The sequence below is a fragment of the Copidosoma floridanum genome, unplaced genomic scaffold, assembly GCF_036245765.1.
Source record: "Copidosoma floridanum isolate Cflo_tuat_1 unplaced genomic scaffold, Cflo_Japanese_pri ptg000013l, whole genome shotgun sequence".
NCBI classification, from domain to species: domain Eukaryota; kingdom Metazoa; phylum Arthropoda; class Insecta; order Hymenoptera; family Encyrtidae; genus Copidosoma; species Copidosoma floridanum.
In genome coordinates, this window is record NW_028321890.1 from 12,045,892 (window position 1) to 12,190,070 (window position 144,179).

Sequence of the window (144,179 nt, forward strand, 5' to 3'; positions counted from 1 at the left end):
CGATTTCGTTTTATGATTTCGATTGTATGCGTTACTTTTTTTTGACGAATCCTGAAATTTAAAGTTACTAATGGAACTAAAACAATAATAGTATTAAAATTCTTTAAGTAATTTACACCGAAACGTGTTTTTAAATTGCTGAATTTTACTCCTTTATGTTACTATGTTTAGGTCAACACATCTACTTTTGAATTAGCAAAAAAATTCCATATTATCGATACTTTTTATAAAACAAATATCCCTTATGTTAGTAACTTCACGTGATTTCATTTTCTATTAAAAACATTTTTACATAGCTGTGCATTTAACTTTTTAGTACTGTAAAACCGTAAGTAACATGGATACTTTAACATTTGTAGTTGGTTGTGTGACTGTTTTGCCCATTCTTTCGAGACCCTCCTTTACCCTTACAGCTACTACTGACCACTCTATTGTTGGAATTTTTTTATTGGCACATCACAATTGGCGCTCAAGCAAAGCGTGCAGGGGAGCGTAAATACTATTAAGCTCGTAAGAAAAATGCTTTTGTTAGTATCGAAGTTATTTATTTTTAAAAATTTTGAATACACAAAAAAATTTTTCATTAAAGAAACTCTTAGCTAAATATTTTATTACACATTTATTGAATAATAAGATGCTTTTTATAGGTATTGTTCTTCGTGTTATTTTATTTCTAATGTTACAATTTTTATTTTTTCAGATAAAGAATGTATTGATTTTTTATGGATATTGAAAATTACATAAGTGCAAGATCCCAACCAATTTTTCAATGTAAAAGTTGTTCTTTACATTAAAAGAGTAAAAGTAAATGACATTTTTTAAAAGAATTAATCTTTAAAATTACCATTTGTGTTGAAAAAAAACAGAGCTTAAAAACATACTTGAAAAAAAAAGATAATTTAGAATAAACTGATGTGTAGTGCAAAGTTTCTAATTACTGTGACTTTACGGAATACATATCAATGTCAATTTCTCTGAGCTTTAAATTCGAAACATTAAAATCTCATACATTGCATATAAATAATACAGTTATTTTCGGATGAGTCTAAATCCCGAGTCATTAGAAAGTAAAGTAGATCGGTTCCTGACTATTAACACGTAATTAGGAGATTAAAAGCAATACATACAACTTATTTATGATAACAAAAAATTCTTTCTTTTGGATCTCTTTGGCGTTTTCTTAATCACTACGCATATTACCGTATATTTCTTATAGCTTTAAGGGCGTCAACAAACAAAAATACATTTTGGATCTATTTATACAACATCTTGTTGAAATGTTAGTGAAAGGATTTGTAATTAATTCTGATACGATTGAGTGTCACTATAAATTCAGCTCACCTTGGTAGTGAAAACCACGATGTACTTGCATTATATAAGTTTAAAAATAAACTAAAAACGAATTTTTAAAAATCAGCTGACAGATTGGCATGAGGAATCAGCTAATTTTTTTCAGTAGTATCCTGTTTGTTGCTTATTGAATTTATTAAAATTAATTTTTGCATGTACTCGTAGTACTTTAACAGTTGTGACATTATCTTTGAGCGGATGGAGCTGGTCACACAGCCCACTGTATTGAATGTACAACGAGATCATACTTTGAAACAAAATTATTTGTAATCTTGTTTGGCGTTAAGGTTGTATAGGACACTTCTTTTACGATGGAGTGCACGTTTTAAAAACAATTTTTTATCAAGTTTTCCTAATGTTTAACGATAACATTGTTCATCAATTATAAACATACAGTGTAGCTGTATCTAGAAAAAGTTTTGTTCGAACTAATTGCACAATTATTTATAAAAATATAGCCATTTAAGAAAATCTACTTAACGCTTGTTAACTTATATAATTGTTTTCTGATTTTGATTCACAACCTCTTAGTCTCTTGAGAAATCAATTATCTACAGTCGTCAATTTTTTTGATTGTGAAGTATTATTTATTGATTACTTTACTTCTATATTTTAAAAGTAATGTGATCGGATTAAAAAATCACACAAATCGAATAAGAGCATACCTTGCATTTTCTTTATTATTTTTGTAAAGACAAGATGATACGATTAGCTGGTACGTTTATTATAAGTCCTAACTAAAGTTTTTTTGACTTGTTAGTTGTTACATGCAGTTTAAACGATAGATAGCTCATACGATTGCTGAATTGAGGATTGATTTTTTTTACTGAGGGAATTATTCTGCACCACCTTTCCCTAGCGAATATAAATGTTTATAAATAATGTTATGAGAAATCGTCATTATATACATTTTTGACTGGTTTTAACCGCAATCAATACTTTTTCATCAACAGTTGTTTCACATGGATTGATAAGCGATCATGGTTAGATTCAAATTTTTTTAACAACAGTCGAAGATCAATATTTTTGTAGATAATAAATCAGCTGTTCCAAGTCACACGAGTATTCTTACGTTTGCTCTTTCTGCTGTGGTATATTATTGCATGACTTTTTTTTCTTGTAAACGAGATAAGAAAAATACAACTATAAGAGTGTACATTATAATTTCTAGCTTAGTTGATTTTAACTGCTAACTCTTAGCTAAATATTTTATTACACATTTATTGAATTATAAGACGCTTTTTATAGGTATTGTTCTTCGTGTTATTTTATTTCTAATGTTACAATTTTTATTTTTTCAGATAAAGAATGTATTGATTTTTTATGGATATGGAAAATTACATAAGTGCAAGATCCCAACCAATTTTACAATCGTATCAGAATTAATTACAAATCCTTTCACTAACATTTCAACAAGATGTTGTATAAATAGATCCAAAATGTATTTTTGTTTGTTGACGCCCTTAAAGCTATAAGAAATATACGGTAATATGCGTAGTGATTAAGAAAACGCCAAAGAGATCCAAAAGAAAGAATTTTTTGTTATCATAAATAAGTTGTATGTATTGCTTTTAATCTCCTAATTACGTGTTAATAGTCAGGAACCGATCTACTTTACTTTCTAATGACTCGGGATTTAGACTCATCCGAAAATAACTGTATTATTTATATGCAATGTATGAGATTTTAATGTTTCGAATTTAAAGCTCAGAGAAATTGACATTGATATGTATTCCGTAAAGTCACAGTAATTAGAAACTTTGCACTACACATCAGTTTATTCTAAATTATCTTTTTTTTTCAAGTATGTTTTTAAGCTCTGTTTTTTTTCAACACAAATGGTAATTTTAAAGATTAATTCTTTTAAAAAATGTCATTTACTTTTACTCTTTTAATGTAAAGAACAACTTTTACATTGAAAAATTGGTTGGGATCTTGCACTTATGTAATTTTCAATATCCATAAAAAATCAATACATTCTTTATCTGAAAAAATAAAAATTGTAACATTAGAAATAAAATAACACGAAGAACAATACCTATAAAAAGCATCTTATTATTCAATAAATGTGTAATAAAATATTTAGCTAAGAGTTTCTTTAATGAAAAATTTTTTTGTGTATTCAAAATTTTTAAAAATAAATAACTTCGATACTAACAAAAGCATTTTTCTTACGAGCTTAATAGTATTTACGCTCCCCTGCACGCTTTGCTTGAGCGCCAATTGTGATGTGCCAATAAAAAAATTCCAACAATAGAGTGGTCAGTAGTAGCTGTAAGGGTAAAGGAGGGTCTCGAAAGAATGGGCAAAACAGTCACACAACCAACTACAAATGTTAAAGTATCCATGTTACTTACGGTTTTACAGTACTAAAAAGTTAAATGCACAGCTATGTAAAAATGTTTTTAATAGAAAATGAAATCACGTGAAGTTACTAACATAAGGGATATTTGTTTTATAAAAAGTATCGATAATATGGAATTTTTTTGCTAATTCAAAAGTAGATGTGTTGACCTAAACATAGTAACATAAAGGAGTAAAATTCAGCAATTTAAAAACACGTTTCGGTGTAAATTACTTAAAGAATTTTAATACTATTATTGTTTTAGTTCCATTAGTAACTTTAAATTTCAGGATTCGTCAAAAAAAAGTAACGCATACAATCGAAATCATAAAACGAAATCGATGCAGTCCAACAATAATGTATTTGTACCATTACTCATACAGTAATCAGCATGTGTACCAAGAAAAACTCCTAGCCTCAGCATGGGTTAGTCATTAACATTTGGGATGGCCTATTTATTAAGTTTAAGTTTCTAATAGCTTTTTAACTGATTGATAAGAAACAAGGGCGTGAGGCCCCTCAGTCAGTAAGTACCGCAAAAGGGATATAAAGCCTTAACCTTGGTGCAGAAGTCCAGTGTGTGTCTCAGATTCAACTGAACTTTTTCATAATATCCTTTCATCCTGTGTGCAAATATATTGCAAAAGTTCTCGTCGAAGCCTTTGCTGAAGCGACATTAGAGTAATTTACGAAAAGCAGAAAATACAATTATTTCTGCAGAAAAAATGGAATTGCAGTATAAAGAAGTGATCAATGCCGCTCAAGAGAGAAGGCCTCAACACCAGATGGAGAAAAGTAAGTATTTTATTCACTCAATAATTATGTTTAAAAATATTCAAATGCATCCAATGTAATACGTGTCTTCACATTATCCAGATCCACTGAGTCAGAAACAAAAGAGGACGTCGTATAGCTCAGCGCAAATTGTGGAGCTCGAAAGAGTATTCAACATGGATAATTACTTGTCTCGGGCTGGTCGACTACAATTGGCGAAAGAGATGGGCCTCACGGAAAACCAAGTTACTGTATGGTTCCAGAATCGCCGAGTGAAATTAAAGAAGGAAAGTAGAGACTGCCCTGATAGCGGTAACATCGTGAAAAAAGCACGGAGAGCCCATAATATGCTGGATCTAGTAAAATCTACCAGCAGCTACGAATCCCTGCATGTCCAGCCACCATTGTTTCGTCAGCAACCACTGTACCCTGAAATCCAGCAGCGACCATTTTTGCGTTCATGTGACTTAGCTGCACAACAACTTGTAGTTGCAAAGCAGATGTCTTACCTGGCAAGCTCAAAAGCCATCTCAAAAGTAGTGCCTTCAACTTCGACCGACACAGTGTACCATAATTTTTCTGTTGCTGCTCAGTACTCTAGGTAAAACAAAACTTTGTTGTTTATTTAGTTCATAAATTTCTTTAAGAAAAAATCACTGAAGTGACAAATTTTAAATTAACATAATTTTTTGCGCTTTGAACCTCATGACATTATTTTATTTATGAATGATTTAGTCTAAGATTAGAATTGTTTTCTTCTTTCATCGCAGCTTCGGAGGAAATCGGGTCAACGGCTCCAACTATATATAGTTGCCAAGTGAAGGTGCTTGAACAAGACCAACAACTTCAAGTGCAACAGCAAACGCAACAGTCCCAGCAGCAACTTCTCTCGCAACTAAGACAACAGCAGCACCAGCAACCCCAATCAACGCTACGTCCACCACAGAAGAAACGATCGCTGCTGGACGCATTTTTTGACAGTTTGACATGTATGGGGTATGACGACCCACTGGTGAATTTTATTATTGAATCACCCAGTAGTGAAATTTTTAACCAGGATGAGTTTTAGAACGAAATGCGTAATTTTTTAAAAACTGTGGACTCTCCAAGGATTTAAACAGGACAATCAAGAAAGTCGGCAAATACGGTCATTTACATGAAGAAAAATCAGATTGTTATTTGATAAAAAAATATTATAATTAGTAATAATTTTTTCTTTTCTAAGTGACATGTCAACAAGTGTATAATAGAATGAATAAAAAGATATGTTGTTAAATTTTTTTTTTTATTTGGAAAAAACAAATTCCAAAAGGCTATTATTTCATAACTTGTGTACAGAATGTAGAAAATATTTTTAAATTGAACTGACTGGAATCTGTCTGTCATATCAGAGTAGCGAATATGTTCTAATTTGACAGAACCTCAAGTCTGGATGAACGAAGCATTGCCGAACTAGTAGTTTCAAACATGCGGAGGGTACTTGTAAAAAAAAATGATCAAATTAAAACCTGAATACGATAACTTTAACAATCGACTGCTTCAATATAAGTTACAAGTGCACTTTTGGCATTAGTGAAATTTGATTGTAATGGATAAAGAATAAGTGTCAATTTTAAACGAATACGCCTTCTCCTTCTGCTTTTCTTTTTCTTTTTCAAGCAACATTTGTGTAATAAAATTCTTATAAATATACCTATCAAGTAGAAAAATTTTTGTAGAACAATATTGAATATGGTTTATATCAAGCTTGCATATCAGACTAGAATAGATTAACGGTGTGCCTTCTGTATTTTTGTAGGGGTGGCGGAACAAGTAAGACTTACGTTTTTGTAAGAAATTTCATGATTTAAAAATTGGGGCTATATGGTCAACAGTATATATATTTGTACATATTTATTATTAAATTTGTAACAGTTTATCTCTAACAACAATTTAAATTGATTGACAATTAATTTAAATTATCTCTATTAACAATTTGTAACTGTTCTCGTAAAGATCAGGTAAACGGTCAAATATAGTATTGTTAGAAAGAAAACAAATTTCCGTATTTAATTTGTGCGCAAATGGCAAAAATTAGAACTTTGATACTCGAATCTTTTAGTAAATACATGCAATTATCGACGCCATATCCTTAACTTTAGTGCTAATGCCAGTGAATACATGTATTTGAAACTGGATGTGGGTATCGAAGTTTCAAGTTTTGCAGTTTGTGCAGGGAACGAACGTTATAAATCTTGTTAGTACAAAGAGAACATATCTACAGTTTTTCTAATCTTAAGCCATTACTGATTCTTTTTGCTATACATAGCCTATGGGCAAACAAAAACTTTTAAATTTTTCACGATACATAAACTATACAAAGTCCAAAGTAGAAATTTTGCTCACCAATTCCACGTGGGGAGTTTGTCATGCAATAAAATCTTACGTGTGAAGTGTAGTTTGCTAGAACTAGTGTACTAAAAAAGTAGTAGTTTTCGTCGGATAAGTGCCATCGTCTCTGGGGCCATTTTCGGGCCTGAGGAACGTAAGGTAGCCGCGGAAAGATGGCACTTATGTGGCGAATCCTATTTTTCCTATCTAGGGCACACCAAACCCTCAAAAACGCCTGAGGTCGGAAAAGTTACAAAATTTTTTAGGTTTATTTATTTTTTTTTAATTCTACGAGACAATGAATTTGTACACATTTCTTCCCTTCACTTAGTTCGATCGGTGATATACGTCTCTGAGAAAATCAGTGAATTTTGCAATCAAGGCACCAAAAATTTTTTCTTCATGCATTTAAAGTTAGCAGAGATATCTTTTGCTCAAAAAAAAGACATGGGAACAATTAAAACAAAAGTTCACTCTTAATGCAAAAAAAAAACTTGTGAAAAATTATGTCAAGATTCTGTAACTCTTTTGTCTTTCAATGGACGAAGATTCGTAATAATTGGCTTATAAATTTCGTTCTTTTTGTTTATTGAAGCCACACGCACTACACCATCGTCGGAGATTAGTTCTCTGCCATCGTCTCTAGGGTGAATCTCAACAACTACGCCCAGCCTCCAATCATCGCAGGAAACCTCTTTTTCTTCCAGAAATACAACTGAATTTAATTTGATCTCTTCTTTTCCTCCCTACCACTTCTGTATTTTCTGAAGCTTATTTAAGTACTCGACATACCATCGCTTTCAAAAATCTTCTCTTGCTCTTGAAACAAAGTTTCAAGAGGACAAACGATTTTCCGTAATGCCAGCCAAGTCATAAGTGGGCAACAGAGTAATAGGCCTATACCTATTAATAAATGTGATGGAGTAAGAACTTGTGGATCGTTTGAATCGGATGACAGAGAACAAATAGGCCGTGAATTTAAAATGCCTTCGGCTCAGTAGCCAATGTACTGTATTTCTCAAAAGTAAACAGTTTTTTACCGACGACTCCGTTCAAATGATGCTTAAAAAGCTAAACTGTAGCCTCTTATAGACCACCAAAATGCGTGTTTAAATCTTTGTCTTCTAGGAATTTATTCATTAAATTTTTTTTTAAGTCACTTTTTTTACAGTAATATTTTTCTCATCGATTGGTTTCGTTTAAGGACAGAATCTAAATTACTTTTAAAAACGGCTTAGACACATTAGATTTTAGCAAGAAGGAGAAAGAAGTGCTTGTAATCAAGAAGCTCATGTCTTTCCTGAAGATCAAAAAAATTTTGCAAAGCGTTTTATTTAGTATTGATGGTTTGCACGGTTATTGTTTAATTGTATCACCAGTTATAATTAAAATATGATCTTTTTTTTTTAATCTCAATCTCGTGCAAGCTCTTATTTTCAAACTATTCAGTCTTTTAATCGCCTTTTTTCATTACAGCGGTCAGCCGCTTTGGTGATACGAAGTTGGGAGATTGATTCGTGGCACTTGCCTGTTGGAGACTGTTCCATTTTCTTGAGTTTAGTTTTTTTTTATAGCTTCACTGTGAGGTTTGCTTAGCGCAGACCTCAGAGCAGATCGGAGATTTCTGGTTGAAAGCTTAGAATCAAGAAAGCAATGCAGGATCATCGGTGGCTGGAGTTTCCGGCTTCACGACGAACAACTTGGCCCATGACATCTACCAGTTTATTACGTCCAAACTTCTATAAGTGAAAAGCGGAACTCGTAGACTTGTTCTACAAACAGATAAATTTAATTTTTGTTCGTCAGAAACCAGCCGGCGGCCCAAAGGCCTTATTTACTTTTACTTGTAGTATACTTTTCTTTTGAACCGTTGACTCAGCGTTGTGGCGTTAGGTTTTGCTAAGTGATATGTATGAAGTGGAGTTAGTGTGTCGTACGTGAACTGGCGTTGGCCTACTGCTTGAATTTACATTTTATGTAATGCAGTAGTTGCATATCTTTTTTGTCTTTTTATCTCATGTCCGTGTAAAGGTCTTTGTCATACGTTGTCTCTTTAATTTTTTCTCGATATTCAATTTATTCATTAAGGTAAGAATTATGTTTTTATCAATTAGAATTTGGAATCTTGGAATATTTCATATAATTTAGTAATTAGGATTTTTTTTAATTAAAAAAGTAAATTTAGTCAACAACCTAGTTAAGTCTTATCTGACGATTCAATTAACTTAGAAAAGCCGAAAATAGTTGATTTTACAAATAGTATAAATTATATAGTTTCAGATTCGCATTAAAAATGTTTGTATAATTTATAGTTTGTCTTAACTTTCTATGATCGTTGGTTAACCGCTGCTTGCGCGCACGCAGTCACAAGATCTTACAAGGTTGACCGCAACGATGTTCGCAATCCTACACGAAAGCACTCGTGGTGATGACAATAATGAGGCTTCTGCTTTTAACGTCGGAACCCAAGTTAACTGTCCTTTCTTTCTTGTTTCTAATTAATTTACTTTATGGGCGAGTTGATTACTGTACGAGTTTATAGTGCATGTCTAAAGACTATACTTTCAATAATAACCTTGTGTTTTGAAAAATCTATAAACGTAACAAGAAAAAAACAATAAACGTATACGATAAGCTGCGTAAATAATAAGCACTTATGAATGGAAACAACATTATTACATTATTTATAGATTAAAAAAACATAACCATAGAAAACATAAAGTGTTTTAAGATACTGCCATTGCTATGGGTTTATTTAAGAATAATACTTAAATCGATGAAACTGTCATTGAAGCTAGCACTATTATGCTTCCTATTTATTTACGAGAAATTTTTTCGTGGTTCTCAATTTATGAAAACATTTATGGCGATAATTTATAGAAAAAATATAGAACTTGTTTTATAGAGATTGATGTGTAACGGTAGAATTTCCCGAGAACAAGAGCAAATTTTTATGAAGCAAATCCCGTTGAAATTAGTTTTTTAGGGCAAACAGCTTTTAAGGTAGTAGTTCAGTGCAACGACTAGACGATAAATTTTTCTAAAATTTCACGTGTGGCTTAAGTTTGCTATAGTTCATCACGAGTCCAAATTTGGAGATGCCTAGCCGTGTAGTTTCGGAGATGTAAAGTTTTACTGTTGATCTTTTAACACGTGAGTGATAGGAAAGCGCCTGGTTTGGGGTAGGATTCGAAACGAGTCATTGATAACTTCTAAACGAAACGATTAATCCTTTTAAAAAAACGATATGTTATAACTGATGTTATAAATAAACTAAATACCAAGTTTTAAGAAGCCTAGCCGTACAGTTTCTGTATTTCTGCTGTATGTAAGTATGACATGCACTATAAAAAGACAAAATATCATATTCTATCACAAGAGGCTGGTGTGTATTTGCTCGTCTTTCAAAGTAATTATAACCAGTGAATTAATAACATTCATAAAATTAAAGTAAGTTTTGTTTACAATATAAAAACTTGTGCTATTTAACATACACATCAAATTTTATAAATCTGAAATGATCAAAAAATTAAGCTGAAATGATAACACTTATAAAATTTGCGTATTGTAAACACAAGATTAATTCAATGTATCTTCAATTAATGATGATGAGGGTGGTCAGAAAGAAATTCCTTTTGTTATTTTTAATTTACTGCATTTTTACCGAAGTAATCAGGACGGCTCTAATGATGTAAATGGACATCAACTTCTGTACCTTGCGCTGTATTACCGCAGCCTAACTGCACCCGCTGTCTATGTGCAAGCAAGTAAACATTTGATTTTGGAATTTGACATTTCTTTTCCTTGATCACTTAAGGGTCAAGGCCTAAGCACACAATCAGTAAGAGCTAGTTTGGGAGTATGAATGAAAACTCCAAATAAACAGGTGTTAGTTTTCAACGTTAGCAACGTTTCTTTTGTCTTAACGCTAACCTCATCAGACTCACTTCATTAACAAAGCATTCTTTTGATATATAAAAGATACGTCGATGACACTCTCCTATGCGTACACAAAGATCAGGCATAACTATTTTAACAGATTTTTAATGAACAGAACAATCACTTAAAATTTACTTGTGAAGAGAGAAAAACAATTCTATAAATTTCTTAGACATTACAATTACGCATAAAAATTTGAAAATAACCACGAACTGGTATGATAAGCCAATTTCATCCAATAGAATAGTTAATTTTAATTCTAACTATCCCCGATCGTTGAAAGTCAATGATGTATACGGTTTGGTTGATCAAGCCATTCTTTTATCTGATAAATCCTTCTACAGAATAACTTATTACTAACTTTTTACTAAATGACAATCTAAGTGCTAAAATAAAAATTTCTATCCCGTACAACCCGTTATTTTTTAAATTTTGTTCAAAAACTTTGAAAAAATTAAATGTACAATTTTACCCTACTATCATTCTTGGAAAGGATAAAATTGATAAGCTCGATCAAACCAATGTCGTGTATCATTTTTTTTTTGGTTTTTGCTCTGCATCATAAGTAGGTAAGACAAAGAGAGCATTGAAAAAACGCCTGAACGAACACAAAAGTACAATGAATAATGAACTTGTTGCTGCTTCATACATGAAAGAATTCAACCATAATTTTAATTTTTCTCAAACCAAAATTCTAGATCATGAACCAAATAGACAAAAAAGATTAATATCAGAAATGCTACACTATACACCTTACTACACAAATAATAAATAAAAAAGAAGATCCCTTATTTCTTACTAACATATATCAAGTTTTTATAAGTAATCTCTTTTAAATACGTACACACGTTATCTATATTTGCAAGAAACGGACATTTATTGTTTATATTTATATACATATAGAAATACATACATGTTCGACACTTACGTTATTCGTTTAAGGTGACCAACAGTCTATAACGATCGTCTTAACCATATAGACTTGAGTATTTATAAACTGTAGCCCTACAACAAAGTTTACAAAAATTGTTGTACTTCATTTTTCATTACATGTTTTTCAAGTACTTTCCAAATTATAAGTTTTATAATGGCTGTTCTATGCAAGTGTTTTGTTGACTACAAACACCTTACGAGTCTATTATAACTACGAAATTTTCCAAAAAAAATATATACAATACTTTGTAGTTGTGAAAATTAGTAAATTTTTTAAAAGAGAAAAAATAACAAATTTCAGGTGAATGTGTAGCGGAGTGTTAAAAGTAGTTTAGCTGGATGAAAGATACTCGTGTGACGAAAGCGGGCTGATGGAAAATCGGCCTCTGCACTGATGCAGCTGCAACTGGCCCAAGGCTGGCTGTTTCAGTTGGGCATCGTTGAAAAAGCCGAAAAAAGCCTCACTCGTAGTGAGTTTGTTATTGCTTTCCATTTTTAGAATAAAACCAACCTACTTCAGGTTTTTATGAAATCGATAGCACAATTTTTCCACGTAATGTCAATAATTTAAATCAAGATTAAATTACTGCTAAATCTTAAATCACATAAAATCATCATAAAAACCTATAATTCATTACTATAATACTGTAAATCGTTATTATGTCGACTATGTACGATATAAATAATATTTTTAACCACTCTGCATGATTAAACAACGATTAATTTAAACTTAAAATCATTTCAAATAAAATAGAGAGCATATGTGACTGAAACGCGTGAATAAATTTTTGATTCTCATACGATTTTTACAACAATTCTATCAAAAATTATTTGGAATGGCATACAAACTCGCGCATGTCAAAATCATTGATACCGTAAATAATTATAACACGCTTAACAATTTTTCATTAAGACAATTTTTCCTACCAGCGTAAGTAAAAAAAAAAATTATTTTAATTATAAGAATCGACCTCACTTTTTTATTACGATATCTCAATAACGATTTATTATTTATGTTGAGTACGTTGTAAATAAGAATAAAAAAAAATGTTTTTTTTACACAGTAAGCATAGAATCAAGACGGCTAAAAATAAATACTACTTAGTTGGTTCCGTAAAAGACTAGAACTTCTCATTCAGTAATGTATAACACTATCTCCATTCGGAAATCACCGTCAAACACGTGTGTATATAATAAGTATGTATTGCATGGAAGCACAGAGGACGCCTTGACAGTCATTTTTCTCAATTGCTCAATCAGAAGAATAATTATTACAAGAGCAAGTATCAGCGCCAAGTAGCTTTATTAATATTTCTTTTAATAGTGAAAAAGTATTCATTGCACCAAGTGTTTATTATTTTACATAAAATAGTTTATGACTCTTAATTGAGTAAACATTAGTGCAAAGCAATTTAACTATCCATGTTTTATTTGGGCATACCAAAAATAATCGTTAGGCGAGCTAGCATCAGTGCTAAGCAACCCAAAGGCTTATTTTATTAAGCTTAATCTATGTAATTATTAGGCAAGCAAGCATCGGCGCTAAAGAGCTCAAACTTCCATTTTATGGGGCATACAAAAATTAATTATCAGGCAAGCAAGAATCAGTGCTACGCAATCCAAGGGCCTATTTATTTAAACATAATCAAGCTAATTATTAGGCAAGCAATTTTTAGCCCTAAGCAACTCGACTGGTTACCTTGTTAAGCATAATAAGAAAATAAGTTTTAAGCGTTTTGTTAGATGTAATAACGGTAGTTGTTAGTAAAGTAGGCATCGATACTAATACAAAGTAACTTAAAAGTTTTTTATTATTAAATAATTAGTTTAATAGTTCTAAAATGAGCAAACATTTGCATGGAGTAAAACAAATGAGACAAATCAACATCTTCGGAGAGTAACGAATTTATCTACTTTGTTTTTTTAATAAGAACAATAATTGTTGGGCAAGCACAATTGCACTGTAAAAAATAACCTGAAACTTCAGGCACATGAGGTTGCCGTGGCCTGTTGTCAATATAAGTGAATCCCGTTGTGTTGCAAAATACCGGGACAATAAGAACGGTTATACTACCAGAAAAGTCATAGAAGATACTACTATTTTTGCAAAAAATTCGGTAACATTATTGCGTTCAATTATAGTTAGTTCTATCGTTACTTCAAAGGATATTAAATAAGCTTTTGTACCCCCCCCCTTTTTAAACTGTTTCAGCCTGCTAGTTATGTTTGTCATTTAATTATTAGAATTGATACATAACAAGCACAAATGTTCTTAATTTACATGATTAGAACAAAGAAGAAGCATTATCTGTAATTTATTACTTTCATAATTTCACAGACAAACAGTAGAACTTTGGAACTAGCTATAGAGTATAACTTTCACTAGATCCCTCGTAAATACTTAGAATAATTAATCTTAAACGATGTTTGATCCTTCTGCTTTCAGTCCTACCTTTTTTTTCTATATTGTTCATACAGCTGCATTTGTTTGCTTTATAAAGAAAAATTGTTCTACTTATGATTTATACACAACTTATTAAAGTTTTACAGTTTCTAAAGGTAGAACCGTACAATTGTTACATAAAAGACCCATGGAAATGGATTATATTCTATATATTTTTGCATACTGTTGCTTTGAACGGAATAAAAAAAAACACTTCGTTTATCAAAATCTATTTAATAGTTCATCAAAAATTATACATACACACAAACTCAACCATTTAATAACTCTTTTCAACAGTCGATATCCTTATAATGATAAAAAATCTTTGTTATACATAATCTAACCAAATTTTTGAAAAATGGTCTAAATTTACATGACATAACATAAAATAAATACCTATACACGTCACAAGTATAACTTAATAAAATCAAATCACTAGAAATGACTTTCCGATCTTCAAATGAAAACAGTATGATTCGAATCTAATCTGAATAAAATATCCAATACAAAGTAGCCTCGAAAAAACACCGTATCACTTTTTGCAGTTGCAATGTTCTTGTCACTTATGAAAAAAATTATGAAAGAAATACAGATGAAGAAAACGGATTATAGCCTAGTCTGAGCATTGAGCACCCATGAGTGGAAATGAATAGAATGTTCTTTAAAGGAATTAAAAAGAGAAAGAGAGAAATTAAAAAATAGATTGTCTGAGTGGGTTTCGATAAAAATGGTAATAATGTTTTTACAATCACTTCACAACTTTAAAATGTATTTTTATCTTGGCGTAATCAACTGAGCTCCTGCAATCTCTTGGCTTCCAGTACGAAGAAAATGCCTTGAGTTTAAGTTGGTAAAAATGTAAGGGCTACGGGTGCTTGGACAAAGTAGTCTCTCGAAGATACGTGGCAAACCACTATCAGTCTTGTTGCCAACTGGCTCCAGCAAATTGTTCCACAGAAGATTGGCACCTGTCAAGAGATACAAGTTCATTAGTCTCGCTTCAGCGTTTTTTACCTAATGATCAAATGAAGGATTTTAATTTGGCAATGGTCTTCTTGTTTTTATTTCAACACATCAAATTATTTTATTCATCGTATGCCATTAATGAAAAAACATATTTGAAATTTTTTTAATGTTAGAGAAAAATCGTTGCCCATACTTCAAGATCCTCATAAGAGGTATCAAATTTCAAATTTTGAGGAATTCGTATTAAAAAATATCAATGTTAATACTGTTGTAAAATTTAATTTTGCAATGGCGATTTTCGCACTTTTTTGCTTTACAACTTCGAAAAAAATAGGTTTTGGATACTCAAAACTATTTTTTCATGTGTTCTGACCACACAACAAAGCGATTTCAACAATTTTCGTCGTAATTGCAGAAAATTTCTTATTATATACTGTATCTTCCCAACTGTAAATGATACATTCCTCTTGAATAAACATCAAAGAAAGAACCAATTTGACAAGTCGCTGTTGTCTTAACATCAGTAAAGAATAACGCAGTCACTTTTACTGTAAATTTTTGAAAGTTTATATTGCTTTAACTTTGCCATGAGTAAAGTATGAGCATTTATTTATAATTTCTCATATTTCTGACAATGCACGTAAAATGAAAAAGGGATGGGCTAATGGTCCAGTGACTGTATTCAATCCCTGCCTTTTCATATTTAAAGAAGTCAATGACAGTAATGTGTCTAGGGTTTCCAAATGAAATTGATAAAACAGTTATGTTAAAACAAAAAAGCTCTTGCAGAAATGATGAATGATAGAAAAAAAAGTTTTGTGGCAATGGACTTTATCACAAGTAGTTTTTTTATGTTTATAGGACTAAAGTTGTGATGAGCTTGTCTTCTCGACTAATAAGTTCAGCTATAAAAATACTAAGTGATATGTATATAGTTAGTCTCTGCACCTATTTAAACAAAGTTATAGTCAGAAATAGAAAATGTAATATTATTTCTCTCTCACGTTCTGCGTACATCTTTCTAATACACATTAATTAGAACTGCTGATTTAAATAAAGTAAACTACCTCACCTAGTGCATGCCCTTTTTGGCTAAAGTGGAAACAATCGTGTGTGACTAGAGTTGAGTCGATTGGCGATGCTTTTCTTGGATTAGTATTTGGAGCATTGAAAAGCTTAATGAATGGTTGGAGAATCACAGTAAAATCATCGTTGTTATCGTATCTACAAAAAAAAATTATTATTCTTCAAATAAATAGAAACGATTTTACCAGTTCTTTCACTTTTCTAAACAATTCTTTACCTTCCAGAGGCAACTAGAGCTTCAGCAGCTTGTTGATACATGTGGGACATCTTAGATGCCGTAATATCTGGTTGACTCCCTCGGTGCATGCAAGCGCAATATAGAGGATGCAAAATGCTGCACATTATACTGCGATTTGGTACTCGAACTGACACAGTTACATCTAAAATAAACCTTTTTTGTGAGATACGTTTTATCACAATCTATTACACTTTAATCATCAAGGGTAAGAGTGTTATTAGTACTTTTTTTTTTAATTTTTACAGTTCAAAAAATGCATTGCGTCATAGAATCTCACGTTATCTAAGAACCAAAAAAACGAAATTGAATCCTAAATCATTCATCACTGCACTTTTTTCAGTAAGCTAAAATGAACACTGATTTATTACGTTTAAAAATATTACTATAATGATTTTTCATTAAGATATTTAAATGATGTATAATTTGCTAAAAGTGTTTCTAACTTCAACTTTTGTGACATCCTCCATTGTTAACTTGTTAAATAATTAAAATTTTTTTTTGTCGCAATTACATTTTTTAATGCGAATAATAGAGGTTGTAGTGGTGCTTTAGCAATTAGACATAAGTAATCATAAGTCCACGTTAAAGTGAGGAAGACATATTAAGGAAGATCTGGAAGTATTCCCGAGTGCAAAGGTGTGTTGATTCAGTAGAAATACAGAGGAACGGAAAGATGGTGAATTAAAGAAAGTTAGCTTAAGCTAGAAAAATAACAGCCGATAACAAACAAGAAAAGTCTAAACAACCAACTTTAGAAAAGTAGCCAACACTCAAAGTACACTTTTTCGGAGCCAGTTAACAGGTGGAAGCAAAAATCAAAAGCATTCTAGCGTTAGGGGGAGGGTTAGAGGTAAAAATAAAGTTATTATTAAATAAAACGGTAATCACGAAAAATTAAAGAAGGCAAAAATAATCGATGCAAAACTGGATAGTGATTACACAAAAAGAGGAAAAGAAGGTATGAAATAGATTAGAGATTTAATGGAAGAAAAAGGCAAGAAAGGAGAGGAAGTGGATACAAGTTAATTATAAGTAAAATTTCTGGATGTTTGGTATGAACAGATCAAAGAAAAAAGAAAGCTTGAACAAAAAAAAAATTACTTACATGTCATGCGTATTATTAAAAATAAACATATCAAAAAATTAAATATGGTTTCCTGGAAAATAATGGATATGTACACAATCAGAACAGTAAAAAAGTGCTTTTACATTTGGCATTAAGTACAAAAGAGTACAAAATGGTATAGACCTAGAGTGTTGGAAAGGATTGAGAAAAATTGTGAAAAAAAGAAATTATAGGAAGGGACGACGGAGTTGTAAGTACAGAACAGATAAGCGACAATATAAAACTGTGTGTAGTAGCGCAAATTTTGATGCATGATAGATTTTATACTTATAGCTTTTTTTTTTTTTTTTTTTTTATATTATAGTGCTCTACGTCCGGCTCCTTTTTAATAAGGGCACTACTATGGGCACTTAGCACTTGGGAAAGGGACAAGGAAAGGGATGGGAGGCCTCCCATCACTGGGAGGGGGGTAGGGGGAATTAGGCAAATTGGCTGCGAGAAGGTCGCCTAAACCCTCCTCGAGGAGCATTGTGTGGTGAAAAAGCACATGTGAAAGACACAGAGGTACTTTGCCCGTAAAGTCGCACTGGCCGGGAATTGAACCACGGTCTCCCGCGTGCCAATCCACGACCTAGCCGACCGAGCCACCGCTCGCTCGTATACTTATAGCTATTTACACACCTGGAGCGCATAGTGGAAGGGATAACTATCAAGGTATGTACTTTTTGACCAAAATCATCAGCCAATCACAGCACTGGAATTAGCTGCCCTCTACATTGAATTTTTACCAATCATCATCAAGCACTCGAGAAATACGATTAAAAACTATGTATTCAAGAAACGATAAACGATATTTTCACTTGCTTGATAATAAAAGATAAACAGCACGTAATCTATATTAATAAGCAAATCGATACTGTAGACTTATTTTCGAATTCCATAGAAAGTTTGAGAAGTTCAAACTTTTTAATTTTTTTTATTTCAAAACTTCTCTTGATAACGATTGGTATAAAATTTAATATGGAAGGGTGCTTTTTCCAACACTGTCATTGGCTAATCATTTTGATCGAAAAGAATACACCTTGTAGATATCCCTTCCATCATGTTAAGGCGGTTAAGTAAAAAATGTTTCCGGATCTCGTGTGTACTGTCATTAGAAGAAAAACCGAGGGTCAAAAATATGAGATCCAACCATTCTTAACTTCCTACCGTGGTGCTCTTTATTCAAGAAAAATGAATTCAGAAAGTAAAATATTAAAAATTTGATTATGTATTTCTTACTGTGTGGCCAAACCATCCAATTTAACATTAGTAAAAAATTTTTGTTGTTTCAAAACTGAAGAAGTAGTTTTAGTTATTCATTATTCTTATAAACAATTTAATTATTTAAAAAAGTGCAAGTTGATAATAACATGAGATTAAAATATTTTTTAGAGTAGTAGAGATATACAAAAAAAAATTGGAAGAAAAAAGATTTTATCTTATCTTACTAATATATAATCAAAGTCACTAAAACCGTTGTAATCGCTAACCACAAAAACTACTCAACTGATCTTGCTGAAATTTTGCATATTGATTCTTGACACTGATTTCAGTATAGTTTTTATCTTGCATAAGTTAATAACAATAGTAATAAATGAGCTTAAAGTTGTGCAAAAATATGCCAGCTTTTCACTTCAGTTCAGTAGGATCCGCCAAGTGGGCGTCGACATAAAATCGAGGCTACCTGCAATAGAATTAAATAAGTATGGTTATAAAATGCCAGAGCGTCACGGAAACTTTCACTGTCAACCACTGGCAGTACATCAAGCTGCATCAAGACGGTTGATGTTAGTTGTACAGGTGGATACCCCGGTTACCGACAACACGCTTCTCTAATGGGCAAGTGGAATAGGTCTACGTCCATCCTGAACCTACAGGATTGGTGAGTGCCACCAATAAAAAAACATTCTAATCGATACCGTCCCCGGTGAAATATCAGGAGACGTAAGGTAAAAGTACTAGTTACTGGCCACATAGTAGCTATTATCAAAATAACATCATATATTTTAAACAGCTTTTAAAACTTTAACTTCTGTTAGGTATCATTTGAAAGCTATGAATGTATTTTAAACTATACGATAAACAGAAGTCGTATATGCGACCGTAGGCAATAATAATTTATAATACTCTGAGTATGTCAGATGCTTTAGTACATGGCCACTGAAAAAAAAGGTTGCTTAAGTGGCCCAAATTTAAGAGCCAGTAACTGGCCACCCCATGCTAAATGTACATAAATCGAGGTGGTTGGCTACTAGTGCTTGCAGAAATGAGGTTATGTACACATTTTATGTACAAGTGCTCTAGTACTAGGCCACCACTTTTTCAAAATTATTTTTTAAAGTGGCCAGGTACTGGTCACGGCCAGTAACTAGTGCCTTTACCTTATCTAGCCAGAATACAACCTGCTCCAATACTTCAGAATTATGTGGCCATTCTACTATCCAGCCTGGTGCCGTCAGAGAATTTTATACTACAAATGCAAGCCAGGGAAGACAGACCTGAGGAGCACGGGCGGCCACAACGGCTTCCTTCTCAGTAGTCGCCCCAATGGCATACCCACAGAGAAGGTATTCTCTAGGCCCACTTTTCCGACTAACGATGAGCGATTGGTTATCCAGGGAACGACCTGAAGACGAAATATTCTTTGGTCAGCGGTTTTCCTCCCTCCATTACGGTCTCCGTACACAGAGACTTCGAGGGTAGGAGTCAAGCTACCTGCACCCAGCTCTTCATCAGCAAGATTAACAATAAGGAATAGCTAGAAGTTTCACCACTGGCCCTTTTCAGGGCCATTACAAGTACCTACGTTCCCTACTTAACCATCAATCTCATTGATTTTTTTAAGGGCCACTTAAGTGTAAATTACCTTGCCAACAAATACATTTTTATTACCATTTCCGGAAGCGATTGGTCGACTAAAAGACTATGTTAACTATGATCTTCCGATTAGTCTAGCGCTTCAACAGCAGACCAGAGAAAATCACCCTGAGGTATCCAGGTGGTCACGTTTGCTGGAAACTTTAGTCAAAAAAGAGTTTACTTAAGAAACTCACTGGTCCTTTTTAGGGCCACTGGACGTCGAACTACCTTGCCAACAAATATATTAGAACTTAACAAAGTTAACAGAAAACAGCCTTTAGAGCTCACAAAAGTCTTAACCATACCAAAAGTCGCAAGAGGGCGAATTAAAAGAAAAACTTCAAATGTATCTGATAAATACAATTTCAGGCGTCAAGAAACTGACGCAGAACTTTTATCGAGATTAAAACAGCAGCGTCAAAATTGACTAATACAGAATCCATTGCGTGAGGGATGAACTTTTTCATCAGTACCCTCATAGTAATTTCTTAAATCTTCCAGATTTTTAAATAGGTAGAATATGTATTTGTATTTTTGTGGTGATCAAAAATGTAGAGACGAAGCTCCAGGACTTTGTTGCTCTGGTAATAAAGTTGTGAGATAAGAGAAAAAAATTTTTTTTTTTTTTATTTTCTTTTTGGGAGTTTTAAATCTTTAACAGCTTTACAAAATAACCCTTTTCGTAGATTATACGGGAAAAACTGCAAATCAACAGCCCTTTAGGGCCAACGATTATTTTATGGCATAAGGAATGCACAGTACTTTTCAGCATGATTATATTTTTTTTTTATTTTTACAGCTTATTATTTGACCAAATAAACTGTATGGATTCCGAACAAACATGTTCTTAATAAGAAGATTTTTGTTCTGAGAAGTGTCAGGAATAGATGTAAAATTGTTAACTGACAACGTTTCACATTACATGTTAACACACGACGGTTTTCCATTTAGCAAGTCTCGGGCGAAGCCGAGACGGGGTCCGCTAGTGTATAATACATGTTGAGCTGAAAAATTTGAAGAACTTCACTTCACTGTTTAATAAAATGCCTTCATCAATATAGAAAAATATTTATAATACTACTTTCTCATTCTCAGTTATAATAATTTAGTGAAATCAGGTAAAATGTAAGAGGAAATTAAAAATACAATAAAAAAAGTGAAACTTACCTAAAAGTTAATACATTTGTTTAAATACCATCAACAATTCAATTACCATATTCTATGCACTAAACCATATTTTGATATTTACATATAAGTAGTGGAAAAATAATTTTCGATAACTGTCTTTAGATACGGGAATTTAGACTTGATTTAACTGATTACTCCAGTACATCTTTGAAGTAAGTATTTTTGTTCTATCAAAAATACTACTTTTCGCAAAGCTGCAAGCACAAGATTTATCGTATTTGAAAGATGTGAAATGTTCTGATAGAAAGTCTTTCATTCTAGAGCTTATCTACATGTTACATTCAATTATAAAGCAAAAAACTGCGAAATCTCATTGGTGAGTTTCTAATGGATACTTGCACCTAATGTAACGATTAGTTCTAACTTGCAGTATGAAGGTACAACGTTTTTAATGAAGAAAAGCCTTTCCTTAGCCGATTCTTCGATCTAGGTGGTTGCTTGTACAAAGACTTACGTAGACTGGATTGTACTAACCTAAACTGACAACTTCTTTAGCATACTTTAAAATCCCATTGAATGCAGGGAAAAGAAACAAAAAACAAATGGACACGAGAATCTCGAAAGCTTCAAATGACCTTTACCTATTTTGGTGTACCAAATGTGGTGTAATTATCCTTAAAATTGAGATTCTCAGTGATTGGGTGGGGTTCCAATAAATATATTAACATTTAATGTAATCAGTAGGAGACTGCCCGCATTTTCATCGAAACTTCCGATTATTTCAAAATAACTTCCTATCCCCTCGTACCTGTTACAAATACTTACATACTTAATCTTATTCGCGTATTTAACAACGATAAAACATAATAAAAAATTAAATAATTTATCCATAAAACTTTATATAAACAAACCAATGATGAAATAAAGATGAAAACGTTTTGGGCAAAAAATAATGAAAATAAATAAACAGTTGTTTTGGGTATATACAGCAGGCTGTAAAAATTCACTTCTGTCACAAATTTTCGGAGAGTGGAAATTTTGAAAGCGCTGATTTACTCTCGTACACAACGCGCCTATAAAAGTATAACTTCAACAATAAAGAGTGGGACGAAAGTTTTTTTAATGTAAGAGAAGAATAAGCCATAAATGTAAAATGAGTTCATATGCAAAAAATTTTTAATGTTGGAGAGAAGCAATTGGGTATGACAAAAAAAGGTGAGGAGAGACAATTATAGTATTATATATAGAATAGGATGGGGAAGTAAAAGAACAACAAAGAAAAGTATGGGCAGGGTTAAAAAAGAGAATAAAATCAAAGCATTCAAAAACCAAGAAAAACTCAAAACAACTAACGGTTAAAAAATTTTTTTAGCATATGAAGCACGACCAATCTACTAGGTGCCAGAGCAAAAAGTGTTATTTAAATAAAAGGATTCCAAATTAAGTTTATTCTGTTATTATATCCAGCTGAGTTTTAATATAAATATTGTACCTTCAAATCTAAAATAACAAACTTACATGGAACAAAACGCTTTTTCAGCTATCTGAAATGAGTTCTGAATGAGTTCTACAACAACTTTTGTATTGAAGACTTTGTCGTAGGATTTGACATTATTTCTGTAATAGACAAAAGACGTTTTTTTATTTTCGCAGTTTTCGTATTTATTTTTTAGTAAATAGCGTCTGCATTGCAAACTGGAACAAAACATATGAAACAAAAAAGTTGTATTTTTATGAAACTTACAATTCTATCTTTGATCGCGGACGTGTAAAATGTATGTGAAACAATTGTCGCTGAAAAATTGATTTTTCTTGTCTTAAAGCGCTGCACTGAAAATGCTGTTGAAATTTTTACTTTCAATGGAACTTGTCTTTATTTGAGCCATCAACTTAGATATCTAACTAAAAGCGACCTACGAAATTTCAGTTTATTTGGATCATAATTACTTTTATTGAGTCGGCCGATAAACTTCATAACGTACATGCATTCATCCATATACATACACTATAGTCAAAGAAGTAAAGCACAAAATTACGCCAAACAAGCTCAAATTGGCGTTAATAGTAATAGTAAGATAAATTACGATGGAATTTTTGGCAGTCGATTCGTAGTGCCGTGCCAAACCTTGTGAAAAGTGTCATTAATGAATTTCTAATAAATAAATGTTTGCAATAAAAACTTTGATTAAGAAAAGCAACTCTGAGAGGAAATAAATAACAAGTTTACAACTTAGTCAATTATAACAAAAATGAGTCTAATTTTGGAAACCGGGGGTTTGAAGGGTCGCTGAATACGATTATGCAGTCAGCGATGGCCTGTCAGGCGCCTGAGGCCCTGGATGGCCGTCAAACACGTCGTTCCCTGGACTTTCGCTTTCCATTTATAAAATACCAAACAAAAATATTTACTCGGGGATCGTGATAGTCGCTGAACAGGAGGAGTAACTATGCAGTCGGCGATGTTCGTCGTTCTGTTTGAACAAGGCAGTCAATTAATCTTAGCCGTGTATAATGCTCCTCTCAGTTTAAGGAAACCAAATACATCCAATGAACTAAAGGCAAGCAGGAATCAGTTGATTAATACATATAGACACGGAAAGTATTTAATAGCTGGGTCCAAAAATCGAAAAGTTATGCTTGGTAAGATAATCTTTACTCTGGAAGATTATCTGCAGGTAGCAAGTTAGCTATATAGAGAGAATGAAAATCTAAATCCTGCAGACTGGGGATGGAAACGTACGAATAAATCTTTAGTTTTTACCAGAATGACGCAACCCCCTGGACCATCCAGTATGTCACAACTAATTTTTTGTGCTTGTGACGGAGTCACTTTTTCTTCTCCGATCGCAAAATGTGTCAACATTTTTTTTTTTTTTTTTTTTTTTTTTTCGCCAATGCCATTGTGTGTCTGATTTGATTTTAGGTGAGACGAGAGGAAAGGAGACAGTGACGAGGAATCATACGGCGCCGGTTACCAGGGCATCGAAAAGAACATCGTGGGAATATAAAATTCATAATAAGGAACGCGAAATGTACGAATTAGCTTGTAACGACCGACGTCGAATTAAATATAGAGTTGTATTGTTTTAAAGGTGAAAGAATGTACGAGAGTGGCTAGTGTGGAGTATAGCGTCGGGGAAATACAGGGGAATGCGCGAGGTGTGGACGAATGGTATACCAATAGACCAAGATGTATGGCGAATCAGCGGCGGGCTAGGCAGTATTAATGAGAGCGAGAGAGACCGGTAATTAGGTAAATTTGCGCGAGCCAGTGGGCCCGCAGGGGGGGGGGCACTTACGAACTATCTTCCAAGCAGTAAAGAGTAAATACGCGCGCGCTTCTAGACTACGCTAGATACAGCAGCTCAACCGCCATCCTGTCAACAACTTCACCAGCCTCAGATCATTAACAGCCCTTAGACATCCTCCCCGAGGCCTGAGACCAAGACGCCGGAACTGCCCGAGGTGGAGAGAGTGGAACCGAGAGTTTGGGTGACGCGAGAGGACAAGCGAGTGTGTGCGTGAGTGCATGTAAGGATTTCCGGGGTAGACGAAGTGATAGAGAGAGAGAGAGCCGCGCCGTCCGCGAAGACTTCCCCGGAGAGGAAACCATCAGGGTGGGAATTTTCGCCGGAGTGCATGAGGGTTTGGGATAGGTGATGCGTTGCGCCGGATGGCACCAGTGACCCAGTGAAGTGTAAGCTTGGTGCCGATAGAAATAAACGTGCGTCTTTGTATTATACCTGTTGTTTCTTTTTTTTAAGCGGCTAGTGCCCGACTAGCCACCCACGACGGGATCCCGCTTTTTTTTTCTTGCATGAATTTCAGGTTAGGACAGCTGGATAGAGCCGTGCGGAGTGGCCCAGGAGCTGTTGAGGAAGTGACGGCATACGTACGAGAATTTTCTTCGTGCGAGGTGATCGGGACAGCCCGGTCTAGATATTTACATCTAGGGGCCTGGTAAACGCTTCGTCACATGCTTGCAAAAAAGATTGCAGTCATCATGTGCCTCGGAGGCCATCGCCGTGTTCAGTGACCCTCAAAGCCCCAAATAACAAAATTGGACTTATATAGTTGACCAAATTGTAAAATTGTTATTCATTGCCTTTTATGAAATCAATGTTTTTATTGCAAAAATATATTCATTTAAAATTACATCGATAACTATCTTTACAAAGTTTCTTGACATCATCACGAATTGAATGCAGAAAATCCAATCACCGTAATTCATTAATTGCCTTAATTTGAGCTTGCTCAGTGCTTCAAATTTTTAGCTACCATGTGACCAACTCAGATTAGTTTTGTATTAAATATAGACAATTCATAAGTGTGTATATTATTTGCTCTAACAAAATTATATCCCTCCCATACATTGGTCGTGCTTAAAAAGATAAATGTTAGTCACGCACAGAGAATAGGAAAATAAGAATCAGCATAATATAACAAAAAATATGTATTTAAAGATATTAATTAAATAAAAAATATTTATATATTGTGTGATGTGTATTATCTATAAATTGAAATGAATTTGAGTTAATTTAGTTTAATATTACATGATAATTTTGTTACTGCGGTTCAACCAAAAATGTCAAGACATGGTTCGTTTTGTGAGAGAGTTCAAATGTTAAAATATTGTAAATATATATAGATAAAAAATGTAGTATGAAGAATAAGTTTGTTTTTTTTTAAATAAAAATAGTTTTTTCATGCGATGAAAAAGTTTACCTATTGCAGGAACCAAATTAACAATGGTACGGGGTGACGCTGCCCTCAAGTAGTCCAAAGCTCTCCGCAAGTGTATAGCATATCTTACGGGGGAAAATTCTGTTGGATTGTAACACTGCGCTGAACAAACATCGTTTGCACCGAAAAATATCGTTATCATCTGAAATTACATAGCCAACCTGAAATTTCTTTTGGAAAAATAAAATCTTGCGTCGACTGATTTAAGGAGGCTCATATCTTATTCTTTATCTAATTGAGCGTCGAATGAGTGAAACCATGTTTAACTTCCTGTTTAACTTAAATTTGTTAGTAAAATACTATTAAAAATTTTAAAGTTAATACTTTTGCTTTTTTAGTGAGCCATCAATTGTTGATAATTTTCAAATCTGATTGCAAAATTTTGTATAGAGACATTAAGTAGGGAACTTTTTACTATCCATCTCATAAAAATGCATAACGCCATAGGTACAGGCTAAGCATGCTTCAACAGCAGAAGATATTTTATTTCTTAGAAGTATTTATATCATAAGCTATTGAATTTTTTTCTGACGTGCACTAGGGTTCTTAGGGCATTAGTTTTTATTATTTCGGTACTCCATTATAAGTGTTTTAATTTTTTTTTCTTTTTCAGTAAGTACGAAAAAAACATTTAGCTATAGATGCTTATGCTGCAATTGATAACTTTATTTCTTTGCTGATAAAAAAACTGCTCGATAAAAAATGTTTACATAAATAATTGTATATGTCTGACAATATGTTTAATCATACATATGAATTTCATCTCATAGGAGCTCAACTTACCAAAGGTATGAGCATCCTTAAATGGTTTGCTTAATTGTAACTCACTGCATAAGTATGGACATTTTTTTAAGGTTATTCTTACGCAATAGGAATGCTTTCTCATACAAAAACGTTGCATGTTGCAGCAACAGTGACGAAAATTAAAGTTGTTTCGTTATTTCTTTTTTTTTTTTTTTTTTTTTATATTATCTTTAGCGAATCCTTCTACTTCTTTTATGTTACATGTATAAATATGTTAAAATCCATATGAAAAAAACTAAATAAACAAATAAAAAAATTTTGGGTACCAAAAATTATAAAGGTTTTTTCAGTAGGTCACAGCACCTAGAAGCGACGAAATAGGTCCAAACAGGGCTCATTCTCTTTGTCCCTACGAGATACAATCAAAATGGCCAAGGGATACCTAAAGTTCTCGCCCTGGTAAGTGCTACAGTAAGGATAACGCAGTAGCGCAGGAATTAAATTTTCATAATACTTGATCACACTTCTACACTTTATCTATCGCTTGGTTCTAGACTAAGTGATCGTATTGCTGATTTGTTTTGTCTGAAAGTCATTATGTTTGTTGTTAGGCTAAAGATCTATACAAAGAAACTTTTTTGTCCCAGTGTGGATTTTCATGAAATAAAGTAATTTTCATCCAGCTTGCTCGCACTAATAGATGTTTAAACATGCCAGCGTTCAAACGACTGTCAGCCCGAAACCTGGGTAAAGTATGACGAGAAAAATATAGCATATTTACCTTCGAATGAGAATTTAATAGCTGGGAATAAATTTGACAATGCACCTCGGGGTCTTCGAAACCAATTTGACCGCGTGTTTATCAGTGATATCTTTATACGGGAATTAATTTGCCAGCCGTGTTGAATAGTTATGACTCAACCAGAGCTTAAATAAGTTGTGCTGCTGCGTTCTACTTACAGTAGCTCTTCTGAAGGTGAGAATTTCAGACATGGTAAGGACCAATTTGGATATATCAGATTAAGACGGTGAGTATGAGCACTGTTGGAACGTTTTTCGTTGCTCCAGGACGGTATATTTCGACATATATATTCAATAACACTACGAAACTTTTTTAATTAGACCCTTAAAGACGTAAGGTAAGTCTTAAACATTTATTAAAAGTATGACCAATTACATAATTATTTTATCTTTGCAACAACTTAAAGCGAAATAGTATCATTCAGAAACAGGTGATATCAAAAATTAAAAATCTATAAAATCTTGATATACAATTCTTAGAAAGTCTAACTACGTAAGTTTCAAAAGAATGGGCAGTATGATTATGATTGTATAAAAAAACAAACCTTCCAATGTTGGTGAATATCGATGCTAGGATCGCTTCTCATCCTCTGCATGAGGATTTTTACTTGATGAAGTGCATCCTCGGTTGCAGCCACTGGATAGGCAATGTTCAGGCGTGCCTTGCGAGAAATAAATTCCCCAGTGCCAGTTGAATAGCCTGTCAGTCTTGGATTGAATTCCTTATGTACAAAAAAAAATTAATTAATAAATCAAATAATACTGATGGGCTGTAACCATTACATGTTTCGCTTATAATTAAATATTTTATAATTCTTCTTACTCGTATTTTATTGTGAAAACAACGATTTTTTGATTTGGTAAGGCATAGGCACAACATATTATGATAGTTACATTATACTATTTCAATTAGATACTATATGAATTTTAGTACCGAGATTAGAAGCAAAAAATTAAGAGAGACTGCTCACATTCAAAAGCATAAAAACATTATAAAAGTTCATGTGAGTTTATTCGTTGAGGTTTCAGCCTTTCTTTTACATATTTCATATCATACGTATCAGACAAAACCATTATCAATGTGATTAAACAGTGTGTCAAACATCATTTTTTATTTATGTTTTTAAAAAACTTCTTTAACCATTAGTATATATTTATGAACTACTATTTATATTACAGAAAATCAATCATTTTTTACTTGACCTACATCTTGATAAAAGTTTCGCTGATTTTTATATTACAATGTGAATAATACATGGATCTAGTATTTTGAACTGATGTACCTTATTTAAGAGGTCAATCATTTCACACAGACATGTAATTAATTCAGGACCTCCATATAACGCGCCAAACTAGTTTTAGCCATGTATTAGCTTAAAACTATATTATCGAGTTTACAAAAACTTTGTTGACAGTAAGCTCATTTTTCTGTAACGAAATATTCTGAAGAGAGATTAATCTTACCCTAAAAACGGATAAACCTATATCATATAAAGGAGTGGTGGAAAAAAAAGTTTGAACATTGATGATCAAGCTTGCACAAGTTTTTTTTTTTTTATAAGATTTTTTTTTTAATTTTAGCTGTGCAAATTCCAAAAACTCTTAGTCACATAACGAAAAACGAAATCGTATCTTGAATACAACACAGAAAGTCATACTTCCGTATACACATTCATGTAACAAAAAAAAAATAAAACATTTGATGCGTGTACTACATGATATTTTCATGAATAAATTATAAGAAATGATAACTCTGTAATATATATATATGTATACACGAAGTATCGATTACAATAATTATATTTATGACTACATCCACAGAAAAAGTCGTAGAGAATTTATTCAAATTCTAATTTAAGATGTAAATTAATTTATTCAAAACAAAATTATAAATTGTGTGGAATCTTTTTATTCGAATTCTTTTAAAGATGCTTCATTACAAAGCTCTCAAGGTTTTAAAAGTCATAAAGAACTTAATTAAGAAATAATTAAGAAAACAAATGAAAACTAGTTTTAAAGGATACAAACTTGAGAGTAAGATAAAAAAAAACTGGGAAAACCGAACTAAAGCTTCATTTTAACTAAATAGAATTACTTCTTTTACAAAACTAACGTAATATGTCAACAGTCTCAAACATTTAATTTTCAATTAAAAACACCAACAATTTATTATAAGTTCTTCTAAAGACCCAAATAATTTTATTTAAAGTTCAAATTAATTGAAGTGCATGAAACAAGACGTTAATTGGCTTAAATACCTTTAATAAAATAAGATATTATTCATATAAAAATATAGTAATTCATAATTGTTACAAAGAATTGATAAAAATGACTATAGTTTGTATTGTGTAAGATTTTTACATTCAAACGCCATTTACAATAACAAAAGAAAGACTTTGAAGAAATTCGTATGGACAAAGTATTGTACCTTTAGAATATTCGGAACCGTAAGATATTTTCTCCAAGTGTCTTGACCACCGATGCACCAGCTGACCCCTCGAGCCTCAATAAATGTACCAATGGCAAACTCTTCTAAGGCCCCGCTTCCTGCCACCAGAGAATCACCTATTGCGCCGATTACGTCAATGTCACCAGGTCTGACTTGATTAACATTTGTAGGTGGCAACGCTGATCTATGGATAGTGCAGAGTCATTAAAACTTTTAAGTACATTAGATACTTGAAAGGTGAATGACAATTCATGCATTGTAGAAAACCTTTTTTTTTTATTTTTACTCGTCTCAGCTTTTTTCCAGAATATTTGGATGATAAAAACCTTAGTATATTTCATTACTTTTTTCATCCCAGTTCACTAATGACTATAGTTTTTAAAAATTATTCAGATAATTTATAAAAACTTGTAAAAAAAGAAAACAAAGCAAGTTAAAGAGCTTGTAAAAAAGTAATGTTGATGCATTACATACCCATCATTTTTGTACAAATATAGTAAAATATTTCACTGACAAGTAGTTACTTTTTTAGTTCATACATAATCATCATAAGAAATACAAAAAAATTTTGTGGTTGAATTAAATTGTATTTAAAAATCTCTTTGATTTTGCAGTAAATTAAAAAAGTTACGGCACTAATAATAATGACTTCTTGGTAAGACTGTGAAAAACTACTAGTATGAACACTAACAAGTGTTTCGGTAAAATAATCGCACCTAATGCATATTTAAAAAATTTAGGCTAATGAGCTGCGTTTGATCAAAATTGATGCTGTAGTTTTTTAAGTTAACAATTGATGTAAATTTACTTATGGTTATCGACACAGCTTATATATAATTATACAAGACGCTACAGCATGAGCTGTGTCAATAGCGGTAGGTAAATTTACAATTATTGTTAATTGAAATATACTACATTATTTATGTTGATTAAACGTAGCTTATTAGCTTCCTTGTCTAATTTTGCATAATGTACGATAAACTTTTGGCACATTAGACAGCTAATTGAAAAGTTATACGTTTTTTCAATTCATTTCTCCTTTTTTTATACGTGAAGCAAAAAAGTTTTATTTACGTTATTTGGTTCTATTAAAAAAGCGAGTTTTTATCTACAAGCTTATGCAATAACATTACTACTATCGATTAGTTTTCTACCGTTTGACCTCGGTTCTACCAGTAACAAATCGCAAATTTAGATATAGTTATTTATTTTACAATAACGACAACATCAAATTCGATCGAACAAGGGTCCATTATCTTTGTTATCCGATTCCCTGAATTAGTATTCCAATTATTTAACATTATGGGTCCTCATTTGGAAGTTAAATGATTTCGGAACTTATTTTCCTTTTTTTTGGAATTAGGACCAAATCAGCGAATTTTTTTACATTTAATCCAACAATAAAGTCGGCATTGGCATTTGGAAATCATTGCAACTTTCAATTAATTTACCTATACTAATTAGGGACTTATAGCCAAGGCCTGGTTACAGCTTCGCTTCAACTAAAAAAGTTGCAACATGTTGGAACACAAAGTACTAATTGTGCATCGAGAATCTCAAAATATGTATTGCATCGGGAGTTTTGATGTCTTCCAAAACAATTTCGAAACTGATATCGTATGAGGATGAGAAATTTATATCTTATTTCCATTGAATTGATGTTATTTCGACAACTGATATCATTTTGGACATCTGATAACTAGAAGACATCCTAGCGATGGACGTACGTTTTCGATTTCCATACGATAACAATTCAAAAAATGTTTTACGAACATAGCGCTACTTTACTTTTTGATTCTGTATAAGTAAATATTTAAGATATACGCAGTGACATATAGCCCTCTTATCTGTACCTAGTGTCAACTGCGCATCTGAATCCGTATATCCAAAATATATTTTGGATGTCATAGATTCTACAGAGTAAAGAAGTACAGTAACTCTATAAGTAAACTATATACATACATATCAGGACTATCGACGATTACAGTATGTATTTCGAAATTCTCAATTAGTACAGTTAGGGCTAGTACTTCGTATTTCACGATGTTTCCACTTATCGGCAATGCCGAGGCCATCTCGTCTGCTCGGCTTGAAAGCATTATTAATCATATTGTACTGTATTCTTGTATGTATACTAAAATCATACAATTTCTTGCAGCATTAATTTTACCAAACAAACTAAATCACCAAAAAAATTATCATTACAAACTCACAAATTGCATTAAGGCTATGTTATTTTACTAATTTATTTTACAATAATTAAGTATGACAATCAAATGAAACTTATATTATATGATAAGACAACATACGTATTAATAGCGAGCAGCAGACTACACTATCTACATGACCTTAGGTATCCAGAACTGATCAGCAACTGTCCCGAAGACTGATCCACGCAGGATCCATACAACTGATCAGCCCCTAATCCAATTATAACGAATAGCTTAAGATTTTTTAAATTCAGAAGTATACACCTGTGTATAAGTCATTCTGTCGTAACTTACTCAGATCGACTTGAAAAATTGTTTAAAAAGAAGTTGGTTCAAAAAAAGTTTTTCATTATATTTCTACTGTGCACAACATTAGTAACAAACATCTAAAGCACTGCAACTACAAAATTTTCTGATCAAAAGTCATACGAAATTTTATATTGAGGGCATAAAATTTAAAGATTTTTATTTTAATCATTAGGACTATGTTTTTGCTTTCGTTTAAGCCCAGATAAAGCCACCTAATATAGTGCACCACTTGGCTACTAACGTTGGAAGCAGCACCACCGTTTTTTCATTTATATAGCGAAAAAAAGTTAATTAGACGAAACCCCCAGACATATGTCTCGTCTTTTAGCCCAACAGTGATTAAAAAAAAGTTTGGCTGGGATTAGTTGCTCCAAGACGAAAAAAAACGGCTCTTTGAGATGAGGTAGGGTTAGAATGGAAAAGTTCGGAATGAAATTTTCAAAGTTTGTAGTGCTCGTACGACTCAGACGGATTACAATGACTTTTTCACCCATACTTGATTTACTAGCCTCAAACGCAATAAAAAACTGTAGTTTGCGTACCTGCACACATACACACCGAGTGGTTGTTCCATGGGGGTTGGAACGGAATAAAATGTTTGTACGCGCGAAATACGCAAAAATACGAGCTTGGCTATTCGAGAGATAAATACTTCTGGCGCTACTATCGTAAGGATTTTTTCATTTTAGTCCTATACTTTGGAAAGTGACCATTGGTTAGCATTTCTAATCCAAAAAGTTACTAGTTTAAACTGATTTTTGTTAAAACCTCGAGTATGGTGAAATTGAGTTGCGGACATGGGTTGGAATGGAGAATATGACTCTAAATGATCAATTATCTCAATGAAGGGATCAATATATAGGTATAAGACAATATGTAAGTAAAGTCGACAACACTTAACACAATTTAACGTTTTTAAGGTTTTGGATTCCATTACGGTACGAGAGTACAAGTACTGGGCACGATCTGAGCAAGTTACGGCAGAATCACTCATATATATGAGGAAATCCAATCCAAATTTGCCTTTACGCGTCCCACAAGGCAAAAATCGTGAACCACGAACTTTAGGCTTTGTGACACGGTTTTTCATGGCACAGAAGATTATAATATTCATTTTTTGGAAAATTCTGTGTGAGCAAGGACTTGTACTGCTTTATTAAACCAGTTTTTCGTTTTAATTCTGTACACCATCAAGTGTCTTTTTTTTAAGAAATCTGTCTTGATAAATGAACTAGACTTTATTCCACAACAGAACCCAATTATTAAGAAAGTGACGCTAATAATATAGTTTTCAACTGAAAAATATGCAAATAACTTCCATTGTATTCGAGTTAAAAAAAAACATTATTATGAAATTTTATGTTGATGGTTTATCATCTTACATTTAATATTATACAAAACATTAAAAATGTCATAGTAAATAACTACAGATAATAAATAATTCATTAATCAGACATCACAGTCATTTCCTTGTAGTCCGGTAGTTAAAGCACGAAAAAATGGTGAATAAGAAAATTTCTGCCAACTGGAAGGAAATAGTTTTAATCGCTTACAAATATAGTCTAATTATTGGAAAAAATATTTTTGTCCAACAAAAGCGTCCGCTTCAATTGTTTTACCTTTCAGGTAGTCTGCTGTTATTATTTACAAATTGTTTGTACACACACGGATGAATATATATTTCAATAATCATTAAGTACTTAAACTTTAACGTCTGTGAGTTGTACGTAAGTAATGAATGACATGCATTAATGCACCATCGGTCATGCCTGCAAAGAGTAAAAAAAAAAAAAAATCGATTTCATGATATATTTCATGAAAAACCGTGTCACAAAGCCTTAAGTTCATATTCACAATTTTTGCCTTGTTATTAAGGGTACATAGAACAAGAAAAAATTTATTTTAAAGATGTGCCTTGAAAAAAAATGTAATTTTTTTTGGGACGCGTAAAGGCAAATTTGGATTGGATTTCCTCATAATAATATCTATTCAATACCACAGGAGTTCCAACTTGACAAACAATCAGATCTCAGCAATTACGGTACTGTTAACTTCAGATTGGTGTACTCGAATTTTAAAATAGCGAAAAATAAATATTTTTTTACGTATGCATAAGTATTTTGGTTTTATTTAGACTATTCTACAACTTTACCAACAAATATGCAGGCCAAAAAGTCGTGAGAACAATTAAAATAACACGAGTATCACAAAGTACTGAATTTAAGATTTGTTCAGATGCGGTCTTATCGTTGAGTTAGCTGCGAGCCAATTTTTTTCAATGTAGTGTAGCTAAATGTGTTCTTAAAATAAAGCAGTGCTACCATTAAATTAAAACATGTACATTAATCAAGCATCTAAAATACAATCCGTATACTCTCATGAGTATTTAAGTACCTACTCCGTGTATCTTAAACGTAAAGACTTTAGGTCGGTATCAAAGTTCAGTATCGGGTTAGTTATCAATACATGAAATAATTGTTTATTAAAAGTCGAAGTCACTTGTATGATTTCTATTCGTTATGCGCCTGTCATTCAGCGCTACTAGTCACTTTAACACATAAAAGAATTTTGTCGACAGCGGCCGCTTCAACTACTTTTCTCTACAAGATTTAACATAGGAAATTAATGACAATGAGGGTAGCACCGTAGATACGCATAGTGAATAGTCTTTGTAGGTGATAACACGAATTAATTGTGGAAAATTTTCGATTTTTTTATAAATAACAATTATAAATAATTAATTATGAGCTATCTAAAGATATTGATTAAAGTTTTCTACATTAGCAAATAATACCTTTTTAACTATTTAGCTAGTGAAGTCAATTTATTAAATAAATACTTATTTTATTGGGTAAAGACGTATTCACTCTTACTTTTACCATTTCAAATAATTAATCAAGCCTACATTTAGTAAAATTTATTGCTCAAAGAAAAAAATGAAAATTAAGATGACAGATGACTCAAACATGAACTTATTTTCTTTCGTGTTGCTTTTATATTTTTTGTAACAAAAAAATAATCAATTGCTGAAACTACTTAATTATTTTTGACTATGAGTAAAATTATTTGGACTTTGTTAATTTATAAAAAGACGTTATGATAAAATCAAATAAAAGAAATATTAACGTGTCGAATGTCGTAAAGTTACAAAATATTTTAACTAAAAACTATACAAAACAGAGGGTGATTCAATTTGTAAGACCAACTTGAAAAAAAACAGTTCTGAGAACCATTCGATAAAATAGTTGATTGAAAAATAAATACACACACATCGTAGAGTAGAAGTCCTAAGATGGTTGTATGTTTCAAAAAAGTGTATTTACTTTAACATAATTTTGAACTATTTGTACAAAATTGTTTTATAATAAACTGACTGGCACTATTCAACTTAATTAGTGATTTGAATATCACTAACTGTATGGGAATAAAGGGTGATGGTTATTCACAAGAATGTAACTTTATATGGGCCATGACCTTTATTAATTTTTCGCTACACTGACGTATCTCCAACAAATAAAATAGTATTTCTCGTTGTTAAGTATTACTTCTAAACCAAAAAAAAACTTTTTTTTGCGACTTTTAGCAAAATAAAAATTTTCTTAAAAGACATTTATTTTGTGAGTTAGTATAACAATTTTTTCTTGTTGATGATGGCACTAATTCATATTATTGCACAGAGCGAAATAAAGCATATAAAAATTACAGCAACCTAGTATTAAGTTTGTCTACATCCAGTAATTCTTAATAACATGAACAGTATTTGATTTATTGATTTACTTTACTCACTTCCAATAAATATACAACTATGATATTTCCCTAAAAAGTAATGATGTACTTATAAAATTTACCGTTTAACAAATATTTAAGCTCAGATAAGTTTAATGTGTTTAAATAATCTTTTTTTAAGAATTTCTTAAGCCTTTTTACAGTAACAATAAATTCTATTAACGTAAATAAACCTTCATCTTTGCAAAGTACTCAAATCAAAATCTAATGTCAAGTTTTTTTTTGTATAGCATACTTTTTGCATTATACTTGTCTTGTCAAGTACTCGTACATTAACAAAATCAAGCTAAGAAATGTTTATAATTAAACGGATTAAAATAGCGTTTTAACATACACTTGTGATGTTACAAGGTATCATGGTAGGTTTGCATTTTGTAACAGTCAAAAGTTAATATTACTTAGTTTGATTTTATTAATTGATGATTCAATCTTGTTGCCAAATCAATATACTTTCTTTTTTATTTTATCAATGTTATGCAAAAAAATCAGCAAGCCCTTAGTCATTTTGTAACAAACGCACAGACTGTCAACTTACCTGCTGTTCTGGAGATCGCAGGGAAAGGGAATATGCTGCTCGACGGTACGCTGTTTCCTCATAGAAAACTCGACTTTTGGATAGTATAGACCTTCCGCCTCCAAGTCGTCCTGCGCAAAAAAAAATGATAAATTGTCTAATATACACACATTTAGGAAATTTTACACGCTAAGAGTAGTACGAGAGTTTTGATGCACTATTAGCTCATAGCTCTGTGTAGCAATAAAATCTCTCCATTTACTTGATCCAAGTATTTATATGATGTTTGTTTTTATTATATATTTAATTGGCTTAAAAGCATTCTTACGTCAGTAACATTGTGTATGATACTATTAGTAATACTAGTCGTATTGAAATTAGGGTAGATGGAATAAATAAAATTATATTTTTTTAGTAAAGGAGATTGAAAGACCTGTAAAACCCTTCTGTGAGGGTTCTAAGAGTATATATCTCTACATTTAAATGTCTATATCGATGATCAAGAAGGTAGTCAAGAACTATTGAGCTCTTACTCTAAAGATGTATTTAATGAATGTGTAGAGAGGTCTATAAATTTAGCTGCTTTTTAGATGTCAATTTTTTTTTAGCAAATCGTATAAAATTGTCTTTTATATCCTCCCACATACCTGATTTTTTGACTTTACTACAAAAATATTTGAAATTTATAAAAAATTGTGACGTAGAATGTACATTAATATTTTTTTTCTAAAACCAACAAAATTAAAATAAAAAAAAAAATTCGTTTAAATCATCATTTTATTTTTAAGCAGTGATACTTATTCAAAAAGAAAAAAATGATCCTAATTTCATTAAAATCTATCAATGTAATCCTGAAATATCGATTTAAAAAAAAAAATTTTTTTAAATTAATAAAACCGAAAATAATAGTAGTTTTTGTCAGCTAAGTGCCATCGTCTCCAAGGCTATTTCATGGCCCGAAGGATTTGCAATTTTTTAGCTACAATGACGGTGACACCATTTTTCTGCAATTTATTCATGAAAAAATACATCCATACATACTATAATTATATTAAGTGGTGCGGGTGCGCCACGCAGACAAGTTTTGAAAGTCCACTGTGGCGCCCGCGTACACTGTTTTCTTCTGAATTAAAATTTCAAATTTTGAATACATAAAAATAAATATACATTATTTTATACAATTTTTTCGATATAATGATAGTTTACGTGCTTAGCAATAGATTTGTTCGGCTTTCGAATCCCGAGCGCTCCGGTTTTTTAAGCCGAATACCTGTTCTTCCTCCAAGCTAACCCGAGTAACCCCGAGCCACTCCTACACACTCGGTATATCTATATTTATGTCCAAACGTAAATATTTATAGCCAAGTTTGTAAATATAGATAAACCGACTATATAGAAGCTGTTTGGGGTCACCCGGGTTAGCTTGGAGCAAGAACAAGTGTTCGGGCTAAAAATTCGGAGCACTCTGGGTCGGAAAGCCGAACAAATCTAATGATTATTAGCAGAAAAATTGGCGACGAAATACTTAGAATATAATTAACAAGATGTTCGGTTCACGAAAGTGCTCATAGAGGGGGCTCCGGCTAGCACTGGTACCAACCAAAAATAATTAGGGTCAGTTGGTATCGTCTCTATAAGAGGCTATCCATAAATCACGTAGCCTCATTTGGGGGGGGGGAGGGATCTGATCTCAGACCACGTTGAGCTACATGCAGGGGGGAGGGGGTCTCAGTAAAGGCTCTGTTCGGAAATGATGGGTTGGTTAAGTATTAAGTTGGTACCTACCCCCACTTGAAATCGCTCAAAGTGCGCCAAAACGTGATCAGCTGATTAACTATTGTTTACATGTGCGAACACACGGTCGATTAGTTAAGTCGGGGTGGGGGTAGGTACCAACTTAATACTTAACCAACCCATCATTTCTGAACAGAGCCAAAGTTACGTAGCTTTTTTCTATGCATTCAAAAAAATTTTGAAAAAGCACGTGCGTCGAATTGTTCAAAATTTTAAATTTATAAAAATCATGTGAGGTGGCGCGACACCGCTATCCTCTCGCCGCCGCGTGCCAGCGCGTGCATGTGTATTGTTTGGATGTGGCTGACAAATGACAGGTTGCCGCAAGTTCTCCTCTTTCTCGTTTGTATCGTATGTATCGTAAGATGTTCTGAACGTAGCGTGCTTTTGGTTCCCTAATTAGTGTTTTCATAGTGTTCTTTAGAATTATAACTTTTTTATGTAATGATGTTGTATCAAAGGTTTCACTATGCTTATCGTGAGTGTTACTGTGGTACTTTTTCCAACCAAAGCATACAGAGCAAAGTCAATGATTTGTGGAAGTTTACGAAAACAGAAGAGATATATCCTGCTAACGTTGAAAGAAAAATTTGAGAGCTTCTGCAAAAGAAAACTCAAAAGAAGACGGCTTATCTAAACTTTTTCACAAGTCAGGTACGATTGTTTTATTGTATGTATTTTAAAATGGCTGAAACTTGGGATTAAAAACATTAGATTTGTACAAGAGTTACCACCAACAGTGTTTTTCGTGAACCTATCTGAAATACGATTCTACTTTCAGCTATACTATAATTTACAGAATTTTGTTGTCGTTTTCTAGAATTCGCAAAAAGCAAGCGGTAAGATATCAAACGAACCGCCTGCGTCAAAACAATCTGAAGCTTCCTACATTCTTAAATCTGTACAGGCTGATAATTCAGTGATAGGTATAAACTATGATGTACATTATTATATCATGATATGAAAGTTTATTAATTTATTATTTAATTTATCAATAATTTTACAAACAAAAATAATTTTTAGAAGTGAATGCCAGTGAGACTGATGAAAGTGAAAGCGAAGAGAAGATTCCTATTTCAAATCGTGTTTATACAACACCTGCACAAGACGTGTTAAAAGCGAAAATAAGTCATTTGAGAAACAATTAGTTGCGGCGATTGAGGGTCGCGATTCTGGCCTTGGAGGATCTGACAGCCAGAAAAATATTGACAGGTTAAAGAAACAACTACATAAAAATAAAAAATCGTTAACTTCAAAGGAAAAGAAGGCAAAGCGCGCAAGAAAGTATTGTAGTAAAACGAAAGAAACACTAAAAAAAATTAAGCTTGAACAACCAGATTTGATAAAGAATTTACATGTAATTTAGCCTTTTCTACTTATTGACCAAGTAATAAGAAATTGTACTTTAAATTACTGCATGCAATTTTTAGATACAAGAAGCTGCAGGTCGATCTCCACTTGAAACTGATCAGCCCGAGCTTTTGAAAGCCATAGCTGACATTGCAATACACGGTGGGGCTGCTGACGATCACCGACGCTCCGAATTGATTCGAACTAGGAAAACTCTACGTAGCTTGCATACTGAACTACAAGCTCAAGGATTTCAATTATCTGAATCGGCTACATATCTTCGGCTTCTACCTAAGAATTCACACACGTCTGAAGGTAAACGACATGTGAGAACTGTGCCTGTAAAACTGTGTTGTGCACAAGCTGATCCAAGAAAAGAGCATATCGATGGAAAATTCTGCACTGCATCGATCCGGTAATTACCTAACGTTTTCTTAATATATTTCACTTTTTGTTAATTTACATACATAATAATATTTTATAGATCGCTAGAGCAAGTGATTGCTACTTTTGGATCGAATCAAGTTGCAGTTATTTCATAAGATGACAAAAGTCAAGTACCCGTTGGTATTACTGCCGCAAATAAACAGGCTCCGCTACTTATGCATCTTGAGTATAAAGTTAGGTTGCCTGATCATGACTGGGTTGTGGCACCAGGACATAAGCTGATTCCAAGCGTTTACGCTGGTATACAAATTAATGATGCAAAAATTGGTGATCCCACAACAATCTCATACTCCGGTCCGACGTACGTAGCAATACGCAGTGCCAAGCACTCGTGAAGCACAGCAGCTTCCCACGCATTTGGTTTCCAGAACCTTTTAGAATTAGAATGCTTTCGAGACATACTTCACGGTATAAAATCAAATATTTGAAATGTATAAAATTATTCAAATAATTTTTTTTATTTTTCTTCAAGAATTTTTACTTCATTTTCCCAGTGAAAAACGAAGACCAAGTAAAACCTATTGTTGTCATAATGTCAGATGGTGGACCCGACGAGAACCCTCGTTATCGTAGAGTCATTGATCACGCAGTTAATCACTTAAAAAAATACAACTTAGACGCTTTCTTTGTAATCACAAATGCTCCTGGACGAAGTGCTTACAATCGTGAGGAGCGGCGTATAGCTCCTTTGACTCGCGAAATGATTTGCTTAAGGAGGTTCGGTAGTGTTAGCCGGGGGGAATCTCAGAGAGGCAAGGGGAGGGAGAGCATCTGGCAACGTTGTGAATTTTTTCGGCTGCTGGCACGTCGTCTACTGTTGTTTTCGTCTACTGCTGTTGTCGTCGTCTATTGATGACAGTGTATACTTATTTATTCGGTTGAATTTTTTATAATTAAATTTTCAATTACAAAAGGAGTTTTTACTATTCATTACATTTCAAAGCGCGCTCCAAATGCAGCGTTGCTAAGTCGTCTGCTGCGAGCACATTTTTTGCTGTTTTTTAATAGAAATTTGTGGTAGGGCTCTCTCAAACTTTGACAAAATGTTACATTGACAATATTCTTTCATTTAAAAAAAAAAAAAAAAGCAAGTTCATTTAGCCGTTTTTTTTTTGTGAAATTTAAGTGATTTCTCCATAAGCCTACATGTTAAAATATTGTTTTTTCAGGTCAATATATCTTGAAAACGGTGTGATTAAGCCCTTCAAAAATTTAGCTGTAATTTGATACTGTTATCCCAAACAACATATCGAAATTTCAAAAATTTTCATCATAAAACATTAGCACTACCGAACCCCCTTAATACTACCTCATGACCATTACGGTTCCCACCTGAATCAATCTGCTGTGACGATAGACGAAGAGCTCGAATTAAAGAATTTGTCATTTGCTGCTGAAACGCTCGGCGAAGCCCAGTAGTCATTGATGGATATCAAGATTATGCCGGGTACGTCAAACCAGAAGCCGTTGCCGAAGAACCGAAATCGGAATCACAAGAATGGTATGATTTGCATGTGAAGAAAAGTCAATATTTTTTGCAGGTATAACATTACATCTTTTTTTTGTCTTGATATTCATTTACTTCCTTTTGCTATTTTTTATGAGTAAATAAATTTAATGTTGTGAGTTTTTAACATTTTGATACATAATTGATGAATTTTTTAATAGCAGATTGTTAATCGCAATGATCAAAATTGTTGGGAAGACTGGAGGAGTAACATAAAAGATGTACTTCCATTAAGTGATGGGTTTTTACCACCTCCTTTCCCATTGCGCCGTACAGACGACACTTGCTTACCATTCCAGCTCCACAGGATACACATGGTACTGACAGTTTCTGTAATTTGTTTTTGAGGGGATTTGTTGGTCTTACACCTACAACAGATTATGGGATGCCTGTCCCATATGATTTTTATTGTTCATCAATAAACAAAAAAATTATTAGTGAGTGCATTATTTTATTGCTTTATAATTCTTTTACTGTATAAATATAATTAAAAAAATACTATATAAATATAAGGGACTTGATTATTGATTCTTTCACTATACTGAAAGCAAACAAGGAACTTTCAACAAGTGTTATTTTAATCTAATACTTTCTGTCACATCCTACTTTCTCAAATTATGAAATCAGCCTGTATGGTTAAAAATTTATCTGATTTTTGCCAATATCTTTAACAAAACGTAACAATTACATGTCTTGGGTGCAACGGACGGAACCAAAATAAAAAATCTATTTATATTGTAACTTTTTTTATATAGACAATTCTCAAAGCCACATGCGTTTGAAAATAATAGATAACGATATTAGAAATTGGCAAGACCAAGATGAGACCAAGATAAGATTGTTATTGTGATACTAGATATCGATTTAAAAAAATTTTAAAAATATCTGTAACCATCAGTAATACTGTAGTAGTATTTAATTAATAAGCATGTAAAAATACTGGTAAAGGTATTATTAAAATAATCAACTCCGATAAACGCAATACCGACACGTAAAGAAGACTTGAATGATAAAAAGTATTAGCTCGTAAATGATATATTTCACCGCGGTAGCGTATCGAAAAATTATTGTAAAAATATATTGCCTCAGCATAACCAGTGGTTTTATGTTAATAAAAAAGACATCAATAAAGAACAGTCGCTAAAAGGTGCTAAAGATCTAAAAGTCTAAAGTCGAAGGGTTAAATAAAAAAGAGGAAGTTTGAGGATAAAATATCATGAAATAAGCCAGTTTTTTTTAAATAAAACAATAATTTATGAGTTTTATAACCATTTGTGTTCAAGTTTTATTGATTATAGTAGATTAATTGTAGAAGTCCAAAAAGGTAGTAAAATCTCCATAAAAAAAAAAAAAAAAATTTATTACAACGTGTAAGGTTGGGCGAGTTTGATGTGTTTGGTATCCATCAAAAAAAAATTAAGACTACAAAAATAATAATCGTGCTCTGTGGTATGCGATACAGTATAGTCATCGAATGGTCAAGTTTGTTGCTACATAAAAGAGTTTTTACTCATCAAAAATTATTAAGCATTGAAAGAAATATCCTTATCAAGACATCTGATTAAATGACAAATTTTACAAAAGGAATCATAATTTTTATAAAATAATGATATTACTAAAAAATATTCAAGTTTTTAATATTATTTTAAATATATATTACAATTATTGCAATACTTAAATAAGGTAAATATTTTATTATGAAGAAAAACATATCAACGTTTGGAAAATTATTTAATCTGTACAACTTGGCTAGCCGGATTTCTATTGTTTTTGGACGAACATTTAAATGTAAATTTAGAAGACAAATTTGTATTATATTTTTTTATGTTAAATGAATCAGAAAACCTTTTGGGTGCTATTTTTTTTTTTTTTTTAATTTACTTAGCTCTATAAGCACAAATAAATTCTGCAGCCGTCAAATATTTTTTTCTACAAGTCTGCAAGTGCAAATTTTTTTTATTTTTTATTTTCTAACGAAGCAAGATCATAAATCCATACAATTATCGTTACATAAATTATAAACCAGTTATTTCAATCTTCAACGCTAATAATTAAGCTACAATATTGAAATTGTGACATATATTGTAGCTTACGTAAATATTTTTTTTTCTACCAAATGAATAATTTAAATACTCTAGCCTATACAATTAAATAATTTATAAACATTTTCAGAAAGTCAACGGGATTTCTCACAGTTTGTGTTATTCATCAAAAACAGTAGAAAGCAGGTCCAGCAAGGTAGATAGAATTAATGATTTTGCAAATTATTGATATGGTTTTCTTTCTAATGAAATATTTATTTTATTTGAGTATTGCAATGTTTGTAATATAGATTTAGGATAATGTTTAAAAACTTGACTATTTTTTGTTGATCTCATTACTTTAAAAATGTTTAATTTCGTTTGGTAATTCTTACATTCATTCATTCATTTTATTTACTCAGATAACTTGATGAAGATATTTCTTTTGATATTAAATTATTTTTGATGAGTGAGAGTTCTTTTGTGTAGCAACAAACTTGACTATTTTTTGTTGACTTCATAAATTTTAAAATCTTTTATTTCGTTGAATACTTTTGAATAAGTAACATTAGAAATATTATACATATTCTAAAAAGACACTCGATATTATCATGGTTTCCGTTATTATAATGACGACTGTAACATATACCACTGTATTCGATTATTCTTTTTGTAGTCTTAGTTTTTTTTCGACGCATACAAATATATAGTTATCAAATTGAAAATTGAAAAATGGACGGCATTTCGACTGGAACTCGTGTTTCCTATTTTTCTTTTTTAGTACGTAACATAGCGAGATCTATGAGCTCTATTTTGAGAGTGTGTGTAAAAAAATTTTTATTAAAAAATGATGGAGGATAACGTAATATTTTTGTGGATTTACTTATATTTGTTTTACAATTGAAGCAATTTCAATAAAAATTGAGGTATTTCTTCTTGTTTAGCTATACCTACTTTTTTTGCTGCAACACTACATAAGTGGTGGGTTGTGGTTCGTAGTGATCTTTTATACGTACTGATTTAATTGTGTATTGATTAAAATTGTTGAAAGCTGATAACGTTTTTCTTTCATTTATATTTTTTTTCTTACTCAATAAAATTATCAATAACAGTCCGTAAATAATAAAAATTGATTGACTATCAAATGATAAAATCTATTCTGTTCTAAAAGAATAAACGATAAAAAGCATTCGTGCCATTAAATTTTACCAGGTTAAAAATTTTTTTTTTAATTATAGGTACCGCAGTGCTAGCTGACCGGATATAAATTTTAACCCATAAAAATTTCTAATTACTCGCTATAGGTTTCGCTACTCCAGTATAGATACCACTAGTAAACCACTATTGTACGTTGTATCGAAATGAGGCTAAACGCGATTGGAATTAAACTTAATCGTCAGAAACTGTGGTGATCGAAACTTGACTAATTATAAATACCAAAATTTTTTGTATCACAATTTCATTTAATCTTAAGAGATTATTTATTGCCAGACGTATAACAGACGAGTTCTTTTGCAAATTGACTAATTTGAACCGTGAATTTCGTACCCAATGCTTTAAACCACAATATTCTATATTATGACACATTTTATTCGACTTTTTGGGCACATACTTCTTTGGAATCTCATTTTTTTACTTAACATACGACATATTAATCTCAATACTACGCCTTACCCATGTTGAGCATCTAACAATGAATCGGTATTTCGAAGCTCTAAATAAATTGTGTTTTACACTCTTCAAATTCTTTGGTAGACCATTTTTTCCACATTCATCATTTATCATTTTTTAATAGAATTTTTAAAAAATGGAAAAACAAAAAACCAAGTGAATAAAACTTATAAATAATGATAAATGTTATATGAGGTATGTAAACGTAAACGCAGCAAACCGAAAAAACCATTAAAGCAAAAACTGAATATCATACGCATGCAAAAGTTTCCTAAAATTCTAAATACCCTTCGTACTTAACTGAGCCAGCATGATTAATAAGATCATAATTTTTCATCAGTAAGTCGTTTATTTTATCTTGATCGTAGAAATTAGAAGCCGTTGAAAAATAGCGTATTTAAGGCTTAGAAAAGCATAAGAGCTCTCTAATAGAGAGTGCCAAAAAAAGATGCCAACAGCACGCGGGGCTCCCAAGCGGTCACCCATCCAAGTACTAACCGCGCCCAATGCTGCTTATCTGCGGTGATCGGACGAGAACCGGTGTTTTTTTTTTTTTTTTTCATGAGCAGTTTTTATTTGTCAAAGTACATATTTTTCTTAAGGATCTGAAAAACAGTCGAAAAGATCCATTTACGTATTATTGGTTACAGAATGGTTCAGAGACGCTCGCTGTAATATTGTAACATTGAAAATTTTTTTTTTTAATAGTCTCAGTTAATACAATATTATTGGCGTATTACATTTTGAAATAGTGCTTTGTTGGAAAAATATAGAGAAAAACCAACGTTGCTTACGTAAAACCAACGTTGCTTACGTAAAACCAACGTTGCTTACGTGGACGAGAACCGGTGTTTTCAGCATGGTATGGACGTTGACGACAATCAGAGTTAGAGATAAGCACTTTACTGGAACGATTGTATCAAACATATTCATCTTGAATTCGCACTTGATTTTACCCAACGAAGCTGCTGTAGAAAACAAAATACCATCCAAAGATCTTACCACCGGTTAATAAGATAGGTCGTCCATGGGTATTTTCCGCAATCGTCACCAGCCATGCAAGTAATTTCAGGTGGCACTCAACGTTACCGTCAAGTCAACTACCTTGAATTGAACTGGCGTTATATTCTGTAATCTCACCAGTAAAAACAGCAGAAGACGTGAAAGTCGAGAAAAAAATATTTCATTGCCGTTGACTATCGTCTGCTGTTTTTACTGGCCAGATTATGGAATAGAGCGCCAGTTTAATTCAAGGTAATAAGTATAGTTGACTTACTGACCAGACGGTAACGTTGAGCGGAACCTAAAATCACTTGCTCGTGACGATTGCGAAAAACACTCATTGTAAGATTAATAGTAAACTTTTCTGCTAAATGGTTGTCTCTATATGTTGTGGATCTAGTTTGATTTATAAAGCCGTATCGTTACGAAGGGTGGATTTGACTCTTACACAAAGTTTAATTACTACTCTCGTTAAAACTGGGCCTATTTTGAATGTAATCGAACAGGTTTAGAGTAATAGAAATGCTGAAAATCATGTTGTGCAAACTATTGTGTACACATAACAGTTAAAAAAAAAAAAATATTTTATAACAAAATCGTTAACTTGAAATAAAGTGATTTACAAAATCTCGAAATTTTCGATAAAATTAATAACTAGTACCTACAGATCCAAGCAATTCTATAAAGGGTTGAACAAACGTATTCTGATTACGTTAAATATTTCGTATGAAATTTACATTGTTTAAAACAACGTAACAAATCTTGCTTTAAAAAATAAGATAAAACATTTTTTTTTCATTTATCTTTTCTTTAATGAATATTTTGATGTTTTGCGCTGAATAAAGTAATAAATAATTAGAATCCTGAAACAACAAAAATTAAAGGTAAACGATATCAAAAATATTCATTAATATACCACACCACGTTTATTTCCGATAAAATTTAGTTGCTTAGTCTTTTGTTGAAGAAAAAGTAATGTTACGATAAATTTTACTTTGCTGTATTAAATCTTACATTGGCGTACCTTTAACGCATGAGTTCAACTCTCGTTTTTTTCTCATTATTTTTTAAAATTTTCTTATTTGTGGAAAAAATTTATTTGATTAACTCATTAACTTTATTTTCATACTCAATTTTAAAGTCATGATGAGAAACTACTTATTGATCAACAGATGTTAAATTTAATAATTGATTATGAGGCGAGATTTTCAAATAAGTTTGAACTGTTTAGAGCACAAATTACTAAGAAAAGCAACCCTAAGAGAATATACGATGTATACGAGTAAATCTTTACAACAAATGTCCCGAATGGTATACTTGTAAAACTGGGCAAATTTTGTTCGCAATATTATTTATGTACTACACGGAGAAATCATTGCATGGATGTCAGTGCTTTTGCGTGACGTAGGTCCAAAAATCATATTTATACATTCACGTTATGTATGAGTTAAATAATTTGATTGAAAACTAACAAAAAGTGTGTCATCTTTAATGAACCCGTATCATTAAATCTTTTAAATCTTGTTTTCTACCTTAAAACGTATTAATCTCAATATTACACCTTACACGTGTTGAAAATCCTGCAATTAAGGTGGCTCATCACTTTTTTGAAAGTCGAGCTATTGCACCCAAAATGAAACCTATGATAAAGTATCACTCAATGGATGTACAGTTCAAGTTTCAGAGCATGTTGCCGATCAAAGTTGAAAAAAATACATTCAAAATTTTAGCATTGGTCTTACGAGGCATTTTGGATATTTCACCAAAATTTTTAGCTTTTTTGGGCTAAAAGTCGAGCCACATACTACAAAAATTAGGAGCAGCTTATTTAAATAATCTTCTTTCTAATCAAATTGCGAAAGTCCAAAGTTATTAAACGAAAAAAAATATGTGACGTGTTGAAAGTCTGAAACTGAAGGCTAATCTTAGCACGTAAACAAGCGGATTCGTATCTATAGGTATACACATTGAGCTTGCTACTAAATGTTTTCAACTGTGATTAAGGCTTCGTAAGATCTCGAGAGTAATCTTGATATTGCCTTAATATTGTCAAATTTCAAGACAAGGTTAAGACAAGATATAGCTTAAAATTTCAAGACAATACCAAGAGTAATATCCTCAAGAATCTTGGTTTTTGAATAATTCTTGAGATAACTTAAATACTCTTTATTTTATATTAATGTGATCGAGGTTTAACATGAAATGTTAAATAAAATACAAAATTTATTAAAGTTTGACTACGTTTTAATAAAAAATGAGTACAAGATGTAAATATTGTTTGAATATATTTCGAAATATTTTTATCATCAGTATAATATAAGTTTTATTTATAAGTTTTTTCACAAATATCGAATTAATGTACTTGCCTTCCTGTTGCTTTAAAGCAAATATCTATGGCTTCAAAGATTCAAAAATTGAATGACAAGATCTCAAGTTAGGACCAATACGATACAAGACTTCGTGTGTAAAGACCAAGACAATAATGAATGTTTTTAAGATTTCTCAAGAACAATACAACAATTGTCCAAATATTGTTTTGTCTCAACTATCGTGAAACCCTAGTGTGATAGTCTAATGTCACACCATAATGCGGTATTTTAAACCATTGAGTATATTATGGTTTACGCTCAAAAATTTTTTCGGTGGACAAATCAATCATTTTCCAATAGAATTTAAAAAAAAAAAAAAACCACACAATACTAAGTGAACAAGACTTATAAGCAATGATAAATGTTATATAAGGTATGTAAACGTAAACACAGCAAAACTAAAAACCATTAAAGCAAAAACTGAATATCATACGAATGCAAAAGTTTCCTAAAATTCTAAATACCCTTCGTACTTAACTGAGCCAGCATGATTAATAAGATCATAATTTTTCATCAGTTAGTCGTTTATTTTATCTTGATCGTACAAATTAGAAGCCGTTGAAAAATAAGGTAAAAGCACCAGTACGTGAACACTTCCTAAAATTGCACCAGTGGATTGAACAGCTTGAATAAACTATTTTCAATTTAAGTGGATAAAAAAAAAATGTTTCTGATGTCCTTTGATCGTTCTGTAGATAAAACAAAATTTAAATTTCAGTAAGTCTTCATACTCAACGAGAAAAAAATTATTTATTCGTGCAACTTGTATGAGGTGGCTTGTGAGACTGTTCAGGTACTGGTACCATTAGGTTTTACCTATACCCAGTACTCGAACACATAAAAATGATTGAAATCACTGTTAATCAATAATAATAGTATGTCAAGCCAGTCGTTATAGTTTTCATAATATGTTACTAATGAAATTAGAAAGAAATTTTTCGATTTGATTATTTGCAATACATAATAAAAATAGAAATCAGTAGAAGGCAGCTAACATAACCTCTCTCCCATTTAATTAACATGGGATGTTCAAGTACTCGGTCAAAAATACGTATCGGTACCAATACCTGAACACGCTGTTCATCTACTGGGTCATTGGTGAAAAAACTTTAAAATTAATTTATTAATTGTACACATGACCTAGAAAAACTTTTTTGTTTTTTTTTTTAAAGGAAAAAAAATCAACTTACTGGCGCAATGACTGTTTTGTTGTTATGCAAATCAGAAATTCAATAAAAATGAGAAAACAAAGACTTTATGGAAAAAGTGTTCACGTACTGGTGCTTTTACCTTAGCGTATTTAAGGTTTAGAAAAGCATAAGAGCTCTCTAATAGAGAGTGCCAAAAAAAGATGCCAACAGCACGTGGGGTTACCAAGCGGTCACCCATCCAAGTACTAACCGCGCCCAATGCTGCTTAACTTCGGTGATCAGACGAGAACCGGTGCTTTTTTTTTTTTTTTTTTCATGAGCAGATTTTATTTGTCAAAGTACATATTTTTCTTAAGGATCTGAAAAACAGTCGAAAAGATCCATTTACATATTATTGGTTACAGAATGGTTCAGAGACGCTCGCTATAATATTTTAACATTGAAAATTTTTTTTTTTTTTTCAATAGTCTCAGTTAATACAATATTATTGGCGTATTACATTTTGAATTAGTGCTTTGTTGGAAAAATATAGAGAAAAACCAACGTTGCTTACGTATCAGAAAAAAAGGAAAAAAGTGCTTAAGAACTAGGAACATTACAGTAACAATGTTCGGAGTAGCGAGCGTGTTCTATAAATAGATCTGGTTGAGATATGTACATATTTACAGTGATGTGACTATCAATAAGTAGCACCCTCTGTCGCGCATAGTGGGAGACCGAGACCGTCGGGCCACCGCATCAGGGCCGTAACCGCAGTGCCATGACGCCGTCGCCGCTTCTGCTACAGTGAGCCGACCGCCTCCTCCCCGCAGCAGACAGCATCAAAGTATACTTATTTATACAGTTATAGTTACTTTATGGCGAAGTATTTACTTAAGTTTAGTACACAATTCATAGTTCTTTGTAATATTTAAAGTTTTTCAATATTCTCTAATCGCAATCATTAATTTTCCAGGAGTATTTAAGTACATCATATCTTACATTATTCGGATCAAATTTAATACATTTAATTCTATTATCTCCAGGTACGTGGTAGAAGATTGGAATTTGGTTTTTATCAACTATGAAGTTGTTTTGATTTAGATATAGAAATGAATGTGGGGGTACGAAGCCCGTTTTGAGGTTTTTGCTGTGGTATAGTTTGGCATATATAAACATTTTATAACATTGTTGGTGTTGTTCAAGGCACTTTTCACATGTTCTCTCATCAAGTTAATTATAAATACATCAATTCTGACAATATTTGCAATTTTATCCACTTTTTGGTTACTTATGAAGTAGGAAAAGTCTGAAGAGGCTGACCTATAACTATTCAGGCAGATTCTGAGGCATTTTCTCTCAAAACAAACGATGCGTTCCATTTGGTATGCATTGATGTTTAACCAGCTCATACATGAATCTGTTATTATGGGTCCAATTAAACACAGGTATGAAATTTTAGTTTTTTTGTCTAGATAGGGTGATCTTAATATACTGTGCAATCCCCTGAATGCTGTTGCAGCTTTGTTAAGTTGGTTTTGAATATGTTCTGTGAACTTTATTCTATTATCAATTAAGATTCCTAGATATCGTACTGTGCTAATATGTGGGATGTCCTGTCTTTCTATTTTGTCCGTTATTTAGAAATTTTGTAATTTCATCCTTGTTTTTTTAGAGTATTTTGATATTACGTCTCTGTATAACAGTGACTCACATTTTTTTGCATTAGTATCAAGTTGCCAGTTATTATAATATCTTTTAATATCGTTGTATACAAGTTTAGTTTCAATTTTTTCAGCTTTTTTATTAGCATAATATATGATAAGATCGTCTGCAAAACATAATCCATACAAACCTGGTTCCTTATTGAGACCAAAGAGTTTGAGTACATCAGCATTAAAAGTATTGAAGAGAACAGGAGAGTTTACGGTACCCTGTTGAAGACCTTTCGACATTTTAAATGTATTTTTTGAGGTATGATTATTTATGTATATTTTGAATTTCCTATTATATAATATAGATGCAATTATTTTGATAACAGGTATTAAGATGTTATTCTTTAAAAGTTAAAAAATCAGGCCATCCAACCAAACAAAGTCAAATGCTTTTTTCAGATCAATTAAGCATGCTCCAACCAGCTCTCCTCTAGCCAGGTACCAGTTAACATCAGCTACTAGCTTGTTTATAGCATGAGCTGTTGTAGAATATTATCTTTAAATCCGAATTGAGTTTCTGGTATTAACTGAAAATGGTGTGCCATTTTTGTAAGAGATTTATTTAAAATCCTTTCATATATTTTACTGATAGCTGGAAGTAGGCTTATAAGTCTGACGTTATCAATCGTTACAGGTATGGTGGTTTTTTTTTAATGTTATTAATTTGGCTGTTTTCCAAGCATCTGGATAATATAAAATCTTACCATTGGTTAACAAAATAGGTCATCATTGTCTAGTTTACGATTAATTTTTTGCTACACCATCAGTAGATTTTATGTCGTCGATTGAGTTTCTTTTATACATCTGTCCATTCACAATATGAAATAATGAAACCGTATTCACTATTTCAACCAGTGAATATAAACTGTATGATATAGTTAATACTCACCAATTTGAAAGTGAATTGATTCACTTTCAAACTAGTAAATAGTTTCGCTATTTCAAATAGTAAGATCAATAGTATGATATAAGTATTTGGAAATTTCATTGTTTAAATGGAAAAGCGGTAACTAGACCCATCTATAGACTTATTTTTTAATTACTGCGGGCTTCTGACACCAGACGACCTAACCCCAAAAACAGTCATAAACACGTATCAAGCTAAAGTTTTGCAAAAGTAACTGAAGAGTATTAAAGAATGGTGAAAGTGAAAAATACATATCAAGAAGTCCAACAAGTCTCAGTCTCGCTTTAAACTTTCTTCTATGGTATTTGGAGACGAGTGGAAAATAATATCCGAGCAAAAAGAACGAGGAAAACGTGAAAAAGCAGAACAACTTGCTTTGAGAAAACAAATTAAACTAGAAAAATCAATTGAGTTGAAAGCAAAAAAATAAGTTAATCAATTTGAAAAACAGGATGAAATAGTAATAAAAGAGAAAATGAAACTATAAAAAGAACAATGGAAGTTACTGAAGCAACAAAAAAGACTAAATTAGATCGAGGAAAAAAAAAATTAAAAGCTAAACAGATTGTTGCAAAAAAAAGGAAGATTTGTTAAAAAAAATTAACGAACTCAAGCAAAAGCAAGAAAATATAGAGAAAGAAATTTAATTCATGCATGTCATTAGTCACTATTTTCTATTTAATAAATATTTATTAAGATAAGTGAAACCCTATCAAAAACTTCAATGCTGAATCAATGCTGAATCAACATTTATTTAAGCGTTGAATCAACGCTGAACCAACGTTAAATCAACGTTGATTCCATGAATGACGGAACACTGAAATCAGTCGTAATTTACATTGTTGATTCAACGTTGAATTAGCGTTAATTCAGCGTTGATCAAAACGTTAAAATTAAATTTTAAAAAATTACAAAGTAGTATAGTAACATTTGGGGCAGATATATTGACGTTTATGGAGGTACTGTCCGTATGGTAACACCAAAACAGGGGGGTTTAGTTATTTGATGTTAAACTGTACTGAATACTTATTAAATTTTTTTATTATTAAATTAACGTTTAAATCAACACTGATTCAACGCTGATTCAATGTTGAATTATTTGATTACCTACACATCAATTTTTTTTCTTTTTATTTGTTTGTTTAATTCGAAATATTTTTACATCACTAAGGTACATTCCCGTTTTACAGTCATACTATTCTTTTGTTTTGTCTAAGTATTTTAGCTGCAGTATTTGGATCACGGAGACGCGGTAACTAGATTAAGCCCCGCGGTAACTGATGCATCTGACTTTATTATTCTGAATTTGTTTTATAAAATTACTGTTGCATTTGTAACGATAACAAATTATTTTTTGAGTACCAGAAGGTACGTAGTATCAATTACAAAGAATAATCATTTATTTTTTACAGATAAAAAAAATTTTAATTCACGTTTTAGACCAAGTAGATTTACATTGTAGCCCATGGTAACTAAGTACTTTACCGTAACCCTCGGAGCGGATGAAATAAAAAGTCGTTCTTTAACGTGTGGAGTCAACAAAACATTGTATTATCCATGAACAGCTAGAGTTAAAAAAAAAGAAAGACGATTCTCTTCAACTTATGGACGCTGTTGTATATGAGGGCTATTTGGTCACCAGAGGCGCTCGCCATCTCATGAGGTACAATACACTGCTTTTCGTGCAGCAGTAAAATAAATGTAGGGTTTTTGCATGCGCGTGCACAAAAAAGTTGCTGGTATATGAAAAGCCATGTTAATGTACCCTATGTAATGGCTAGCACCTCTGATGGCAGAATAGGCCTTATTAACATTATTTTTATTTTTATTTCCTTATACTTATATGATATTATTAATTTTACTATTTGTTAAAGTGAATCAATTCACTTTCAGATTAGTGAATATTAACTATATCATACAGTTTATATTCACTGGTTGAAATAGTGAATACGGTCTCACTATTTCAAAGTTGTATACATATAACTTTTTGAAATAGTTAATATTCACTTTGAAATAGTGGTTATTTACTATTTCAAATTTAGAAAGTGGTCTGCTTCAACTCCTAGATATTAAATAAGTATAGAGTAAAGTGCGCTCTATTACAACAAAAAAAATTGTACATTATGTTTTTCCAAATTATCATTCTACATGTAAACTCATTTTTTGTAAACTCTCTAAATCTAAATAAGCTGTAAGCCGTTCACTTGCGAAAAATAAGTGCATATGCAAGAAAAACAATACATTAGCGAGAACTGATTTTCAGTATTATTCGCACCTTTGAATTATTTTAATGATATGAGTTAAGCATGATTGAATAAAGGGCAGTAATAAAACACATGCATATAAGTTAAATTCACCTTTTTTATATGGACAGATGTATAAAAGAAACTCAATCGACGACATAAAATCTACTGATGGTGTAGCAAAAAATTAATCGGTAATTAGACAATAATGACCTATTTTGTTAACCGATGGTAAGATCTTTGGATGGTATTTTGTTTTCTACAGCAGCTTCGTTGGGTAAAATCAAGTGCGAATTCAAGATAAATATGTTTGATACAATCGTTCCAGTAAAGTGTTTATCTTTAACTCTGATCGTCGTCAACGTCCATACCATGCTGAAAACACCGGTTCTCGTCTAACAACACCAACAATGTTATAAAACATTTATATATGCCAAACGATTTATATCACAGCAAAAACCTCAAAACGGGCCTCGTACCCCCACATTCATTTCTATATCTAAATCAAAACAACTTCATAGTTGATAAAAATCAAATTCCAATCTTCTACCACGTACCTGGAGATAATAGAATTAAATGTATTAAATTTGATCCGAATAATGTAAGATATGATGTACTTAAATACTCCTAGAAAATTAATGATTGCGATTAGAGAATATTGAAAAACTTTAAATATTACAAAGAACTATGAATTGTGTACTAAACTTAAGTAAATACTTCGCCATAAAGTAACTATAACTGTATAAATAAGTATACTTTGATGCTGTCTGCTGCGGGGAGGAGGCGGTCGGCTCACTGTAGCAGAAGCGGCGACGGCGTCATGGCACTGCGGTTACGGCCCTGATGCGGTGGCCCGACGGTCTCGGTCTCCCACTATGCGCGACAGAGGGTGCTACTTATTGATAGTCACATCACTGTAAATATGTACATATCTCAACCAGATCTATTTATAGAACACGCTCGCTACTCCGAACATTGTTACTGTAATGTTCCTAGTTCTTAAACACTTTTTTCCTTTTTTTCTGATACGTAAGCAACGTTGGTTTTTCTCTATATTTTTCCAACAAAGCACTAATTCAAAATGTAATACGCCAATAATATTGTATTAACTGAGACTATTGAAAAAAAAAAAAAAATTTTCAATGTTAAAATATTATAGCGAGCGTCTCTGAACCATTCTGTAACCAATAATATGTAAATGGATCTTTTCGACTGTTTTTCAGATCCTTAAGAAAAATATGTACTTTGACAAATAAAATCTGCTCATGAAAAAAAAAAAAAAACACCGGTTCTCGTCTGATCACCGCAGTTAAGCAGCATTGGGCGCGGTTAGTACTTGGATGGGTGACCGCTTGGTAACCCCACGTGCTGTTGGCATCTTTTTTTGGCACTCTCTATTAGAGAGCTCTTATGCTTTTCTAAACCTTAAATACGCTAAGGTAAAAGCACCAGTACGTGAACACTTTTTCCATAAAGTCTTTGTTTTCTCATTTTTATTGAATTTCTGATTTGCATAACAACAAAACAGTCATTGCGCCAGTAAGTTGATTTTTTTTCCTTTAAAAAAAAAAACAAAAAAGTTTTTCTAGGTCGTGTGTACAATTAATAAATTAATTTTAAAGTTTTTTCACCAATGACCCAGTAGATGAACAGCGTGTTCAGGTATTGGTACCGATACGTATTTTTGACCGAGTACTTGAACATCCCATGTTAATTAAATGGGAGAGAGGTTATGTTAGCTGCCTTCTACTGATTTCTATTTTTATTATGTATTGCAAATAATCAAATCGAAAAATTTCTTTCTAATTTCATTAGTAACATATTATGAAAACTATAACGACTGGCTTGACATACTATTATTATTGATTAACAGTGATTTCAATCATTTTTATGTGTTCGAGTACTGGGTATAGGTAAAACCTAATGGTACCAGTACCTGAACAGTCTCACAAGCCACCTCATACAAGTTGCACGAATAAATAATTTTTTTCTCGTTGAGTATGAAGACTTACTGAAATTTAAATTTTGTTTTATCTACAGAACGATCAAAGGACATCAGAAACATTTTTTTTTTATCCACTTAAATTGAAAATAGTTTATTCAAGCTGTTCAATCCACTGGTGCAATTTTAGGAAGTGTTCACGTACTGGTGCTTTTACCTTATTTTTCAACGGCTTCTAATTTGTACGATCAAGATAAAATAAACGACTAACTGATGAAAAATTATGATCTTATTAATCATGCTGGCTCAGTTAAGTACGAAGGGTATTTAGAATTTTAGGAAACTTTTGCATTCGTATGATATTCAGTTTTTGCTTTAATGGTTTTTAGTTTTGCTGTGTTTACGTTTACATACCTTATATAACATTTATCATTGCTTATAAGTCTTGTTCACTTAGTATTGTGTGGTTTTTTTTTTTTTTTAAATTCTATTGGAAAATGATTGATTTGTCCACCGAAAAAATTTTTGAGCGTAAACCATAATATACTCAATGGTTTAAAATACCGCATTATGGTGTGACATTAGACTATCACACTAGGGTTTCACGATAGTTGAGACAAAACAATATTTGGACAATTGTTGTATTGTTCTTGAGAAATCTTAAAAACATTCATTATTGTCTTGGTCTTTACACACGAAGTCTTGTATCGTATTGGTCCTAACTTGAGATCTTGTCATTCAATTTTTGAATCTTTGAAGCCATAGATATTTGCTTTAAAGCAACAGGAAGGCAAGTACATTAATTCGATATTTGTGAAAAAACTTATAAATAAAACTTATATTATACTGATGATAAAAATATTTCGAAATATATTCAAACAATATTTACATCTTGTACTCATTTTTTATTAAAACGTAGTCAAACTTTAATAAATTTTGTATTTTATTTAACATTTCATGTTAAACCTCGATCACATTAATATAAAATAAAGAGTATTTAAGTTATCTCAAGAATTATTCAAAAACCAAGATTCTTGAGGATATTACTCTTGGTATTGTCTTGAAATTTTAAGCTATATCTTGTCTTAACCTTGTCTTGAAATTTGACAATATTAAGGCAATATCAAGATTACTCTCGAGATCTTACGAAGCCTTAATCACAGTTGAAAACATTTAGTAGCAAGCTCAATGTGTATACCTATAGATACGAATCCGCTTGTTTACGTGCTAAGATTAGCCTTCAGTTTCAGACTTTCAACACGTCACATATTTTTTTTCGTTTAATAACTTTGGACTTTCGCAATTTGATTAGAAAGAAGATTATTTAAATAAGCTGCTCCTAATTTTTGTAGTATGTGGCTCGACTTTTAGCCCAAAAAAGCTAAAAATTTTGGTGAAATATCCAAAATGCCTCGTAAGACCAATGCTAAAATTTTGAATGTATTTTTTTCAACTTTGATCGGCAACATGCTCTGAAACTTGAACTGTACATCCATTGAGTGATACTTTATCATAGGTTTCATTTTGGGTGCAATAGCTCGACTTTCAAAAAAGTGATGAGCCACCTTAATTGCAGGATTTTCAACACGTGTAAGGTGTAATATTGAGATTAATACGTTTTAAGGTAGAAAACAAGATTTAAAAGATTTAATGATACGGGTTCATTAAAGATGACACACTTTTTGTTAGTTTTCAATCAAATTATTTAACTCATACATAACGTGAATGTATAAATATGATTTTTGGACCTACGTCACGCAAAAGCACTGACATCCATGCAATGATTTCTCCGTGTAGTACATAAATAATATTGCGAACAAAATTTGCCCAGTTTTACAAGTATACCATTCGGGACATTTGTTGTAAAGATTTACTCGTATACATCGTATATTCTCTTAGGGTTGCTTTTCTTAGTAATTTGTGCTCTAAACAGTTCAAACTTATTTGAAAATCTCGCCTCATAATCAATTATTAAATTTAACATCTGTTGATCAATAAGTAGTTTCTCATCATGACTTTAAAATTGAGTATGAAAATAAAGTTAATGAGTTAATCAAATAAATTTTTTCCACAAATAAGAAAATTTTAAAAAATAATGAGAAAAAAACGAGAGTTGAACTCATGCGTTAAAGGTACGCCAATGTAAGATTTAATACAGCAAAGTAAAATTTATCGTAACATTACTTTTTCTTCAACAAAAGACTAAGCAACTAAATTTTATCGGAAATAAACGTGGTGTGGTATATTAATGAATATTTTTGATATCGTTTACCTTTAATTTTTGTTGTTTCAGGATTCTAATTATTTATTACTTTATTCAGCGCAAAACATCAAAATATTCATTAAAGAAAAGATAAATGAAAAAAAAATGTTTTATCTTATTTTTTAAAGCAAGATTTGTTACGTTGTTTTAAACAATGTAAATTTCATACGAAATATTTAACGTAATCAGAATACGTTTGTTCAACCCTTTATAGAATTGCTTGGATCTGTAGGTACTAGTTATTAATTTTATCGAAAATTTCGAGATTTTGTAAATCACTTTATTTCAAGTTAACGATTTTGTTATAAAATATTTTTTTTTTTTTAACTGTTATGTGTACACAATAGTTTGCACAACATGATTTTCAGCATTTCTATTACTCTAAACCTGTTCGATTACATTCAAAATAGGCCCAGTTTTAACGAGAGTAGTAATTAAACTTTGTGTAAGAGTCAAATCCACCCTTCGTAACGATACGGCTTTATAAATCAAACTAGATCCACAACATATAGAGACAACCATTTAGCAGAAAAGTTTACTATTAATCTTACAATGAGTGTTTTTCGCAATCGTCACGAGCAAGTGATTTTAGGTTCCGCTCAACGTTACCGTCTGGTCAGTAAGTCAACTATACTTATTACCTTGAATTAAACTGGCGCTCTATTCCATAATCTGGCCAGTAAAAACAGCAGACGATAGTCAACGGCAATGAAATATTTTTTTCTCGACTTTCACGTCTTCTGCTGTTTTTACTGGTGAGATTACAGAATATAACGCCAGTTCAATTCAAGGTAGTTGACTTGACGGTAACGTTGAGTGCCACCTGAAATTACTTGCATGGCTGGTGACGATTGCGGAAAATACCCATGGACGACCTATCTTATTAACCGGTGGTAAGATCTTTGGATGGTATTTTGTTTTCTACAGCAGCTTCGTTGGGTAAAATCAAGTGCGAATTCAAGATGAATATGTTTGATACAATCGTTCCAGTAAAGTGCTTATCTCTAACTCTGATTGTCGTCAACGTCCATACCATGCTGAAAACACCGGTTCTCGTCCACGTAAGCAACGTTGGTTTTACGTAAGCAACGTTGGTTTTACGTAAGCAACGTTGGTTTTTCTCTATATTTTTCCAACAAAGCACTATTTCAAAATGTAATACGCCAATAATATTGTATTAACTGAGACTATTAAAAAAAAAAATTTTCAATGTTACAATATTACAGCGAGCGTCTCTGAACCATTCTGTAACCAATAATACGTAAATGGATCTTTTCGACTGTTTTTCAGATCCTTAAGAAAAATATGTACTTTGACAAATAAAAACTGCTCATGAAAAAAAAAAAAAAAAACACCGGTTCTCGTCCGATCACCGCAGATAAGCAGCATTGGGCGCGGTTAGTACTTGGATGGGTGACCGCTTGGGAGCCCCGCGTGCTGTTGGCATCTTTTTTTGGCACTCTCTATTAGAGAGCTCTTATGCTTTTCTAAGCCTTAAATACGCTATTTTTCAACGGCTTCTAATTTCTACGATCAAGATAAAATAAACGACTTACTGATGAAAAATTATGATCTTATTAATCATGCTGGCTCAGTTAAGTACGAAGGGTATTTAGAATTTTAGGAAACTTTTGCATGCGTATGATATTCAGTTTTTGCTTTAATGGTTTTTTCGGTTTGCTGCGTTTACGTTTACATACCTCATATAACATTTATCATTATTTATAAGTTTTATTCACTTGGTTTTTTGTTTTTCCATTTTTTAAAAATTCTATTAAAAAATGATAAATGATGAATGTGGAAAAAATGGTCTACCAAAGAATTTGAAGAGTGTAAAACACAATTTATTTAGAGCTTCGAAATACCGATTCATTGTTAGATGCTCAACATGGGTAAGGCGTAGTATTGAGATTAATATGTCGTATGTTAAGTAAAAAAATGAGATTCCAAAGAAGTATGTGCCCAAAAAGTCGAATAAAATGTGTCATAATATAGAATATTGTGGTTTAAAGCATTGGGTACGAAATTCACGGTTCAAATTAGTCAATTTGCAAAAGAACTCGTCTGTTATACGTCTGGCAATAAATAATCTCTTAAGATTAAATGAAATTGTGATACAAAAAATTTTGGTATTTATAATTAGTCAAGTTTCGATCACCACAGTTTCTGACGATTAAGTTTAATTCCAATCGCGTTTAGCCTCATTTCGATACAACGTACAATAGTGGTTTACTAGTGGTATCTATACTGGAGTAGCGAAACCTATAGCGAGTAATTAGAAATTTTTATGGGTTAAAATTTATATCCGGTCAGCTAGCACTGCGGTACCTATAATTAAAAAAAAAATTTTTAACCTGGTAAAATTTAATGGCACGAATGCTTTTTATCGTTTATTCTTTTAGAACAGAATAGATTTTATCATTTGATAGTCAATCAATTTTTATTATTTACGGACTGTTATTGATAATTTTATTGAGTAAGAAAAAAAATATAAATGAAAGAAAAACGTTATCAGCTTTCAACAATTTTAATCAATACACAATTAAATCAGTACGTATAAAAGATCACTACGAACCACAACCCACCACTTATGTAGTGTTGCAGCAAAAAAAGTAGGTATAGCTAAACAAGAAGAAATACCTCAATTTTTATTGAAATTGCTTCAATTGTAAAACAAATATAAGTAAATCCACAAAAATATTACGTTATCCTCCATCATTTTTTAATAAAAATTTTTTTACACACACTCTCAAAATAGAGCTCATAGATCTCGCTATGTTACGTACTAAAAAAGAAAAATAGGAAACACGAGTTCCAGTCGAAATGCCGTCCATTTTTCAATTTTCAATTTGATAACTATATATTTGTATGCGTCGAAAAAAAACTAAGACTACAAAAAGAATAATCGAATACAGTGGTATATGTTACAGTCGTCATTATAATAACGGAAACCATGATAATATCGAGTGTCTTTTTAGAATATGTATAATATTTCTAATGTTACTTATTCAAAAGTATTCAACGAAATAAAAGATTTTAAAATTTATGAAGTCAACAAAAAATAGTCAAGTTTGTTGCTACACAAAAGAACTCTCACTCATCAAAAATAATTTAATATCAAAAGAAATATCTTCATCAAGTTATCTGAGTAAATAAAATGAATGAATGAATGTAAGAATTACCAAACGAAATTAAACATTTTTAAAGTAATGAGATCAACAAAAAATAGTCAAGTTTTTAAACATTATCCTAAATCTATATTACAAACATTGCAATACTCAAATAAAATAAATATTTCATTAGAAAGAAAACCATATCAATAATTTGCAAAATCATTAATTCTATCTACCTTGCTGGACCTGCTTTCTACTGTTTTTGATGAATAACACAAACTGTGAGAAATCCCGTTGACTTTCTGAAAATGTTTATAAATTATTTAATTGTATAGGCTAGAGTATTTAAATTATTCATTTGGTAGAAAAAAAAATATTTACGTAAGCTACAATATATGTCACAATTTCAATATTGTAGCTTAATTATTAGCGTTGAAGATTGAAATAACTGGTTTATAATTTATGTAACGATAATTGTATGGATTTATGATCTTGCTTCGTTAGAAAATAAAAAATAAAAAAAATTTGCACTTGCAGACTTGTAGAAAAAAATATTTGACGGCTGCAGAATTTATTTGTGCTTATAGAGCTAAGTAAATTAAAAAAAAAAAAAAAATAGCACCCAAAAGGTTTTCTGATTCATTTAACATAAAAAAATATAATACAAATTTGTCTTCTAAATTTACATTTAAATGTTCGTCCAAAAACAATAGAAATCCGGCTAGCCAAGTTGTACAGATTAAATAATTTTCCAAACGTTGATATGTTTTTCTTCATAATAAAATATTTACCTTATTTAAGTATTGCAATAATTGTAATATATATTTAAAATAATATTAAAAACTTGAATATTTTTTAGTAATATCATTATTTTATAAAAATTATGATTCCTTTTGTAAAATTTGTCATTTAATCAGATGTCTTGATAAGGATATTTCTTTCAATGCTTAATAATTTTTGATGAGTAAAAACTCTTTTATGTAGCAACAAACTTGACCATTCGATGACTATACTGTATCGCATACCACAGAGCACGATTATTATTTTTGTAGTCTTAATTTTTTTTTGATGGATACCAAACACATCAAACTCGCCCAACCTTACACGTTGTAATAAATTTTTTTTTTTTTTTTTATGGAGATTTTACTACCTTTTTGGACTTCTACAATTAATCTACTATAATCAATAAAACTTGAACACAAATGGTTATAAAACTCATAAATTATTGTTTTATTTAAAAAAAACTGGCTTATTTCATGATATTTTATCCTCAAACTTCCTCTTTTTTATTTAACCCTTCGACTTTAGACTTTTAGATCTTTAGCACCTTTTAGCGACTGTTCTTTATTGATGTCTTTTTTATTAACATAAAACCACTGGTTATGCTGAGGCAATATATTTTTACAATAATTTTTCGATACGCTACCGCGGTGAAATATATCATTTACGAGCTAATACTTTTTATCATTCAAGTCTTCTTTACGTGTCGGTATTGCGTTTATCGGAGTTGATTATTTTAATAATACCTTTACCAGTATTTTTACATGCTTATTAATTAAATACTACTACAGTATTACTGATGGTTACAGATATTTTTAAAATTTTTTTAAATCGATATCTAGTATCACAATAACAATCTTATCTTGGTCTCATCTTGGTCTTGCCAATTTCTAATATCGTTATCTATTATTTTCAAACGCATGTGGCTTTGAGAATTGTCTATATAAAAAAAGTTACAATATAAATAGATTTTTTATTTTGGTTCCGTCCGTTGCACCCAAGACATGTAATTGTTACGTTTTGTTAAAGATATTGGCAAAAATCAGATAAATTTTTAACCATACAGGCTGATTTCATAATTTGAGAAAGTAGGATGTGACAGAAAGTATTAGATTAAAATAACACTTGTTGAAAGTTCCTTGTTTGCTTTCAGTATCGTGGAATAATCAAGTCGCGCGGGAGCAGCAGACGAAGCCTCAGCGACCGCGCTACTATTTACTTTAGATTTACATATTTAAATTTTCAAGTACTGAAAAATAAGTATTTTTGCCGGTATGCCTAATGTATTTTGGTTGAATTAAATCTCTTTAATCTTAGTCCACAACTTTACCAAAAAATATAGGTCAAAAAGTCTTTAGAACAACGAAAACGAAACACGTGTATCTCGAAATGGTCAAAACAAGATTTTTTCAGGCTCAGTGTCCGAGAAATGGTCTTATTGTTAAGTTGGCTGCAAGCCAAATTTTTCTTGTGTATAGTTGGAATAGGCGTGTTCTTAAAATCAAGCAGATCTGCCATCAGTGTGATATTAGCTACAGGTACTTCCTAATTTCACAAATTTACAGTAGATGATGCAGTGTTGGGAGTTCTCAGCGACTAAGATGGTAGAGTGCTTGCTTCCCTTCTGGGTTCGAGAGTCTGCTCCGTCACTTCCTCCCGGGTAACTCTCTGGTGCTTCTTATACGACCTTATTACTAGGATATCATATAAGTAGGAAATCGGTACCTATGTAGCATTTTACCCTGGCATGCAGATTTGCAGATAATAGTAAAAAATAACGATGCCTCAGAAGAGGGGGGACGGGCGAATGACTCTCTCATAGTAAAATCATTCCCTAAATGATCAATAATACAAATAATGAGATATATGTGGCAAATCGAGATCAAATGTATATGTGCGCACTTGTAAGCATGTACAATGTACCCAGCCATTCAAACAACGACTGATAAGATGAAGTGTTGTTAAGATAGGACATCTACCGTGGAAAAATTTTGAAAACGAAAAAAAATGTAAAACCAAGAACACTTCAATATCCTATTTATCCTAATCCCCTAATTTTATTATTTTTTAGCATACTTTTTTTGGCAATTTAAAATGAATCGTGTAACACAGCTGGAACAGTATCAACATGATCTGATCGATTAGATTGGAAACTCTAATAATTTCCTAGATTGCCCTAAATAATAAGCTGTAAGCTTAAGCCTTATTTGATTTAGCGATTTGGATAGTAAATAATCATACATTAATAATCAATTTTTTGAGTACTAGTAAAATAGGAAATGATTCAACAAAAACAATTCTTATAGTAACTTTGATACCACTTTTACGATTTTCGTACGTATTTTCGTGATAAATAATTTTTTACAGGGAGAAAACCTCAGGTGTTAAATAACTGTAATTTAGAATATTTGGATTTTATCATTAAATAACAAAAAAATAATGATTAAAGGTAGTTGAATAAATGACAAATTTAGGATGTTTTATGTTTATAATTACTAAGTATTTTATCTAAAAAATTTGTTGGAAGAAGTAATTGAATTTATGTAGTAAGCTTAAAGAAAAATTGCTAAGAATGATATGATAAAGTAGGTTAATAAAAAAAAGAAAAAGAAAAGAGCATCTTAGATAAAAATCCTGAAACTCTCTTTATTAAGACAATTTATTTTATTTGGTGAATTAAGAAACTGTTTCTAAAAATTAACTGCATTCGAACATACTTGAAACATCTTTAAATGAGCAAATTTTAGTAGAAATTTAGTGGGACTGTTGTTTATCACCGTAGCTATGTTTTACAGACTTCGTTTCTATCCAGTACTTTCTAATATGAGCAACATTTAATGTTATTAAGTTTTTTCAATTAAACATTTAAAAATGGTATTTTCCTGACAAGTTATGATATCCCCTTAAAAATAGTTTCTTACAAACCTTTAATGTTAGGTAAGTTTGATGTATTGAGTTCATACTTCGTAAGGAATTTCTGAACCTTTATAGGCACTGGCAATGAATAGTATTCTTCCTAATGAATCTGTAGTATTTGTAGTGTAATTGTAGCCTTAACAAGTTCTGGAATAAAGATATAAAAATGGTCAAGTTTTTTTTTGCGCAGAATACATTTTGTATGACATTCGTAGTATAATACTGTTTAGTACTCATACTTTAACAAAATCAAACTAAGTAATATTGACTATTGACTAGTATTTCATGCAAACCTCACATCATATACATTCTTGCCTTGATATGTAGAAAGTCTATAAAAATGTTAGGGCAAAAGGCAATATTACTTAGTTTGATTTTGTTAAAGTACGAGTACGAAACAGTATTGTACTACGAATGTCATACAAAATGTACTTATGCTGCGCAAAAAAAAACTTGACCGTTTTTATATCTTGATTTCAGAACTTGTTAAGGCTACAGATTTATTAGGAAGAATACTATTCATTGCCAGTGTGTTTAAAGGTTCAGAAATTCCTTACAAAATATGAACTCAATACACCAAACTTACCTAACATTTAAGGTTTGTAAAAAGCTATTTTTAAGGGGATACTATAATACTGTACAGGGGATAATTTTAAATACTGTTTTTTTTTTTTTAAATTATTTTTCACCTTTTCATTGTTATTTCAAAACGTTAGTACCATAATACCTGAAAGATCACAAAATTTCCTACTCTGACAAACATCTTGCGAGAAAAACAAATATAAGACCTTAAAAATTCGGGTTTTGCTGTTTGTTTACAAATAATTTTTTTTCTATAATTTTGAAATTATGGTTTGATTATTCGTTTAAAATTTAGTTTTTTTGTTTATGATTTCTCACACAGTAAGCTTTGAAATGGATGAAAAATGTGTTGTTGAAGTAACTCAATACAAATGTGTTTCATGAAGTTTCAAATAGAAATAGAATACTCTCGCTACGACATCCATGCGTGTATGTATGTAATCAATCATACCTTACAATTCTCTGACCAATTTGTATCAATATCAACCTACTTTATTTGTTACAAGTTATTTATCACCCCGAAATTTAAATTCCATTAATTTCAAAACACAAATTTTTTTTGGAAAATTTCGTTTTTTATTTTTTCCGTTGGTTTAAAACATTTTACGTGAAACAATTAAAACGATCCATTTACTCAATTGCCTGATGCCTACCACAATAGAACAAAAAATCAATTTAATCAATTTTTTTAATTTCGATTTATCAATTTTGAAAATTTAAAGTCTTTATGCTTATTGCTGTTTCATAACTTTGTATAAGAAATTTTATCGAAATATGAACGTAAAACAATACATGCGGGTGTGTATGGTTGTATTAATGGATACGTAAATAATTAATTAAACTTAAGGATATCCTTAATCGAATTTAATCGACGGATCTAATGAAGTTTTTCGTAGAAACACCTAATTGAAGTTACCTGGCATGATATTTTTTTGTAAATTTCTTTCAGTTTTTTAGAACCAAAAAAAATCGTAAAATTATGATATTTTGAGGAATTTCTTTTTTTTCTATTCGTGGTAAAAATTTCTGGAAGAAAAAACTATTTTTATCTAATCTAGAAGCACGTTAAAAATTGATGACAAAATTTTTCGTGGACATTGACAGTAGATTGACAGAAAGATGGTGCTGTTTAAATAAAAGAAGAAAAAGATATCATCAGAATGCTAAATTTTTACACAACATCCTAATAGGATAACTAACCACGGTACATCGCAAAAAATACAGCAATACTGAAATAAATTAAAACAGAAGCTGTCAAATTTTCCTTTTCCTTTCACATCCATGGATACTCAAATCTCCCCTTTACAATACTCTCAACAAAAATGTATACTGATTTTAAATTCATACAAACCTTCAGTCTGTGAACAATAGCCGAATACATCTAATGTATTATTAAGACACTTTTCACGGAAAAGAAAAGCAACCGACGTAAAGTATTAACTATATGTTACGCATACACAGTACGCGAATATATACCACTACTGAAAATAGCAGCAGTAACGATACTGCATATAAGGTCACGATTAGTTAGTGCCTCGAGGAGGCAGGCTGCCTCCTCCGTAACGATTCCTATAAGGTTCGGATGTATAAATCGGCAGAAGCGCCTTGCATATAACCAGAACAAGCAACAGTGATACATTACACACACACACACACACACACACACACACACACACACAAAATCGATCGAACATTTCCCGCAGGTACATGCAGCTACTATGCCGATGCCCGCCAGCCAACCATTATTTTCGTGATGAATCAAAGAGAGAGGGAGGAAAAGATAAGGAACAGAAGAGAAGCTCGACCTGTTACAACGCCAGAGGTCACGTGTAGTGTGCAAGAAGACAGAGAGCCCAAGGAAGCGATGCTTTCACTTACGTGCAGTCGCAGTAGTCACCTCCTGAATACTGTGGGACACATGTTTGTGTACATATATATAAATACATGACGCCTTCACGCTGACTCTTCCGAGCAGATTTGCATCCTCGTAATTCATTCACGCTCTATATAGAGAGTCCTCATACAACACGTACGTGGTGAGAGGGGAGTAAGCTGTAGGTACCTCTTGCCAAAAGTAGGAATTTCGTGTGCGATGCTGAATCGACACAGCATTCATTACCGATCTCTTATCGATGTCACGAGTACTAGTGTATATATATATATATATATATATTTTTTTTTTACGAGAAGAGATGGAAGAGTAAGTACGAGAGAAAGAGGAAGCAGCGCTTATTTACCATCGACTTGTACACGCGCATGCATAGATATTGATTACATAAAGCAATTAGGTCCACCGGCGATTCACGGGAGACGGGGATTCTTTTACGCAACCGGCTTCATCTTCCTCGCGATCGTCAAAAGGACGATGACGGCGAGTCTTGTGAGAGGAGTCGCGCGATAAGATCACATAAGATGCGCACACGTATAATCCATAGACACGTACTAAATAATAAACTTACCAATGGTTTGTCTCATGCGTGTATTTGCGTGCAATGTAGGTGATTTTATATGTACATATGTTTAATTTTATCAGAGTGTATACAATGAAAGCTTGGGGGACATAGTAACTTCCGTAAGGAAGTTTTTATGAATATGATTGACGGATGTTGATGGAAATCAACCTCCATCTGCTGTAGTTTATTTTAACTGAAATATTTTTGTAGAAAATTCTATAATCAATAAGATTTTTAAACATTAATATCTAAAACAATAGCAAACGAAGAGAACAAGTAAATGAAGCTATTTTTCAAACTATTGATTTTTTTTTTTTAATTTTATTGGTGTAACTTTTTTTCTACTCTCACTTTATTTGTAGAAAAACTTCTACGCTCTCTGCACACGACCCATTGAAAGTATGGTTATTAGGGTACAAAATTATTATTGGTTTTAAACCGTCTGTTATTACGTATGTACAGTCTTAATTACTTGAAAGTATAATGTTTACAAGGTTTGTTGTTCAAGGTGGCGCCCTACCCCTATTTGTTCCGAGCCGATGCAGAGGCTGTGCCCTCTGCAGCAGACATTTAACAAAAGTTCTTGCATGTAAGCAAACGGCTTAGAGCATACATACATGTATATAGCTGCTTGTGATTGGTAGGCTCACTGGAAGAGACTGCAGGAGGGGGTCGTCGTTATCTCTCGAGCCTGCCAATCACAAGCAGCCGTGTGCTAAGAGGCCTTTGTTAACATGCAGGAACTTTTGTCAAATATCTGCTACAGAGGGCGCAGCCTCTATACATCGGCTCGAGTGAATATAATACAAAATTATCAATTACTAGTTATGTTAAACGCGTTTCAGTCAATCTGACATATGGTCACTACTTTTATACTCACTTTTATATAATTCAATAAGCATACCACACTACTGAAGAAGCACATAATTTTGTTCATTTTTCTATGTTACCACTAATTAAATCTTCTTTAAAGATAATTTTCAACTTTAATGCTATATTGTCTTGTGAATGATTAAATGTTAATTTTTCTAAAAAAATCTATGTGACCTAGTAAAAAGTATTAGAAAATTACGTGTAATTTTATTTTGTTTCAACTTAAATCAAATAAAAATTTTATACAAATAATTTTTCAGAATACATAAAAATCAAATAACATTACTTTTAATTATATTTGTATTGTCATTTAATTACATTTTTATTTTTTCCGAAACTTAACATAATTTATCTTTGAAAAATCTCCCTTAACACTTCACTCAACCTGTTTCAACCAATCACACAACGAATAGAAAGGCTTCAGTCACCTGAAAATCAATATTTTAAGATATAGTAGTTAAAATAGCTGTTAGTGGTAATACAATAATAAATGGATAGTGTAGTACGAGAAAGAAGTACTTTACAAGATAAAAAAAATTATTCTATTAAATTTACTATTTTGCATTTGTGTATAATTTTAAATTTTACACTTAAACTTAAAAAGGACAGAGATCTTTTTTTATTTTTTATCCAATTTAAATTTTTAAAAGCTTGTTACATTCTTTGGCCAACTTAATTGCTTACTGCGAAGATTCTTAAAACCGGGAAAAGCCGATGTTTTGACATAAAATATTGTATCTAACTTATTATAAATCGAATATTTTTAAGAATTTTCTATGGTGACTTAAAGTTAAACTGTCCAAAGCATACAACAAGCTTTTGAAAATAAAAATTTGATAAAAACCAAAAAGACTCCTACCTTTTGTGAATGTGATACTATAATAACTAACGATTATACTCAAATGCAATCTAGTTAAAGTTTCACAATGATTCTTTTCCACTTCATCAAGTACTCGTTTTCGATATTATACTAGCTTTTTATGGTTACATTAAGTCAGGCAGCTTAATAAGTTTACACAAATTGTAAACTATGTAGTGTAGTGGGGAGCCAACTGAATAAACTGAGCCTTATAAGGTTAGTGTAATGTCCAATAAAACGTTGCTCAACTACATTTTATATCAACGTTGTTATGTTATTTTTTACCCTACTAATTATACTCTCAACGGACTGTGTGCAGATAGCACAAAAGTTTTTTCTACCAAAAAAAAAAAAAAAAAATTATTAACACTTAGAATAAAAAATTTGTTTAAATTATTAGTTCCTATGTAAAAAAAAATTTTAACAATTTATAACCTTAATTTTACGATATAACTATGTATGTAGTGGTTGCACAGCAGAATTTGGGGCGGTTAGTACTTGGATGGGTGACCGTTCAAGTCTCGCCGTTTCGGCTGTGCTGTTGATTCTCGTATATCGATTAATGGTTTCTTTGACGCTTCGTCTACGTTATCATAGGTGTGACTGTGTTGGCCCTCATGTTTATATACGTATAAACATCTGGTCATAACTCAGGTGCACCGATGGCTAATAAACACTATTCTTGTGTAAAAAATGCCATGTCTGAGCCTACGGGCGATGATGAATACTAAAAAACTATATATATACACTTGTTTACCCCAACTTATCTGAATCTATACTTTAAACTTAATTATTTTTTGTTTTTTAAACTTTACAATCATTCAGATTACAAACGTGAAATAAGGAGGACAGGGCACGTTGAGCAGGGTTGCAAAGCGTGGCACCTTAATAAGATTAATAATCGTACATTTTAAAAATAAAATTTTTGTAGAAATTTAATAAAAAAAAGCTCTTACTATTATCCTCTGAGTTTTTAATGTCATGAAATAATGTTTTCTATTTATTTTTTAATTTTTAAATGTAGTGTACTGAAAAAATGTTTCCTTCATTTTTCAATAGCTTGAAGCAGGTCAGAAGTGTTATAGTTTGTAAACGAAAATAGGTAAATTTGATAGCCCAGGTCCTTAACTTCTTCGTCCAACGATTTTTTTTTATTCTAAAGTTTATATAAGTACCATAATAAACAATATAAAATTGTATTGGAATGGGGCAAGCGTGGCGCCTCGGGTAGGGCAGGCGTAGCACAGTAAACAGCCATAAGGCTCGTAAGTCGGCTGCGTGGATCGTCTGCTGATTTTATACCTAACCTTGTCCGTATGTAAATAATACAAGATGCTTTTAATGCCGACTTGCAATGTTTAGTGATTTACGTAGTTGATTACACTTGGTAAATTGTATCAAGTGTGTCTATAAAAATTATAATATGTCGATACAAGACAGTTTTATAGTGTGTGTGTGTGTGTGTGTGTGTGAGTCAGTGTATGAGTGTATGTGTGCCCATTAAATACATTACGTAATTATATTTGTTTATACGTGAAAATTAAAAAAAAGTATGCGAACTTTATTCTGTATGATTGTCCACTATCAGAAAAAAAAAAAAGTTACCTCATCGAAATATTTACAATTATTTCATTTTGTTACAAATAACATTAGTTTCATCATGAAAATACTTACAACTAAACTATACACTTAGCACTTCATAACCACCGTGCTACGCGTACCCTACCCTACGCCTCCTCGTGCCCTCCGATGGGGTAAGGGGAGCAGTTTTAAGACTTACATTGAGCAATTTTTTGCCGTTAATAATAAATAAAAAAACAATTTTTTTTATGTCTACTAATTTTAAACAGTTGCTTATATTCATTTCTATTTTTTAATAGTTGCATATTTACAGTCTCTTAATGCAATTTGCAACTAAAATTAGGGTACCACACCTGCCCTACCCCCCCTTCTCTATAATAAAAGTAATCAAAGAAAAAAAGGTTAATGGTACATTACATCACTAGGGCACAAAGTACAGACATGAGCACCCGAAGGGCGCGATTGTTGTATATTGATACCCGAGTCGCGAATATTTTTTTCTTACTCAGGGTGAAGAGTACAGTTTTCTATCCATCGGCGCAAAGTGATTAATATACGTGACTCGGGCATCAATATACGACAACCACCCCCTTTGTGTGCTCATGTTCGTATTTTGTGCCCTAGTGACGTAATGCACCATTAACCTTTTTTTCTTTGATTACTTTCATTTGCTGCCATTTTCAGTGTCAAAAAAGACGGTGACATTTTTTAGTTAAGCACACCTCTGGAAATACGTTTTTTTTTGTCCTAGGCATTTCTCAGAATAAAAAAAATACTTTGACCATCAATCCAGGTCTCGGTACGTACTTTTTATTCACATTTTTCATTTTTCGATTCTAAATTTTGAATAAAATTACACGTTTTTTTGACTTTTTCAATCATAACTCTGTCCCAGAAAGTCAGAGAGAATTTCTTGAATTAAGAAAATAAAGCGCTTGAAAAAAGCTTTAATTTTCACTCATGAAAAGTTTTAAACAGTGCCCAACATCAATAGTTACTGACACTCAGAGTTTGATAGGGAAAAACAATTTTACGAATTTTACTGAATTTTTCAATATTTAAGCTTATTATAGTTGTAACTTTTGACGCTCATCATATTGCTCAATGATTAAAAAATGAAATTAAAGCTTATCTCAAAGCTTCATTTTCTGTTTTGAAAGACTCTGTATGACCTTCTAGAGCATAGTTGTATTTAAAAACAAGAAAATTCTTTTAACACAATATTTTTTGAATTTTTTACTATTTTACTCATAACTGTGCCCAAAAAGGTGGTACAAAGTTTAAAAAAAAAGAAAATAAAGCTTTTGGCATAAGCTTGGATATTCTTTTTGAGTTGTCCCAAATTTGGTGACCTATACTAAAGCTGTGAGTAATTACAGTGAAAAATCAAAAAATTCCTTGAAAATTTGCGTATTTTCGATATTTTTTTCTATACTTCATTTTTGATCATATAACTATGCTCTAGAAGATCGTACAGAGTCTTCGAAAAAGTAAAATAAAGCTTTTGAGATAAGCTTTAATATTTTATTTGAATCATTAAGAAACATGCTCAGCGTCAAAATTTACAAGCTCAATAAGTGCAAATTTATAATATTTATAAATAAATTATGCAAATTTTTCTGTCGGGTGATGGAGTTAGCATCTAAATGTCACGAAAAATTCCTGAAGATGGAAAAAAAAAATATTTTTTTACTTTGAGAGTTTTTTCTTTTAAACGCTTACTACACTTATACTCTGAATGGGAAAAATAGAGTCTGCAACTTGTGTACATCCAACGAGGGCAAGCTTCAGATACATAAGCTACTATCTGATTTCTTTCCGAAACCTTTGTGTTCTAAAGTCGATACAATCTGTATAGAAAATAAACCAACTGATAACATCTAAATTTTATTTTTTAGCTGTAATGAATATCTTTATACAAAAATAACATTTAAATCCATGAAGGAAACCCTTAAATATGATCAGTTATATGAGAAAATCTCGGTTTTTTTTTACTTTTCGGGATATTGAAAACTACAAAATTTTATTTTCAAGAATAATTTTTTCGTTATCCTAGGTACCATGAATAAGAAAAATACCTAGAACACAGGATTCAGGTGTTGGCATATACTGTTTTATCGTTCTTTTGGATTCTTAATACCGAATTTAAAAATTAATTTTTTGACTGTCTTTATACTATTTGTTATAACTTTGCTTATCTTTGCTTTGTCCCTTAAAAATTGAGAATAAAGGGCTTAAAAAAAAATTTAATTTCGTTTTTGTAATGTCCTAAAAGATTGTCAGCATCAAAAGTTATGAACATTCAAAACTTGAACAAAGACATAAGAGAAAATTTTTTAATTTTTTTAATTTTTGAGCTTTTTGCTTTGAAAAGCTTTTAATATTTTCTGTTGAAATAATATAATTTCTTCAGATTGTTCAGCCACAACTTAAAGTCTTCTAAAATTATTGTTTTGGTATGGTATAACCATACCTTAAGAGATTGATTGTCGTGTAACTAAGGTCTTTTTTTCTTTCTGTGATTAGTTAAGATTAGTCATATGGCTTGTTTGGTGGGGTCGTCCAGGCATCGTAAAAACTGTAAATTTCCGAGTGAAACACGAGCCCATAAAGTGAATTTAAACCTTTTTTTTTACCCAAAACTAAAGAAATACTTTTTGATGGTCTGAATTTTATTAAATCTTCAGCAGTGAACATCCCTTGATTATATAAGAAAGTTTTTAGATAAAAAATCTCCTGACACGACATTGTGATCGACTGAGATATGAAATGTACCGTTTTTGGTAGAATGATCGATGTAGAATGTATAACAATAAGTCCGTGGTGCACATGAAATTACGAAATTCGCAAAGTCGATTGTGCGAAAATTACAAAATTACATCCACAGAGTCGTCATGGTATTCTAAAATCGAAAGTTTTAAAGTGACAAGACTGTAATATAATATGTAATCATATCCTGATTAGGTGCAGTATTTCCGGCTCATCTGTTAACACACTTAAACCGTTGGCTTACTCTCCTCAAACCTGAGCCACGCACTAAAATTTAGTGGAAAAAAACAACGCATCTACCGACCAACCTCATACCCGATTTCACAACTGTACCTCAAAATGGTCCATCAATTGTGAAACATCATTGTTCCTCGTGAAACTAGTTGTTAGGGAAAAAGTGCCCCGCTCACCTTGCCCGACTTGAGAAGCCAGCGCACCATATCAGCAAACGAGGCAGTCCGCGCACAATTAGCCATCAGCACCAGCAGCAGGACGACGCTCAACCGGACCGGAGGCACTCCCCGGGCCCTGGACATGTCCACTGCCGGTGGCGTCTTCTCTCCGCTTCCTCCACCAAAGACTAAGTCGAGGTTCTCAACAGCGAGCGGCAGCCATCGTTTCTACGTCCGGCATTTCTTCCCCGCGTGACGCCGGCTGATGCCCGCAACGACTGTCACCGTCCGCATACGGAGGGAAGCCTCCGCGCCTGGAATCATAATCACAGGCGCGTTATTTGGTTACACCGTTTGCGATGCGAGAGTATGTACGCGCGGCGAAAAAGGCCTTAGGCGCGTGCCGATGCGTCTTTGCACGCGCGAAGAAAGTCCCGGGTTATGACACTCCTTCAACGCGGGGCGTGCAAACCAATAAGTCGAACCGTGTTTGTGTAAATATATACGCTTTTAGAAGTTCATCTAGTATTTCGCGTTACCGGTGTACGTCGTCCTTGGACTGGGTGCCGTTCCTTTTTTGCCTTCCGCAGCGATAAGAAGATGCGCCCTCCGATGGTAGAATACTTTTACATGGGTGTATTCGAGCTTAGTATATTCAACTGTTTTATGCTACTTCGGCCATTACCATGGGACGTATAATTTTTCATCCAGATAATTGTTGCCAGTAGTGCTGTCGATACCGCACTAATCAACTGAGTACTTTATCTCAATGATAATACGTCTGTACTGTATATATATGGGTCTTTGAAAAAAACTTGGGCTTTTCATGTCCTTGCTCTTTACAAGCAGTTAAATTGTTAAAATAATATTTACAAACGAAAGTTTTATAAAAAGTAATTGTGTTTTTTTGTATTCATACAAAAAATCTTGAATCAGGTATGATTTGTAAACTTCAACAAAGAATATAACGTTAAAATGTCATTACCGTAACCTGTCTCCGATAAGAATTTCCCATTGCCTACCTTCATTGAAAAAAAAAATTTCGATTCTTTTAATTTTTTATATCGAAATATCTTCAAGTTAAGTCAAATACCTACTTAACTGTACGTAAAAAAATTTTTTTTTAATTTTCCGTCTCTCGAATTATGTCTCTCTATTTTGTCAATTTCAAACTTCTCGCACAAATTTTTGCAGTACAATCGCTTTTTCGACTTCAGTGGGGTCGCCACTGACCTTATATACCTTTATTTGAATGGACTATGTTTAAGAACCTGCAAGGTGGTTGAAGAATGAAAAACCTCTGTTTTGCGACAGTCTTTTTTTTTCGTGCACTTGAAAAAATAATGAAATCGATTATTACCGTAACCAGCTGTAACTTAGGTAACGTCAGGGTACACGTACACATTTTAAGTGGTAATAAATTGAATAAGATAGTAAGTACAAGTTATGAATGCGAGGAAAACATTTTAAAATGATTATTTAGTGTAGAAATTTATTTTTTAAAACGATTTGTTATTACCATAACCCCAAAAAATGAGTTTTACTGTTAATTATTCAAACAGATATATTTTATCGTGTAGGTTATAGATTTAGGGATTTAGAAAGGCCCCGGTTTTGAGAAAAAATATACAAAGTTCCCTAAAATTGAAAAATTTTGAAGTTAATGAAGAATAAAAGCAAAAGTAAAATAAGTGAAAAATTCAATTGATTGAAAAAATAAAAAACGAGTTTCTACGAAAAAAAAATATAAAATTGGCCAAAAATAGAGACGAAGTAAAAAAGTAGCTAACAATCTTGAGGAAAATTCTAAAAAACATCAAAATTATCGTAATTCTAAAAAAGTGTGTTATTACCGTAACCACCAAAAATTTGAAATTTATACGTATTCAGATATGCTTACGTATGTAGGAGGTGCCACTACTTTTTTCTCTTAGTTTTCACCTTACAAATCGAGATAGAGCGAAAAAAAGTGATGATAAGACTAATTTGGTTTGTGGTCAAAATGAGTTTTTGATCACCCAAGTTTTTTTACAATGACCCATAGGCATTATATGTACATATATAATATCTGTGCTTAACCTGTTACATTTATTTATTCAATCGCTAATGAAAGATCTCACAGGCACCTAATAAATATTTTGGGATGATCAAAATGTACGTCAGTACTACCTTTCGTAGGCAAATGCATTGCTTGTGAGTTTAATCTTTTGACAATTTTGAGAAAATGATCCAGGTGACTAGCTGAGTAGAAAAAAAAAAAAAAAAAACGAGAAGCCCAATTGTGCAATGTTCTCGTTCTTTCGAAAATTGCGAACTATTTCGGCTGTCATAGTGATGAACTTGTGACGTGTGTTGCACAATTTCTGCACGTATGTACTTTAAGTGAAGGTTACATGGAATGTTGGTTACGTTGTGACGATGCTGCACGAGTGAGAATTTTTTTTTTTTTTTTATAAATTATCGTGCAAAAATAGCCAGAACTTTATCTCATAGTGATTGGAATGTCAGGAGAGATGGATAATTACTTTTACTAGTCTGGCAGTGGAAAGCTATTTTTAAAGATATAAAATTATAGGTAAATTTAAAAAAAATCTCTATAAATGCATGCAAATTTCTCGTATTTTCACGGTAAACTTTCTGAAATAACTGTTTTCGTCTTTCAGCACTTAAGATTTGTTTCATTTTTTTCTTAATACTTTGTGGACGTCGCAAATTATTTTTCCGTGCGTGATAATGTAAATAACTTTGTGACTGCTCACTAAATTGAATGACATACCACAGGCTTAAGAAAAAGTAAAATAGATATACATATATTTCTATACTGTGTAATAACAAATGTCCGAGCATCGGTATGGTGATAAATGCATCAAAAGATTATTTAAAGCTCATGCAAAAATTCCTTTCTTATAGTACTAAAACCAGCTTCTCAGCATTCATTGAAGCATTCATAAAGTGCGCCATCTGATTTGGTAAGCAAAGCGAGTAAAAAAAGAAAGTACCGCCGTTGTCTTCGTAAAAATGGACAACTCATCACTGGCGGAAGCGTCTTGACATATTATTTTGACATAACAGATGAGTTAGTATTCAGTCGACAGTACAGTACAATTAACGATTAGAGAGTAGTATAAATCAGTTCGAAGGTTACATGAAGTTTTTGAGGACAAAAGTTATCACTGGCACTTGGTTACAAAGTAATGAAAAATTTTTATATCAAATTTCAGATTTATAAGACTGGTAAAAATTTTCGATGCTGTAATTTTATGGTAAGAAACATTGAATGACGCAACAAATTCCGAACTCCTGTGGTTGAATCAATGAAATTTCTTTAATTTGGAGCAACTATTTACTTATTGAAAAAGCCAAAATTAGATCTACTAGTCACTAGTTAGGTAAAAACAAACATGGGTAAAAATCTAAGCTTACCATATAAATTTAAAAATAAATAAACTGATACAGCATTTGACGTTGACCGAAAATAATTGAACCTTGTTTTATTATGCTGGTTTCATAATGGACCTAACGTTTACTTATATAACCACGGAATTAGATGGTGATTTGTTACAGAAAATAATGAAAAAATTTCTTTATGCATTTTTTACCGTTATTACAACCTATTGTATGGGTCTGTTTCGTAGTTCAGGTTAAAAGAAAAAGCACTGTGGAAATTAAAAAAAATTTCGTTCTGATAAAAGTTGATCTGATAACACCCTTTGTGTGCACCACGTTGCAACTTGCAGATAAAAACGTAACTTTTTTAAAAGGAATCGAAAGACAACTAAAACAAAATCCTTGGATGTTTAAAATTTAAGGCTCAAAGACATTGAGTTAAATAAAAATTAATGAGTTTGATTTGATTCTTTACTTTGAAAATGTAGCAATTGAAGAATGAAAATTACTACAAAATGAAAAAAAAAAAAAAAAAAAAAAAAAATACTTTGACAATGCAAAGTTGAACTATTCAAATTGAAACACATACCATCGCTGTATGGTAATCGTCAGGGACGCGAAAAGCATAAAACATCCCATTTGCAGACTCGCTAAAGTTACGTACAGCAGATACTCGATAGTTTAGCATGCAAATCACAACACGCACTCGGAAAGGAAAAAAGGAAGAGGAAAAAAAAAAAGAATAACACTCACCCGCGCACTTGCGCTTCCCAACCCAGACCCAGACACACTTTCCAAATCGCTGTTGGCGGCACTTTCGAAAATCGTCCATCAAATAGTCCCGTCCGGGCAGCCTCCTCAAATGCAAAAAGCCCCGTCCACCGTCACGGGACAGCTCTCTAACCCAGGCTTGTTGGATTGAACTCAAACTGGAGTCCACACATGCAAAATTTATTAATTAAGTATACGTGAAAAAAAAAAAAAAAAAAAAAAAATACACTGACGCGTTGTGAGAAAAACACCACTGCGGAAATGGCAAAACGCGACAATGATTGGTCCTCGCTGAGCGAGCAGTGAAGACGGCGGGCCTCGCGCTTTTCAAATGACGCTCGGCCAGGAAAACACCAGTTGGAGGACTCGGAGAAGGCGAAGACACACGCCTGCTTCCCTTCTCCGCTCGCTCGTGCTGCTCGAGCGGGGAATCTTCGTATGCCCCTCGCAAGCTCTCGAGCGCAAGTGTAGACGTACTTACGTAAGTACCTACGTGCGCGTATGTGTGTAGAGGTATACGCGATCTGAGCGGCGGATTACACAGGTGAAACCGATGAACGGGACTGGGCCGTGCGAAACGACAACTCAGACAGATATTTTCGATCAAACTGACAAGAGCAGAGCGCCAAGGCAATCACTGCCAAGGAATGCTACTAATTGGTCGCATATCAATCGATGTACTGCAGGAAGTTCCGGGCGTGTATACGTATAATATAGGTAGGAAAAATGTTGTACTGGTGTATACTTGTTTTCGCAGTAGATAGGATCTTGATGAAATTAATATCCTCTGAAATGGTTGATGGAGCATTATCTTTGGGAAACCAAGAAGTTTGGATGACTGTAAACTAACCATGAGTAAGTCATTATTTTTCGTATTTTAAGCGATTTTTTTTATCTTCAGGCATTAACTATGCCCTCATCGAACGTATGTCGAGGTCTTTTGAGCTATCGCTGGTGGCCTTATATGAAGCTCCCTGTTCACAGCGTGTCAATAATTGAATTAAAATCCCTCCAAAGTTAGATTGAAATTTTTTCTTAAATCACCTGGTGTTCTACTCATTAAAAGCGTAACTATACAAATGCTTTTTAGTTTTCTTTTTTGTTTTCCTGTGGAAACTTGATAACATTTTGCATGACTTATGAGGAGACTAATAAAATATACTGTCAAAATACTTGCTCGACTAGCATTGACTTGAAATAAGCAAGAGCAATGTCAAGTTATTTTCTTAAAGACAAATTTTAAAGATAAAAGAGTGATAAAAATTTGTCTCCAATATCAAGTCATACAAACACATATTACTCAACACTAACTAAAAGAAATACTTATTTGATTAAACACAAAATACTTTAGTTTCATAGAAGTAATTATCATACTAGTGTCAATATAAAAAACAAAGAGTTTTATAGAGCTTTATAAGCAAGAATATAACATTATAAAAACGGCCATTTCTGAATACTTATAGACATCCATCTCAAATTTTACTTGAAACTGATTGTACTTAAAAGGTACTTTAGATCTTTTTCCTTAGATACAAACAATGGTGCAAGTATGTTGTATTATTATGCTGCTTTCTGTAAACAGAAACAGTTTTATCTAATTTAATATAGACAGAATGAGTAGTTGCATGTTAAATGTACATTCAGGAGTCTTCAATTTAAAAAAAAAAAATAATGAAAACTTCAAAATATCGTTTTATTCTTTCTCACACCTACAGAAGCACGAGGAAATTCATGCCTAAAGAAAAGGGAGACTAACTTTCTTTTAGTTTATTCAGAAGAATTGCGCAGAAGTACAAAAAAAATTTTATTAATTTAAAAAAAGTGAACTGCCAAAAATATGTGAAAGGGCTTTTAAAATTCTTGAAATAAGCTTTTGTTTGAGCAGTGATTAAGTTTAAAATGTCGATTCCATCGAACAGTACAGGCGATTGAAGTTCAGGCTTCGGATAAACAAAAGCAATTTTGGTCGATTTCTGCAAAATATACTTTAAACCTCCTTAACTGTTGACCAGATTGATGTGTTGGACTTTATTAGAGCTTAAGTTAAAAATGTTTCAATAAACTTATAATAAAATTTTAGGTTGGTCAAAAATAATTCTCGGGTTAAAAGTTGTAGCTGATTAAAGTTTGGATAATTTGTAAAAAAAGTCTTGATCTTGATGATTTTAGAAGCAATAGAAAACCAGCCGTAAGTTATGACATAATCATAACGTTTAACTTAATCAACGCTTTTCGATTTCTCTAAAAATTACTTTAACTCACTGAGAACTTGAATTTCATCAAAATTTTAAGCAAATTTTTTAAAATTATTAATTTCGACCTTCATATTCTACTTCGATGTTCAATCGATTTGAAGATTTTTTCACATCCACTCAGTCAATTCGTAAAATTTTTTTCTTATTTCTCAAATAATAATTTTTGCACTACTAATTATTTTCGGAGATCAGCTACATTGTGTCTTATTTTTATTTCAATTGATCTTGGTACTTCAACAGCAATAGTAAATGAAATAAAATCAAAAATATGATTGTTCGATGCAGGACACTGCTCACTTAGCCCCTTGGGAGGATCTTAACTTAAGATTGCTTCATTTATTTTTTTTTTGGTTACGAGTTAGTGCCCTAAAATAACATACGATTATACGACCAAACATTACACAAAATATGTCAGATTAGGACCTCATCATCAAAAGTAATGATGTATGCGAAGTGGGTTGTCATTAGCGGGTAGCTCACTTTGTACATTATTTTCTTACCTATTCAGAATACTCTGTTTTGATGCGTATGACTTTTTCAGATTAGACATCTTTTTACCTCGTTTCGCTTTTTTATCAGCACACTTACGCTGCATGAGCTTACGTTTTCTTTTCGCTTTGCTACCGCCTCCACTAGTACCTAAATCCATGTTTTTAAGTTGTTATTTCTTAACAATTTTTTGGCCATTGCATATGTAATGATAAATTTTATAAGAAAATATTTAAATAATCAACTTTTGATAAAATGTTATCCATCAAGTATCCCGCTATGTGTAACCACCTGTGCTGCCGCCCTGGTGGCCACCTGCAGAAATAACTTAATGTACGTAAACAAAGCCAAATCGTATTGCAGAGGTGGGAGAAAAATCATTAAAATTAAATTAATTACTATTTATCTATTTATTAGAAGTTAATCATAAACGCATGAATTCTGATTATCTTTGCCATTTTATATAGTTTTAGGTTACTGATGTATCTGGAATAATCCGAGAAAGCTGACCTACAGCTATTTAGGCATGCTCTGAGGCATTTTCTTTCAAAGGATCTGATCCGCTTCACTTGATATACACTTATGTTAAACCAGCTGATGCACGAGTAAATTATTATAGGTTACTAAGTACCGGTAACCAATGACTTTAGTCCTTTTGTATAAGTATGGTGAATGAAACAGGCTGTTTACTCCTTTAAATGCACTTGTGGCTTTTTATTAATTTGATTTCGTATGTGTGCGGTAAATTTTATTCACTCATCAAGCGAAATAATCAGGTACTTCACCATGTTTTTGTGCGGGATGTCTTTATTTTCTTTGATGTCTTTTATTCTAAAGTTTTCGAAATTGCTTCTTGTGTTTTTGGAGTATTTAAACAGAACATCTCTAAATACCGTTGTTTTGCATTTAAACCATTAGTGTTAAGCTGCCAATCTACAAAAATAACTTTTTGTGTTGTTATACAGGTCGTTCGGTTTGGATTTAATATTTTTAATCTTTTTATTCGCATAATATAGTATGAGGTCATACGCAAAACATCGGCCATATAGTCCTCGTTTGCTATTCAAACCAAATAATTTGAGCACATCAGCATTAAAAATATTAAATAAAATAGAGGTAAATCCGCTGTGACTTGTTGAAGACCCTTAGTTATATTGAATGTGTTAATTGATGTATAGTTATTTATGAGAACCGGTGCTTTCGGCATGATATATAGACGTTGGCAAGTATTAAGGGTAAAAATCAGCGTTTAGCTGGAACGATCGTGTCACACGTATTTATATTTTATTCTTACTTGATTTGGCATAACAAAGCTGCTGTAGGAAATAAAATACCGTCAGAAAATCTTACCTTTGGTTAATAAAATCGGTCGTTATTGGTACGTAAATTGTAAATTTTTTTACTGCAAATGTTCTTTTTATATCTAGTCCATTACCCGGGGACAAAAAAAAATACGATTCAATCTTATGCTTTCCAAAAGAGAAAAAATTGGTTATTCACCTACAGAAATTTCCTATAAATACGGGAATAATAATTTTGTCCAAGTCAGAATTTGGCTTAATTTTTTTATTAAACAAGTTATGAACAAGGTTTAGGATATAAAAGGTTTACTGTTCCAGCATAGTAATTTTTACTATTCTAACCATAATTTTAACTATTAAAACTGAAATTTTATTTATTAAAATAATAACTTTGGTGTTAAAATTAATAATTTTTTTCTTTTCTGACAGCTTGCGTCGGACTTACTGTGAAGGATGGTAATTGATACTGGAAGATTTCTATGATTATTGTTTTTTTTTCTCAGTGTACGCCTACTTTGAAGCCTTAGTTTTTAGCTCGTTTATACTCATACCTATTGCTTCAATTTCTGAAAAAAGCACACAAATCAAGTGCATTGAAACTTATGGCTAGTATAGTGCAGTCTCTGGACTACAGGTTTTCCAAACGTACTTGGTTTGATGCTCACTATGTCATCAAAAACAAAAAAAAACAGTCTATAGGTGTAGTTAAACGCGTGTTGTTTCGACCAAAAAAAAATAAACAAAAAATGAAGCTAAATTTTTGATCAGTCTGTGGAAATCCACTGAGCTTATATCATTTTCTCCTATACTTGATAGATAATATTTTATCAAAAGTTGATTATTTAAATATTTTCTTATAAAATTTATCATTACATATGCAATGGCCAAAAAATTGTTAAGAAATAACAACTTAAAAACATGGATTTAGGTACTAGTGGAGGCGGTAGCAAAGCGAAAAGAAAACGTAAGCTCATGCAGCGTAAGTGTGCTGATAAAAAAGCGAAACGAGGTAAAAAGATGTCTAATCTGAAAAAGTCATACGCATCAAAACAGAGTATTCTGAATAGGTAAGAAAATAATGTACAAAGTGAGCTACCCGCTAATGACAACCCACTTCGCATACATCATTACTTTTGATGATGAGGTCCTAATCTGACATATTTTGTGTAATGTTTGGTCGTATAATCGTATGTTATTTTAGGGCACTAACTCGTAACCAAAAAAAAAATAAATGAAGCAATCTTAAGTTAAGATCCTCCCAAGGGGCTAAGTGAGCAGTGTCCTGCATCGAACAATCATATTTTTGATTTTATTTCATTTACTATTGCTGTTGAAGTACCAAGATCAATTGAAATAAAAATAAGACACAATGTAGCTGATCTCCGAAAATAATTAGTAGTGCAAAAATTATTATTTGAGAAATAAGAAAAAAATCTTACGAATTGACTGAGTGGATGTGAAAAAATCTTCAAATCGATTGAAAAATCGAAGTAGAAAATATAGGACAAAATTAATTATTTTACACAGTTTGCTAAATATCTGAAGAATAGATCATTAGAATTGAAAAAGCGGGTGGACAAGAAATGTTTTGCGAAGTTATCTAAAAATCCTTTTAAAAAAAAGCACTTTGTAAAGAATGAAGCTTTACAAGGTGGCGATACCGAAAATCATTCGTAAGTAATACTTCAGTCCAATAAGTAATGTGTAACAACCGTACAAATATACGAAAAAGTGTTGTAAACTTTTATTTGACATTTGTTGCCTCAACCGGGCGTTAAAGATGTCATAACATAAATTATATCTCAAATTTATATAAAAACTCTTGTTTTGAGACGCAAAACGAAAAAATTTCAAAGCCACTTTTTTTTTAATTAAAACCTTTTTTAGTTTTGAGACAAAAAATTTTGACGTTGAAAATACAGTAACTTTTAGTCCATGCATTTGTTGTAGCAGTAGAAACAAAGTTTGCCAGTTCAGACAATGTTATTCAGCTTTACGTGCATTTAGCTATCATACATGCGTTCATTTAGTGTTACCACCTCTCAGTTATTTAGAACAAGTTTCTTATTTTTCGTAAGTTACTGAAAAATTTGCAAGACCTGGTGCAAAAGGAATGATTCATCACGTTAACATTGTTTCGAAAAAAGATCAACTGCACTTTTATGGAGCTTGTTGAAAATTTTAATACAAAACTTCCTGTATTTTTAAACACTACTATTTTTTTATCGTTAATACAAAGCAATGAAGATCATAAAAAATAAATTTCAACATAATCAAGCGTATTAATTTTAGATTAGATTTTTTTTGGAAACTATAACTGTAAATACCATTCTGAAACACAAGCTGTACATTTCAGTGCGTCAAAAAACCAAGATTATGTGCATATGGAAGGGTCTTATTTTAAGAATCATTTAGATAAAATTGTTTTTAAGCACTTGCTGTGTTAAGCGTTTGTTTACGATACGATTCAAAAGCAGTGTGAGTTTTTGTTGATGTCAATACGAAATAGAGTACAAGAAATTATTCTCAGTATCGATAACATTTTTTTTCGATCTGGTGGTCGACAACGTGGTACAAAAATTAAAAAAATTTTTAATCTTTTCCATAATTTTTTTGTCAAAAATTGAATTTGTAATCTGCTTCATGGAATTTTGCCGCTGCTAGACATAAACAAAGTGTTGCAGACGCCATTAGTGGTATTGTTAAATAAAAGTGTGATGGATCTGTTACTTTAGGCGAAGATATATTATGTGCACAAGATATAGCTAATTTGTTAACTATGCCTAATTGAAAAAATAAAAGTATATGCAGTGAAAAATGCAGATATATTAATAATAAATGCTATTATGGAGCCTTTAAATTTAAAAGGTGTAGCAAAAACCTTAGATTTCCATCAAGTTTATTGAAACAATTGAAACAAAGATAATTTGTATTTAAATAACCTAACTTGCCATTTTTAACATTTTAAAAGCAATTACAATCATCATCGTCATCCGTCACAACGAGTGAGAAAAAAAACAAGTAAAGTTAACTTTTTTTTAGGCAATGTGAAGTATAAATTATCGAGCGAGTTCAAATTGAGTGAATGAATTGTAGTTATCTACAAACAAATGGTACCCAGGTATAATTGAAAAAATTAAAAATAACATTTTTAGAGTTAATTTTATGTCAAGAAAAAATTACTCTTTAACTTAGCACGTAAATAGTTCAACTACTCCGGCGATCAAGAGATAGTTCGGGGTGGTAGTTGAGAGTTTATCCTGCGAGGGTGACAGAGAATCAGGGGAATTAATTATACTTAGCAAAAATTAATTTCGATACAGCTGTTAAACAGCCTTTAATCAAACGGTAGGTGGTAGCGTTACGCGGATGAGTTGTGATATGTAATCGCTACATTCACTTGCGATACAAACGCACGTACAAGCGTAATCGGAATTTGTAAACAAAGAGCTCAATAATATTTTGACGATCGAGCACTTGGCCCCTGTGGAGCTTCAGAGAGAACCCTTTGATCCTCTTATTGGAGCAAAAAATAAAACTTTTTATTTTCGTCAGCAGACCTCGGTCTCTCCACCGCCGGAGCCCTGCCTGTCGGGCCGCCGCATCGTCAAGCCCTTGCGCGTAACGATACCTGCGTTGGATCCTCGAAACTATCTCGCAATAGTGATGTTCAAACTATCTACCCCACGTAAGTCTTACGTAAAACTGATTCACCACTAAAAGGCAAAAATGAAAAAAAAACGCGTTTGTAATTTGTGAATAAAATAAAAAAATATTGATACTCTGTAAAAATTGTATTATATACAATGCATAAATATTGTACAGTTTTAATTAAAAACAAGTATGTTAACACACAAGTTTTATCGTCTTTTTTCTCCTTTTTATAAATAACTGTTTATAAGACTTTTGCACATCAAATTTTTTTATAATTTTTATAATATTGGCTTTTATTAACTAATGTGTATTCTTTACGTATGTCACGTATTTAAAAAATTGTGGCAAAATTGAAGTTTATACATAGAATGTCAATGATATTTCTCTAGAGCAAAAAATTTTGATAAAATTTAAGTTCACCGTGAGTTTGAGTAATTTTTAGAGAAATCGAATGAAGCGTGATTTAATTATGTGATGTGTAATCTAACATTAACGGTGAATTTTGATTAGATCGTTATTTTAAACTTCAACAGAGCTAAAGTTGAAGCTTGTTTCAAGCACTTTAATTTGAGCTTCGATAAAGTTAAAAATAATGATTATATCATAACTTACGGCTGGTTTTCTATTGCTTCTAAAATCATCAAGATCAAGACTTTTTTACTAATCATCCAAATTTTAATCAGCTACAACTTTTAACCCGAGAATTATTTTTGACCAACCTAAAATTTTATTATAAGTTTATTGAAACATTTTTAACTTAAGCTCTAATAAAGTCCAACACATCAATCTGGTCAACAGTTAAGGAGGTTTAAAGTATATTTTGCAGAAATCGACCAAAATTGCTTTTGTTTATCCGAAGCCTGAACTTCAATCGCCTGTACTGTTCGATGGAATCGACATTTTAAACTTAATCACTGCTCAAACAAAAGCTTATTTCAAGAATTTTAAAAGCCCTTTCACATATTTTTGGCAGTTCACTCTTTTTAAATTAATAAAATTTTTTTTGTACTTCTGCGCAATTCTTCTGAATAAACTAAAAGAAAGTTAGTCTCCCTTTTCTTTAGGCATAAATTTTCTCGTGTTTCTCGAGGTGTGAGGAAGAATAAAACCATATTTTGTAGGTATTCCTTGATATTTACTTTTTTTTTTAAATTAGACACTCCGGAATGTACATTTAACATGCAACTACTCATTCTGTCTATACTCAATCAGATAAAACTGTTTCTATTAACAGAAAGCAGCATAATAATACATCATACTTGCACCATTATTTGTATCTTAGGAAAAAGATCTAAAGTACCTTTTAAGTACAATCAGTTTCAAGTAAAATTTGAGATGGATGTCTCTAAGTATTCAAAGTTTAATTTTTTATAATCTATACAACATTAAAAAGTCTCTCGTTTAGTACGGCACCGAATGCCCAAGCCACTTTAAGGGTTTAAAAAAGCAGAAGTGCTCTTACGAAAAATACTAAAACAAGATGCCAACAGCACGTGGAGTTTTTAAGCGGTCACCCATCCAAGTACAAACCGTGCCCAATACTGTTCAACTTTGGTGATCGAACGAGAACCGGTACTTTTTTTTTCTTTTTTTTTTGTAAAGAGTTTTTTATTAACAAAAATACGTAAGTACAGTTATGGAAAAAAAAATCAAAATAATCTACTTACACAAATATTATTTACAGAATGGTTCGTAGACGCTCCCTGTAATAATTTAACAATTCGTACGACATTAACATATCGGATTTTAAGTTTGAATTTGGCACCTAATATCAGTCACTTGTTTTGTTGAAAAACGAAAAAAAAAAACTAATTGTACTCACTTCTTCCGAGTAGAAGACTCACAGACTAGAACTCAATCCAAAAAATTATTTGCAATATTTGCAAGACGAGCAGTGAATGTATGAGCCGCGCAGAAGTGATGATAATCATCGCGTACAAGATTTATTCTTTAAAATATTTAAAGTCCTTTCATAATTTTTTATCACTTTTGTTTCTCCTCCATGAGTATATAAGATCGTAATAGTTTATTTTATTTGGATCATGTTTTATTTTTTTGTTTTTGTTGTCTCCAGGTATATGACATGATATATCAGAGTTTGATTATCATCAACTATGTACTTATTTTGATCCAGATATATAAAGGTGTGTGGAAGCAGAAAGCCAGACTTCGGAGTGCTTGGGTAATATAAATCGTTTGGCAAGTAAGATTGACGAATTAATTTATTTGGGTTGTTAAAAGCGCTTTTTAAGTGTCTTCTTATAAGGTTTATCATAAAGACATTAATTCTGATGGTTTCTGCTTTTTTTTACAGGCTTATGTTGCTGATGTAGTGTTTGTATCCGAAACAGGCAGTTCGGTAGCTTCTTAAAGGGGCTCCTGCGACTACCGCTGTCATCAAATACAAACAAAAATCAAGTTTTGTTGTTCAACAAACATACGTATCTAAAAATTATTATGCTATTTTTGATGAAATTTGAAGTGGATAAAATGATCTTTTTGTATACAGTTTTACTCTACGCAGCCCTATAAGAATACATATAACAGTTACAACTGTGAGCTCAAATATCTCAAAATTTTGATTCGTATGGAGTATAAATAAGGCTAGTATTGGATTCAGTGAATTTTCTTCTATTACAAATGGTATATCTCTTTTTGGGGACTTTCATAAAGGAGCCCCCTTAAGCAAGCTCTTAGGCATTTTCTTTCGAAGCATCTGATTCTTTTTATAGTGTGTGCACTGATGTTAAACCAACTTGAACAGGAGTACGTCACTATGGGTCTGATAAGGCATAGGTAGGCTATTATTTTTGTCTTTTGATCAAGGTAAGGTGAGTGAAATAGCTTACGCAGGCTTTGGAATGCCCTCGTAGCTTTCTCGGTTCGAGTATTTATATGCAAAGTGAATTTTATCCTATGATCTAAGGACAAAAACCAGTGTCACACGTATTTATCTTCCATTCTCACTCGATTTTACCCAACGAAACTGCTGTAGGAAATGAAATACTGTCTGGGGTGTTTTTACGCAAGTCAACTACCTTGAATTTACTGGTGCTCTGTTCCATAATCTGGCCAGTAAAAACAGCAGACGACAAAAGCAGCGATAAATTATAAACGTTTTTTTTTCGACTATCACATCGTCTGCTGTTTTTACTGGCCAGATTACGGATTAAAGCGCCAGTAAATTCAAGGTAGTTGACATACCGACTTGACGGTAACGTAGAGTACAAACTAAAACTACTTGCTGGTGACGACCCGATTGGAAATTTTATTGGGCTGCCCAAGCTAGACGTGTGGCCAAACACAGACTGCCTAGCTTAGGAACAGGTGGGCTGGTATTGGGGTGCAGACTTGGGTACATACTTCTCCCCAACCGCCACCTGATTTGATGATTTCGTCTTCACAGCTATGTACTATGGTATGTATACATGTATCACTTGCACGAGCATTGTGTGCGTGTGTGTATAATTAATTGGTGTGAAGACTATGAGTACGCACACCACCAAATGTTTTATGCTATGTAAAAATGTAAATGGAAAAACTCGGTAAATCATAAAATCAGTGAGTCCTATGTGCATCAGTACAAGGCGAATTTTTTAAAGTGATGTAAGATGATAACAAGTCGTTTTTTTATACAGTGAATAATTTCTTTCTTGTGAAGATTCCACTAAAAATGTTTAAAAAACACAAATGATGAATTTACATTCTTTTTAATAGTGCCAAAGATTAGAAAGGTATCAGAGTTAAGCATTTCAAAAACGTTACAATTTTTTTTAATTTCCACACCTTCCTGTACTTTAATTTTTTTCCAAAGCTATTCTTATGGTTTATTAAATAAATAAGAACTTGGATGTGATATGTTTATATTTTTCTTATTAAGATTCACCTAATAATATTTAGAAGTGTACTCGCATACATAAGGTTTATCGCAAGTACAACCACACATTTATATTTATATCTTCCTATACTATATAGTGATTTTAGAGGGTCATTCCACACAACCTCCCACCCCCCCCCTCATCCCCTCCTGGCAGCCCTAAGCCTCCCTCTAAAAAAGGTAAAATTTTAACAGTTTCTACGTAATTTTTATTGGGTTAAATTTTTAGTTAGACCCCCTTCACCCCTCCTAAATCCCCCTCAGCACTCCCTCCACTCCCCCTCATCACCCTTTAAACAAGGTAAAATTCTATCAGTTTTAACTCCATTTTTACGAGGTTAAATTTTTGTTTAGCCCCCCTCCACCCCCTTAGCCCCAATCATAATTGTATAACCCAATAACCGGATAACCCAATAAGCCTCCTTTACAATTTAAAAGAATTTTCTTTAGCCTTCCATCAGCAGCATCTCTAAATAAAGTAAAATTATATCAGTAATAATGTCATTTTCAATTTAATTACTTTTTGTACCTTCCACTCAGCTTTCCTAACATTTTTCAAAAAACCTCTCAGCCTTCTTAACATTTCTAAACAGCCACTTTTTAGCACTCTTTAGCTCCACACTATTATTTCTTATTCTAATGTAATAATTATTTTAGCTGTGTAATTTGTTAGCACATTTTTACACCGTCAGTTTTTACCTTGATTTTATTGAGTTAAATTTTTGTTTAGTCCTTCCGCTCTCCCCTTATAACTTTATAACCCAATAACTGAATAATCGAACATAATCTTATAGAACTCTTTCCTGTCACCCTTCAGCCGCATTCCTGAATAAGGTAAAATTATATCGGTTTTGAAGTCATTCCTAGTTATCCAATTATATTCACCTTCTGTTTCAGCTCTCCTTACAGTTTTGAGAAAGCCCCTAATTTCTAACACATTAGCACATTTTCACACTACCGTTGAGGTAGTGCTATAGCGCGCTGATTTTTTTTTCTTAAATTTTTTAAAAGCCCATTAATTGCATTATTTAATGCATACTAGAACATGACATTATATTTTTATATACTTAATCAATACCAATGAATAAATCTATAGAATATTTAAACTATAGACCTTGCTCGTAGCCCTTCTTACCACAAAAAGATAAAAATCATGTTTATTGAAATATGTCAAATATTGCGCATCGTCATGAAATAATAATTTCATTGATTTAATACATTTATTTATTATTTAAACAAGTGGTCTCCTCCGTCTCGGCTTCGCCCGAGACTCACTAAATGGAACACCATAGTATGTTGACATGTAATGTGAAACGTTTTCAGTTAAAAATTTTACATATACTCCTGACACTTATCAAAACAAAAATCTTCTTATTAAAAACATATTTGTTTGGAATCCATACAGTTTATTTGGTCAAATAATCAACTGTAAAAATTAAAAAAATGTAATTATGCTAAAAAGTTCAGTGCGTTCCTTATGCCATAAAATAGTTGTTGGCCATAAAGAGCCGCTGATTTGCAGTTTCTCCCGTATAATTTACAAAAAGGGATATTTTTTAAAGCTGTTAAGATTTTAAACTCCCAAAAAATATATATTATGAAAACTTTTTTTTCTCTTATCTCACAACTTTATTACCAGAGCAACAAAGTCCTGGAGCTTAATCTTTACATTTTTTATTGCCTCAAAAACACGAATATATTTTCTACTTATTTAAAAAACTTAATTTAGATCTTTAAAGATTTGAGAGATTACTGTCAGGGTACAATAAAAATCTGATCTCCTACGTAATAGATTCTTTATTTGTCGATTTTGATGCTGCTGTTCCAATCTCGATAAATTTTCTGCGTTAGTTTCTTGAAATTGTATTTATTAGATACATTTGAAGTTTTTCTTCCAATTCACTCTCTTGTGACTTTTGGCATGCTTAAGACTTGTGACCCTTAAAGGCTATTTTCTGTCAACTTTGTTAAGTTCTAATATATTTGTTGGCAAGTTCTAGACTGATCAGGAAAAAAATTACAAAGTTCGAAGCTTTGGAGCTAGTTCTAGAGATCTTTCCCAACGTCTCCCGGTATAATGTCGAAGACGTTGGTGTCTAAAGCACCTTTTTTTTGCAGACTCAGTTGTTTTGGGTGATCTAAGATGGGGAGATTGGTTCTTGATGCTTGCCCGTTGGAGACTGTCTCGTTGGCTCAAGTTTATTTTTCCTTCATAGCTGTTAGGTTCGTCCAGCGCAGACCTCGGAGATGAGGATCGGTGATTCCTGGTTGAATGCTTAAAGTCGAAAGGGTAATATAGGGTTGTCGGTTACCGGGGTTCCCATCAGCCTTGCGACGAACAACTCCGCTCGTGACGTCTGCCAGTGAATGACTGACTTGGTTTAATAGTGGCCGGCTTTACTTAGTCTTTTAGTCGACGAATTGTTTCCGAAAATAGTAGTGAAAATGTATTAATTTGTTGGCAAGGCAGTTTAACACATTAGGTGGCCCTAAAAAACCGATGAGATCGATGGTTAAGTAGGGAGCGTAAGTACTTATAATGGCCCTGAAAAGGGCCAATGGTGAAATGTCCAGTTATTCTTTATCATTATTCTTAATGATGGAGAGCCAGCTGTGGGCAGCTTGACTCTTATCCTTGGAGTCTTTGTGTACGGAGACCGTACTGGAGGGAGGTACGCCGCTGACCAGTGAATATTTCGTCTTCAGGTCGTTCCCCTGATAACCAACCGCTCATCGTTAGTCGGAAAAGTGGGCCTAGAGAATACCTTCTCTGTAAGTATGTCGTTTCACTTACCGGGCCATGCTGATAGTAAAGAACAATGGTGCCTGGGTCCAACTTTCTAAAGTTAGATTAGCCGAAGTAGTCAATATTGACTAATTATAAGTGAAAAGTCGTTTTCTTATTGTGATAAGTAAACGGCATTTTACTGATTCGCAGTAAAATTTAACTGATTTAACTTTAGAGAGAAGGTGTAATGCATACCGTGCCTTCGAAACAGTAAGAATCAACGGTGCCTCGAGAGAGAGGGTGGGCAACCCTTTCGTAGTAAAATCGCCTCGTAAATTATTATTAAAAAAGCATGAATTGTGGCGTTTCGAAGTCTCATTTGTACCCATAGATATTAAATAAAAATAAACAGCATTATTGTGGCATTCAAAATCATCTTAAATAAGTGACTTTATGAAAACTTTTTGGAAAAAATAATTATTGGAACAAAATTTTTTTTTTTTTTTTTTTATAAAGCGGGGAGGAGAAAATCTTCATAGACACCTCAGCTAATTCGGTGGTAGTACCAGATTCACCTGGTGTGCCTACCGACGAAGAACTAACCTCCCCGCATGGGACAGGTCCGCATAGGAAGATAAAATGGGTATAAGAGAAAATAGAAGAAGGAAAATAACGGAGAATTTCAGAGGCCAGCTCGCTCTCAAAGGGATGAGAGGAGGGGCGCTTATCCATCTGGGCAAAGCTTGAATTTTATCTTGCTCCTGAATAGATAAAATTGTTTTAGCAAATGTGGTTATGAAAATTAAATTTTTGGGGAAAAAATTTTTCTGCAAAATATGTCCACCAATCAAATAAATAAATAACGTTAAATAACGTATCAAAATAATTCAAAACAAAGTCGCTTTTTCCATGCACTTTCAAATGATTCTGACAGTAAAATTAAAAAATGTTTTCCGAACAATATGAAAAAACTATTCTTGAAAGTGTTACGTACGATAGCATATAACTATGCATCCGTGCGTCCTTCGTAGTTTGGGTCCTAAAAGATAGAAGAGCAGGAAATACAAGGGTAGTTGGGGTCGAGAGAGTTGAGAGAAGTCTGTCGTGAGAGTTGAAACGAGTCGATCGATAATACACTCTTCCCTTATCAATATCTTATCTTATCTAATTTCATCTTACTAATATATAAAGCAAAGTCGCTAAAACCGTTGTAATCGCTAACCGCGAAAACTACTGAACCGATTTTGCTGAAATTTTGCACACTGATTCGTGACACTTCCTAGATGGTTTTAGTATAGTTTCTATCTTGAAAAATTTAATAACAATAGCAATAAATAAGCTCAAAGTTTTGCAAAAATACGCCAGCTTTTCACTTCAGTTCAGTAGGATCCGCAAGGTGGTGTCGACATAAAATCAAGACTACCTGCAACAGAATTAAATAAGTGTGGTTATAATACGCCGGGGAGTCTCCAAAACTTCTGCAGTTGTCTACTGGCAGTTCATCGAGCCGGATCGAGAATGTAGATGATAGTCGTGCAGCTGAGAAACCCGGTTACCAATGACACTCTTCTCTGAAGGGCAAGTGACCCAGGTCTACTTCCACCCTAAATCTCGAGGATTGACGAGTGTGACCAACAAAAAATTGTTCTACCCCATAAAGTCTCCAATCAACGTCTCCAGTGAAATACCAGGAGACGTATCTAGCCAGAGCACAACCTGCTCCACCACTTTAGAGTTATGTGTTCGTACCACCATCCCGCCTGGTACCGTCGAGGAGAATTTTTGGCTACAAATGTAAACCAGGGAAGACAGCCCTGAGGAGCACGAGCAGCCACAACGGCTCCCTTCTCAGTGATCGTATCCCCAACGGCATATCCACTTTTTTCTGACTAACGATGAATGGTTGGTTATCCGGGGAACGACCCCAAGACCAGATATTCTTTGGTCAGCGGCGTACCTCCATCCATCACAGTCCCCATACATAGAGACTTTGAGAGCAAGAGTCAAGCTACCCGCAGCCAGCTCTTCATCATCAGGAATAATAATAAGGAATAGCATGGAAGTTTCACCACTGGACCTTTTTAGGGCCATTATAAGTAATCACGTTCCCTACTTAACCATCAATCTCATCGGTTCTTTTAAGGACCACCTAAGTTTAAACTACCTTGGGAACAAATACACTACCATTTCCGGAAGCGATTTTTCGACTAAAAGACTATATCAACTAAAGACGTCCACTATTAAACCAAGTCAGCCATTCTCTAGCAGACGTCACCTGCGGAGTTGTTCTTCACAAGGCTGGAAAACCCTATGACCGACGACCCTATATTACCCTTTCGACTTGAAGCATTCAACCAGGAATCACCGATCCTCATCTCCAAGGTCTGCGCTGGGCGAACCTAACAGCTATGAAGGAAAAATAAACTTGAGCCAACGAGACTGTCTCCAACGGGCAAGCATCAAGAACCAATCTCCCCATCTTAGATCACCCAAAACAACTGAGTCTGCAAAAAAAAGGTGCTTTAGACACCAACGTCTTCGACATTATACCGGGAGACGTTGGGAAAGATCTCTAGAACTAGCTCCAAAGCTTCGAACTTTGTAATTTTTTTCCTGATCAGTCTAGAACTTGCCAACAAATATATTAGAACTTAACAAAGTTGACAGAAAATAGCCTTTAAGGGTCACAAGTCTTAAGCATGCCAAAAGTCACAAGAGAGTGAATTGGAAGAAAAACTTCAAATGTATCTAATAAATACAATTTCAAGAAACTAACGCAGAAAATTTATCGAGATTGGAACAGCAGCATCAAAATCGACAAATAAAGAATCTATTACGTAGGAGATCAGGTTTTTATTGTACCCTGACAGTAATCTCTCAAATCTTTAAAGATCTAAATTAAGTTTTTTAAATAAGTAGAAAATATATTCGTGTTTTTGAGGCAATAAAAAATGTAAAGATTAAGCTCCAGGACTTTGTTGCTCTGGTAATAAAGTTGTGAGATAAGAGAAAAAAAAGTTTTCATAATATATATTTTTTGGGAGTTTAAAATCTTAACAGCTCTAAAAAATATCCCTTTTCGTAAATTATACGGGAGAAACTGCAAATCAGCGGCTCTTTATGGCCAACAACTATTTTATGGCATAAGGAATGCACTGAACTTTTTAGCATAATTACATTTTTTTAATTTTTACAGTTGATTATTTGACCAAATAAACTGTATGGATTCCAAACAAAAATGTTTTTAATAAGAAGATTTTTGTTCTGATAAGTGTCAGGAGTATATGTAAAATTTTTAACTGAAAACATTTCACATAACATGTCAACAGACTACCGTGTTCCATTTAGTAAGTCTCGGGCGAAGCCGAGACGGGGGGCCGCTAGTAAGTAATATACGATTATCGAATATAAAACGTTTTTATTATTTTGCGCACACCCCAAGCCACCATTATCGCACGTAACAAGAGTTAAAAAACCGTCATAATAATTTTAATAAATTAAAAATCTTAAGTTCTTACCAAGTGGCTATAAAAATAAGAAATGAAAATTTTAAGCTCTATACCAACAAATTTATTCGAAGGGTTTTTGGAACATGAATGATTACAAACACATAAATATCCATAGAGAGGGAGGGGGGGGAGAGATAGACACAGTTTTAAAATAGATGTACTCTCTTCTTAAACACGATAAGAAACTTTTTCTTGCAGAAGCTAGTCAGCAATCACATTGTAGAAACTACATGACTGAAATTTTTAAACAAGAATTTTTAAGTCTCTAAATCATTTCCAAATATCAGAAGTTATGGTCATTTAAAGTTACATGTGGAATTTTAAATCTTCATCACATTTATTAGATCCAGTGTAATTCAAATATTTGCCAGTATTTCTTTTTCATAATCTTTGTTGAAGATTTTTCTTTTACTGCGAAATTGAGATTCAGCACAAAAATTTTAGTAGGTTCGTCAAATAGAGTATCAAAAAGTGTAAGAGATGGTTTTTTTTTTTTTTTACGTAAACTAAAACTACCAGAAATACTATACTTGAAATTTCATAAGTTGGAGGTGAAGTCATACACACTTTCTGTTTTCGGGTCCTAATGACGTTATTGTATTCCCACTCCTGACTTTGATATTCTGAATCATTTTTGTTCATAAGAAAAAGGAAAAGTGTGTTTTTAAAATTTTCCAACAATCTACGAGAGCAAATTTTACTAATATTAACTTAGTAAGGAAGCTAACAGTTCTTGGGTCTTAAGTGCGCACGTATAATGTTATCGTCAACATACCCTCAATATACCACCAATCGCAGCCACCACATGTATTTTAATCCTCCTGGTATATCACAATTGCGATCACACGACTTTTTACTGTAAACATTAGTTGATCACCTCATAACACAAAAAATTAGAAACTCATTACATAAACTTACAAGTTATCCTGCACTGAGCTTCGAAATATAATTTTATCGGAATAATTTTGAACCGATATTACATTACATGAAAGTATTAGTAAGAATTATATTAAATGCAAAATTTAATTACAGTTGTATGACATGGACCTTTTATTCAAGAATCGTATTGCGCTAAACTTTAATTTAGAATCACGTAAAAGGAACTTCAACTTCTATGTTGCACTTGATTGCAATTAAGAATTTTATCAGATTGCCTCTGAAGATAGAACTATATACAAACAGGATACTTTAACATGTAACATGTAGCAAAGTTAGACATCAGTACAGTATTTCCATTTTACGCAGTTGTAAAGCATTAGTCACCGAGATCTTGAATTTTTCAGAGTTTTGATGTAAGGTTTTTCTTCTGTAGGACAAACGAATTCTTCAAACGTATCTTTCCAGTTGCGTGACTTATGTTCTACTGGCTGCATTAAATTATTCCATAAGGCATTCGATGCTAAAACCATAATAATGTTATTAAAGAAACACTTTACTATAAGTAGATAGATATCTTAATAAAGGTGTGTAAATTTAAAATAGCAACGAAATCGTGTAGATATTTTACACACACACACACACACACACACACACACACATACATATATATATATATATTTACGAATTGTTTTGAATACCTCTAGCATTTGCTTTCTGGCTGATATGGAAACAGTCTGTAGACATAAAAGTAAAATCTGATAAGCCATTCTTGGCTTTTGGGAAGGTAATGTTTGTTGTCCATGGTTGGACCACTACAGTAAAATCCTCCTTTTGAAACTCTGGATATTGTGCTATTTCTTCCTCCAGGCGTTGCCAACTTGAAATATCAAAAATCAATTTTCATACCAACAAAAAAAGTCAAGTAGTTTTTTAAAAGTTTTCGGTTAAGATGGTTGACACGTGCAACAATTGAACTTTTATCTCTATACTTTTTTCTTAATACATGGGTTTGAACATCATAATTAAGGATTGTGGTTAGTTTTGTAAAAACAAAATAAAGATACTAAACTACAATATTCCAAAGTATGTAAGTGCATGTATAATTTTTTTAATTTAGTAATGTGACCAGATTTAACACTTTGTTTGGTTCGTACTAAATGGTTTCAAATAATATTGTTAGCTTTGTCTCATAAAAAGTCACAGCTTAGCTTGAAACAAATTTTGTGTAAATGCAATGGATGTGATCCAGTAGTTTTATTTTATCTTGTATGCTAAAAAGATCACTTCTCGTCACATTTTTAAAATAGTTCAATGTTTATCGCCGATACATTAACATTAACTATTTATATAAGGAACTTATTGTGTTCTTGTTACAACGTCATTGATTAACTATTAACAATAGTCATATTAATACAATTACCTGTTCATTATTTCAAAATATTTTTTCCTCTGACTTCGGTAAAGAAGACCAAACATACAAGAACATTCAAAATCTACGGTGATTTTGCACAACGAAGATCTACCTGTTATGCTTGTGAGAACCTTCATTGATGGAGGTGGCACTATAGACACAAATGTTCTTGGTAACTCGTCTCTTAACAATCTAAGTACTTGTAATAAATTTTTTTTATGATTTTGTAAGATCATCGATGGGTCAGCTATATTGCACATTTCAGAGCAAAAATCATTTGATCCAATCATTATTGTAATCATCTAAAAAAAATTCTCAATTAATTTTAGTCGCATAAAAATAAATTTTATGTTTCTTAATATCCAAATTTCATTTCAACGACTCTATAGTATTTTTTACAATAAAGAAAGAAATGCTAGTTAAAAATTTTTTTTTAATTCTTTCATATGGTTAAAAATGTAATAGCAAACGATCTCCTTGCTTCAATTTCTCACTATTTATTGACCTTTTTTTTGTTTGAAATAAACTATACTTTAAGGTACAGGTGAGCGAGAAGTCAAAGAACCTATAGAGGTACCTTGCCTAGAAAAAATTATTTTTAGTTGCAAAACTCCAAAGCAATACTTCGAATGTGTGAAAACCCAAGATATCGGAAATTATTTCAAATGTCGTTAAAAATTTTTATAAAAACATTAATATATTAAATTACGGAAAACTATCAAATCACTTTAAACAACTAAAAGTTTTTGTGAAGTTTCCAGAAACCTAAGTGGCTTATAAAAATGAGAATAATCAAATCGTTTCTATACCTCTGGTTACAGAGAATTGGACTTATAGAAAAATTTTATGGTTTTTAATTTTAAATACTGATGCATAATTTTTCTGTATTAATCAAAATATTTTTTAATTATTAGTCATAAACAACTTACTTTCCAATGTTTTTTTATATTAACTCTTGAGTCGCTCTTCATTCTATTTATAATAGCTTGAGCCATGTAAGGCATGTCATTAGATATAGCACCACTTTCTGCGACATTAAATTCAGAACCCTTTTCGAATGTAAAAGCGTCAGTTACAGCATAACCAAATAAACTAGGATTAAATTCCTGAAATTAAACAATGATTAGTATGTGGAATTCTTGCATAAATAGATTATCTGTTTTAACTAGGTACTTGAATAAATGGTTTAAATAATTTATAATATTTGTGTGACATATTTACATCTAAAACATTACTTAAAACGGCTTTGTCACTTTTTTAACCAAGCACTAACATAATAAGGAAATTGGCGATTTTATTGTTTAAGTATCGCATATTGAATAGCAAAAAGATTCATGTTGTATGCTGTACTATGGAACTCATACTTTTAAGTAAAATTCTGATTCTTGATACTCTTTTTCCTAATTTTTTTGGGGTATAAAAATAAAATATTGACGACTTAGATTTTGTGAAAGTTGATAGATAAATAATATTTAGTCTTTTGTGCATGCATGGATATTTTATTAAATTTTTATCTTTCTTTGAATACATAGTTTGCAGGCCTTTTTAGCGAATCCACTTGTTTTACTTCAAGTTGCAGCTAAATAATTAGTTTTTTTTTTAATAGTAAATTTGTTATATTATTTGTATAAGCTGAAGCCTTACGTTAGGAACGGTACCAAACAACGAAGCAACTTTAAAAGGCATTAGCCCAATAACCCAATAAGACATAAGAGTACATACAATTAAAATTCTGAAATGCTTTTTTTTAAACGTGTTGTTGATTTTTAACATTTTGATTTTTTATAATTGTATATTTTACTGGTTTATTTATGCATGGTTGATGCACTAATAAATTATGGATTTGATTATTTATCTATTTACTTCGTGAATTTTTTAAAAATAATTTTTATGGTATATGTTGTATGTATTCCCTCATTTTAGTCACTATTCTAAGCATATAATGCTTTGTTCAGTTATTATTATATGTCCATCGTGGTTTTACATACTATACTATTATTTTTTATTAGACAACTGGTCGATAAAAACCATTAGATACAAAGAAACAGTAGTATAATTTTAAATTAAACTTTTTTACATCTTAAAAGTGTATTATTATCCTTATAAATTGTTAATACATCCTACTTCATTTATGGGTGCATCACTTTTACAATAAAAAAAATAAATTCTCCGTAGTAAAAAATCATCAACAGTAAAAACTATAAAAGTTGCAACTACTAGTAAAATTACCCATTGGTTTTTCTCGATTTTTTGAACCTTGTATATTTCAACGATGAAAAATACTATTTTTGAAAAAAAATCACAGCTTGTGAGTTCATTAAAAGTCTAATTAGAAAATTAAACTAACTCTTACTTATTCAAATCAGATGTTTAGAAAAAAATTCGTTTTTAAATGAAATTCATATATGCGTTACCAGCATATTGTTTAGTAAGTTGGAAAACAATTAATATAAAATTATTTCAAAAGATGCATGTGACAATAACATGTGTGGAAATATTAAAGGTAAAACACGTTACACAAGCAGTTTAATTGGAAAACCCTTTGATTTAGGAAACTAGAACCTCAACTAGCTTTGCTTACTATTCTTTAAATATACAATGAATAAATTATATTTATCATACGAGTATTTTTTGGCAACGTAAAAAAATTGTTTATGTTTTCGAAGTTGATTCCATTAATATACATTTTGATTTATTTGAACAGACAATTACACTAAAAGAACTTTCTGTATTAATTTGAATAAACAAGTTTGTACCTTATAATTTTTTCATCTCAATAAATATTTCTGAAAATTATCAATAATTTGGGTAGCACACTATCTGAACTTTTTTTATTTCAAACAATGCAAGTTTTTGCATAATCTTTTTCAAAATTCTTTGTCTTACCAAATTGCGAAATAAGTAATAATATATAACATATGCCTCTCTTCTCTTTAAATATTAGTATCTTTCCTTAATAGCATAGTAATTTAATTCCAAATAAGTAAAGTTTTTTACAAAAAAATACTCAATTGACCTGTCTTCAATTGCACGAATCATTTATAGTTTTATTAATAGATATTAGATGCAAGACATACAGACCGACACTTATGAATACTTTAAATAAGTTTTTTTCAGTAAAAATAAACCAAATGTTAAACTGTCCTTTCCTTACCTTAAGAATATTTGGTAGTGTTAAGAATTCACGCCAAGTACCTTGACCTCCACCTAAAGCCGTAACTCCTCTGTTTTCAATGATCACTTGAGCCAAATTGGTGGCGAAAATGCCAAAACCAGCAGTCAAGGAATCTCCCATCGCACCAATTACATCTATATCTCCAGGTCTTAACTGGTGAACAGATTTAGGTACTTCTAACGATCTGCCAACTGTATAAAAATTGGATAATCATGAGCGTTATAATATAAAGTGATTGTAAAAAAAAATATGTTTAAAAAAATCAAAAGTTTCTGAAATGAAAATACCGTACTGATATTATTACTGAGGTACGTTTCAGGATATGTGTGATATTTTTTGTAATATAGTATTTATATTGCAAGTATATCTCTTACTTTTAGATTATTATAAAATTTGAAATTATTTTTGCAAACTTCTAGATCCATTCAAATGTCCGTGATTAAATAAATACATTGCAGTATTATTTACAGTATATTCAAATTTTAGAAAGACTAGTGGTACAGTTTTTTAGAAAGTACATCAAAAATTTAATTGCTCATACACAGACTCTCATTAGACTATTGTTGCGAAGCACAATATTTCTACTATTGCTTTAGCTACATAATTAGAAAATTCTTTAAAAAACTTAAGTATTATTATTGGTCATAAATATAATTCATATTAAAATTTTAAAAAGTTTAGCAATGCCGCTATAAGATTATAATCATTTAACGTTCGCATATTGCTATTAAGATCAAGAACAAAATATTGTACTCTAATTTCGTTTTGGAGCATCATTTTTTTTTAGTTTTTAATTATTTTGCAGAGCAACATGAGTATTGTACATAGTTTTTATAAAATAATCAAATTAGAATTTTGCATGAAAAATTCTATTTATTCTGTCTTGAATAACTTTGAAAAATAATCGACACATATTTTTGTTTTTTTCTTACAAATAAAAATTAAAAAAGATACAGTACCTGAAAATTATGGTATTTTAAAAGTTATAGAAAACACGATATGTATGTTACATTGTAAAGTATACATTACACATAAATTTTCTAGAATAACGAACGAAAAAAATGAGCCCAGAAGCATAAAAAACGATTTTAAACTTTTAAAGATACAACATCTTGAAAAAAAGTATCGAACACACATACAACCTTAAGTAACGTAGAAAGGGTTCCATAAAATTCCATCAAAATTTAGGCTTGATTACATAATACCAAAACCTAGCATTCCTAAAAGTTTCTAAAAAAAACATTTATTTTTACTCAAGTTACAGTAAAAAAATCAAAATGACTATTTTTCACGTATGCCTTTATGACGTCACATGCACAAGAAATACATAATATATTATACTAGCGGCCCCCCGACTCGGCTTCGCCCAAGACTTACTAAAAGGAACACCGTAGTGTGTTGACATGTAATGTGAAACGTTTTCAGTTAGACATTTTACATTTATTCCTGACACTTTTCAGAATAAAAATCTTTTTATTGAAAACATATTTGTTCACAATCCATACAGTTTATTTGGTCTAATAATAAACTGTAAAAATTAAAAAAAAAATATGCTGGAAAGAACTGTGCGTTCCTTATGCCATAAAATAATCGTTGGCCATAAGGAGCGCTTGATTTTCAGTTTCTCCCGTATAATTTACGAAAAGGGATATTTTTTAAAGCTGTCAAGATTTTAAACTCCCAAAAAATATTCATTATAAACAATTTTTTTTCTCTTCTCTCACAACTTTATAACCAGAGCAACAAAGTCCTGATGCTTAATATCTACATTTTTTATTGCCACAAAAATACAAATGTATTTTCTACTTATTTAAAAATCTGAATTTAGATCTTTGAAGATTTAAGAGATTACTGTGAGGTTAGAATGAAAAGCTGATCACCCACGTAATGGATTATTTATTTGTCGATTTTGATGCTGCTGTTCCAATCTCGATAAATTTTCTGCGTCAGTTTCTTGACGCCTTAAATTGTATTTATCAGATACATTTGAAGTTTTTCTTTTAATTCGCCCTCTTGCGACTTTTGGTATGGTTAAGACTTTTGTGAGCTCTAAAGGCTGTTTTCTGTTAACTTTGTTAAGTTCTAATATATTTGTTGGGAAGGTAGTTCGACGTCCAATTGCCCTTAAAAAGACCGGTGAGCTTATTAAGTAAACTCTTTCTTGACTAAAGTTTACAGCAAAGTTGACTGCCTGGATACCTCAGGGTGATCTTCTCTGGCCTGCTGTTGAAGACCCAGACTGATCGGGAGAAAAATTACCAAGTGCGAAGCTTTGGGGCTAGTTGTAGTGCTCTTTCGAGATTGGTTCGTGATGCTTGCCCACTGGAGACTCCCGTCGGCTCAAGTTTTTTTTTTCTTTCATAGCTGTTAGGTTCGCCCAGCGCAGACCTCGGAGATAAGGATCGGTGATTCCTGGTTAAATTCTTAGAGTCAAGAGGGTAATATAGGATCGTCAGTCACTGGGGTTCCCAGTCTTCCGACGAACAACTCTGCTCGTGACGTCTGCCAGTGAATGACTGACTTGGTTTGATAGTGGCCGGCTTTACATAGTCTTTTAGTCGACGAATAATGTTTCCGGAAATGGTAGTAAAAATGTATTTATTGGCAATGTAGTTTAAACTTTGGTGGCCCTTAAAAAAAACTGATGAGATTGAAGGTTAAGTAATGAACGTAAATACTTATATTGGCCCTGAAAAAGGCCAGTGGTGAAATTTCTAGTTATTCCTTATAGTTATTCTTGACTATGGAGAGCCAGCTGTTGGTAGCTTGACTCTTACCCTCGAAGTCTGTATACGGAGACGTTGTGGCTGCCCGTACTATTCAGGGCTGCCTTCCCTGGCTTACGTTTGTAGTAAAAAATTCTCTGACGGCACCAGGCCAGATTGTGGTACGGCCACATTACTCTGAAGTGTTGGAGCAGGACGTGCTCTGGCTAGACACGTCTCCTGGTATTCCGCTGGAGATGTCATCGGTTAGAATAAATTTTTTATTGGTGGCACTCGTCAATCCTGGAGGTTCAGGTTCAGGGTGAGAGAGTAGACCTAGATCACTTGCCCATTGAACAGATAATCTCTGGCCCATTGGAGAAGAGTATTGTCGGTTACCGGGGTACCCAGCTGCACGACTATTATCTACGTTCTCGATGCAGCTCACTGAATTGCCGATAAATAACTGAAGAAATTTTTCGAGACGCTCCGGCGGATTATAACCACACTTATTTAATTCTGTTGCAGGTAGCTTCGATTTTACGTCGACGCCACCTAGCGGATCTTACTGAACTAAAGTGAAAAGCTGGCGAATTTTTGCAAAACTTTGAGCTTATTTACTAATATTGTTAAATTTTTCAAGATAAAAACCACACTAAAACCATCCAGGAAGTGTCAAGAATCGGTATGTAAAATTTCAGCAAAATCGGTTCAGTAGTTTTCGCAGTTATCGACTACAACGGTTTTAGCCACTTTGCTTTATATATTAGTAAGATAAGATAAGACATAGCTATGAAAAATACAAGATCTTCTAGGGGCTGTATCTTGTTAAGTTTTGAATTTAAAAAAAAAGAAAAAACACATGTCGATTATTTTTCAAAATTATACATGAGGGACCAAATGGAATTTTTCATGCAAAATGCTAATTAAGTACAATTTTTTACAAACACGTGTTTTCTCGTACAGTTAGTGGAACCCTGATTTGTGTGTATCCGTTTTGTGAATAAGCGATGTGGACGTCACGTTACTAACAAAACCCCAATAATACTCCCTAAAAGAATGGCAAGTCAAAATCTCTTAGATTTCCATTAGTATTAGACAATATTTAAAGCTCATTCTTGGAAATGAAATGTGAAAAGAAAAAATTGCGGACAAGTGATTAAATTCCTTGAAATGAAGCTTCAATGATTCCGAAAAAAGTCTTAAAAATAGTTGATCGAACTCTACGAGATTTATGCGACAAAGACAAACCTTTAGAAAACATACACATTATTTTCAGTAATGATTCTCGACAAATTCTGCCTGTCAGTAAAAAAGTAACAAAAGTAGAATAGTATCGGAAACAATAAAACTTTTACATTAATGGACATCATTTCAAATATTTAAATTGAGTCATACTCGTAATCTGCATTTGAATGACCCTAAATTATCTAAATTTTTATTAAAAATAGAAAATGAAAATATAAAATCACTCGTCATCTCTAGAAAATTTTTTTTCAATGTCCAAATTTTAATTTCATTGAAGCAGAAACTGTCACTAATTGTAGTGTAAATGGAAAAACATATAAAAATGTTTGTGAATTTGATGATAATATGTATATTAATGTAACCGAAGTGTTTAATAATATTCATGAAGGTCTTTTACCTTACGAGTTAAATTTAAAAATTATAACAGTAGTCAACTGCACAAAAATTTACGAGCAGTAGATGGGTTCTTTAAGGGAACTAAATTGAAAATAACAAAACTATTCAAACATAATTTGAAAGCAAAAATAATGACTGGTCGAAAAATCATAAACAAAGTATTTTAAAACAAAAGTGTGATATTCTTTTTCACAGACTCACATAGTTCACAGAAATTTAATTGGGTCTCCTTTGCTCTCACTAATACTAATACAGCAAAATTTGTTTATATCCAAGCAGTAATTCTATTGTAGCACCTTAATCGTTACTTTTTGGGCCTCAACCTAAAATCTATAAGCTCGCAAAATTAAAAAATAAACTTGTTTGAGGAAAAATAAATCTCAGTTAATTTTCAATAAATTCAAATGACATTAAATAAAAAATATAAAATTTTAACTAAAAATAAAATAATTTTTTTCATCATTTGAAAAAACAATTTTACTTGTCACAATACGATTATTTGATGCTTCTGTAATGAAATAAAGATAGTATGTCAAAAAAGAGTACGTAAAAAAAATTTACTAGTAGGCGTTTGCTCGTCGGCAACTGAGTAATTGAGACTTTTCATTCAACTGAAATATCCAAATAATAAAAGATATGATATAATGTAAACGTATTTGGGTGATTCTGTCGTAAGTTTTTTATATCGGCTTAAAACATTGTTCAAAAAGAAGTTAGTTTAAAAAAATTTTGTATGGTATTTTTACTGTACACAACATCAGTAACAAATATCTAAAGGGATGCAACTACAAGATGAACTATAGTCAAAAGTTATACGAAATTTTATAAAAGTCAGTTTTCACCGATTTTTGAATAATTGTATCTCTTTCTAACACGTGTAGCTAAGCTCCTTCAACAGTTCGAGTGTTCTTACTGGGCTTAAATGAAAGCTGGGGTCAAGACCTATCGGTTAAAAAGAATTTTGTTTGATTTTGTGCCTTCATTCAAAAGTTACAGCTGTTTCAATTAAAGCGTAAATATCGCTAAAAATGTGATTTTGGCTAAAATTCAGTATTTTTTATAAAATCACTATAACTTTTCATTCAGGGCATAAAATTTAAAGACTTGTGTTTTAATCATTACGACTATGTTTTTGCTTTCATTTAAGCCCAGATAAAGACACCTAATGGAGTGCACCACTTGGCTACCAACGTTGGGAGTAGCACCACCGTTTTTGCATTTGTGTAGCGAAAAGAGGCCAGTTGGACGAAACCCCGAGACATATGTCTCGTCTTTTAGCCCAACAGTGATTAAAAAAAAGTTTGGCTGGGATTAGTTGCTCCAAGACGAAAAAAAACGGCTCTTTGAGATGAGGTAGGGTTAGAATGGAAAAGTTCGGAATGGAATTTTCAAAGTTTGTAGTGCTCGTACGACTCAGACGGATTACAATGACTTTTTCACCCATACTTTATTTACTAGCCTCAAACGCAATAAAAAACTGTAGTTTGCGTACCTGCACACATACACACCGAGTGGTTGTTCCATGGGGGTTGGAACGGAATAAAATGTTTGTACGCGCGAAATACGCAAAAAGACGAGCTTGGCTATTCGAGAGATAAATACTTCTGGCGCTACTATCGTAAGGATTTGTTCATTTTAGTCCTATACTTTGGAAAGTGACCATTGGTTAGCATTTCTAATCCAAAAAGTTACTAGTTTAAACTGATTTTTGTTAAAACCTCGATTATGGTGCAAATACGGAGACAAAATGTATGCAGTGAAAACTCACTCGTTTTTGTCGATTTTTGGTGTGACTAAGGTACAAATCTAACTCCCAATAGCTAAAGTATATAATGCTTACACACCTAAGTGGTAGATGAGCCTTATTTTTTACCGGTGAAAGTTTTTATGAGTGAAATTGAGTTGTGGACATGAGTCGGAATGGAATATTCGACTCTACATGATCGATTATCTCAATGAAGAAATTAACATATCGGTAGTAGACAATATTTCAAGTGAAGTTGGCATCATTTAACATAATTTAACGTTTTTAAAGTTTTGGATTTCACTATGGCATGTGAGTGCGAGTACCGGACACAATCTGAGCAAGTTACGGCAGAATCTTCCATTCATAATTTAGTGAGACTAGCACGGGATACAGGGTAATTTTTTTTATATCGCAAAGTAATTGGGGGTAAGAGTTAAGAAATAGTCAATTTATAATTTAATAGACATAACTTGACTTTTAAGTACTGAAAAGCAAGAAAATAGTAGTTTTCCTATGAGTTTGAAAAGTCTCTGTTTGCGAAACGAGAGGTTTGCGGCCCGAGCCGAAGGCGAGGTCCGTAACGAGTTTCGTAAAGGAGACTTTTCGAACGAGTATCGGAAAACTGCTTTTTTGCCCGAGGAAGTACCAGCCTCCCAAAACCACCCGAGGGCGGAAATAGTAGTTTTCCTACCTCGGGCGTATTTGAGGGGCTGGTGTGCCCTCGGAAGGAAAAATAGCATTCGCCACATAAGCGCTGTCGCTCCGTGGCTATACCTTACGTCCCTCGGGCCCTGATTCGCAGGTCCCTTGGGCCGCAAAATAGCCCTGGAGACGATGGCACTTATCCGACGAAAACTACTAATTTTGCTTGTTTTGGCAATTTCTCAAAAAATGGAATAAGTTAACGTAAGGACAAAAATTAACCTGAAAGGATGAATGAAAAAAACCTTAAAAGATGGATATTAAATATTCCTTCTGAATAATCTTTCAGTATTTTCATTTCATATTTTTCTCCAAAAACTTAAATTTTAATTTAATTTAATATATATAGTTAAAAAAAAGTTTTGTAAATAAGAAAATCTGAATTACAATTCTACTTAAGAAAAAAAAAAACTAAATTAAAACTATTTGTATTTTCAGACATTATTTATGTTACAATAAAAATAAAACTATACATTACATGAAACATTGCAGGGAAAAGATCCTTCATAAATTTCTTGCAAGCGATTTTGACTTCTTGCATTTTGAAGCAGCTTAGTATCCGTCCCGGCTCTACCTGAAATATATAAGCTTTAATTTTATTATGTTCTTTTCTTTGTGATATAAAGTAAGAATAATAAAGTTGTCATGAATTGTTATAAAATTTTTTGAATAGTAATGCTCCTATTAATTTTTCTATATCATCTACTTTAAAATTTTATTCCAGCCACACTAGCAGCACAAATATCTCGTACAACTGCGGCACACAAACATTGCGTGATTTTCCTTTTATCAATTCATGATCAACGTCAAATTGATATTTCAAATTTTTTATTTACGTTTTGTACAATACTAAGCAAGATTTATTATTAAGTCTAGGTGCATTATAGTTTTAAGTCCCCAGAAACATATTAGTAGCAGACCTGTGACGGATAATAACAGTATACATGTCATATATTAGCATCTTGTCTCTATTTTAATCCTATATCACATTAATTTAGTTGCGAGTCAATAGTTGTGTTGTACATGTGCAAAAAGTTACACGCACCAAGTTCAATCAATGTAATGTGGAAATAACTTTTGCATGAATATAGTTAAGTTAACAAAAAAAAAACAAAACGTATTGATGTTTTACTACAAACTAGTAAAGAGAATTTTTTACAGCGGACTTGCTGCTACTAAAGCATCTTTTGATTTTTTTATTACTTCAATTTATATTTGTATTAAATTGATAATTTGTAGGTTTACAGTAAGATAATATTTATATCTAAATTAGTTAAGTAGTGTTTATCAACAATATTTATAAGTTCAAATTCATAGTAATCTCTTTGTTCAGCCTTTTTGGTTGTATGTTATACTAAATAAAATGTAATAATTATTTTGAGAATATTTTTTTAGCGAGCAACGATAATGAGTTAAAACGTATTAAACATAAAGTCATTAAAGTAATAAAAAAAAGCATACACTTTAGCCAGAGTTTAAATCCAAACCTTTTTTCTTCCGGAAAAGTGTATTCACCCCTCTTGTCTCACCAATTTCTCAATTCACTACTAATATTTCAATTATCAATTATAATTTGAAATAATTAATAATTGATCGTTTAGTCATAGATTATAACCATAAATACTTTTCAATAACTATAACTTATCGATCAAGTATCGATTTTTACAAATAACATTTTTGATTAAAAAAAAAGTGTCACGAAAGTATTAAGCTCTATTCTTCTTTAACTAAGACTCTAAGATGTAAGAATCAGATCAAAATAAAGGTATTTCTCATTATACACCGTAATTTTACAAACATATGTAAATCAGACTTTACGGGCATTTTTTGTAAAATAATTAATGAAAATACTGTGTTTAAATACGGGCTAGTTTCTCAAATTCAATTAAAAATTAATTGAAAAAATGGATTAATTTCAAATTTACTTGTTACTTGAAAACTTCTTAATCAAAAAACTCTTAAATTTATTTAAACTACAATTTTATGCTGTTTTGACTGGTCTAACACATAAAAAATTACAACACATTTACAAGAACCATGATTCCAGATTTAGACCTAATAAAGTAATATCATATAAAACGCATTTGCTCTATTAATACTATATAAAAAAATTTTTTTTAATGTTTATTTCCTCGTACATGTAAAATTTAATAAACTGTTTCAGTTCTTAAGTACTGTGTTTCCGAAAAAATTATAGTCTACTAAAGTAAATAATAAACATATAATCTTTCCCCCAAAAAAACTACTTTCCTTCAAATGTTTTATGTTGATAAATTTTATTATCCAAGCTTATGAGATTTATTACACTTGCAGGTGATTTAATTAATGACTCTCATTCGCGAGCTGATTGTGTCCGTAATGTGTTGATTACGTGGCGCTCAATGAAAAAAAAAAAAAAAAAAAAAAAAAAAAACTGATTCACGTTAATACTCAATCGCTAAATGACCTTGCAACACTTGATATTCACTCTCAAAAAAGAGCGAACTAAATAATTTAATTCAAATCTGAAAAACTGCAACTTCTTGAAATAAAACTTACTAAAAACAATAACTAACGGCTTTGCTTGTCTGCACAAAATAATTTTTTCATTAAAATCTCTGTACGATACAAAATATTGCTAATTTGTAAATCTAATGAGAATACCGTAAATTCAAGCATGAATTTTTATTTACTGTTAAAAATTTTGTCTATAAGTAACTTAATTTCACAAACTAGATATAATAACACACGTGTTTTCTTACGTAAAATAGTTCTATTAAATATATAAAATCGCTTGTGACAATTTTTTATGTAATTTTAAATTGCACAAGATTTATTTACTTTTAGCATTAAGTTCCTGGTAAATTTTTTTTACGTCAATTGTGTAATCTATTCAATTTTAGAAACATAATTTCTCTATAATACTTGAGGTATGCCAAAATATAATATGTAAGTGATTCATTTGAAGCTTTGCCATAAAAATCATAGGTTAATGATATTTTTGAAATTTTCGATCATTCCATTAATATATGTCCGAGTATTGGCGAGTTAAACACAAACAACAATTTATTCAGTTTGAAAATGACTATCCCGGAGTATAGTCATTTACCCTTACTCCTGGAATTTGGAATACTTTAAAAGTAGGCATTTTTTATAAAAAGAATAACAGTCGCTGGAGTTAGTAAGGTCTCGATAAACAGAAAAATCGATGGTCCGTAAAGTAATTTTACCAAATTGAAATGTTATTTAAAAAAAAACAATCAACACCGAGAAGCTGTAATAAGTAAGATATTTGTCATGGATTTGCCACACTTTCAAACATGTGCTTGAAAAAATTCGATTCCGTATATAGAGCTGGTTGAGGTGATAAATAAATTGATAACTCTATTTCTCAAGCATATAATAATTTTTTTTCAAAAATCCATATAAATTGGCTTATCAAATATTTTATTATACTCTATGAAACAGAGTAATTTTGCCACGAAATAATTAATAATCGAAGGGTGTAGAAGATAAAATCTAAGACAGGTTTTTTTACGTCTCATAATTGTAAAAAATAATTGCTTCCACATAAAATCATAAAATTCGATTTCGTGCTATTAGAGAAAAACGGTTGTTTTCAAATACTAATATAAACCCTGATGTTATCAATTCTGCAAATGTCTAAAAATGTTAATAATTCAATAGGATTAACGTGCAGTGAAAATGCTTGGACTCTCACACTAAACCATCGACTCTCCCAACTTCAGCAAGCGTTAAATCTCACTTCGAAGTACAACCCTTTTGAATTATCGAGAGTACTATACATGTATTGTCACCATATTCATTATTTGTTATACGTTACCTACGCGCTACGACAAAAACCATCCACACACACACACACACACACACACATACACGCACACACCCAACACTTGTCCAGTCCACTGTCGGAAAGCCCTTAGAAGCCGTATATTAGCGGGCGAATCCAGAAAAGTCCTTTGACCCGCGACGAGCGTCCACTGCAAACCAACAACGACGGACACCCATGCGACGCCCAAGCAACTCGAAGCTCTCATTTTGACGAAAAGCTCGAGGGGCTGCTATATCCGACGGAGCCAAGCACAGCGCTTCGCAACAAAAATCGATCTGAGTCGTTGAGTGCCGTGGACACGTTGCTCGGCCGGCGAAGCGGAAAAGATGAGGAAAGAATCTCGGAGGGAGGAAAATGCGGGAGAAGGTGAGAAGTAGCGGAGTTGGAGAATCACAAAAAGAGCGCAACCGAGGGACACACACACATTAGGCGTGTTTATACTCTTTACGCGCACGGAGATAATATACACGTGAGTCGCGCGGCAGGTCATCCAGCTTGGTGCGAATCCTTGGGCAGTTGTAACCACCTCTATACTTACTATGTGCGCGCTCCTATTATTCCTCGGCGCCACTCTGAAGTGCAGCCTTGAGAGGGTCGTCGCACGCATTCGCGATACTCGGAATGCCACGGCTGCTCGACCTCCGACAAAGAGCATCTGCATGGGTAATAGCGTACTCGAGTGGTTATTGGGTACTTACATGTGCGCTTGTCATAACTCCTCGAGGTTTTCACGGTCAGCGTAGAGTTTTTGGCATCTTTTAATCGGATACATCAACAGGCTTTTGGATGCTATTTATGCATCACATCATGCACGTAACGATCTTTGTGTCGAGATGATGATAATGACTTACGCATTTACGATCGTATCCGTACGACGCTGGGAAGTTAATGTTTGCAGTTCTTTTTTTGGACTTTTTCCAGAGTGTACATGATCAGAGCAAGAGTAACATTTTTTTATCGTAAGAAATTAGGTTTCTTTTATGATTTGAATTTTTTTCAATACCATTGGATTGAAAATTGAACATATCCTGGTTATTCCATGTATGGCCTATTTGCTGCGTTAAACTATTTATTTGGAATATCCAAAAACTTGAGAACTATATTTGATGCACGTACTAAAAAAAATTTGGGACTGTTTACATATAAACAAATGTGTTCCAAATGTGGATGGGTAAATCATTCCTCAAAATATACCTTTTAGTAATATTTAAATGGTTTACTTTCGATAGTAACAGTAAAGTGGGTCCAATAATAAGAACTTACCATGTATTTGAAATCTTCTGTATTTTATCAGCAGTGTAGAATTATTTTCGTTTTGAATCAAGCTAAAAATGATTAATAAACACAAAGCTCTAAAATAAGCGTTAAACAACTACATCAAATGTCCATGATTTAGTTTAAATTATTATTTATCAGCTCAATTGATTTCTCTTGTGAATTATCACTATGAAACTTAACTTGGCTTATATACATAAATGAACAAAAAGAATTATTTTTCATTAACAATTTAATATTATTTTACATTTAATTTGTGATATATTTAACGACTTTTTTGTTTTAAAAGATATGGTTTTTAACTACTGCACAAACAATTATTACTTTTACATATTGATACCTAAATAATTGATACTCTTTTTTATTAACTTTGTAGACAAAGTTCTTAAAATTACACTACTCTATTGATATTAAACTCATAAACTATTTATTAAGTTTTAATCTTGTGTTCTTAAACATTGCTGTTAATTTTTAATTTCATTTCAAAACCGTTTATGAAATTTGCTTCCAACACATAGTTATTAAATTTAATACACATTTTTCTAACAGTATGAAATTACGTGCCCTTAGCTCGTAGATAGTTTAATTTTAATAGAAGAATACTTTCAAAGTATCAATACCCGATCGTTATTTAACTGAATTCGATCATTCATACTAAAATTTTAAAGTAGTTGAACAAAACTTGACCCGATAGATTATTATAAATATTAAGGTATCATAATACATCGAAAACATGACTATTTCTGTAATAAACATTTTTCAGTAATTTTTCAACCAAACTCATGATGACTTTTTAATTTAATTTCTTTTTTTAAAGCAATTTAAAAAGCACATATACAAAAACGTATGAATAAGGCCTACAGGATTTTCCTGAAAGTACTTTTTTTTTATACTTGAGAGCCAAAAGCCATGTCTCGAACGTTTCTTAAAATAAAAACTTTATATAGAAATGCCAAAAAAAACTTGCTATGTACATTGGTTTTAATTATGTAAGCTGAATACATGTAAAGGAACTAAAACAAAGAAGTGAACTCATAACACTTTTTTATTCAAATGATACAATAAAGCGTAAACAGTAATGTCAACGGGCCAAAACAAAAGTTATCAGGTAGATATCTGCTTGATAATACTCCTGGCGATAAAATCTCTGGATTTTAAGGTCATACATTATTCAATTGATCCAGATGAAACCACAAAAAAAGTAAAGATGCAAAAACTGCACATTACGTACTTAACCATTTTTTACGCAACAAGCGTCAATCCGAAGCGTATAAATAGCTTCATTACGTGATAATTGAATACGTTTATTCGTACAGAGGTTAATTATCTTAGAGCTACATGATAGGATGGAAGCATTGTTACTCATGAAATAATTACCTCTATGGGAAAAAAATTTTACTCTGATGATATTTTATGAGCTTTGAATACAACAACCTAAAAAATATACAACACGCCTGTAGGCTTTCTTGAGTGTTTTACTTTTTTTTGGCCATGTATTACTAAATTACTGGTTAAATTCGTGGGAAAATTAATTCATGGAGGATAATTTATAGGAATTGAGTTGTTTTTATTAGGATCTTTTGAGCATGAGCATTAAAAAACTAGTTATTCTGATTAAACTACTCACTCCGTACATGTCAAACCCGTTAACTTTGACAACCTTTTTTTACACATTAAGAACAAATCAATGATAATAATAACTATACGATATGCGTAAGGCTTTAAAGAGAGTTCACTTCTAAAATCAAAACAGATTTTGATAAAAAATCCATATACACTATATGTAATCATAGAGGTTTATTCTTGAAGTTTTTGAGCTTCTTAAAACTTCTAAAGTGACAAATTAAGTGTTTTATCACGTATTATTATTTGGAAAACTGCATAATCTAGTTGTGTCATGATTGTAATCTTTTTTTTCTTTTAACTAGTTATGTTGAACCCACGTCTCCTGATCTAACATATTATGACTACTTTTATACTTAGTTTTATATTATCCAATAAGCGTACCCCACTACAGAAGGAGAACACAATTTCGCTCATTTTTTTTTTGTCTTCCTAAACGTATGCACATGCACTCAAAATCTTACTCCAATATGTACTCCATGTTACCACAAAGACAATATTCAGTTGGAATTCCATGTGGTCATGTAAATAATTAAGTATGTATATAAAAATAATTTTTTTTTGATCCATGCAACACAGTATCGGTCATGTAAGGGATACTAAAAAATTATGAGTAGTTTTATTTCATCCTCACTTAAATCAAATAAAGTTCTTGGTATAAATATTTTTTCAGAGTAACAACAAATTAAGTAGCATTACTTTTGATAAACTAAATTCATTTTAATTTCTTTCTGCTATGTAATACAATTAATAATCGAAAAATCCTGTCAAACACTCGTCCTGTTTAACATTGATGAAAAATACGTTTCCGCCAACGACCGTATTGAACCAAACCTATTTTGTTTATTTGAAAAATATAACACAATAGCGAATTGTTCAAGATCCTAAGTTAAGAAATAAAACTTTTTTTCAATAATTGCAAATATTGGAAGTGCTTGGCTCAGTTCCTTATTACGATGCCCAGAAAGTGAACTACCTCCAAAATCAAAATCTGATATCAATATTTTGTCCAATAACAACTTGCAGGCATTTGATTACTTAAAAAAAAAAAATTATGACTGGTAACATAGTCGCGTAAAGTCTCAAAAAAACTTCATCAATAATAGGTAAAGAGTACGGGAAAAATCAAGTTTTAATTGTTTATTCGCAATACATGATCATCCCATCAGCCCCTCACTTTACCCACTTGTAACTGTTCTTTAATAAAAATTGAATGAAAAAGAAAAACTGAATCATTTTGAATAGATTTTTCGTAATCATCAATATGTTTGCAAATATAAAACTGAGTACGAAAATAATAATTTCTAACAGTAAATGAATTCTTGAAATGCATATGCGTGACGTGACTCTACCGTAAAATAATTGGTAAGGAAACAAAACATGAGTAAGTGCAATTACACGTGACAAATTTTATTTATAATTATTCAAGTATACCATTATGTGACGGTAAATATTACAAAATTATTTAATGATCGAAATACTGACAAAGCTTCAATTATCAACATCAATCATTTGTGATGAAAAAATTAATTCACCACGTGTTTGAGAGGATACATTTTATTTACCTTGGCCTATAAGTACACAAACGATTGATAAAATGTTACGTAACGTTATACGCACAAACAGGTTAGAAAAAAATGGCCTGTAAGATTGAGATCACGCCCTTGAAGAGACTGCGTTAGAAGGACACTGTACTCGGCTATCGGAAAAACTTGAGGGGAAATAGGTAACGATGCAATTACCAAAACTAAGTAGGTTTGCCTTGTGCCCAGTGATTTTTTTCGTGAGTCGTTTTACAATGTTAAAGCGCATACGCTTCTTGATAAATATGTTGGAAGGATTTTTCCGATGTTACATGGTTGTGCAGTATGGCTAAAACAAAATTTTTTTTTCAAACGACGTCATTAAACTTTCGTTTTTAATATTTTAATAATTTACCGAATAGAACACTGGTATGATAAAGATGCGTTTTGCCTAAATTGACAATTTTACAGAACCAAAAGGTTAAAATGAAAAAAGCCTGCTTGCAGAAAGTGATCAATATCATCTCGTTCGAGACCTCATTAGTCCAAAGTTATCATAATCTTTGTCTTCGTCAAGTATACACGTGCTCATCAATGACCCACGAGAAAGCTTCGCCAGCACAAACACTTTTACTTTCGAGCCGTTGGTTTCCTGTGACCATCTCGTCTGATCTCATCCTCCGATTCAATCCCGAATCTGCTGCACGTGTACCTTCGTTCCCATGTTTCCGACGAGCCGGCTGTCTATACACGCGCTGTTACCACGCATTAATATGCGTCGAACAGTACAGCTGTTTATACGTTGTAAACACAACGCGTTGAATTTCTTATAGCACGGCTCGGCGTGGCTCACTGACTTTTAAGTACTTGTGTTCCTGCTTTACTCGGCCCAAACGGTTAATCGTGAGTCACTCGGTCTCTCACCCATTGTCGGGCCGTCGGAGGCTAGCCTCTCGACAAATTGCCTTTATTGTCTAAGCCCACTGCACTCGGGACGAAGGCTCTGCGATTTCGATTGATTGCAAATGTGCCATACCGGACTGGAAAATGGATCGTTTCGATCGATGCTTCTCGATCAAATTATTTGTCATCGATGTATATAAGTTACTGCCGTAGCGCTGTCTCCTCCAAGGATGATCAAATGATGAGCTTCGCTGATTATTGTTGTTTTGTAAGTGATGAGGAAAAATATCTTGAGAATTCAGTCAAGGCTTTCGGTCTTTGAAAGAAAACTTCGAGCTGTGAATCAATCAATTATCCGAGAATGGCGCTGTGCCGATCATGTACAAGTTTCTTTGTAGTTCTGTATCAATGATTATTAATTGAAACTCTTCGATTGCGCGCAATTGTCTCGCCACGTGTGATTATTTTTCATTTGGTTGATTTCTTCGTTACAGTGCAAATAATTTCGAGTAATTGGGACTTGCCTTGTAATATTGCTAATGATTTCTCTCCAGTAAATAATCCAATTTTTTCGAAACAATTAACTCTGTGTATACTTATCTTAGTTTATTAAATATTGCATCTTTTATGTTAAACGTTTCGTACAAGTGTCATTTTTTATATTTCTGAAATGTTTCTACAGCTTTTTTTTTTTTTTTTTTATTGTAAGGAAGATTTTTTTATTTTCTATCTCGAAGATTTAAGCGTCTGAAAATTATTTATACGTATACACAACCGTCAGTATCGAGGGAGACAGTCAATATGACAAAGTAGAGGGCACTGCTGCTACTCTATCTATAGCATAGCATTGGCGGTAGAATGTTTTTTACATTACAATAATCTACAAAAAAAAAAAAACTACAAAAAAAAAAAATCCAACTTCTACTAAGCATTTTTGATATTATACAGATTGTATTAATATGTAAAAAATGAACTTTTTAATAAAAGAATAATAAAGAGTTTCTTATACAGACAGAACACTAAAGAGCACTAAGAATCATGTAAAGCAGTAGTTTTCGTACAGTTAGTTCTCAAGTATCGGACGACGTTTTTTTGAGCTGTTTTACAAACGCAAATGACTTTTTCGCCCGTGGGCGCAAAGTGAGATCAGATAGAACAGAGGGCTTGCCTTAGTTGATATATTGTTTAATATATTGTATGTAACATATAATATTACAATTGCCGTTATCTAGAAAGTATTTGGGGTTAACCTCCATTGAGGTTAAAAAACGTCAAAAAAATGTTTCGAGAACATCAACCAGACACTTATCATCATTTTCCGGGAGAAAAATTAAAAATAACAACCACATAAATGACTTGTAATTTTTGAGTAATAACTTTATAAGGTTTACACTATAATTGGTTAATTATTGAGAAAAAAAGTTATGCATGTGACAACAAACTAATTTGAACTGTCTACATAACGTCTTTGAAAATGCATGGTTATTCGTTAAGAATCAATAGTGTGCAAGAATAAAAATGTTGCTTGACTTTAAATTTCTTTTGTCAATAGTAATAAGTCGTCATACTAACTTAAGGTGCAATCCCACGGCGCGTAATAGAGCTGCAAAGTAGACTTCACGAGAGCGAGCCAACAAGAGCTGTTGCGCGCCTTTTTATCCTACTCGGACAAAGTTCGCCCTGTTTACATAGGCAGGAAAGACCGACGCACAACGCATTTAAGCCCGTGAGTGCGAGTGAGAGGTTTGTTGTACTTTTTTCTCACTTGCACTTACAGGCTTAAATGCGTTGCACATCGACCTTTTCTGCCAATATCAACAGGGCGATCTTTGCGCGAGTAGAATGGAGAAAAATATTCATCGGGTTGATCAACCTGTAATGCTGATAATGACAAGAACTAAATTAAAATTTCTAATCAAAAAGGACCTTATTGCTAGAAAACATAAACATAAGTAAGTTATACATTGTAAACAAACACTAAAAAAGCAACGGAGCGAGAAAAACCATCAGTGGAACAGAAAGGCGCGTAATAGCTCTGATTGGCTGGTTCTATTGAGCGGAATCTAATTCGTGGCTCCATTACGTGCCGTGGTCCCGTGGGACTGACTGCACCTTTATGGATGTCAGTCCAAAATGGCGTGATCACTGGTTATTTTTGTTTTTTCTTTTAAACTTTTCATCAAATGTGCTTTTATAACCAAAACTTCTAGAGGATCTCTCAGCTGATAAAATACTCATAAAAATTTTAGCTTTTCGTGAGATGGACAGTGAATTTTTTAAATACTCATTCAGCAAGTGATTTGAAACAATACATTAATTTATCGCGAGCAAACAGCTTATTAGAAAAACGAATCTTTTTCATAGAGGTAAAAATGATCTTTTGTAAATTATGATAATTAATACCTAATGATGGAGAAACACTAGATCAAACAAATCTTATCACTTAAATCATATTCAAATGGCAAAGTATGGTTAAACCCAACTATTAAGTGAACCTACAAATATCGTGGTCTATGTCATCAAATTCATCAGATTATAAATACGATGTACATAGGTACATGTATACCTACAGGTACATACATAATAGTTGTGCTTAACCATAATCATACTCCTGAATATATGAGTATATAAACATGTAGAAAATGTACACTACTCGTTTTTTATTTATTTTTTTTTTTTGTTTTTTTTTAAAGGCTTATTAAGTCCTTAAAGGCTTTTATAACTAAAACCTGCTCGTTCCTGTAGGGACGAGCAATCTATATATTATGTACAGAGCTCAAGCTGAAAGTACAACAAGTAGTAGAAAGAGACACTCACGCTCAGTGATGTGTCTCTTTCTACTCGTGCTTCAGCACTGCACATTGAAACTAACATTTTTGTATGTATCTATAAATATGAGTGATGAGATTCGTTAAGCCTAGTGTTTTTTATACAATATAAGGCACATATTGTTACTACAATTTAAAATAAAATAAATTTAACTCTAGAGGTGCATCAAAAAGGTTCATCTAACAAACTTTTTACTCGCAATAACTTTATTCACTGTTACAAGTTATTTGTGAAATGAGTATTTAAGAAATGCCTATCTCTTTCTTCGACCATCAAGTGAGACCTCACCTGAGGTCTCAGGTGACTATCTCATGCCTTCACTTAAGATCTCTTGAAAAGTATTGTACAAAAAAAAAAAATCAAAAATTAATTTTACAACAGTAAAAATTACCCCATTGGTATTACTATGTATGTGAATGATGCATCGAAAAATACATTTTTTTAAATGTTTTATGTCAATTTTTAGAGGTAAAGCAAATTTTTTAAATTCTCAAGTGAGATCTCGGGTGCTTTCTCAGATGAGATATCAGATAGGATCTCACATACGAATTTAAAAAATTTACTTCAGTTTTAAAAGTTAACATAAAACACTTTCAAATATGTACTGTCCAAATGGTATTAATAACGGGAAAGCTTCAAGTACAGTAAAATTATTTCCTATTTTTTTTATTAGTAACGATACTTTTTTAAAAATCTCAAGTGAGTTCTTGGCATGAGATAGTCTCTTGAGATCTCACCTCATGGTCATAGATAGGGCTGAAGAAGTCTTAAAAATCTCATCTCACTAATATATAAAGCAAAGTCGCAAAAACCGTTGTAATCACTAACCACGAAAACTACTCAACCGATTTTGCTGAAATTTTGCATACTGATTCACGACACTTCATAGATGGTTTTCGTATAGTTTTTATCTTAAAAAAATTAATAACAATAGCAATAAATAAGCTAAAATTTTTGCAAAAATATGCTAGCTTCTCACTTTAGTTTAGTAGGATCCAGTAGGTGGTGTGGAAGTAAAATTGAATTTGCCTGCAATAGAAGTATGTGGGTCTAGTTATAATATAGTATCCCTAAGCAAATTGCCAACTATCATAGTCGTTCACTGGCAGTGCATAAAAAATAGAGTCGTGAGTCATGCAGCTGGGTATCCCCGCTACCGACGACTCTCATCTCCGATGACAAGGTGACCTACGTCGAATTCTATTCCAAACCACCAAGATTAATGAGTGTCACGAATAAAAGGCATTCTGAACGCCAACATCTCCGGTGTTATATCAGAAGATCTCTAGCTAGAGCACAATTTGCTTTAACAATTTGGAGTTTCGTGGCCGTTCTTCCATCCGTTCTGGTGCTACCAGAAGGCTATAACAGTAAACCAGGCACAACAACCCTGAGGAGTTGGAAATTTCGTCAGTCTCTTCCACAGTAGTTTATCCCAACGGCATATCCACAGAGTAGGTATTCTCCAGGCTCCAGGCTCACTTCTCTGACCAACTGGAACGGTTCGTTATCTGGAGAACGACCGGAAGACGAGATATTCTTCGGCCAACGGCGCACAGTGATCATTTTTGCTGTTTTTCTATTCAAATTCGAATATCTCTAGAATAAAAGTAGCCAGGCCGATGATTACTTTAAGAGCTTGTAGGTGAATGACTGTGGAAAGTAGAAAAACTATTCACAAGTGTCAGATCATTTTCTAACCTCTAAAATTTCATTAAATGCGATTATTTTTCAAAATAGTTTTAGACAAGCAAAATACATTCCTTGGGGCTTTTGCAGTTTTCATTGTGATACCATGACGTATACATTACTAGTATATATGCATTTAATAACTTATGTTTGCAGAATTTGTACATCATGGTATCATAAAGAAAACTTCAAAAACCCCACGGCATGTATTTTGCTTATTTAAAACTTAAAAATTTTGGAGGTTAGAAAATAATCGAACACTCTTTTAAACAGTTTTTCTATATTCTACGGTCACTCACCAGCAAGCTCCGTAAAGAATTATTGGTCTAGTTACTTCCATTCTAGAAATATTTGATTTTGAACAAAAAAAAACACAAAAATTCCCACTGTGCAGCATACCTCCCTCCAGCATGGTCTTCGTACGCAGAGACACCGAGGGTATGAGTCAAGTTAACCACAGCTGGCTCTCCATCATCGAGAATAATAATAAGGAATGACTGAAAGTATCAGCACTGGACCTTTTCAGGGCGATTATAAGTATTTATGTTACCTACTTAACCATCAATCTCATCAGTTCTTTTAAGGGCCACCTAAGTTTAAATTACCTTGCCAACAATACATTTTTACTACAATTTCTGGAGACGATTCATCCAGAATATATAAGACTATATAAAACTGGCCACTATTAAACGTAACGAGTGGAGTTTTTTGCCGTGAGGCTACATTACTCTCTCTTCAATAAACTTGAGCTAACGGGACAGTATCCAACGGGCAAGCATCACGAACCAATCTCTCCACCTTAGATCACCAAAACGACTGAGCTCTGCAAACAAAGAAAGTGTTTTAGACATCAACGTCTCTGGCGTAACACCAGGAGACGTTGAGAAAGAGCTCTACAACGAACTCCAACGCTTCAGACGTTGTAGTTTTCCTCCCAATCAGTCTGTTGCTACAACAGCAGGCTAGAGAAGATCACCTGGAGAGGTACTTAGTCACGTTTGCTGAAAACTTCAGTCAACAAATTTGGCTTATCTGTCCATTTTAGGGTCATTGGGCGTCAAACTATTTTGCAAACTAATATATTACAACTGAACAAAGTTGACAAGAACAGCCTTTAAGGCTTATAAAAGTTTTAACCATGTCTATAGTCTCAAGAGGGCGAATTGTATACAATTTTAGGCTTCAAAAAACTGACACAGAACATTCATCGAGATTGAAACAGCAGAGTCAAAATCCACAAATAAAGAATCCAGTAAGTGAGAGATCAGCTTTACATTATAACCCTGATAGTAATTGCTTAAATCTTCCATATTTTAAAATAGGTAGAATAATATGTATTCATTGATTGGAAAAAATAAATTTTTAATCTTAAATTTTAACAAATAGCCGTTTTCATATATTTCAACGTGAGAAAGTCCAAATCAACAGTCCTTGAGGCCAACAAACAATTATTTTATGGCGTAAAAAACGCAAAGTAATTTTCAGCATCATAATGTTTTTTTTTAATTATTACAGCTTATTATTCGACCAACTAAAGTGTATGAATTTTGAACAAAAATATTTTTTAATAAAATTTTTATTCTGAAAAGTGTCAAGAATAGATGGAAAAATTTTTATGAGTCAACAAACTAGGGTGTTCCATTCAGTGAGTCTCGTGCGAAGCCTTGACGGAGGGGCCGCTAGTGTTTGTATTCGAGGTGGGCCCAATGGCTAAGGTTTTAGTTCCAGTTATTGCTGCATGATGCTTTTTTCCATAATTTTCGCGCTTTTCTTTTGAAAACGTGAAATGGTTAAGATTTTAGTTTCAACTTAAGCCACTTCATTCACTTTTATACGGGCTCTTCCACGCTAATAGTCACGGCTCACCTCGAATACCTCGGAAAGATGATTCGTGTGCGAGCCAGGTAGTATGAGAGGAGTAGGGGAAAGAAAGATATATAGAGAAGTTTTTCGTAAAGACTATAGAATAGGCTGTGAGTAACGAAACTTAAGGGGGCTCCTACGACTACTGCTGAGGTCAAAGACAAACAAAAAATAAAGTTTTGTTTTTCAATAAACAAATGTGTCTGAAAATCATTATGATATTTTTAATAACGTATGAAGTGGGAAAAATGATATTTGTGTGTGCAGTTTAACTTTGTACGAAAAATTAATTATTGTTTTGACCAGTCTAGTGCATACGAGGGTACACCACCAGACCAGACCAGAGACCACCTGTGTTGGTGTAGTATAGCGATGTAATATATAGGTGTATGGTATATATATGTCGTGAACAAGTACGTCTGCTACTGACCTCCCGGACACTATTTATTTATTTCCATCACAAATATCTCGCTAAAATAGTCCTTTATCCACAATTTTTAATACAGCATATTACAGAGAAAGACTTCATCTACAAAACGTATATATTCAGTCTGCTGGGACTTTTAATTTAGGTTTATTATAAACGAAAACAAATTGTTTTTCACGCTGCCCCATAGGAACACGTGCTAATAGTTACAACTTTGAGCTCGGATTTCTCAAAATTTTGACCCATTCGAAATATAATTTAGACCACCATTAAATTCAGTAGACTTTTATTTACAAGAAATAATATATCTCTGTTTGGGGACTTTCGCCAAGGAGCCCCCTTAAAGGACTCTTTGACGAGCCTTCAAGAGGTAAAGATGCAGTAGGGGAACATTGGGTGAAATAGGCATAGCGAGTGAAATAGGTTTTTGAATATTCAAAGAAATACGTAACATTATAAATAGATTTCTTTTTATTATGCATCTGTGATATAAATAGTTTATTTCTCATGGAAACTTCACCAGAAATTTTTTTTCCTTTTAAATCCATAACTGTTTTAATTTTAGTAAAAAAATAGTCACGAGTTAAGATTTTAAATCGTTTGGCAAATGATAACAAAGTAAGTTGTAAGATTTTTTGTAACACCATTTGAATGTCTAGGCCTTTAGCTTTAATTTTTTTTTCTTTTTATTTTACGTTCTATAAATATAAAATTATACTTTATTTTAACATTTGTCTTCGGGGGGCACGAGTGGACACCTATGGTAGAGTACGGTGGGCAGGAGCAGTCGGAAAAATTGTCATGTCGTCAGCTGTCATTCATTCAGTATGTAGTTATAGGTTAAGTTTCATTGTTATTACCCTGATTTTGATAAGTAGAATTAAGTATTTACGTATAAACGTATTTAGTTTACTGTAAATATGGTTAGAAAATACAAAATAAAGCCAAATCGTTCTTGGAGTGATGGAGACGTGCAACTTGTAATACAAAGTTTTAATAGTAGTAAGACTATTAAAAGTAGTAAAATTAAGTTTAATGTCCCTAGGAGTACATTGCAGAGAAAATTGCATAAATCAACAAAAGACTCTCTTGATGCTTTAAGTAAGTGATTTTTATTTGTCATAATAGTCAGAGATAATATTGTTTCATGGAAAACTTAATTATTTATGTAAAATTTATTAGCACCGACAGGTTTTAAAACGACTTTTTCTGTTGATCAAGAAAAATCTCTATGCAATTACATTTTTTATATGCAGAAAAGACTGATGGGACTCTCAGCTTATGATGTGAGAAAGCTGGCGTTTAATTTTGCTTCCCATTTTAGGCAGGCTCTCCGTGCTCACTGTGCCCTACCCCTTGCTCAGTCGTACGCTACAGTGGGGTATAAGTGAGCTTTTATGGATGCACTCATTTTTTATTTGATAAGAAAGAAATCAGGTTAAAATTGCGGTCCCTTACCAATAGTAAAGTACAATTAGAGTTTTTATTAACAAAATGCCGTTTTTGCAAAAATGTTATACTTAAAAATATTTTTACGACGATTTAAATTACGAAAGGTGCCGATTTCACCCAACGTTTCCCTACGTGTCTGCCATCAAGACGTCGTCCAACCTTCTCTCATCCACCAGCTCATGGCGACCTACGAGGGGCATCATCCACAGCGCAACTGGAGACTTTGCAGTTACAAGAGGTTAGAGGATAACGGGCGACACTGCATGGGCACGACGCGGGAATCTACCCTAGAGATGGCTTGTCTGGAGGTATTCGCTTTGAGGGCAATTCCGAAATCGCGCCCCCACTGGAGACTTTGAGAATGATTGGTCGTCATTAGAAAAGGTAATTATTATGAAATCGAGCTTCCGACTCTATTCACCAGGTGGCCAACCCTTAATGTCGCTTTTCTACAAGCATGTGGAAATCAATTCATAGTACTGACCTTTTCTAATCACGACCAATCGATTTCGGAATTGCGCTCAAAGCGAATAGTAGCGTATTGTGAGGTGAGGTTAGCGACTGGTAGTTAAGTGCGAAAGAGGGACTTCGTAGGTGGTGCCAAAGTTGAGATTACTCGTGTGTAGGATATACGGGAAAAGTAAAGGTAGAAAGCAGATGTGTAGATGTGTGTGTGTGATTGTGGTATGCTGTGGGGTTTCCTGTTGTTGAAGAGAAGAGTGATGAGTATAAACATGTGTTAAGATCATAGAGAGAGAGAGAGAAAAAGTACAGAGTGAAGTTGAGAGTGAGAGAGAGAGAGAGAGAGATGAGTAACGTACGTTAGAACGTGGGTCCGATGTTCCAAAAGGAAGACGTTTGGGTTATGACGAGAGGTTAGCGGGCGTTACCACCGGAATCGCGGGCGGGCCGACGCATGCGGGACGGTTAGGAACTGTATAGTACTACGCTTATTAAGGTACCATGAGTGTAATGAGAGTAGTAATGTCTGAGTCTTGGCAGTCAGTGAGGAGCCACCCTATATTATGAAGCGATGAGAATAAAGGTAGGTTTGTTCAAAATCAAATATCTCCAGTTAAAAAATGTATAGAAAAACACTTTTTTTTTGTAGGTAAATACATGGCAGATTAAGGAAAACTGTAGCCGAAATTCAGAAATAATGACCTAACCTAACAAATAAGAAAGTTTTTGTAATTTTTTCATTAACCAATGAATGTGGTCGTCTTAAGTATATCATTTGTTTCATCGGGCATGTTAATTAATACGTAAGGTTCACTCCGTGTTAAATAAGACTCATTACTAAACATCAGCTACCAATATTTATTACACAAGTGGGTTCCATTTTTTTTGTATAACTTATATAATCATTTTTACGAAAGACCAAAATACGTATTTATGATATTTAATATGCAATTCAATTTATAAAAATGTATTTTAAAGAAGTGTTAGCGAAACCTTAAAACATGGGATCTTTCAAAATACAATATAACGGTTGTTTGTTTAATTTCGTCTTTTTTTTCTCTTTTTACTTGCAATAATTAAAGATCTTATGAAAAATTACAGAAAATTTTTTGTTTGTTAGGTTAGGTCATCATTTCTGAATTTAGGCTATAGTTTTCCTAGCTCCGCTATGTAATAAACTACAAATTAAAGAAAAGCATTTCTCTATCTATTTTGTGCATAGATGTATGGGTAAAGGCATGCATATGTAACTCTGTGCAAATATTATGTGGTAGTGCCGGAGGTGTTGACGATTCTTGGAAGGTTTATCTTATGTAAATGAATAAAACGAGTAATTTGGATTGAAATTCTATGCTTATGTGTATTTTACTGCATAAGTATATAATGTGTGCGTTCTGGTCAGTTTTTGCTGGAACTGTTCAATTTCTGACGGACAGTCCGCAGCGGGGCCTCCTCTAGATAAAGAGTTTTCGTAATGAGAGCGAAGCTGGAGTCAAGAAGAGGTGTTGGACTGTGTGTTGGGTTTGAGTATTTTGGTGTTTTTCGCGGTGTATGTGTTTAGTAGTATTTAAGTGCGTTTCATATTCATTCGGAACGGTTTCATGTCAGCATGAAAACGTAAGGGCTGGAAAATACAACGTCACAAGGGGATTGCTAGATCACTGCAATCACCACATCATAGATATATAAATAATACATTACATACCACATCCCCTCCCACCTGTTTTTCCCTCCCTCAAAAGAGAAAGACAGAGCGGTATTAGACAATAACAGAGATCGTCCGACTTTCTCCCTACTTCCGAGATATTAGCTACAAGGTTGGCGCAATCTGTCTGTAAAAGTCCATGCCAAAATGACGCCGTCCTGGGCTGACTAAAAAAAAAAAACCGATCCAGAAAGCCTCTTCAAATTGTGGTAACTTAATTTAATTTATTGGCCTCGTATTTTTTACATTTGCCAGCGAAATGTGCTAACTGCAACGAGGCACACAGCACCCCCTATCGAGACTGTGATAAAACCGTCAGCGTTGGCCATGACGGTGAAAAGTTTGAGTCCAGAGCGCATATTGAGCTCTGTGTATGGAAATCCGAATACCATTGACTAATTTACAGCATTAGTGGTGCTTGGGTCAAATTTCGCTGAAGTGAGCTCAGAAGTAAGCGACTAAGCTCAAAATTTTTACCATCGCGGCCAATGCTGCAAAACCCCCCATGAGTCTAGCACCCCTCCCAAAACTCAACCCACGGATTTTTCACTCTCACCCCGAAAAAATCTTCTTGAACAGTAATACCCTGCTCTCTTATGCAACTAAATGCTCTTGCCTCCTAAAAAGTCTCATCCGCCAATAACAAAAACACTCCACCTTATCTTTAATACACTCCTTTACAACCCACCTTTTACAAAATCTCTCCATACCACAATCCAGGAGTCATCATGCGTATTGATGATTTTAATTTTATTCGCCTAGGTAGATTGGGTATGGCAGGTGGAGGTGTTGGCATCTACATACGTAATACGCTTCAAGTAAAAATGCTTTGTTTATCTGATCAGCAGTTTGATAATACCCCTGAATATATAATTACTGAACTCTCTTGGAATACACATCGATTTTTGTTTGCAACTATTTACCGTCACCCGAAGGGGATTTATCCAGTACAATTTTTTTCTGATTTAACAACGTTTATGTCTCGTTATAAGTACGTAATAATTACTCGAGACTTCAATATTAATATGCTAGGAAATGGACATGATGCATCCTACCTGCGAGCATGTTTAGACTCGCACTCACTTCAACTCGTCACCTCAGCCCCTACCAATCACGTGATGTACCGTGATCGCTTTGCGCATACTTGGATTGATCTGTTTATTGTGAATGACCCCTCTCTGATCATTAATTATGATAAGACTGATGCTCCCTTCATTGCTGAATACGATTTTATTTCGCTCAATATTGCTATTGAGAAACCGTCTACATCACCAAAAACTTTTGAGTCAAGATGCTTGTCACGGGTCAATTTCAGAGATTTGAACGTTAAGACATCCTTAGGTCTTTCAAATATGATGGACTCCCTCACACAGCGTATCACACACATCCTCTTATGCACATTGTAAATAATTCCCTCGCTATTTCAGAGTACCCAGACGAGTAGAAGCGTGTTTTGATTACACCACTTTCGAAGAGAAGAGTCATGACATCCCCATCTGACACTAGGCCAATCGCTAAGCTTCCTGAGGTGTCAAAAGTGATAGAGCGTGTTGTACACTATCAAATAAGTAGTTTTTTGGATGCTAACTTGCTCCTGGATTCTAGGCAAACTGGTTTTCGTCATTGACACAGCACGCAGACAGCTGCTCTTGGTGTCCTTGAGGATGTGCGATCAGCTATCGACTCTAGCAAACTCACTGTAATTGCCTTCCTTGACTTTTCAAAGGCTTTCGATACTATATCTCACTCAGTTCTCCTGCGGAAGCTTCGTATGCTAAACTTTGACGATGGCAGTATCAAGTGGTTTTATAGCTATCTTCAAGGAAGATCACAGGCTATCTCCCAAAATGGACGAGCAGTATCCAACTGGTTTTTTCCCTCTGCAGGTGTCCCACAGGGGAGTGTTCTCGGGCCCTTACTATTCTCCATCTTTGTTAATGATCTTCATAAAGTTTTGCTTCACTGTCGTCATACGGCCTACGCTGCTGATTTTCAAATTTATCTGTCCTGTTATTAGAGTAAGCTAGCTGATGCACTTCTTAGGATCTCTCAGGACTTAGATGCTATTCTAAAATGGGCGGATGAATGCTTCCTTACCCTAAATCTTTTGAAAACAAAAGTCTTAATCTTGGGGAGTGCTAGTTTTATCTGCCGTTTGGATTTGTGATCTCTTCCAAAAATTACAATTAGGAATACCCCTGTAGAATATGTCACTGAATTTAAATACTTGGGCCTTTGGCTGACTCAAACCCTTAGTTGGGAGAGACACGCTAGGTATATATCAAGCCGTGTGTTTAGAGCCCTTTTCTCACTTCAGTTCTGTCGTCATGCTCTCTCGCTCCCGCTGCGTAAGCGCCTTGTTGAATCGCTTATTACTCCGCATTTTGATTACATGGCCGCGGCATATCATTCGATCGACTCTGTCTCCAGTCTCAAATTACATAGAGCATTTAATGCCTGTGTAAGGTTCGTATTTGGCTGCATTGGTCGCAGAGATCGAGTCACGCCATTTCGGCTTGCCCTTGGATGGTTATCGGTCTCTCGGCGTCAAAAGTATATTTTCTGCTCGCTTGCATACTCTATTGCTGCATTAAATTGCCCACAATTTTTGTCCTCTCAACTTGTTTTATCTAACAATGCAAATTCAGTCCTCCGTCGATCTGCTAGATACCCACCTCTTTTATTTCATGCCCAGAGGGCTCGCACTGAGACGTTCATTTGTTAATAAAGCAGTAATATTTCTAAACTCTCGTAGTGATGCTGATCTTAATCAATATAACCTTTCAGCATTTAAGCGATCAATTTTTACTGAGTTATTTAATAAGAAGCTGGTGGAGTGAAGTCATGAGAGCGATACTCTCCCAAATCCTTTCCTATAATCGTTTTCTATAATTATGTTTATATTCTAGTCTTTAACTGTGCTTTTTTTCTCCCTATTTTGTTATTTTATTGCTTTTATATTTGTATTTTTATTGTATTTTGTTGTTATGATTTGTGTCTTATAAACTTATTCAATTTACATCGCATTGTTATACTGTTATGTTAGTGTTTGAAATGAGTGCTTACTGCCCCTTGCGTACGTTACTTATGTTTTTAGTTTTATTTATTCAATCTTTATTTAATTGTTGTTTTAATTAACTGTAGTTATAATTGCGTTTGTTATTTTAGATACATCTATGCACCGATTGTTCAGTTAAGTCTATTTGGTTAATTAACTGATTATCTATTAAAATTACCTATTAATATTAAATATGGTTCAATCTAATGGTTCACATCAATAACTAATGTATATCAACAATTAATCTCTAGTTTCATATCTATATTTATATTTTTACATTGATAGATCACCTCTATGGTATTTGTTATTTTTATTTTATATTTCTTATTTATTAAATATATTATATCTTACATATTAAATTTGATATTCATATATGTTTGTATATTTTCTGCTTCATCAATGTATTTATCTTGGAGAGCCAGACGTGGTTTACCACAAGGCTTTAATAAAGTGAATTCTAATTCTAATTCTAATTCTATTGAATCAATGCTGATTTAGCTTTGAATCAATGTTGATTCATCATCAACTAGACAGTATTGAAATTGTTAACTGTAAAATAATTTTTCTGAATTGCAACTGTAATGCTTACATGCAAAAAGCAAGTCATCTACTTATATCTATTTGAATCAGTACTAATTGAACGCTGAATCAACATAGATTCAAAATGAGATCAACGTAGAGTCAACGATGAAATTTCTTACAGATTTCAGCCGTGATATTTTTGGTGGGAATTGTTAAGTAATTCTTCATGAACCCAATTACCCGGTAACTTTCAAGCCCTTTATCATATAACATTGAGAAAATGCATGTATGACTGTCCGTGACGCTAGGCCGCGGTTACGTGGGGCGGAAATAGCCAGCGGAACGTCACAGCGGAACCATTTGAGCCATCGAGAGTGAGCCACAACTTTATTTTTTTAAGGCCAATTCGTGAAAGTACTTTTTTTGCATTAATCTTCAATCCGACAAAAGTATTCGTCTGATCGTACTGAAATTTTGTATCGTTGTTAGTGGTGACAAAAGCAAAACGATGTATTAAAATTTCAGCTCTCAATTTTTAGATAGACAAGAGTGATATTTTTTTTAATTTCGAAGAAAATTGATGGTTTTTCGCAATTTGCAAAGACACCGGTGAACCAATTGGGTTCATCGACAGCTTATTTTTTTCTTATTTTTACGATGCATTTTTTTGAACTCAATCTGTTGAGTTTCGATACAAAAAACTGATTTTCGATATTTTTATCTTTTTTTTTTACCATTACCGAAAATATTAATACTTTTGATTTTAATTATTTTTCTATTTGTACTGTTATCATCTACATATTTAAATCAAAGTTTTACCTGCCACATTCAGAATTGGCAAAGCCAAAAAGCTTATTCCATCACACTAGTAGACACACGTTCATTTTTTTCGGCTCACATGACTTTCTGTGACAACACATGCTTTAAGAAAATGATTCAAGTCATGGGATGAAGGTAGACGGAAAATACGGAAACTTCCATCTAAACGCACAATTCAAAACTTCGAACCCTCGGTAACGTTGGGCTGCGTATGCACGGAGGCTTGAACTTCCAGGACCAGCCATAAGCCCGTGAGAGTACGAGTGAAAAGCAAGAACTTATACTCTGTTTCTCGCACTATTCTCCTAAATTTATCCACCACAATGATTCATTAATCATGTCTTAAAACATCTGCTCACTGTTAAAAACAACATTCCGTGAACTTGGTAAGGTAAATGTACCAATGCTTGGCCACCAAAAAATTGGTCCCAAAGACTGGCCACAATCACAATTTTGCGATTTGCACGAATTTTTTCAGCTGTAAGAAATATTTTTATTAATATTTACGCTTAAAAGTTATATAAATTTCATTGTCAATAGTTATCTTGATAATATTTTAACCAGGAAATTAGGAAAAAGTGTTTCTATAAAGTGATTTTGGTTGGCTGGCCAGGCTTTGGGACATCTGTCAACGTAACCTCACTTTTGGTGTGTCCTAATAACTGGCCAATGTTAATTGCGTACAATTCGTACGACTGGCCAGTTATTGGGACTTGAAGTTTTGGCCAAAGGGACAAGTTTTTCCTACAGTGGCCAAGAATTGGGACATTCAATCATGTCAAATGATAAATAAAAGCTTTTTTCTGTGTAAGCAAAAAATTTTTTCTTTTTGGTACTGCTCAAAAGAGTGTTATAACTATAAAATAATGCTCATTAGGACTAAAAATTTTACTTTTTTTTATATTTATGGAGTACTTTATAAATTGGTCTACTAAGATGGCCAACGTTTGATACATTTACCTTACCTTTAATAAATTTCTACATAAGTAAAGAGAAATCGACTACGAATAAATTTTTTTTTTTATAGTGTATTTACCCTCTCATGAGACAATTACAGTGAGTATACATAATTACGGTAACTCCTTAGACTCGTAGGTGTACTCCAAAAGTCAAGCTCGCTCCTTATTGGTTACTTAATAATTATGACATAAAATAGATTAAGACTCAAATGAGCTACCAATGAGTGACGAGCTTGGCCCAACCTGTATATTTTTTGTTCATAAATCGCAGAAACCGATGTGCTTAAAAAAGTTATATTGGCATAAGCGATGCAGGAAAGGCGAGGATATACAACTCGGATTCTCATTTAGAATACTTTACTTGAGCCCTGATGTGCTTTATTTTCCCCGGTATGAACTACTAGCAGCCCCCCGTCTCGGCTTCGCCCGAGACTGTCTAAATAAAACACCGTAGTGTGTTGACACGTAATGTGAAACATTTTTAGTTAGAAAATTTTACACATATTTCCGATACATCTCGGAACAAAAATCTTCTTATTAAAAACATATTTTTTCGGAATCCATATAGTTTATTTGGTCAAATAATAAGGTGTACAAATTCAAAAAAATAATAATGCTGGAAAGTACTGTGCGTTTTTTATGCCATAAAATAATCGATGGCTATAAGAAGTTGTTGATTTGGTTTCTTCTGTGTAATTCACGAAAAGGGCAATTTTTTAAAGCTGTTAAGATTTAAAACCCCCAAAAAATTTATATTAAAAAAAAATTGTTTTTTCTCATATCTCACAATTTTATTACCAGAGCAACAAAGTCCTGGACCTTAAACCCTACATTTTCATTGCCACAAAAACACAAATACATTTTCTACTCATTAAAAAATCTGAAGTAGGATCTTTAAAGATTTCAGAGATTGCTGTGAGGGTACAATGAAAAGCTGATCTCTCACGTAATAGACTCTTAAGTTGACGATTTTGACGCTGCTGTTTCAATCTCGATAAATTTTCTGCGTCAGTTTCTTGACGCCTTAAATTGTATTCATTAGATACATTTGAAGTTTTCCTTCCAATTCACCCTCTTGCGACTTTTGGCATGCTTAAGACTTGTGACCCCTAAAGGCTATTTTCAGTCAACTTTGTTAATTTTAATACATTTGTTGGCAAGGTAGTTCGACGTCCGATGGCCCTAAAAAAGACCGGTGAGCTTCTTAAGTTAACTCTTTCTTGACTGCAGTTAACAGCAATTGTGACTGCCTGGATACCTCAGGGTGATCTTCTCTGGCTTGCTGTTGAAGACCCAGACTGATTGGGAGAAAAATTACAAAGTCCGAAGCTTTGGGGCTAGTTTTAGTGCTCTTTCCCAACGTCTCCCGGTATAAGGTCAAAGACGTTGGTGTCTAAAGCACCTTTTTTATTTTGCAGATTTAGTTGTTTTGGTGATCTTAGATGGGGAGATTGGTTAGTGATACTTGTCCAGTGGAGGCTGTCCCGTTGGCTCAAGTTTTTTTTTCCTTTATAGCTGTTATAGGTTTGCCCAGCGCAGACCTTGGAGAGGATCAGTGATTCCTGGTTGAATGCTTAGAGTCGAGAAGGTAATATAGAGTCGTCGGTCACCGGGTTTTCCAGCCTTGCGAAGAACAACTCCGCAGGTGACGTCTGCCAGTGAATAGCTAACTTGGTTTAATAGTGCCCGTCTTTAGTTAATGTAGTCTTTTAGTTGACGAATCGCTTCCGGAAATGGTAATAAAAATGTATTTGTTGGCAAGGTAGTTTACACTAAGGTGGCCCCTAAAAAGAACCGATGAAATTGATGGTTAAGTAGGGAACGTAAATACTTATAATGGCCCTAAAAAGCGCCAGTGGTGAAACTTCCAGGCTATTCTTTATTATTATTCCTGATGATGAAGAGCTGGCTACGGGTTGCTTGATTCTTACCCTGGGAGTCTCGATGTACGGAGACTGTGATGGAGGGAGGTACGCCGCTGACCAAAGAATATCTCGTCTCGGGTCGTTCCCCGGATAACCAACTGCTCAATTGCTCATCTTTAGACGGGAACATGTGGGTAAGCGCGTTGGGGACGCGACTACCAAGAAGGTAGCCGTTGTGGCTTCCCGTGCCCATCAGAGCTGTTTTTCCTTGCTTACATTTGTAGCCACAAATTCTTTAAGTACACCAGCCGGGATGGTGGGACTGCCACACAACTCTGAAGAGTTGGTGCAGATTGTGCTCTGGCTAGATATGTCTCCTGGTATTCTGCCAGAGACGGCATCGGTTGGAATTAATTTATTTTTCTTTGATTGCACTCGTCGAAATTCAGGGTGAAGGGACACTTGGGTTCCTTCCCCCTTAGAGAAGAGTATCGTCTGTAACCGGGATACCCAGCTGCAGGACCATCACCAGCATTCTCTGAACAGCTTGATGAGCTGCCGAAGCTCGACTATACAGCTAACGATACGCTCCGGCCTATTATAACCACACTTATTTAATTATGTTGCAGGTAGCTTCGATTTTATGTCGACGCCACCTAGCGGATTTTACTGAACTAAAGTGAAAAGCTGGCGTATTTTTGCAAAACTTTGAGCTCATTTATTGCTATTGTTATTAAATTTTTTAAGATAAAAACTATACTAAAACCATCTAGGAAGTATCATGAATCAGTGTGCAAAATTTCAGCAAAATCGGTTCAGTAGTTTTTGCGGTTAGCGATTACAACGGTTTTAGCGACTTTGCTTTATATATTAGTAAGATAAGATGAACCATACAGACGTATGCGTATGAACATTGAACACACTAAAAGACTAAACTGCGGGTATAGCAGCACTCGATACAGTATGCAGTCGATATATGCCCAAGTCGATATTAGTTCCCATCTTTACCGACTTGGCGGTACTTTCGGCGAGTCTCAGCATGCACTCGGCACTCTCGGCAGTGCCTAGCTCATATATATGTGTGTATACTGTGTATACATATTACCTACGATGTATATACATGTAAGATTCTTCTATCCTTCGATTCTCTGCTGCTCTGTCCCTTATTCTACTGTTTGTGTACGGGTGCAAATCTTTAGCTTATAGTTTAGTTTTACATCATTTGCTTCGGTGGTTCGACGTATATACCTAGCCATCGAGCAAAAAGCGCACTCTCGTCAGGGTCAGTTATAATTGTTCGAATTCCGTATTCCGTACCTACAAAATAAAGGTAATATCAAGCAGCCGGTGGAGGAGGAACCTATACGTGTCGGTTTTAGATTGGAGGGAGCCCACTTTAGTACAATAGTAACGTGTTGAGTCCGTGGAGTAAAGAAACCTGCAATACTTATTAGGTATAGGTAGGAGCGTATAGTAGGAAGGTAGGCTGGCATAACAATACCGAAAATATCGGGGCAAGACGGCCATTTTTTTGTTCATCGGTGTAAATTATTATATTATATTGTTCCAGTGTGTCTTTCCTAATTTCAGCACATCTGCTCTTGAATCTCTCTCCACACGGTGGAAGGTGCGCGCCATTCGGAAGATCCCTGCCCTACATCGCTACTTTTGGCACAGCTGCAGTACAGAGCGCCATATTGCCTGAGCGTGTAGATCCCGTTGTGAGTGACCGAGTGCTTACTACCGCATCAACTCTCGCTACATAATTTCGGCGCGTAATTTTCCCCACGTCTTACTTATATATACATGGCGATGACATGTTGTTTTCTTACTAAGAACCAGTTAATTTTCTAAACAGGGTTTTAGATACACGGCAATCAAACTTCCACGTCATCATGGACGCTAAGGGAAGCATGAAAACGTACGTGCGTAAACGTAAGGGCGACAGTCCGAGCAACGTGATTATCCACCTGAACGAACTGTGCCGCTTATGTCTGGCCAAGGAGGATGAGATGCTTCCTATCTTTGATGAGGATGCGATACCCTTGCCCCTAAGGATCATGTCATGTGTCAACCTTGAGGTTTGTACAGCATCAGCAGCTCTCTTGTATGTTCTTATGTCTGTGTATTACTGATACAAGCCCTCAGACCCGGAAAAATTTTGTACAAGCTTGTGTATGTACTCTGAACACAATACAGGATACCCCCCACACCACCCTTCCGTTTGTACCTTAGGGGCATGAAAGTGTTCCTGTAGGTATGTACTTATTCTAGAAGACCTACATGGTGTAATTACCTTCTCTGCCAGTCTATGACAACTTAAATACTTACCAGAACACTTCACTAATTCAATGCCTTTGGAAAGTTGTTAGTGCTGCTGAGACATGCCAAGTGATGACATGGAGCCGTTCTTCCGGCTCACCGACTCATTGAAAGCTAGGAACCTATTTTATCTCTTTGGAGAAGCTCACGGTTAATACCATCGCGCAATCAATCGTTTAGCTAAAAGTGTACATATAATTCAGGTACAATTGTATATAATATATATACATATATACATGCAATACTTGGGTGTTGCGCACGTATCGACGTATCATCCCACGTTTTCTCTTCTTTGCCTTCCGTCCTAACCACTTGCTCTGCTTCATGTACCTACTTGCGGGTATGCTTATTTGTTCATGTGCAGCATCAATAATATCAAATGTACCTACGTACGCACTCCATCGATTTTTATACAGAAGAAATCATCTGATACAGCATATATGTAGCTATTGTTGCTTATACTACTGTAATGTAGAAAGTAACTACCATCTTTACCGAGTTATCGACTCTTTCTCACTTGCCGCGCACATTGCTCCCTTAACATCCTTTACCTCTCTTTGATCCAAGTCCTTCCATCAGCTCTTAAACTCACATGTGAGATGCACTCATCACTTTCTAGCTTCCTCCTGCTTGATGATCCGCAGATGAAGCATAATTACAATGACATAAAAGATAGCCACAACAATCGCTGGTCGGTTCGTCAGTTAATCCACACGAAATCCCAAGCAGTCGATCCATACGCAAGTGTCGCCCTTTTCTCATCAAACGATATCCATACAAATATTTACTTATATAGTTAGGTATGCCGGTAGGGTTTCATTTATTGGAATTTTTTCTTAAATTATAATTGAATGCAAAAGTTAGCAATACCAATTTACCGACTGATTGCTCACCTATGGTTTTCTCATTACAAATAATTGGAAAGGACAATCTTTTTTTTATCACCAGTTACTGAGTGAAGAGTAAATACTAAGTAGATAGTTTTAATTAATATTTATTTTGAATGATAACATTTTCATGTCCAAAGGCCTAGGGTTGTATCCTGTAATCACCAAGAGAATCTTTTTTTTTTTTTTTTTTTTTTTTTTTTCTAATTTAAATTTCAATTCAAGGTTTACGAAGACGACGGTCTTCCCAACATGATTTGTCACCCCTGCAAGTACCAATTGGAAAAGTCTTATCAGTTTAAAAAGAAATGTGAGGCAGCCGACGCAAAATTACGAAAGCATGTGAAAATGATTCAACAATTGACCGGAGAAGAAGATGAAGGAAAAATCCAAGATTCTTGCTCGGATGGCGAGCAGGTCCAATCCAGCGGGAAATCTAAGAGGGTCAAGCAATTGCTCGCCGATTTGGTGTCCTCCAAGACAGAAGCTAGCAGCAGCCAGGCAGATGGTGAACCCATCGAAGTCACGGAAGAAGAGCTTGTTGGTGGCTACATACTGGGAGTCGGTACTGAAAATGCCGATATGGATGAGAACTTTTCGGAAGGTCCGGAAAACATTACTCTTACGCCTTCTGAAGGGCGAATGGCGAAAGCTCGCTGCACAATGAGAGCTGCTAGAATAAAACAAGAACAAGAATCGGAGGATGAAGGCGATGAGATTGAAAAGCCACTCAAGTCAGATTCCCAAAAGGTTTACATGATGGAAGTCCAGAATTCATCGCAGACTCTCCAACAAATACAGCAACCCATGCATCCAGCAATAAGTAATTGGATCATTTTCACGATGTCTTATAGTGTATCTAAGATTAACCAATACCAAAGTATATTAATTTTTAAATTGTTAAATTTTAGTTGAAAGTGGCGTAGAGCTCAAGGTATTCCAGTGTGATAAATGTCCAAAAGCCTTTACACGGAGAATCATGTTGAAGAGTCACCAGTCGGTGCACAGCACACAGCGAGGCTTTACCTGTCAAGCTTGCGAGAAATGGTTCCCTACGAAATCAGCTTTAGTGAGACACGAACGCACGCATACCGGCGAAAAGCCGTTTGGCTGCAACATATGCCATCGTGCCTTTGCCCAGAAAGAGATTCTCCTCCGCCATCTCATGACTCACTCGGGACAAAAACCCTTCCAGTGCCAGCACTGCGAGAAGAGCTTCACCCAGCGAGAGGCTTTGAAGGTCCATATGCGACGCCATCAAAAGTTAAACCCAAACGAAATACAACTGCACCATTGTCAACTTTGTCCTAAGGCTTTCTGTCACGCTTCTGGACTCAGTAGGCATCTTGTCACTCACACGGGCAGGACGTACAAGTGCGTCGAGTGTGAAAAATCATTCACTGACAAGAGCTCACTGCTGCGGCACAGTCGTATCCATGCTCCAAAAAAAATTCTAACCAATCCAATTTAATTTTGATATGACAGTGAACGTTTCATGTACATATTCTTTTTTGAATAACTCTTAATTATCGAAATAGAAAGTACCCTTTGTATGGTCTGTCTACTGCAACCGAAAATGGCCCGAATTAAACATAAGCTCAGGTTTGTCTTTGAGACGAATATAGTATGTTTTGCTTAGTTGATTCATCATTTTTCATTCACATAGTTACTATTTTGGATGCAATAAACTAATATAATACCATCATTTTATTAAAAAATGAATACACCAATTATTAACAATAGAAGTTACACATTTTATTGCCTCAAAAATAATAACTGTATGAATCAATCAACTAAGCATGACACACGATACATAAAAATTCGAACATTCGGTATATCGGTATGCCGCCTTCGGCTTACCGGCGCGCTTGCGCTCATGATGAATTCGTTCGTGATACCTTCGGTTGTAGTAGACGGGATATAACTGGCCCAAGCACTCACCGAAAATATATACTTATTTCTATTCAGGTAATGCAGATATATATATTATACCTGTCAGGTCTCAGAGACATTTAAACTTTTTATACTTTAATGCATTTTAAGTCATTAATGTGAAATAACTATTTACATTATTCATAGTATTTAATTTTTGCTATAAACCGGTAATTTTAATTACTCTACGTATTGGTAGTCAAACAAAATATACTTTTTTTATTATTAGAATATCATGAAATTTAGTGACTGCAACGTCCGTAATAACTGTTGGATTCAATGTACAAAACTGGTTACTAAGTGTGATTTACTAGATTAATCATGTCTAAAATCTGTAAGAATTGCTTGTCAGACAGTGTATCTAAAATTTACCATTATTCATCTGTAAAAATAATGTTTGTAAATACAAATTGATTGATTTCTAATAAATAACTAATATATCTTAACTGAGTTTCCCTCAATACCGAGATATATGTACACACAGAACGAGTATGAAGCACCAAGCCGTGTATCAAGACTATCAAGTTGTTTAACAATGTATTTGTATTGTAAATTCGTACTTACATGCATAGTTTTACTGAAAATATTTGACCCTGATTTTTTTTTTGTAATAATTTTTTTAATCAAAAATTTTCAACGTGGAGAAGACGTTATTGGTAAAATTTGAGTAGGAATATTTGTATATAAATTAAACATTCTCAGCAAATAACTTTTCAAACAGGCGTTTTTTTATTAAAAAATCTTTTCATTGTATTTTTTTTTTTTTTTTTTTTTTCATAAACTCTTTACTGCCAATCAATTGTGCATCTGGCGCCCAAGCTCAGCCACAACACGGCAGGGGCTGTCTGTCAGGAGTGACATGCACTAATTTATTTTATTACAATTTCAATAAAATTGGGTTAAAATAATGTGTTTTACAGTATTTTTCGCTGGGTACAATATTTCATTCGACGCGCGATATATGCCGTACGTTGTTGTAGTAATAATTTGTGTTTGTCTTTATCTAACTTTCACATGTAAAATGAACTTTCTTATCAACAGCATTAATTCTTAGTATGTAAATGTATATGCCTCTGCTGCTTTCTTAAAAAATAAAAAAAGAAATTCGCGTCAAATATCGCACGTAATAATTCTAAAAATCTACACATTAGAAACAAAGAGTTGCCGTTGCAACAGTGGTATGCAGCTGCTAGATGCCATACTTCGATGCGATAATAATAATCATTGTAATTATTCATACTCGTGCTTCTGAACATTGTTTTGATTTCTTTGGTAGGCTGGGCAGGAGGGGAGCGAGGTGAAACGAAAAATGCAAAATGCATGGTTTGTTATTCGTTAAAATAATAGTATTCTTAAAATCTATAGGTTTAAATGTCACGTTTACAGTAACTGCTAAAATTGTTACCTCAAAACTACGATGTAATGGACGTCGCGTCCCTCGTGCCACACCTCCTTCCAATTTAAATATATCTTTAAAAAATACGACAGCACCTCAGCTATAATGTTTCTGTATTAGAACGACAATATGCGGACCACTGTTGTTTTTCCAACGGATGATTGATATATTTACATACACATGCACGCACGCGCGCACACACACATACAGACAGATGATTTAATTACGCAATATGCTTTTTTTTCCATTTACTTTCTCATCAATGCGACTCTTCAATTTTTTACTGCAGTTTATTGTGTGATTTGATTTGGAGAAGATGAGTGTTTTAAGGACGATACGCAACGAAGCACCGTGCTTTGCAATTCTCGCCTTCATTACTGCTTTTTTGCGCTCTTTTTGCACCGGTGTGTTACCACACAGTTTTGTTCTTAACTCCTGTCTTGTCTGAGTACAGGGTAACGTCAAAATTTGTACTGTATGTCTGTTAACTAGAGACGAGACGCAGCCATATGGAAAAATACAGTGCACCAGATTTGCGCCAATTGAACGCCAACGGAGATCTTTTTGCCATTGTTTCAGTAATCTTTTGTTACGTGTTCTCAACATTGGCAGGGTTTTTTCTTTTTTTTCTTTTTTTTCTTTTTTTTTTCTTTTTCTTTTTTTTTTTTTTTTTTTCTTTTTTTTTTATTTGTTTTTCTTTTTAATTCAAATAGGAAAGTCTCGAGCGATACTTGAGTTTTCTGCACTTGCGTAATAATCTCAGAAGAGAAGGAAAAAAAAAGGACGAAACAAAATAGGATAAAAACCGATAAAGACAAACTAATAAAAA

At 32.9% G+C, this 144,179-nt stretch overlaps 4 protein-coding genes and 1 pseudogene across 8 annotated transcripts in view; 2 read left to right on the forward strand and 3 right to left on the reverse strand.

The window, feature by feature from the left end:
* Nucleotides 1-14,927: 14,927 nt before the first annotated feature.
* LOC106645065 (phospholipase B1, membrane-associated) lies at nucleotides 14,928-75,917 on the reverse strand. Its single transcript, XM_014360825.2, has 8 exons — nucleotides 75,792-75,917; nucleotides 37,116-37,225; nucleotides 30,255-30,459; nucleotides 28,372-28,548; nucleotides 26,264-26,423; nucleotides 16,423-16,585; nucleotides 16,192-16,343; nucleotides 14,928-15,121 (listed from the first exon to the last, which is right to left on the reverse strand). Exons 1-8 carry the CDS (start codon nucleotides 75,915-75,917, stop codon nucleotides 14,928-14,930), a joined length of 1,287 nt encoding a protein of 428 aa, XP_014216311.2.
* On the forward strand, nucleotides 41,218-51,196 carry LOC149374846 (uncharacterized; annotated as a pseudogene).
* A 23,010-nt stretch (nucleotides 75,918-98,927) lies between the features above and the next one.
* LOC106646265 (phospholipase B1, membrane-associated-like) lies at nucleotides 98,928-114,044 on the reverse strand. Its single transcript, XM_089590670.1, has 7 exons — nucleotides 113,894-114,044; nucleotides 110,486-110,581; nucleotides 103,189-103,400; nucleotides 100,964-101,140; nucleotides 100,044-100,336; nucleotides 99,322-99,500; nucleotides 98,928-99,143 (listed from the first exon to the last, which is right to left on the reverse strand). The coding sequence occupies exons 1-7, from the start codon at nucleotides 114,042-114,044 to the stop codon at nucleotides 99,004-99,006; spliced, it is 1,248 nt and encodes a 415-aa protein (XP_089446796.1). The 3' UTR covers nucleotides 98,928-99,003.
* Nucleotides 114,045-137,972: 23,928 nt separating this feature from the next.
* Nucleotides 137,973-142,446, forward strand: LOC106645070 (uncharacterized). Of its 3 annotated transcripts, none has more exons than XM_089591434.1 (5): nucleotides 137,973-138,294; nucleotides 138,384-138,588; nucleotides 138,672-138,894; nucleotides 140,248-140,845; nucleotides 140,934-142,446. In XM_089591434.1, exons 3-5 carry the CDS (start codon nucleotides 138,709-138,711, stop codon nucleotides 141,491-141,493), a joined length of 1,344 nt encoding a protein of 447 aa, XP_089447560.1. In that variant the 5' UTR covers nucleotides 137,973-138,294; nucleotides 138,384-138,588; nucleotides 138,672-138,708; the 3' UTR covers nucleotides 141,494-142,446. The 3 variants fall into 3 exon arrangements, with proteins under 3 accessions (XP_089447560.1, XP_089447559.1, XP_014216318.2); XM_089591433.1 differs by having other exon boundaries at nucleotides 137,974-138,294; nucleotides 138,384-138,584; XM_014360832.3 differs by having other exon boundaries at nucleotides 137,974-138,294; nucleotides 138,404-138,584.
* Nucleotides 142,447-142,660: 214 nt separating this feature from the next.
* The window catches only part of Sam-S (S-adenosylmethionine Synthetase), a 19,600-nt gene continuing 18,081 nt past the window's right edge, over nucleotides 142,661-144,179 (reverse strand). For all 3 annotated transcript variants that reach the window (XM_014360829.3, XM_014360828.3, XM_014360830.3), the window contains exon 9: nucleotides 142,661-144,179. This exon is cut by the window's right edge and continues 153 nt beyond it. The gene's annotated coding sequence lies outside the window, so the exon portion shown is untranslated.

Excerpts from the sequence above, each read along its gene's own strand:
- LOC106645065 (XM_014360825.2), bottom strand. The coding sequence starts at position 75,917 with ATGTCCAGGGCCCGGGGAGTGCCTCCGGTCCGGTTGAGCGTCGTCCTG. Across the intron at positions 30,460-37,115 it reads TGCGATCTCCAGAACAGCAG|ATCAGCGTTGCCACCTACAA; the intron begins GTAAGTTGACAG and ends CACTATCCATAG. Across the intron at positions 16,586-26,263 it reads TAATTTGGTTCCTGCAATAG|ATGTAACTGTGTCAGTTCGA; the intron begins GTAAACTTTTTC and ends GGTTTATTTTAG.
- LOC106646265 (XM_089590670.1), bottom strand. The coding sequence starts at position 114,044 with ATGAGAGCTTCGAGTTGCTTGGGCGTCGCATGGGTGTCCGTCGTTGTT. Across the intron at positions 110,582-113,893 it reads GTGGACTGGACAAGTGTTGG|GTAGAGCCGGGACGGATACT; the intron begins GTGTGTGCGTGT and ends TATATATTTCAG. Across the intron at positions 99,144-99,321 it reads CCAGAAAGCAAATGCTAGAG|CATCGAATGCCTTATGGAAT; the intron begins GTATTCAAAACA and ends TTATGGTTTTAG.
- LOC106645070 (XM_089591434.1), top strand. The coding sequence starts at position 138,709 with ATGGACGCTAAGGGAAGCATGAAAACGTACGTGCGTAAACGTAAGGGC. Across the intron at positions 138,895-140,247 it reads TGTCATGTGTCAACCTTGAG|GTTTACGAAGACGACGGTCT; the intron begins GTTTGTACAGCA and ends TTTCAATTCAAG. Across the intron at positions 140,846-140,933 it reads ACCCATGCATCCAGCAATAA|TTGAAAGTGGCGTAGAGCTC; the intron begins GTAATTGGATCA and ends GTTAAATTTTAG.